The sequence below is a fragment of the Aulostomus chinensis genome, chromosome 5 (assembly GCF_037954235.1).
Source record: "Aulostomus chinensis isolate RoL2024-O1b breed Wild chromosome 5, RoL_Achi_v1.0, whole genome shotgun sequence".
In the NCBI taxonomy this organism is placed as follows: Eukaryota; Metazoa; Chordata; class Actinopteri; order Syngnathiformes; family Aulostomidae; genus Aulostomus; species Aulostomus chinensis.
In genome coordinates, this window is record NC_141324.1 from 8,560,024 (window position 1) to 8,680,951 (window position 120,928).

The 120,928-nt window shown below is 44.8% G+C and overlaps 7 protein-coding genes and 1 long non-coding RNA gene across 23 annotated transcripts; 5 read left to right on the plus strand and 3 right to left on the minus strand.

Moving 5' to 3' along the window:
- Positions 1-1,458: 1,458 nt before the first annotated feature.
- LOC147261058 (vasoactive intestinal polypeptide receptor-like) lies at positions 1,459-28,060 on the plus strand. Of its 3 annotated transcripts, none has more exons than XM_086202901.1 (13): positions 1,459-1,739; positions 3,598-3,691; positions 5,565-5,678; positions 16,421-16,527; positions 16,630-16,727; positions 18,403-18,532; positions 21,016-21,169; positions 22,003-22,063; positions 23,611-23,677; positions 23,766-23,857; positions 23,941-24,136; positions 25,179-25,220; positions 25,348-28,060. In XM_086202901.1, exons 1-13 carry the CDS (start codon positions 1,680-1,682, stop codon positions 25,537-25,539), a joined length of 1,407 nt encoding a protein of 468 aa, XP_086059027.1. In that variant the 5' UTR covers positions 1,459-1,679; the 3' UTR covers positions 25,540-28,060. The 3 variants fall into 3 exon arrangements, with proteins under 3 accessions (XP_086059027.1, XP_086059028.1, XP_086059029.1); XM_086202902.1 differs by having other exon boundaries at positions 24,007-24,136; XM_086202903.1 differs by lacking the exons at positions 1,459-1,739; positions 3,598-3,691; positions 5,565-5,678 and adding an exon at positions 12,682-12,868.
- A 204-nt stretch (positions 28,061-28,264) lies between these two features.
- LOC147261059 (kelch-like protein 40a) lies at positions 28,265-35,194 on the minus strand. Its single transcript, XM_086202900.1, has 6 exons — positions 33,936-35,194; positions 33,692-33,852; positions 32,503-32,610; positions 31,405-31,590; positions 31,064-31,213; positions 28,265-28,607 (listed from the first exon to the last, which is right to left on the minus strand). The coding sequence occupies exons 1-6, from the start codon at positions 35,073-35,075 to the stop codon at positions 28,496-28,498; spliced, it is 1,857 nt and encodes a 618-aa protein (XP_086059026.1). The 5' UTR covers positions 35,076-35,194; the 3' UTR covers positions 28,265-28,495.
- Positions 35,195-39,492: 4,298 nt separating this feature from the next.
- hhatla (hedgehog acyltransferase like, a) lies at positions 39,493-50,122 on the minus strand. Of its 4 annotated transcripts, none has more exons than XM_086202905.1 (13): positions 49,867-50,122; positions 48,007-48,169; positions 46,616-46,683; positions 46,412-46,525; positions 45,573-45,593; positions 45,180-45,374; positions 44,859-45,068; positions 43,171-43,342; positions 42,320-42,464; positions 42,143-42,178; positions 41,858-42,059; positions 41,603-41,744; positions 39,493-40,884 (listed from the first exon to the last, which is right to left on the minus strand). In XM_086202905.1, the coding sequence occupies exons 2-13, from the start codon at positions 48,110-48,112 to the stop codon at positions 40,742-40,744; spliced, it is 1,554 nt and encodes a 517-aa protein (XP_086059031.1). In that variant the 5' UTR covers positions 48,113-48,169; positions 49,867-50,122; the 3' UTR covers positions 39,493-40,741. The 4 variants fall into 4 exon arrangements, with proteins under 4 accessions (XP_086059031.1, XP_086059030.1, XP_086059033.1 ...); XM_086202904.1 differs by having other exon boundaries at positions 48,007-48,134; positions 49,867-50,121; XM_086202907.1 differs by lacking the exon at positions 46,412-46,525 and having other exon boundaries at positions 48,007-48,134; positions 49,867-50,121.
- A 1,017-nt stretch (positions 50,123-51,139) lies between these two features.
- LOC147261061 (CTD small phosphatase-like protein) lies at positions 51,140-70,846 on the plus strand. Of its 2 annotated transcripts, XM_086202908.1 has the most exons (8): positions 51,140-51,852; positions 60,439-60,596; positions 60,864-60,896; positions 62,762-62,863; positions 64,264-64,320; positions 65,234-65,326; positions 67,518-67,703; positions 67,778-70,846. In XM_086202908.1, the coding sequence occupies exons 1-8, from the start codon at positions 51,777-51,779 to the stop codon at positions 67,901-67,903; spliced, it is 831 nt and encodes a 276-aa protein (XP_086059034.1). In that variant the 5' UTR covers positions 51,140-51,776; the 3' UTR covers positions 67,904-70,846. The 2 variants fall into 2 exon arrangements, with proteins under 2 accessions (XP_086059034.1, XP_086059035.1); XM_086202909.1 differs by lacking the exon at positions 60,864-60,896.
- A 1,051-nt stretch (positions 70,847-71,897) lies between these two features.
- On the minus strand, positions 71,898-84,388 carry LOC147261062 (1-phosphatidylinositol 4,5-bisphosphate phosphodiesterase delta-1-like). Its single transcript, XM_086202910.1, has 15 exons — positions 84,141-84,388; positions 82,142-82,300; positions 79,711-79,939; positions 79,022-79,151; positions 78,638-78,866; positions 77,112-77,313; positions 76,258-76,402; positions 76,017-76,169; positions 75,757-75,909; positions 75,505-75,664; positions 74,111-74,227; positions 73,842-74,020; positions 73,396-73,528; positions 72,660-72,809; positions 71,898-72,539 (listed from the first exon to the last, which is right to left on the minus strand). The coding sequence occupies exons 1-15, from the start codon at positions 84,169-84,171 to the stop codon at positions 72,448-72,450; spliced, it is 2,262 nt and encodes a 753-aa protein (XP_086059036.1). The 5' UTR covers positions 84,172-84,388; the 3' UTR covers positions 71,898-72,447.
- LOC147261063 (uncharacterized) lies at positions 83,923-85,384 on the plus strand. Its single transcript, XR_015115685.1, has 3 exons — positions 83,923-84,322; positions 84,545-84,741; positions 84,861-85,384. It is a non-coding gene; the product is annotated as an uncharacterized LOC147261063 (long non-coding RNA).
- A 3,370-nt stretch (positions 85,385-88,754) lies between these two features.
- Positions 88,755-105,715, plus strand: oxsr1a (oxidative stress responsive kinase 1a). The gene is made up of 17 exons (XM_086202911.1): positions 88,755-88,967; positions 89,548-89,660; positions 90,966-91,074; positions 94,919-95,060; positions 95,679-95,734; positions 96,396-96,505; positions 96,597-96,698; positions 97,301-97,434; positions 97,526-97,574; positions 97,672-97,737; positions 97,897-98,019; positions 99,027-99,062; positions 99,211-99,360; positions 100,236-100,341; positions 100,439-100,507; positions 101,003-101,067; positions 101,146-105,715. Exons 1-17 carry the CDS (start codon positions 88,898-88,900, stop codon positions 101,218-101,220), a joined length of 1,575 nt encoding a protein of 524 aa, XP_086059037.1. The 5' UTR covers positions 88,755-88,897; the 3' UTR covers positions 101,221-105,715.
- A 693-nt stretch (positions 105,716-106,408) lies between these two features.
- slc22a13a (solute carrier family 22 member 13a) lies at positions 106,409-117,994 on the plus strand. Of its 10 annotated transcripts, none has more exons than XM_086202920.1 (11): positions 106,409-108,574; positions 108,648-108,751; positions 108,846-109,000; positions 112,503-112,671; positions 113,177-113,297; positions 113,517-113,611; positions 113,731-113,945; positions 115,578-115,686; positions 116,277-116,483; positions 117,120-117,225; positions 117,307-117,994. In XM_086202920.1, the coding sequence occupies exons 1-10, from the start codon at positions 108,200-108,202 to the stop codon at positions 117,175-117,177; spliced, it is 1,608 nt and encodes a 535-aa protein (XP_086059046.1). In that variant the 5' UTR covers positions 106,409-108,199; the 3' UTR covers positions 117,178-117,225; positions 117,307-117,994. The 10 variants fall into 10 exon arrangements, with proteins under 10 accessions (XP_086059046.1, XP_086059045.1, XP_086059044.1 ...); XM_086202919.1 differs by having other exon boundaries at positions 117,120-117,208; XM_086202918.1 differs by having other exon boundaries at positions 117,120-117,199.
- The last annotated feature ends 2,934 nt before the right edge of the window (positions 117,995-120,928 follow it).

Sequence of the window (120,928 nt, forward strand, 5' to 3'; positions counted from 1 at the left end):
GAGGTTTATGTGATTTTTGAAATAATTATTAGCCCTTGAATTATCCTCGGATTATGTTTGGAAACAAGGTTTACCACAGGGACTTCTGACCCTTGACCACCAACATTCACCGCCTCATTTAGTCCAAGGGAATAACTTGAGCACATTTACATAAATTCCTTGGAGATGTCAAGTCAAGACAGCCACAACAGCAGTAATACTAGAAATAATAGGTATCAAAAATATATATAAAATGATATTATATAATAGGCTGCACGGTGGTGCAGTGGTTAGCACCGTGGCCTCACAGCAAGAAAATTCCGGGTTCGAGTCCCGGCTCGGGCGTGGGAGCTTACCGTGTGAGTCTGCATGTTCTCCCTGTGTTCTCCCAGCTTTCTCCCACCCTCCAAAGAGGGGACGAGGCTGATTGGATTCTCTAAATTGACCTTAGGTGTGAATGCTTGTCCGTCTCTGTATGTTGTCCAGGGTGAACCCCACCTCTCGCCCGTTGACGCTGGGATAGGCTCCGCGACCCTCAATGTGTAGGAACAACGATGGATCATATATAATATACCAGCGTCTGAAGGCATCAGGCAAGGAGCACGTCGGCGTTCTTTATAATAAACTCTCTAAGACTTGAGGGATGACCAGCAGATGTGACGAGATTGTTTTGAAGTCTTCCTGTATTTTGTCACTGTTTTATAACCTTTATTAAAAAGACGTGTCTGACAGCAGAGGCGTGGAGGCGGCAGTCAAACGCTGTTCTCTGAAGAGGATGAAACTATTAAACTGTAGAAAATATATGAAGCTGCACGTCATTGAAATATCCAGTACAGCAGGGCTGGGCTGTCAAGTCAGTATAGTCATATAATGTAGTATTTTTCTCTTAATATTGTATTGAAATGACAGCCCCTGGCACTGCTGTCACACATCGTGGTCCAGTGAGACGGTGTCCTATCTGTCATGGCAGCTATGTAGTCAGGAACGATGCATTGCTGTACGAGAAAAAAAAATGTAAATTTGATTTATTACTTTTGACTCAACTTGTCTGTTGAGTGACCAGTATAATGTGATGCAGTGGTGTGTATGGCAGTGTGAGGTCCCCGGCAATGCCCAAGGCACCATATACAGTAAGAGTTGTGAGTACTTTAAGTATCAACATTCTGTTAAAAATAGTACATGTACTGGAGTGATATAGTACAGAACGTTTGCAATTCATTTTTATACTGCAGCAGTGTTAGTTGAACTGGACCTGTTGATCACTCTATCACCTCCTCCCCAGATGTTGGGGATGTCGTTTGTGTTCCTGCTCCTTTCACCACATTCATCTTCGAGCGCCACAGCGTGAAGTTACCGGACCCGAACGCACCACTGCTCCTGAGGCAATAGTGCGAGGTGACAAAACGTTTCAGCGGAACTTGTCGTCCTCTTCCTCCTCCTCCTCCTCTTCCTCCTCCTCCTCCTCTGTGTTTACCGCCTCACACCGACGTTCATGGAGGATGTTTGATTGGTTAGTTGTTAGTAGTTCAGGGTAAACCCGAGAGGGAGGAGGGGGATTTCAGGGCTCCGCTCAGAGCGCAAAAACGCACTGTCAGTCGCGGGATTCATGCAAACCTGCGGCGGATTATCACCCCGTTTACAACTCTTCCTCCTCATTTGATCTCGTCGGTCGTCTCACGGACCCATCGACAGTCAGGGATATGCAGACCCAAGTTTCAAAGCGGGTTTTCATCCTCGTGTCCTGCATGCTGCTGCCACCCGTGAGTATGTTTAAACAGACCTCTCTCTTCTCACGACTTGGGCGCGTTTTCAAGCACGCAACTGTTGCTCTCCTAATTTGGCAATGCGACGTTGACCTCGTGGATCCTCCTAGTAATGAGTTACCCGCGCAGATCGATGCGCGCTCCGGCTCACGCTGGTGGGTCCAGAGCGCACCGGCGCGGCTCAGCCTGGCGCCTTCACCGGCCAAAGTCTATGACACCAAATGAATCATTAGCCTTATGTTTTTGTTGATGGTAGAAACTCCAGAACATACAATTTTCCTGATTAAACGAGTCCCCGCAGATCTTTGTAAAAGCGTAACTCTGCTCAGGACATGTTGGGAGCTCCAAAGCGAGCGGGTGAAACAACAGTAAGACACAACGAAGAACGACACAAAGGAGATCAGGAATCAAACTAGAAATGAGATATGGAGAGCAAAATGAACTTTTTTTCATTGACCTTTCACCATCACTAGCCCGATGACTTCCTCCTCTTATCATGGCCACACCAGCCTCCTCCTCTGCCTCGGGCTCAGCCTCCATCACCTCAGGAGGAACTTTCTGCTCCTTGACTCTCATGTGTCTGTAGGTCTTCACTGATCCCTTTACATGTCTGAGGCTAGGAGGTGAAGGGGTGAATTACCAGGAGGAGGCTCAAGCTGATTTTGGTCTTCAACTGAGCGCCATGGCAACGGCCTCCTTTGTCTCTGTACATTCTGGTCTCCAGCATCCTTATCCACCTCTGTCTCTGGTAGAGAAGCATGTATGATTCAAACGTGAATACAGCTGAAGGTCAAAGCCCTTAAAATAGTACCAGAGTCTTCATAACTCAACGTTTATACACAGACAGAGCAAAGACAGGCAGGTTGTTACTGAGGCTGCAAAGGTAAAAGTGATGATGACGTTGATGATGAGGAAATGTAGGAAGTTTTCCTCTGATACTCCTGTGAAGGCAGCTCTGATCCATCATTGGGTTCTGCAATCACAGTGCAGAGGTGGCGTAGCCTGAGGAGCCAGATAAATCATAACCGAAGTGGGGGGAGTCACCTCGTGGGGGAGGAGCTGGATTCATACGGGCTCACGGTGTGGCTAACAATAGCCAGGCTGATGAATGCCTGCTGAAGGAAGTCTCATCCACCTAAGTAACAGCAATAAATCTCCAGTCCCGGGAGCGTCTGGATAGTCTGACCTCGTAAACCGCCGTGGGTAGCTGGAGAGCCGCTCCACACCCCCCAAGCACGGAAACGTAAAGAATTTAGCATTTAAATCACAAGAGTGATTCTGGGTTTGCTGGGTGATATGTCACTTAAGAGGCAGCCCCTTTGTGGCTCCGCTCATGAGAAGACAGATGTGTTTGCCGAGATGGAGATCACCTGCAACCACCTGCTTTAAGGGATTCTTTCACCTGCAAAGTGTATTTTTCCTTTCAAGCATTTACAAATAGATGTCTTGACCTCACAAAGCCATTCTGTCTCCGTGCATTCTCCCCAAAGATGCAGAAAGAGACAGATACTTGATAGCTAATGGAGACTGATGGCTGTCGACAGTAAAACTGCCCAAAAATGTGTGTTTACAAACTCCTGAGAACATAATGCAGGTCTTCTTTGTCCAGCCGTGCACTCAGTAATCCACCTCACTTTGTTTTGAGCAAAAAATAAACGACAGCACTTCAGGTTTGGCACCACTCTGAGGAAGTGCAGAGCGCGCAGCCAGCCGGCGCATTCATTTGCGCTAATTCACACTTGTTCACGCTCGTTCATGGTGGCGCTGACGCCAAGTGTGTTTTTGGGTTTAAGAGCTTTAAACTTGAAACCTGCCTGTCACGCTGGTCCATGTCTGCGTTCTGCTCTCTTCACAGGTGTCGCCGGTGCAGACTCAGATGTGTGACATGATGAAGGAATTAGAAAAGGAGCAAGACATGTGTGAGGCTCAGATTGAGAACAGAACGGCAGGTATGTCTGCTGCACATGCCTCTATGGTGCTGTCTGCACCACTCGGTCTCATCCTAATTTGTTAAATCAACAACTGAGTTATGATCGAAGTGACACAACGAGCTCAAAAGTCAACAGGCGCTGTTCAAACCTCCCCTCTGGCTTTAGATTAGGCCTTGCGTGGTTGAGCGCCTAATGCCAGCCCCTTGACAAGTCTTTCAGCTCAGTTTTAAATAAATTCTCCAACTGATCATATTTTACCTGTTATTTTCATTTACATCTGTTAACCACTGAGTGTTGCTCAGCTCTGTGGGGCCTGGTTTTCGTGTTTACAAAAGGAAAAATGATGTAGTTGATCATCTTTCAGCCTGAGGCTCTGTGGCCTCAACTTTTTTCCCGTGAGGATGTGATATCAGGCTGGGCCCAAGGTGATGGAGGTGTAGAAGTTGTAGGTGCAAAAGAAGTGATCCTGATCAAAATGAAACCAAGGTTTGCTGTCAGGCTGTCCCCCCTCCTCCAGTAAACCCAGACTCTGTCCCCTATGTGTGGTGGACTGGCATGCTCACATGTTTTAATGGTGCTCATTTAACATTTCCATGAAATATTTGAATTCTTTGTGCTATTTATCTCTTTCCAAATTTTTCTCACTCCAAACACCAAACAGCAGTGTTGTTGAAAACCTGTTTTCCCTTCAATTTAAAAAAAAAGATGAATAGGATTTACTCCACCTGTGTTTTTGATAACAGTTTTTACAGAAATCACATTTTATCACAAATAGAAATTTAATAAAAGCAAGTAATCAAAAAAAAGTGTCATTGGTTCTGCAATACTCATCTGAGCTCCCAAAGATGTTTTACCTTCCAGCGTCACTTTGTTGTGACTCATATAATTAGTATAATTAGCTTGAAGCTTAAGTGGACTGATGATTAACAACAGCAAAACTCTCCACAAGTCTGTTTACCGAGTCTCAAGTGCATCATCTGTAGTCATCCGAGTCTTCTTTATCCAGTTGTGGGCTCCGGAATCCACAAAAACTTTGATTTCAGATTAAAAAAACAAACCATAACACCTCCAGTGAACTGGATTCAGATCGAATCAAAATATTTGTGGGTTATGAAGGTGAAAACGAAGACACAGATCATACCGGATGATGTGCTTGAGAGTTTTTGGGGTGTTTCGCTGTCGTTAGCCGTCAGTCTCCATCAGTCTCCTCTTTCTGCATTCTGGAGTTACAAAGAAGAAATGCAGGAGAAAAAAAAAACCTCTGTGAGCTCAAGACACCTATTTGTGAGTACTTGAAAGGCAAAATACATTTTCTGGGGGAAAATGTGATCTAACGAGGTAAACCTATCAGCTTTATAACCAGTTATCCTGTCTGTAGAGCTTGTAAATAAACACCGGAGCATCATCTCAGGGTGCAGAAGCACATGATCCCAGTCTGCTGTCTCTTTTACCCCTCATGTGTAATTAAAACCTGGATGATCCTCAATGCAGCCTGCTTGCTTGGTGGTAAATTGGCGAGCAGGTGTGGATTCAAGTGTGGTGACCCAGTTCTGCATCCTGAGATCTAACACACGGTGGAAAGTCACCGTGATCTGTTGAGTTCAAATAAGAGTGTGTAACGAAGCACAGGCAGCCGTTTTATTAGTCATAGTGGCAGCGTGTTAGCTAAGGTCATCTGCTGTTTTAGACTCAGGGCTGCAACAACAGCTGACCTGAGCTAACACCTCCTGGCTGCCATGGGAACCCCAGTGCTCCACCTTTACCTGAAGCAGATTTATCCCACGAGCAGATTCACGCCGCATCACGTTTGAAACATTAATGTTTGCCCTCCGTGCTCATCTTTGTTCTCTGTGTGTTTGTCTTTAATGTGCGTCCCTGCTGCGGCCTTCAGGCTGCACCGGGATGTGGGACAAGATCACCTGCTGGCCCAGTGCAGATGTTGGAGAGGTGGTCACCATCCCATGCCCCAAATACCTCTTCTACTTCTCCAGGGACGTGCTTTCACGTAAGAATCGTGTTCATTTGTGTGTAAAAGAAGCAAGAGACAAACTGAAGATGTAGCTGTGTTTAGACCTGCAGTCACACCCAAGTCTTCAACTGGATGTTGCAGTGTTGCACCAGGTGTCTCTGAATGGACTGGAACGCCTTTTGTGCAGGAGTTCGTACAAAAGAACTGAGAAATTGATTGCAAAGAATAAAAAAGAGACAGAATAGAATGTATGGTTGACGAGCTTCTGCTTAGGTGCATCTGTTGATATTCTGAACAACTTTTAAAAAAGAACAGTGGAAGCTGCCTGATTCAACGGACACAGAATCAAACAGTTACGTGTGATGTCAGAGAAATCACGTAACAAAACAAGGCAGCACAGCAGAGCTGAAGGAAGGAGCCACCTTGGTAGCCTGCATCAGTTAGCATCTCCATGGGTTCCTGTGACCTGACCGCTAACAGGATTGTTGCTCTGGATTTTGGATTCATGCAGAAAACAAGCAGGGAGGGCAACAAAACTTTATGACGCTTGCACATATTGTTTTACAGGCAATCCTCACGATTGAATGTCACTTTTAGGATTTGTAGAGCATAAATGCGAACGTTATGCTGTGACTGAACAAACGAGTACTTCAAGGTTACCCCTTCTTTTCTTGTTTGGTTTTTACTCTGAAAACTCTTGTTTTCAGTATAAAAATGCCAACGACACCCTTGATAGTCTCGTTTTAGCCACTTTCATCAAGTGTGGTATTTACTGTCATATGTTAAGCCATTGGCGGCACAGTGGAGCAGTGGTCCTCACTGTCGCCTCACAGCAAGAAGGTTGTGGGTGGAGCCCCGGCTGCAGCACGGGGTCTTTCTGTGTGGAGTCTCCACGTTCTCCCTGTTCCTGCTGGGTTCTCTCTGGTACTCCAGCTTCCTCCACAGTCCAAAGACATCAAGAGGGACCAGGTTAATCCAGACACTAAATTGACTGTAGGCGTGGCTGGGAGAGCCAATGGTTGTCTGTCTCTATGTGTTGGCCCTGGTGTAGAAAATGGATGGATGGATGCCACTTTATTCTCAGAATCTTCTTATTTCTACTGAGAGTTTTTGCATCAGTTAGCATTTAGCTTTTCTGGTCTCAGCACTGGTGAGTGTGGTGGTGGAGATAAAGAGACAGAGCAGATATTTGTATTATTCAGGTATCAGTCCAGGCGAAAACAAGATGAAGTCGCAGGTTGTTGATTTGACTTGTATTTGTATTGGCTGGTTAGGTGGTAAACAACAGGAATGCAGAAGAATAATGCTAAGCTAACCCTGGTGCTGCAAGGATGACGTGTCTCACATGGGCATCTCCATGGGCTCTCTGGATTAAAGGCCAACGGGACTTTTTCAAGAGGAACATTTATAAGAACTAAACATTTCACCAGAAAGAAATGTTCTATAAATATTGTGAAACATTGTAACACAAATGTAATTTTTCTAAACCAACTCAATGACAACAACTCGCTTCGCTTGTCTTCCGCTCTCAGCGTGATAATGTCTGAAGTCTTGTTCAGCACACATGAATGTAATATGATGATATTTATTATTCGTGAATTATTCTGTAAAACAAAACATTCAAATATGTTAAGCCAGCGTGAGCCGCGGGTCTTGTTTCAAGCTTTTAACTGACAACCAAATCCGAGGGCCCCGGATGATCAACGATGCTACTTTGTCCTCACCACTCCAGGATGCTGCGTCTCTGTTGGCTGGATCGTAACCAAATGTTAACAAAAAGGTCTGTAGCACTCCGTTTTAGTGGTAGTTGTTCTCTTTTCAACAAAAATGAGCCAACCAACAGCCGCTGCCTCTCACAGCCTGAAACATTCTCATGACATGGCTCTTTAATGAGACGGATTATTTCTGCGTTCCGACCGGGAGCGTCTGGTGGCGGAGGAGTTCGGCGTGGAGGTATGAGTTGTATATGGGACATTGTAAAGCAGGGATGGGGAACATCTGGCCTCAGGGTCGTATGTGGCCCGTGAGATACTTTGACCGGCCAAAAAAAGCCATTCGGAATTCAAATAAAAATCTCAAGGCAGTAATTACTTTTTTTCCTGACAATTGCAGCTGTGTGCATGTCCAGGTCAAGGCCAGATATATCAGACGTGCCGAGCTTCCCCGTTCTTGTTGATGTTCCAAATGTTCACTGCTGTTGAGTCTTTCCATCGTCGTGCTGCACATTTGCGAACAGAAATAGGAATCAGGACGTCACTGTGGACCGCCATCAGCTGTCGTCTGTATCTCCCCTGACACTCCTGGGTAGTGACACATCATCGTAATACACATCCTCTCATCTGACGGCGCTCTGATCAAAGATATGATCTGTTCCTCTGATGCTTTAATCCCTGAGCCACCTCCCAGGGGAGTCGAGCTCATGATGAGGAGGGGAAACCATTGGATCTTTACTGGCGGAGGAGGAGGAGGAGGAGGAGTGCATTTGTATTGTTGATTCTGAGACGATTCCCCTCTGAGTTCCACTTGTGTTGCATTCTGTCATTAATGACCACCTTGGTGTAATTAAACTGTACGAGGTGAAAATGTTGTTTGTTTGCACTCATCTCGCAGAGAATCTCAATTAAAACCTGGAGCCTAGAGAAGCGATTCTGTGTGCAGAGTGGAGCAGCTTTAATTGAGCTTTTTAAAACACTGAAGTGTTGCTCAAAAGTTGCCAAATTGCCCTGATTATGTAATTTGATACCCTTGCCTCCACATGACGAGCACGGCGAACAAGGTTTATTTCCATGCAGCCTGTTTGGATGAGCAGACAGGAGAATTTCACCCCAATGAGTCTTAGTAACAGAAATACTTTGTAAAAGCTTGTATTGTAATCAGAACCACAACAACTCTCTGACAGCAGAGTCAAAAGGAGCTTTCTGCCAGAATTCCTTCAGGGCAAACTTCTTTTTGTGTTGTGGTGATGTCACGTGTCGTTGCCTCATTGCTATGCAAACTAAATAAACTTGCATAACACGCGTGTGCTCTAGCCAGCCAGACATGAACCTCAACACTGACTCTGCTAATGACGCCACAAAAACCAGCAGAGGAAACATGAGGCTAGGAAGCAGCGGAATGGGCAAATGGACTCCATAAAGGCGGGAAGCAGACAAAGACAGGAAGTAACACAGGAGTACAAACGTGGGAAGTACCTTTCAAATTAAAACGGGAAGTGGCAAGTAGCACAAGAAAACAAGATTAATGTCCCAACTGAGTCTGTTACCGTGAGTCTGACTGGACAGGAATACTTTATTTACAAAAATCCTCCAAATGAATTTCCCTCCAAATGAATTTCTGATGTTCAAGGCTAGATTTGATGCCCAACTGTGTGATGGGAGTTTGACAGCCTACAGTGGTTTCACATAGACAATAGAAATCACTCACACTGACATTAACAACATAGTCTTCTCAGATTCCAGCCATAAATATCATTCCAGCCACGGTAAATGCGTCTGCCAGCTGGATACTAACATCGCTCTCATTAGAATACACAAAACAAAACAAACTCAAGCCAATAGGGTCCAGTTTGTCAGATATATCGAACACTCCATGGACAATTATCTCTGGAAGATTATCCATCCATCCATCCACTGTCTTCCACTTATTCCTACATTAAGGGTCGCGGGGGGCTGGAGCCTATCCCAGCGTCAACGGGCGAGAGGCGGGGTTCACCCTGGACAGGTCTGGAAGATTAGCTTTCAACTATTTGGTACAGACTGGAGGAGAATGATTGAAGTGGCATGACCAGAAATGTGGTGCTAAGAGCTACATTACATCCTACCAGTGGCCTTGAAGTCTTCAGGATCTGAGATTATAATTTGATCCGGATTGCCTGCAAAACTAAATCACCTGTTCCTTTGTAATATTTTCCATCTTCCCACTGGATTTAATGAAAATGTATCCATTACTTTTTGAGATATCCAAGCAGACAGACAATGGTGATCAAGGATAATAACTTCGGAACAGATTTGAATCTGTTTTCAAATGCGTACGTATGGATTATTGAACTGCGTTCAGGTTTGGGCGTCTTTTTTAACTTTTCTGATCTGAGACCACCAGGGGGCTCCTCTAGTCTACAGAACAGATTTCCTTGCTTCTGTTAGCCCGTTGCCTAGTTTCGTTTGTGGTTTTACACAGCAGGACATTAATTCACCACTTCTATATTGTTTTTAAATTGGTAAAACACTGCTTATGACTGAATGGCTGAAATAATAATGACTGAAAAATGTGAGCTAGACATTTATCACTTTCAAGAACACCAGGCTGCCACTCCATCCATCCATTCATCCATAGTCCTTCAGGGGAGAGGCGGGGTTCCCCCTGGACAGGTCACCAGTCCATGGCAGGGCCAACACATAGAGACAGACAACCATTGGCTCTCCCAGCCACACCTACAGTCAATTTAGAGTCTGGATTAACCTGGTCCCCTCTTGATGTCTTTGGACTGTGGAGGAAGCTGGAGTACCAGAGAGAACCCAGCAGGAACAGGGAGAACATGGAGACTCACCCAGAAAGACTCTGTGCTGCAGCCGGGGCTCCACCCACAACCTTCTTGCTGGGGGGCCACAGTGCTGACCACTGCTCCACCGTGGACAATCAGATTTAAAAGCCAAGTTAAACAGAATACATTTATGATCTTTCACAGGCAACTCTCTTAACCAGCATCATCTAAGCTCAGACCAGAGTTTACATGATATGTTGGGAGAAATCAAACATTTCAGTGTCACTGAGAAAATTTGCAACAAATGCTGAGTCATTAACATCATTAAAGCCCCCAAGCATTAGAATTTTCTCGATTTTTAAAATGAAAGCTAAGAAATCGCTGGATTCAGACAGGAAGGAGCCATGAACACGAAGGGGGCAATAAATTAAAATACGATAAAATGGGTTGGAGCACTGAACTTTGGCCATTCAATGATAAATGAAGAGGAAGTCTCTGAGCTCCCTTTATGACACAAAGAACAGTTTCTGTAAACCATGGCTAGCCCCCCCCCAAAAGGACACTCTACCGGGCAAAGCTGGTCCTCTGGCCTCTGTTAGGAACAGGGAGGCCTACAAGTCTCTAAAAGCCTAGAGATAAAGAAGTCATTCAAAATGAAATATTTGTTAGCAATGGAACAGGCAGCTAATAATTGCCTGAGCGAATGGGCGCAGATGCCACCAGGCCAGAGACACTCAGACCCACAATGTCATATTGGAGCCGACAGCAGGGGTCGGAGCGCTGACCAAAGGACAGCAGGGGGTGCTAGGGAAGGGAATGGAGCACTGAACTGCCCCTACAGGTGTAGAGAGTAACCTGGAGGGGGTGTGTTCAGTGTGCACTGAAAACAATCTCGTGGAGTGTATTTGACGGCTAACATGCATCACGCCGTCAAAAACAGAGCCACCCAGATGAACACCATCAAACCAGTACTGAGGAACAGGAAGTAAGACGCCATGAACTACAGTTTTTCAGTCAGCCTAACTTTTTAAATTGATCTTCAACACCTAACACCTTTAAAAACAAATTGAAAATAAGTGTAACCATATCAGCTTTAAGACAATGTTAATGTGTGTGTGTGTGTGTGCGCACGCGCGCACAATCAGGTGGTGTAAAATATATCCTGGTATTCTGAACCTACAGTATTCATTAGCTGCAGAGAGTAGCAGTACAGCGAGTATTTTCCCTTTGGGTCGGAGGGAGGAGCGAGTCTCCTCTGCCTCCTCTCACGTCCCAGGAGCAGTGACGAGTGAAACGAAACAGATGGGGGAAAAAACAAAACAAAACTCATGGACCCAAAAAATATAACTGACCAAACTGGCCTGCTAATGGCGCCTTCTCACACACTGTTATTTGCAGTTATGCTGTAAGTTTTTTTGGTGGTGAGGTGCCACTGCAGCGATGCTGAGGGAAGGGGTTGGGCCCATGTCATCCGTCATGTCCTGCGTGGGTTGGGTAAAAGCTGGAGAGGAACTCAAAGCGAAGGATCAATCATCAGCATGTGAAAGGTTGATTGCAGCAAAGACGTGATTCCTAGGAAGCAGTGATGCGACCCAGATGGGAGATAGTGAGACCAGAGAGCGAAGAGCACTCCAGGGAAAACCGAGAGAGAGTGAGAGCCCCGATGTAGAACTGTGGGTGTTGTAGGCTTGGAGGCACAACAGTTATATTTCACCGATATGTTGAAGGTTCCCCGCGGTGGAACGACCAGGATTGATCGAAGGGGTCTTAAAGGAGAGTGGAGGGTAGAGGTGGCCTGTGCTGATGTGCATGATATCAGTTATGCAGTACAACAACAAATCAGTGCAGCGCTCAGCTGGTGAGCTGCTCTGCTCTCAGGTCAGGAGAGGAAGACTCCTATGAGGCATGATCAACATTCCTGGAGTCTCTGGGTCGTAAATTGCTCTCACATCCTGCATCTTGTTTGTTTGGGCTTGTGCACTTTTCAGTTTATTCTTTTTATTTTACAAACCATGAGAGAAATAAGGAAACACCCGTTCAGGTGCATCTTACTGTCAGGACGTCCAACGTCCTCCCTGTCAGTTGTGAAAGGTTCCAGCTATTGACTCTTCTTGCATTGGCCATTCACATAGTCGCGCGCGCACACACACACACACACACACACACACACACACACACACACACACACACACGCACGCACGCACACACACACAAAAACAAGCATTACGAAACATGGCGCCACAGAGATTCAGGGGCCGAGTAGTAAATTTAGTTGAGACAGAGGTTGCCATTCTCGTGAACTCTTTACCTGCTCACTCAAACACAAACACGCAGTCAATCATCTCTTCCAGTAAAACTCAAGCCTCCTCCGAGCTCTGCTCTTACTGTTGTCGCTTACACGCCAACCTACACAGCTCAGCTAATCATTGCACGCTAATCAGAATCTTCCTCCGGGCTATAATTAGGGAAGATAAAACAACACTGGCAGAAAAACAGCGATTTAGAAAAAAATCCAGCTGATGGGGTGATTAACTCGTTTGAGCTCTCCTCGCTGTTGGGCGTGACACTGAAAATCCTTGCAGTCATGTTTGGGGGGATGATGAAAGCATTCTTCTGGCAGGCCCTCAAACATGGCAAATCCAGCGGTGGCATGGGCTGAAACAGCAGGGGCTTATCACCGCCTTTGTGTCTCCTCGTGTTGTTTGAGGAAGCTAAGCCTCCGCCTTCTCTGCACTACGCCACTCAGGTATTTGTGAGCTGATTTTAATGCCAAATATATTCTAAGACTTTGGATTGTTGGTCATTTCCCAACTCGGGCTTGTTTTGATAGTGGCTGCAGAGCGATACGGTTGAGAAATGTGTGGAATGTTCCACAGTTAGATTTCCACAGCAGGATTCAGTCTGTGGATTAATTTGTGGCCAACACGCGCAGCTTTCTGTCTTTATTGACAGGAACGGAGATGAGGAAATGCTATCAATAAATATTACCCAAGCAGAGACCAAACTACATCACATCTACGTCAGTCTGCTGCCTCAAGGATTAGATATGCCTCATGAATGCTGTAACAAGGGTTTCAGTCTAATTAATGATTAGTGCTTCGTCTGGTGCTTTTTCACCGTTTTATGCCTCACTGTTGCCAGTTCTGCCTTTCATAAGACATCCACACACGTGCATTTTACATTTTGATTCTAATGAAAAATGATGCAGAGACAGAAAACAGAAGGAAATTAAATAAAAACTCCCTCCTCTGAATTAAACTACATCTTCAACAAAGCGCTAACAGGAAGTCCCGCCCCAATGTTGTCAATCAGTGATGCACACTTTTTTTTTTTTTTTTTTTGATTAATGGATTCTGGCAAGAACAAAAAAAAAAGAGTCCAAGAAAATATGGGAGAGTTTTAGCAATGGTGGAAAGTAATTAAGTATTTTTACTACTACTACTAATATAAACTCGATTTGAAGAGCACTTTTTATACAAAACTTGCAGTTTAAAGTACTTTGCAATCGAGAAAATTAAAAACACCTGAAAATAACATGAAAAGAATGTTAAAAGAATAAAACCAGAAAGCATGCTGTCAGAGGGAAATCTCAATAAATTACGACACAAAACATTCAAATTAAATTCAAGTACCTAAAATTACAGAATTCGTGAAAGGAAGTACAGCAGATGCAGAGCTTAAAGTGAATAGATACATTTCAAATGTTTGAGCAAAGTACACCTAAGTCAATAAATAAAGTCAAGATATATATGTACTTTATTTGACTGTTCACTTTTTATAGGTTTTGCTCCACGACATTTATCTAAATTCAACACTTGGCACCATGATGAGAAAGACTTTGAAGTGAAAATGTGGCAAAATGTGATGATGGTTGATTACGTGAAACCTCATGTCTGAGAGGACCAGAGCAACTCAACTGGATCACACACAACTTCAGCATGACCTTTAGAGGCCCTTACACTCTAAGAAGAGCGTTAATTCTGACGTCAAGAATTCTGACCCCAATAATAAACTGAATGGTTTCATTAGCTGGGACCAGGGCCGAACCACCAGATGAAGCCCTATCTGTTAGGGGAACGCTCCTCATCCTCACAGGCCGAGATTGTCCCCCTCTTACTTTTCTTGTCATTTCTTAGCTGCTAGCAGCTGAGCTCATTTGTATTTTGCTACTGAAGGCGTAGAGTCTGACTGATGTCTTCTGGCAGTCCTCACTCCCAGCTCTACTTGCCTGGGCGCTCGTCGACTCTGCACCGCTGCACACTGAGCTTGTCTTCTCAGCAGAGCTCCACCCTAAACAAATGAACGTCATGATGTCCACAATCCCTTTTCTTGACCTCGATATTCATTTGATATGAAATTTGCTTTGGTATTTATGATCACGTTTCACATCTTCCAGCTGCTGTTCCTCATGTTAGCTATGAATGGTGATGGGAGCTGTGATAGAGGAAGAAGGAGTCTTTATTTGTCACATGTACGGCCAAATTTGTCCCTGGTGTTTAAGCCATCCTCTTTGGGGAGGTGAGCAGCCGCGTGTGGCGCTCGGGGACCAACAGCTGTAGTCAACCTAAGCTACATGTTTTGATGGAGCGTCCAGAGTAAACCTGTACATGCAAACTCCACACAGAAAGGAACTGGGCCAGCCAGGACTCAAAACCTGGGACCTTCTTGCTATGAGGCCCCAGTGCTAACCCCTATGCCATTGTGCCACACAATGTTGCACCAATCATTGCACAATGTCTGAGGTGCTAGCAAGATAGCTCAAACATGAATGTATAGCGTTTGATTAAATTTGGTGCAGACAAAGTTCAAGGACCAAGTGGTTAAACATTCCAGGTGGTCTGGATCAAATTGTAGACCCTGGATCCTGAAGACTTTTCTTGGCCAATGACAGGATGAGGCTATTAGTGGTATTTGATGTGACAACGTTGGCTTCTGGAACTTGACCGTCGTCTCCATCAGCGATGCAGAAGTCTGACTTTGGATGTAACGGATTATTTCTCAAAATAATAGTGGATATATTGGTGAAAATTTACTGAGGCCATGTTTTTTTTTCTTTTCTTTTTTTAGAGGGATACAGAGTTGGAGATGGTATTGATTGTGCTGATTTTTGGTGGAGAACATTTTAGGGGAACATTCTGATGATACTTTATTGGTATTCTGTCCGAACAGCTTTCTTGGCCAAAGTGTTTGCTTTGTTCTGTTCCCACAGTTTGAAACCCAACTGGAGATGGCGTGGACGGTGATCTGTGATATAACAACAAATATTTTGTGTTACACTTTGCAGTACAGTACTTTCTAGTCCATTGTAGACGCCCCTCATCTCTTCTCAGTCCAGTGCACTTGGACCTTTCACTTCTGCCCCCCTTGGGTTGGGAGGGTAAAAATATCCCAGTGCTGTACTGTGGCTGCTTGGTGTGTAGCCTGAGAGTAATTAGGAAACAGATGGAAGTAAATACACATGGGAACCTCCATCTCTGAGGCGGAGAGATGTGAGCCCTCCCAGTCATGCCTTCCATTTCCTTTTAATGTCTCAGTGTATCCCAGGGAGACACAAACATCTCAGTGTGATATAACTGAACCAAGTAAATATTAATAAGTGGAGTAAATATTTCATCATCCAACACAAAATGTATCAGGATATATGTCTTTTAAAGTGGTACTTCACTTTATAAGCCTTTCCAGCAATAAAATATCAAAAACAAAAATTGTTTTGGGCAATTTTGCTGTTGATTTGGTCCTCCAGTTGTTGCCATCTGACCTAGTTGTCAGTTGCCATTAGCTTTAAGCTAACTGTACATGGTTGGCCATTTCTGCATTCTGGTGTCACAAAGAAGGAGAAGAAGAAGAGCGAGCTGAAAATACCAATATGGGTGTACTTGAAATTGAAAAAAACTCTTTATGGGTGAAGAATTTCCTCAGCCCCGGCTGCAGCATGGGGTCTTTCTGGGTGAGTCTCCATGTTCTCCCTGTTCCTGCTGGGTTCTCTCTGGTACTCCAGCTTCCTCCACAGTCCAAAGACATCAAGAGGGGACCAGGTTAATACAGACTCTAAATTGACCGTAGGCGTGGCTGGGAGAGCCAATGGTTGTCTGTCTCTATGTGTTGGCCCTGCCATGGACTGGTGACCTGTCCAGGGGGAAGGCTGCTGGGATTGGCTCCACCCCCCATACCCCCCCGACCCTTAACAGGATAAGCAGTAGAAAATGGATGGATGGATTTTCCTCAATGTATGTTCCATTTATGCTGCTAAAAGGAATTGTCAAGCTTCTTGTAAGAGGAATGTCCCTCTGCTCCTTAGGTAACCTGTCAAAGACCTGCACCGAGGATGGCTGGACCCCCATCAGCATAGATTCCTACATCATGGACTGTGGGTACAACCCCAACAGCACCATGGACGATAACATGGTTAGTGTGGCAACCGGAGTGGTAAAATTCTAGCCTTGCTAAGTGTCAGACTTTGTCCTCATCAACTGTTGTATTTGATGTTGTTTGGGGTTTGTTTTGCAGGGAGATTTCTTCGATGCAATCAAAGTAGGTTACACCATCGGTCACAGCGTGTCGCTCATCTCTCTGACCGTCGCCATCATCATTCTCTGTCTCTTTCGGTAAATAGATCCATCAATATTCTACTTAATGTGTTGCAGGATGGCCATCAAACACCTTCCCCCCGTGCTGGGGTGATAAAACCTACTCATTTCACATCAGCCTTCCTGCATTTTATAGAAGTTTTACAGTGTTTTTCACACACTAATGTGTGTGCCTGTGTGTGAGAGTCAGTGGGATGAATTTCACATTATCTGACCGTCGCAGCGTTTGTCAAACAACCCTAAAGTCCAACCACTCAGGAAGGCTGGTGTTCACAGTTTTTTCCCTTTTGACCTTGTGTGTGTGTGTGTGTGTGTGTGTGTGTGTGTGTGTGTGTGTGTGTGTGTGTGTGTGTCTGTGTGTGTGTCTGTGTGTGTGTGTACATGTTGACACTTATCATTAGAATGAATGTAAGTGGCCAGTGGGTGTGGCCTTTAATAAACAAAGCACTCTTATCCCATTTGGACTATTTGTGTGTTATGGAGGGGCTAAACAACAAGGACTGTGTTTACCCGCTCTGTTATGACATGCCAATGGTTTGGACTCTCAGTACACACACACACACACACACACACACACACACACACACACACACACACACACTCACTCACACACACACACACACACACACACACACACACACGCTCGCACACACACAGGATGGGAACAGCATTTGCTGTTTACAGTCGACTTCAGAAGCTGCATTCAGGCAGCTGGTCGATGCTGTGTATGATTTCATGTGGCCGCCGCCGCCGCTGCGGGGTGACTGGTCTGATGGGTTTACACGATTCACCCTGATCATAAGCTCACCAGAAAAGCATTTGTTTGAAAACACCCAGGAGACAGAATTTACTGTGGTAACATTTTCCCTGTAAAAGCCAAACTAACCTTGACCCTGAGAGTGGAGCTTCCTGTCAGATAAATATACATTGCGCTGAAAAACTACATCCACATGCAGTATGAAAGCTTTTACAAGGAGCTTGACCTTTAGACGACAGCAACTAGGACTACATTACAGAATCACAGTTTAAGTTCAAACAAAGCAACACTTGAGCAGAGATGTATCCAGGCGTCAGACAGATCTGCCGGCACAGTCACCAGGGTGAATCTACAGTCTAGTCGGCCATCTTTGAAACATTCTGTTGGAAGGACCTGGTTCGTCCTGCAGTGTTTCCACAGTTTGGTGCCTCCCTGTGATTACAGACATGGCGTTTAGTGCTGATTCGCTGAGGTTCAGCTGAACCAGCAGTACGATCTAAATATGCGGGCTGTATGACAGGCTGTCGCACACTCACACGAGCTCGAGTGTCTGGAGTATATATGTTCATGTCCACTTTTAATGTTCTTCTGTGCTTTGCTCCTGCACTTTCATCTATTTGGACAACAGGCTGAGCACATTTGGCCGAGCTGTGGCGCTCCACATCTGCGTCACAAATATAGCAGGACAGATACAGTCAGTTCTTCTCTCCTAAAATACACATTCTTCCTCTGCATGGCTTTTGTGCCTAAATCAAGTCTCAAATATTTTCTAGATATTTATTCTTAGTGCATGTGTTGCTGTCATAAACACACGATATATCAGAGGATTCCATGTAAACAGCTCATATTTATGACTTGACCCAACAGGAATTTGTTCCACTCTTGATTTAAACTTCATCCTAAATCATCTGACAGCTTATTTGTGTTCTCTTTCAGGAAGCTGCACTGCACCAGAAACTACATCCACATGCATCTCTTTGTGTCTTTCATACTGAAGGCTGTGACCGTTTTCATCAAGGACATAGTTCTTTACAATGTCGTGGAGACAGACAACTGCCAGGCATCTGTAAGTGCAGGATCGACTCTGGACTCTCTCATCTTTCCCCCACGCATCCGCTTTATTCGTGGCACTGAAAGTTTATTGAGTCTCCTCCCTGAATAATCACAAGTCCTGTTTTGTAAATCAAGTTAACCCGTCCATCTGATGTACGAGCAGCTGGCGGTCGGTCCTTGTCCTTGGCTGCAACTGTTTTAATTATTCACTCAGGTTTGACTGGCATTAAAGCTTTGTCTTGGAGTTTACTTAACATGCAAGCTCTCAAGTGTTTCTGGGTGTAGCCATGTTTGCCCTGTCCCTTCCACTCCTGAGATGGCGTTTCCCCATTCATCCGTCCAGCAGGATGTTGTGAGAGTTCCTGTTTGCTGACCAGTAACTAAAGAGCTTTGTCAATAAATCAAATTCTGTTTTGTTTTCCTTTTTTAATCATTTCATTTCAACGTAATCTTCTCAAAACATTCATAAGTGCTGTGTTAAGATAAGAAGTTAGACAAGCGACAGGGTTTGATACACTATCATACAGTGAGGCTTTTCTTTTCTTAGACTGATAGAGTCCCCTCTGTCAGTGGTGTCTCAGCTGGATCCACGGCTTTAGAAGCAGAGAGGATTAGATCAGCAGGCCGCACATCACCTGCTTTACTATCTGGGTGCTGATCAGAAATGCTGAGGTTAGATTTCCTCCTCAGGGTAGGAAGGTGCGCAGCCTGTCCTGGTCCAAACACAGCTGCTAAGTCCCACAGCGACACACAACTCCTCTCATTCAACACAAAATCTCGTAGAAAACAACGTTTGGAAAAGCACCAGCGATGAGTTGACCCGTCAAGTTCAAAGTTCAGAAGCGCTTCTGATTCACTCTGACGTTTGTAATAACGCAAATCCCTTAAAAGAATGACTTCTGTAAAAAAAAAGAAAGATTGATTGTTACAAACATGTCAGAAACTAAATAATGTAAAGTGGTGAATGTGCTGGTACAGTTTTTTACTAACAAAAAAGCAAATTTTCACGTCATCAGGTCTTCAAATGTTTCAGTTTATTAGTAAATTCATCAAATCTAAGAAGTTTCTCATCTTTTCAAAATGGACGTTGAAAGAACTTCAGTGAGAGATTTCACTGAGTGGAACCGACGTCAGCATGCAGCGTGTTGGATGCTTCTCTCCGTCCACGTCCCTGGCTTTGGGTAGAGATGCAAGTAGAATGATGGAAGTAGCCGACACTGACGTGATTCATGGAGCCGATGTTGGTTTGACGGTTCGGATCCACACGCAGAGATCCAGCTTCCATTCCTTAGCTTGCATTGGACCATGAAACGACCATAACCACCTATCATGGCTCCAAATCTGCAGCTCAAATTGGAATACACTTAAATTTGATGCATTTGTGTAAATGTTTGTGCCCTTTAGAAGTTGTGTGGTTCATTGCAGCCTCATGAAGAAACCTAACCTGCCAACAACAGTCACGATGATGTCGAGGGCTCTGATATTGTTATCAGTGCTGGCAGATGTTTAGTCGAATCTGATCCAGTTTGCAATGCGGATGGATTCTCCTCTCCCTCGGAGGGATATTTTTTTCTTGTTAAAGTTGTAAAAATGTGCTAAAATAATCCAGTTGATGTCATAAAAGTTATTCTGGACCTTGTGTGCACAAATGCACGCTGCTAAATAAAGAAGTAACAGCATCGCCTATGTTGCAGTGTGAGGACAGATTAAAAAAAGTCTTTGAAGGAAATCAGGTGTTCAGATGTTATACTTTTATTTGGTACGCCAACCCTTTTGCTTTCCTCGGTCTCCCTCTGAGATATACAGTAAATGTCGCTGTTAGCCTTATCTGCTGCTTCTCAACCTCAAAATGATCTTTTGTCGTTGCGGACTGCTGACCAGGAAACGGATGATAGATAGAAAGATAGGGTGGAAGAAGAGCAAGTGGGTGGAAGGTCACAACAGTAGAGCCAACACAAGTGTTTGTCAAGTGTGTTAATTAGTTAGTTAGATAGTTAGTTAGAGTTAGGAGTGAGTAAAGACATCTGGTTTGGCAACAACTGAAAAAAAATCTGACGTTCACAGTTCGGCGGTGTAGGACATGTAACAGAGTCTCCCAGCGGAATCCTTGTCTCACTCAGTAGAAGGTACTCTTTCATCATCGCCACGGCGACCAAGCAGAGTCTCCCAGCTGACTCCGATCAGCTGATTTGACTGCTTCGCTGGTGTTTAACAAACACTCAACTGACATTAAAGTCACTACAAGCTCTGATTGAACCGAATGTTTCATCATGTCTTAAGTTGAGTAACAAGCATCTTCACGTTTTCCTCAAATCCATGATTCATGTTTTTACTTGTATCAGTTTACACAGAAACTGAAGAGAGGGCCACCGTGTCTCCAGTTTCCTGAAGCTGCCATACATCCCGTGAACCTCTCTCTCCCTCCAAGTGCACTGACTGTGAATTGTCTTTTCACTGACAGCATAATCCAGCTCTAACCTCCAGGCTGTCCCACAGGTGGGCTGTAAAGCAGTGGTGGTCTTCTTCCAGTACGGGGTCATGGCGAGTTACTTCTGGCTGCTGGTGGAGGGCCTGTATCTCCACACCCTGTTAGCTGTCTCCTTCTTCTCTGAGAGGAAATACTTCTGGTGGTACATCCTGATTGGCTGGGGTGCGTGCAGGCGTCCACCATATGTTGATGTATAAGCACATTTCCCAGAAAGCACGGACCGCCCTTCAAGACACAAGGAGACCGAACGTTTAGTCTTGACTATGGTAGTCTTGATTGTGCGGAAATGAATATGTAAGTGTAGATGCTAAAGCTAAGGGTGGTCCCTCCCATCTGGGTATGAATGAGGTTTACCTCCAGTTTATTGATTGATTTACAGAGGGCAGCTGTCACTCTGTGTTTGCTGTCATAATTCATCGTCAGAGCTGGCAAGCTCTCGCTGCTTTTGAGAGGAAAACAGCTGTCTGGTGCGGACACAACTGTTTGATTTGGAGGTCGGGACTGATGCGAGAAAAACAGCTCACTCAGTGAATTCATAGACCCGTGACAGAAATGTTATTTGTGAACATATTCAATTCCTTACCAATCACATGCAAACTACTCAAAATTCTGATGTTCTTTGACCAGCCAAACCAAGACACTGTATAAAAGCTATAAACGGGCTTGAAATGTGTCTGCAGCAGGAAAATGGAGAGACTTTCCTTCAGCCACCCAGAATAAATCAATATTGGCACAGAGCACATATGTTTCCGGCAAAAAAATGATAACCATAGCCAAATGCAATATTATGTAGGTCTTCACTGGCTGTAAAAACATCCAAAAGATTAACAGTGTACACAAGCTCAGACCTCACGGTCCTGTTTGGTCGCGTTGAGTCAGGGCCGTGTTTGTTCAGACTCTGAATATGACTGATAGCTCCGCCCTCCACGTCACATAGAGAGGATTTTAATGTTAAAAGGGTCTATAAGTAATTCTGTTTGTGTTTCTTGTTGCAGTGGCTCCAGCCATCTTTATCTCGGCATGGGTGATTACCAAGGCATGTTTAAATGACCCTGGGTGAGTTCAGCATTCCTGTTTGTTTGAATATTGTTCATCAAAGTTAAAGCACCAGAGGGAACAATCGGTTTTAAACCTCCTTGAAGCAATAATGGCACTCAAAAAATGAATTTTGCTCACGCTGTCCTGTGCTCACATAGATTACTGCTTTGTGTAGAATGCAGAAAAAGCAAGCAACGAGTCTTTAACCTGATGACTGGCACACGCCAAATGCTAACATGTCTGTTTTCAACCTCTCAGGCCAACTGTCCAGTACAGTTAATACCTTTTTTTCCAGCTCAGTAATCCACAAACACTTTGATTTTAGCCAAAAATGAACCAGCTGTAACCCTTACAATTTGGTCCTACCATGAATGAGCCCATTAGCCACGGTTAGCTTTAAGATAAATAGAAGTGGCTGGATCTTTCAGCATTCTTGAGGCACAAAGAAGTGAGTAGAATCGATACTAAGCACACACACGCTGGTGACTTTACACGACACCTGACAGGTCGGGGTCCTGAATTATACGGCATATAATACTTGACACTGAAGTAAAAAAAACAAACTTAGAATTTTCTAGAATATGGAGCTCCGTGCTGCCACGCAAGTTCAAGAGAGCTCAAATGGGTAAATCTGCCCATGAAATATTTGTTCATATTAAAGGACCTTTAGACCAGTGTGATGAAACCTGGTCCCACTGGAAGCCTGTGCTGAACTTTTACATTTGAAGTGAGCTCCGTGTTGAGAGCCGTGTTGTAGCAAACCTCCCCGCTCAGGTCCACGGGGCACCAAAGATGCTCACTGACCGCAACACCAAAGAGCCAGGCTCCTTGGCATGACAGCCACAGTGCATATTGAACCGTGGTTGGGTGGTCTGTGTCACTAAGCCCCCCCTCCCCCTGCCTTTTGGGACGCTTGCCCATTTGCTTCAGCATGCATGCGTCCCTCACCTGTCCTCCACCACACCAAAGCAACAACTGAGGTCCCTCACACAGTGGTCAAGGCTAGCAGGGGGTTCAAGCGCTGGGCAGACCCCTGCTGACCTCACAGCAGGTCATCACACTTTTGGCTCATTAGCTTAGCGACGGTGATGGCGCCAAATTGCGTGCACGCTTGCTTTAAGTGTTGTACTAAAAAGCACTGCATGAAACTTTTGCAGACTGGTCACCCCAAGTTGTTGTCACGACACAAGTGAGAAAAAAACCAAACAAACGTTTTAACTTCTAGGGCTCTGGAACTACTCGATGTATCGGCATTAAAAAAAATTCTGCCAGAAACTGATGGTTCCTTCATGCGGCCTGACTGAGACAATACACCTGTTAGCCCTTTAGCAAGTTTACTTTGCCCCAGTCACTGACTTTTACAATGATACCTTTGTGCCACCGCTGTTTGCAAATCTATTAACATTCCTGTCACCCTGATCGATGTTTTGTTAAGTGCTCATTAGCAAATGTAGCATGCTAACAAACAAACATCAACGGCAAACAAAAACCTGCTTGCTCAGTGTTAGCATGCTAGCGTGCAGGCGCTGATTTATTTAGATAGTGACTTTCTTGTCTCTTGACAGGTGCTGGGAGGGCATCGATGACAAACCCTGGTGGATCATCAAAACACCCATTTTAGTCACCATACTTGTGAATCACATTACCTCATCGTACATTTCATGAATATGCAGATCTGCATCACGGCATCACTCTAAACAGCCTGTCACTGTCTCGGTAGGTCAACTTTATCCTCTTCATCTGCATAATCCGGATTCTGCGTCAGAAGATGAATTGCCCCGATATTGGAAGAAAGGAATCTAATCAGTACTCGTAGGTTTTGTTTTTTTTTTTTTTTTTAGAACAATTTAAATTCCTCATCTCCATTATTGTTTTTTTGTGTGTTATTTTTTCAGACGTGGAAAAAAAATGTTCAACCATCATTCAACTCTCTCTTCACGTGATCACGCTTCTTTCCTCAGGAGACTGGCTAAATCCACGCTGTTGTTAATTCCTCTCTTCGGGATAAACTACATCATTTTTGCCTTCATCCCCGACCACATCCACTCACAGATCAGGATGGTGTTTGATCTTATTCTGGGGTCATTCCAGGTAAAGTCCTGCTTGCTGTCAAACAAACAAGGTCACTGTGACTTTGCAGATAGAAAGAGTGCTGATGAATTGTGGGATTTGATGTTCCGTGTTTCATATCTTGTATTTTTTGGTTAAGTTGTTGCCACAAACATGACACCGAAAAAGAAAGTAAGGCATACTCAAACTTGGCGACCTGTACCTTTCCCCAGAATGTTTGTTCCCTAAAGTCTTGCTGGTTTGATTAGTGTAAGCTCCTCCGGCATGGTTGGAAGGAGTTGGCTTCCGCATGGTGCAACTGCAAATGCATGAGCACATAACGTAGACCGAGGCCAGGTGCGGTCGGCGGTACATGCAGCAAGCAAACGGCAGAAAAAGAAACGTCCAGACATCCAGCGAACGGTGCAGCAGCACATAGAGAGCTTGAACATATTTTATGTGCTGCTTGTTGCTCGCTTGCGGTTAAACTGGGGAGGAAATTATCTTGGTTATATGCTGTTGCCTGATACGGGAGGGGGTTTACCCTCCTACAACACTTTACAGTCCTGATCAGACCAAGTATTGGGCTTGAACACATCAGTGGTGATGTAAGCGTGTTCAGGCCTGAAGTGATGTGGGAGCCAGCCAGCGCGGGAGTGGCTTCATCACAGTACAAGACAGCCGGGCCAAGTGTGCGGCACCCTAAAAGTCCTTTTATGAAGTAAATGTAGAACATTTGTTACAGCCACCTAATGAATGGTTAATTTTTTTGTTTGACGTGTTTGATTTTATAAGCTGGAATAATGAGGTTGCTGATTTACTGAGTATTTAGCTGGCTTGAAATGCAGCAAGCACAGCAAAATGATGGAAATCTAGACGGAAAGTATTCCTCGTTTAGAACCGTTTTAGCCCAGAATGATTTCTCCTGGGAACATTTCCCAGCAAACCAACCCTCCTCCTGTCTGAGTTCAATGTGGACCTAATCACACAATCATCATTCATACACAAGAATCCAGAGTGTTTCGCCAGCTGTGCTGTCGTTCTTTCTTACTGGCTGATATGTTTTATCATCTCTCTCTGCCAGGGTTTTTTTGTTGCGGTCTTGTACTGTTTTCTGAACGGAGAGGCGAGTATTGAAGAGAACACAGCTCTAAGATGTTTACCTTTGTCAGTAAATCCCCACCTCTTGTGAGTCATACCCTCTTAACGCCCCGCTCTCCATCCTGTTTGTCTACCTCCTTGTTTCCCTGCAGGTACAGGCGGAGATTAAGCGTAAGTGGCGCAGATGGATGTTGCAGCGGTTCCTCGGTGCTGACTCTAATTACCAGCAACCCTCCATCGGCAGCAACGGCAACAACTTCAGCACCCAGATCACCATGTTGACCAAATGCAGCCCTGTGACACGCCGGGCATCTGCCTGTCAGGAGCACTTCTCTGCCATCTGAGCCCTGACGTTCACGCCACTCTTCATGTCATGTGTGGCACGCTGCTGCAGAGAAGCTGAAGCTGGCTACTGAAGGTCTATGACGTTAGAGAAGAGAAGCTAATATTTGCCTGTTGTGATTCTGCCCGCCGTAAATGACAAGCGCAAAGCCACCATGGACACTCTTAACAACCACAGTAGAACAACTGGTTAAGCTGGGTGTACACTACAGGATCATCCGGCCCATTTTGGATGGATTCACCCTCCCGACAACCGCGGGGTCATTCATGATTCAAGGCTGACCCGAACAGAATGTCTGCCCAGATGAGAGAGCTTCAGCATCACCAACCACTTGGTACGTTCTGGACTGGTTGCTAGCACAAACTCCCTTTTAGACCAACAAGGAGAGGTCCGGGTGCCCAGGCAGTGCAGTGCAGCGGTGCGTTGTGTTGCCTGCCAACACGGTTCCTTGTGTCTCTTCAGGCTTGATCGGGCCATGCAGACACAAATGCCTGTGTCTACAGGTAGAAAGTTGTGGGATGGAGCAACTACCGGGACGGATTGGTACGGGGAATTAGCAATGTACAGTTGGAGAGGTGTGAAGGGGGAAAAAACAAAAAAGAACAGATGTTATTCCAACGCACCTCCATCTCGTGCTGAAAGATATAAAAACCACTCTCACTTCATCTTCTAGTCTGTGATTTCATCTTCCTTTTTTACTCTTTTCTCTGCTTTTCTATGTATGTAGAACATTGCATGCATACACACACACACACAGACACACACACACACACACACACAACCAGTTTATGTCAGTTTAGGAGTCCGTGGCAATGCCAAATATCTAGTTTGTGGATTCTTACTGTTTAAATGTTAAAATGGGTTGTTAATCTTTTATGTCTGTGGTCTCCCCACAATTTTTCAGTTGTCAACAAAAAAATCCTCTCGTCTGCGCCAGGCATTGCATTTCAATGAGAAACAGCACAACAAGTGGGAAAAAAAAGTCTTGAGTCCTTTTCACGGTCATGTAGTATAATCAGGAAGGAACTTCCACTGCTGGGTATCTGACAGTGACCTAAAGGTCAGATTCATCCTGATAAAAGCCAGCAGGTTAGTGTCCACTACTGTGTGAGCGTGAGTCCGTCTGATTTAGTCTGGATAAGCATCTTCAAAAACTACTTACGATGTCATTTAGGTTCAAAGTCAACAGCACTCTTGCTTACAGTGCAGATCTTCTCTTCTCACCACTTTGTGAATCAAAAGGAAATGAGATATTAGAAGTTCCATCTGATGTTATGCAATCGATTGATGAAGCCTGAGATGAGACTATAAGAAGCAAGATGTTTTTTAAAAGGGAGAGTTGCACAAGAGGGTGCTGAGCACTTAACCTAATGTCCTGTGTTGCCTGGGCAACCAGCAGTAATAATATGAATGACAGTGTCGGTCAGTCACGGAGGAGGAATCTATAGCATAACCGGTGTACCTGAAGTGTTTGGATGGAGCCCACATTCAGCTGAACCACCGCGGGATGACATTCCAGAGGAGAAACTGGAGTTCCTGCTAGTGAGACTGATCTCAAATGACCGAGGCTTTTGCTTCTGGAGTGTACAGCCACTCAGCAGATGTTCAGCTGGACTGTTTCTACAACTGCTGGACCAAACATAACCCACTGTGAGGCCAGAATATACAACCTTGTGAAGTAGTATGTGGTAACGGTGATTAATGCTAGCTAATGGAGTTGAATCTCATTGCGTCAGATGTTCTATTCCACACATCCATATTTGTGGAGTTTTTTTTTTTTTAAGTTATGCAAGAGGCCTGCAGGATCCCGTTCAGTGGCACGGCTGCTTTGTTGGCTTGTCAATCCCCTACTTTGGTTCGGAATGAAAATCATTGACACATTTTTGGACATCTATGAATTTGAGGGAAGTGTCTTTACTGTTGGATGGAGTGTCAAAATGCACACATTCATCTGCAATCAGACTTCTGATCTAGCGCCATCAATAGGTTGCTGAGGGAAGGAAAGGAAGAGTTCTCCTGGCATCAGTTCTCCTCTCTCTCTGTCTGTCTGTCTCTCTCTGTCTCTGTCTCTCTCTCTCTCTCTCTCTCTGGCCGCTCCAGCGTCCTGTATTTTCTAACAGGCGGTTGTTGGTTAATGTTGCAGCGTGTTGACAGTGTTGCTGTCCTGTGGCTTCATTACTATCACAAACCATCTAAGACTATGATGTTCACCTCAGTTCCAATTCTTGTTTCTTGTGTGTGTGTGTGTTTGTAACTGAACTGAAACAAACTAATTGTACCTCAGACTAAATGTCACACGCAGTTATTTTACATAATGTGAACATGTAAATAAGGATGATAAAAAAACCTTTATGGCGCATTTTATGGTGACGACTTCTAGTGCTCAGGTGTCAACTGGAAATCAGTGTTTACATTTAAAACTGCATGTCTCACACTCCTGGTATTTGCATTGAGTCGATAGTGTTGAGTGTTGTAAATATTACGAACTGTACAGTAAAATCAGCTGTAAAGATGTTATTGAACAAAATATCGTATGGAGATGAATAAAAATCCTGCACTTTAAGTCGGATGTCTGCTCTGTGAGTGTAGATTCAACACTGAAAGCAACTCAATCACTCGTTGTCTTTATTTATAGGTTATCATGAAAACTTATGAAACAACAACGGCAAACACATGTACAAATCAACAAAATCTTTTCATACAATAGTTTTGGCGTATTCCTGCATTCTGTGCCTGGTTGGACTAAGCCTGTGTCTGTCTCCCTCTGCTGTCAAACATGAGCTAAGACATCTTGATGCTGATTAGATGAACGTCCTCCACCTTCAGGGACTCAGTTCAATTCTGATTGTGAAACTGGAAGTTCTCTGAGCTGATTGGGGGCCCGTGTCTGTATCATGTACACTGTACATCGTCGAAATGTACATCATTCATCCCATGGAATAAGCAGTTGAATTTTGTTACAACTTGGTGAGACGGAGAGTGTTTAGGCGCACTGGAAGAACAGTGGCTCCCTCTGCGTAGCTGATCTCTCGGAGAATACCGTTCCAGCACTTCTCTGACTCATCGTATCTGTGGAAAAGACAAATGTGTTAGCATTACAATTCTCAGGTTACAGATACGATGCCACCGCCGACAGTCTAAAAAAACAATTCAAAAAAGGATTTGGCAAGGTTTCTCTTTTTCTAGTGCTCCATAAATGATCTATGTGAAGTAGAAGTTGGTACCTGGGACTTGCTAGCCTACCCTGCCGCTCCCCCGGGGGGTCGCACCCACATTTGGGAGGGGGTTGCTTACTTCGGCCCTGTCCTCGGGTAGGCTGAGCCCATGGTGCGGTGTCCTGGGCTGCCGCCACTCCCGGACAATGGGAGGATGCGGGGGGACGTTAGAGGGATGGGGGCTGGCCTCCTTGATGCTGATCAAACTGGGGGCCCTGACCATGGGCTGCTGGACCCCTGGACCAGGTAGGCCAGACTCCCTGTTGGCTGGTTGCAGTGGTGACGGGGTGGTCAACGGGGCCAGTCTGGTAGTTGGCCCCCTGCAGGTCTGGCCCATTCCTCAGCCCCTCTCATTGCCTCTCTGTCCCATCACATCACATCTTATGTATCACTAGGCCTTGAGGGGCTGGACCCCCCAATTTTAATCACATCGTAGACATTTAGGGCTTGGGGGAGTGCATGAGGATGTACTGGGAGACTCTGCCGTCTGCAACCGGCGGGGCTCCCATGCCCTGGGTGCCTCCGCCATTTTTAACTACATTCTAGTCATCCACATCATCACATCTACACTACCACACACAACCCTGCACCATGTTGGGATGGGGGGGGCAGCTGGGGCGGGAGTGGGTCCATTGCTGCCTCTTTTGCTAACTGCACCAACGCGGGCCTGGGGGCCTGGCCAGTGCTCTTGGGAGGGGTGGTCTTCCTCCCGGCATGGTAGTTGGGCTGGGGTTGGTCGTGGGCCTTGCCGTTGTGCAGTGGATCGCTTGCTGCTTTCACTCAGTCTGAGGCTCCCTGGACCGTATCCGCATCTATGGAGTACTCAGCCTCTGTATGGAGGAAGATGAGGGTATGATTGTTTTGTCCAGGAGTGGCGGTCCCGGACTCGGGTGCCTTCGGCTCACACAAGCAGGCGGGCTTGGCCTCTCGGGTGAGTGGGGGGTCCTGGTTGGCTGGCTGGTGGTGCCTTATGGCCTGAAGACCTCCTGCTCTAGGGGGAGGGGGAGAACAGGGGATGGGTGGAGGGGATGGGGGTGGAGGGTTGGGGGGTAGCTCTGTAGTGGGCCTGGTTGTTGTGGTGGGCTGTGGTTGCCCGGCCTGGGCGTGGGGTGTGGGCGTGTGTCCACCTCGCCGCTAGCGGGCCCCTTAGGGGGCTCTAGCCGGATCTTGGGCCGGAGGTGGTCTGCTCGTGCTGGGGGGGGGGGGGGGGGGGTGCTTTCCTGCGGGTCCTGGCATGGACTGGGCCTGTGGCTGTTTCCTTGGGGGGGGGGGGGGGGTGGCCTAGGGTTCCCCCTGTTCTGGGGGTTTCTGGGTGCCCTGGTGGCTTGGTCCTGACCTACCTGCTATCCTGGACTGGGGGTGCGATGTCCTGGTCCCCCACATCGGCTACAGCCAGCTACCCACAGCATCCAAGACAAACCGTAGCACACACATACACACACACATACACACACATACACACACATACACACGCATACACACATGCAGTGCACAACTTATCCATAATCACACACTCAGACATTTATTTTAAAATTAGATTAAACCCAATGGTAAACCTGCACTGGAAATTCTGCAACCAATGTTTTTCTTTTTTTTCTCTCTGTTGTTGTTGTTGTTACTTTTTTGTTTGTTCTGCTATAGTTGTTGTTGTTTTCGTCTCTCTCTCCCCCCCCCCCCCCCCCCCCCGGCTTCGCTATCCTGTCCCTGTTCTCTCTTCCTGTCCACTCCTGAGCCTCAGTCCGGTAGCTTTACCAATGAACCAACACCATTCCTAATACAATTAAGCACAAATGGTGAGGAGGTTATCAGGTTCCTCCTTTGCAGAGTCAAACTGCTTCAGTACAACAAGGCACCAGGGACATGGATGCTGCTGCTGAACAGGACAGGTTAAAAAAAGAAGAAGAAGGAGGAGGGAGGTGCTGCTCTACTCTGAAAGTGTCAGGAGAGAACTTTTGTTGGGATTTGGCGCCGTACAAATAAAACTGACCTGACTTGACTTTAAAAAACAGGGGAAAAAAAGAAGAATTTCTTCTGCGTTCCAGAGATGTTCGTTGAACTAATCCAATCGTGTAAGTTGACAAAGATCCTGCCCTTTGACCTTTGATCTTTTCAGTTTATCTTTGTAACTTAGAGGTCATTAGAACTACAATTTGAAGCCATTTCCTCAAGACGCAGGAGAAATATTGTGTTGATGAAAGGAGGCACACGGCAGGATAACATTATGCCTCACATTTTCAGCAGGCAAAGTGAACCCCAGCTGTCACTGGTCTCCTCCATTAGGAGTATGGCGCTAGTATCGTGGGCTCTTACCGCCAGATGTCCGTCATCTCTGTTGGGACGGGCTCCTCACTGGTTTCACTGGGCATCATGGTAAAGCCTCCCACTGCATACAGGAAGTCTCCCATCGACAGCAGATTGAGGGAACTGCGTTCCTGTGGGAACTCTGTGAACTCAGACCACCTAGAGCATAACAGGTAGCAAAACACACACACACACACACACACACACACACACACACACACACATTATTGTGTGTTTATTTTACGATCTACAGTCATGATCCCTGTTCCTGCCTTCATGACTCATTTCGTGTGTACAGCCAGGTGCTTAACCTCGTAATGATAAGACACATAAAACTACTGTTCTCTTACGTGTTGCTGGCGATGTCATAAACCTCCACAGAGCTGGTGAGGCCTGAGTCGGTGACCCCCGTCACAACAAAGATCTGGTCTCTGTGGACAGTGACACCAAACAGGGAGCGGGCTGTCTTCAGTGGGGCCAAGTCCTTCCACTCAAACTTAGTGGGGTTGTAGACACACACTCTCCTCATGCACTTCCTGAATGAAACATTTTCCAGTGCGTTAGAGCTCAACAGTGATTTCATGAAGGTTTGGGTGGTTGTCGCCAGGGTCGCTCCTCAAGCCGTAACCTACATCTTTAATTAGTTTGCCTCTGGTGGCATCATTGGGATTGTGTTGGGGTTGAGATTGAGCAGAAGTCCTGCACGCCATCTTGAAGTGGAGGGGATTGTGGCTCTGCACACTTTTGTTTTTTTTTTCAAAATCAAGCTATAAAAAATACTGTATGAATGTTATTTTCAGCTTGCACTGACTTAATTTTCTCAACCAACATCAGTCCTGATCATGACTATCAACTGTTCATTCGTTTTCAGATTTTTGACCCTTTTACATGCCGGGGTTTTTTGTCATCCTGCCACCGGAGACAGACAGAATAACTGTGAATCTTCCAGTGTGGCAATATCATTTTTATCTAACTGCACGTCTACAAATACACACACTGATTTCCCAGTACACACATATACGCTTCACTTTTGGCAACCGTACTGAGGAAAAAGTGAAACTTGCATGTGTTTGTTTGTTTTTAAAGGCAAAACCCGGTAAAACGGTGCAACATGGTGGACAAAAGTGAAAAATAACAAATTTCAAGGGGAAAAAACCCACGAAGGACTCCCAGATAAATGCGGTGTATGCTTTTATGCTTTGAGGACTGTTGGTTCAAAAACTGCAGTTTCAGTTGCTGAGCGTCTGAAAGTCGAACAATTTATGTGCACATTGTGTTGTGTTTTTATGAGGGCTGAGGTTGAAATTGCAATGTGTCGCCAAATCCTATCCCCCCGATCACTGTCACAGGTTTAAAAACAGATATTTGATAAGGATGATGAGGAGGTGTGACGAGACGATTCAGTCTCTGTTCATAGCTGAAGTTGCTCCATCTGGAAGGCCACATACTTGCTCTCAGATTTCCCTCCGATAACATAGACGAGGCCTTTGTGGGATACGCTTCCATGGCCGTACACCTCGTAGGGAAGAGGGTCCGACTCGCCCCATTTGAATGACCTGTGTGCCAAAGAAGAGGACTTGACATCATGGTCAAAGGCTCTGGAGACAGTGCAGAGGATGACACACACACACACACACACACACACACACACACACACACACACACACACACACACTCAGGAGGTGTGAGTGTGCACGCATGCGCGACAATAACAAAAAATGTTAGCAGCTAATAATCCTTTCATATGCCATTTAATGGTTATTGCCAACATTGTTTTCAATGTGATTTGTTGGCTGTTGATATAATTTTGACTTAGTGTGTTCAAGTTTTTGTGGTTCTCAGTATTTTTGACAAACCTTAACAGAGTTAACCATCACGACTATTTCTGTCCTTATAATCTGACCCCAGAACCTTGAGAATGGATTTGTTTCTTCAGGTTGTTTCAGGCAGTGACTATTTTATTAAACCAGTGCATCTATGCTTGTATATAGAAAAATACAACTAAGCAACATTAATAAAGTTATTTTAATAAAAAAAAAACCTCATTAACTTTCTTTTCTGCGTGCCTCCCACTGTGAGAGCAAACAAAAAATTCAATCTGAGTTCAGGAAGTGTTCTTAAGTGGTGGCCTGATTCATGAGAGACGTACACTTCCTCTCAATAACACACACATATATGTTCATATGCATATATATGTGTGTGTGTGTGTGTGTATGTATATATATATATGTATATGTATATATATCACAGTCGTATATATAGGAAAATATATATGTATTAATAGCTATTGAGTTACACCAGTGATACAGTAGCTATTGATCCTATTATTGCCCCTTATGTCCTTATTTCAAGCATCACACTGGAGATGTGATCTTAATATGTTACACAAACAAGTCAGTGCATATCCACGTATATATGAGTACCAGGATAGATTCCCTCGCTACATTTCCCCAATGCTTTGATTCTTCTGCCTGCTCTGAAGCATGCAGGCCTCCGTCGCCTCCAAATTTCTCCAGTCAGTCAATTATTCGAAGCTCTGCTAGTTTTATTCATTTGTCCGTGCCTGCGTTTCCCTTTCACCCCTGACCCTTTGACATGGAGGACCATGATTCCGTATTGAATGTGTTATCTACTCACTGTCTGTCATAGATCATGACTGAGTCCAGGGCGTGCTCTCCCTCCTTCAGTTCTTTGCCTCCAACAACAAAGATGGAGTTCTCTGCTTCAGTCAACCCAAAAAGGCAGCGAGGGTTTGGTTGTGCGGGCATCCCTAACCATTCTGAACTCACTGGGTCAAACTGGGAATGGGGAGAAGGACATAGGTCAGCGAAGAACTAGATTCACAAGGTGTCTGCAAGGTCTGTCTTGATTGGTACACTACCTGTAGGAAGAAGGAGCTGAAGGGTTCATCTTTGTTCTCCTCATTGTAAAGAAGCCCACCGACAACAAACACCTGGTTCTGCTTGGTCACCAGGCTGCTGTGGTTCTTGGGAATTTCTGTGGATTCTGAGACCACAAAGCATTCATTTCCTACTGGATCATAGGCCACAGTACCCGTGTCACTGATCATAAGTATCAAGTCCATCTCAAACATCCCAAAGCGTGGGTTGTTGTTGAGTATACCCGGTAGGTAGCCCTCCTCCTCCTCCTCCTCCTCCTCCTCATCATCATCATCATCATTCCCTTCTCCTCCCTTTGCTCCATCACTGTTGAGCTTTTTGGGTTTTGGGAGACGACCTCTGTGAGCATCCTTGACCAGATCCAGCTCCTTCTTAATCTCCTGGCTGAAGCGGATGTACTTGTGACGCTCCACTTTTTCTTTAAAGTAATCCAAAGGTATCAGCCTGAAACGGATGCAGTGCAACAGTTCTGGAAGGGCCTCTGCTCGGTTTGTCTCATCATATCCCACCCAGTCCATCAGTGATTCGAACACCAGCTCTTCACATTCAACATTGAGGGCATCTGAAGTGATGATGCTGGCCAGCTCACTCGGAGCAAGCTGCAGGAAGTCCTGGTCCCTGACGACAACCTGGTAGCGTTCACATATGAACTCTTGAGCTGTCAGAGCCAGCCTGGGACAGTCCAGCAGCAGCCCCAGCCTGAAGATAGCCAAGCAGTTGCCGAGTACCAGCTTCTCTTGAAGGTAGGACACACAAACAGAGAAGATAGAGGGGATCTGGTACATGTTAGCCACCATGAAGATATCCTGTACATTCTGTTCTGTGAGATTAATGTCAGAAGTGTATAAGTAGCGCAGAATCATCCCCATGATAGCCGGCTGCACATCTTTGAGGACTATCTCACGCCTCTTGCTCTCCTCCAGCTCCGACAGGAACATTGCCTTGAAGAAGGGACTGCTGGCAGCCAAAACCAAGCGGTGGCAGGGGAACTCCTTGTCCTGGATTTTGAGCACACAGTCCACAAACCTGTCATTCTCCAAGAGGTCACAGAGTCCGTCTTGAAGAAGGGTCTGCTGGTACATCCGAGGCTGCTGCAGCGGGTCTATCGTCAGGGCAGCCATTTTGTTCTGTTGCCTGGTTGGGTTTTGAGGGAGGGAGAGGCGTAGAAAAGGGGCACCCTACTTACGCCCCACGACTGTCAGCATTCACGAGTCAGATCAATGTGGATAGTTTTCACGGGTTGGTTGGTGCCTGCAGCTGTCTGTGGCTGTCAGCTGTGAGTCAGGGGTATTTATAGACACTCACAAAACCGAGGAATCCATTTTCAGGAAAGGGGGCTTATTCACTCTTGAAGACCCCCACCAACAGCTGAGTGACTGAGCACGGGGGCGGCGGCGCATCAATAAATCCAACGGAACAACCAACTAGGCAGCTCAGATGTTAAATTGAGCCCTGTAGTCCCTTGCACAAGGAACGTGAAAACGCAGGTTACCATGTTAAAAGTACATCAGTGAGTTTGAGTGTGTGTGTGTGTGTGTGTGTGTGTGTGTGTGTGTGTGTGTGTAGACAACGGCAGAATCAACAATATGATAAATATCTCCTGATCCTATCACATTTTTATCCTTCCGATCAGCACTAAACTCCTCTTGCATTCATAGGAAAGATTTGGATTTTGCCTTTATTGTTTAATTATAATTTAATAATTGGATCACAACACAGCACAAAACTCTACAGGAAAATATAGGAAAATCTGTTGATTCATACATTTTTCCAATTAGGGTGTATTAATATCGGTTAGTTAATGCTTGGTTAATCATTAGTAACACTTAGTTAACGTTCAACCATCTGTTATTCAACTGTTAACTTTAGTAATCATTTACTGAAGGCAGTTGGGTTGGTTCAGGGGAGGCATGTTTAGGGAGAACAGTTATTTAAAGGTGCAATGACCAACATTTCCACACTCTGACCAGCAGGTGTCTCCCTCACTCCTGCTGCACGGTCCTGGTCTACTGGTGACCAGGTTGACTCAACTAAGCCCATGAGGTCAGAGCGAGAATACCAGTAATAAGACAAACAAGTCCCTGTGGTCGACGTCATCGCCATACATTTGGTGGTGAAGTCGCACACTGACAATAACAGCATGAACCTCTCAGAGGCTAAAGTTGCTAACGAGCTATTGCTATTATTAATGAGTAAATTTTGGTTAAGATCCTTAACTGTAAAGGACCACACTAGTCCTTGTATGTGTTTGTTTTGTCTCAGTAAAATTTTCTAAATGTGTATTGTTTACATTCCGTTTTATTAACAAATATAAACTCTCAAAGTTATTAATTAATGCTTCTATTTTTGTGTGTGTGTTTTAAAATAGTTGGTATGTGAAGTTGTGAGTGACTACTGTATGTGTAGGAATGCTGTATGGATTTGGGGGATTGAATTTTGTCCTCTGAGTGACACCGTAGCTCCACAAGAGGGAGAGACAGGTAAAGGTAACCCAACAGGTGTTGGTAATGAGGAGGCTGCTTTGTTTGAGCCTGGGCCACAAAGGTTTGATCTCCAGGCTCCAGCTTAACTTCTGCTTCATTTGCACAGAAAAGAACATTGACACCGGTTTGAACAGAAGAAAAAATTAAAAGTATTGAAGCATCCTTGGTGAGCGCAGTGAGGTATGTTTGTTTATTTTGAAACATTGCATTATTGTAACATTGTGAGTTTGGATCAGTGTGCATGGAACGCTTTGTTTGAAGGAATGCTTGGTTGATGTTTTAATATTATGGACAAAATTATGAAGATTGTGCTGTGAAGACTGTACGGTGACTTGTTTGTTTTATGTTTTGTATACTCTGACACAGTTTTCACGGTGCTCTGGTGAACGTGACGACGCTGCTCTAACTAAAATAAGACGAGACTCTTTGGGGATCCAAGGGTTGCTACATTAACTGTTTTTCTGTCAACTTGTTGGAATGTAAATATCATTTCAGACTCATTTTGTATTTTCCCAAAGGTTCTGATATATGTGTGTGTATATATATATATACTTTCAAGGATACATGTTCCTCACCCTATAATAAGGGTCACAAAGGGCACTGAAGCCTAACTAATGCTTAGCACTCAGTTATAACTAATCATTCTTAATAAACCTTTATTGTTAAGTGTTAGCAATTAAAGTGTCCACTGTGCTTCATGGAAGAACTCTTCTTGTTGGTTTTTGCTGTTGCATTTATTTTCACATAGAGTTGATGAAATATAGCATGTGACTCTGCTCTAATCCAGGGATACACACTTGGGGATAAACACCTGCTGAAAATAGCAGACTGAGGAGTGTGTTACAAGACACACTCCAGATGTGGCTCGATGTAAAAGGGACAGGGATGTGGGTCAACTTTTTCATATCTGAAATAATATATCCCACTTTGGTTTGCAGGGCAGATGGACACTGTATCAACATTGCGAAGATTAAATCCTGCAGCTTTATCAAGCATTAAAGGGCTACATTACAGAAGTACTCATTTCTTCTCTGCTTGTCCATATACATGTTTGGGTCTTTATGTGCCAACGAAACCAAAAGCTGTTAAAATAACAAATCCGTCGTTCTGATGTCAGCTGCGTTGCCCTGAAGTCTTTTGATTCAACGAGCCACTATTGATGCGCCTTAATGCACCACGTGGGGCATCATTGAAATCCCAATTGCCCCGGTGTCTTTATTTATGCATCATCCACTGATGTGCGTGTTTTCATTTCAGGCTACATGGCCTGGTTAGGAGGTGGAGTCAACAAAAATTAGGGGTTACCTGTAACCAGCCACTGGCTTCCCCAGAGTCCAAAGCCTTTTTCCAGTCAACAAAGTACAGGTGTAGTGTTGCTTGCCACTCATTAAGCGGTTCGATGATGATCCATATCATGAAGAATCGCTCTGTTGTTCCCTTTCCTGTCTTGTATCCTGCTTGTCCTTCCTGAACCTGCAGTCGATTCTGCTTCTTGGCTCTTCTTCATGATCCCGCCAAGCCTCTTTCCTACTACTTACGAGTAGGGAAATGCCTCTTGAGTGCTTGCATTCCTTGAGATTTCCTTTCTTTGCTAGCTTGATGATAAACCCCCTCTTCCATCTTTTTGGCATCTTCTTATGCGTCCATATTTTGTCTAGCAGTTGACGAACCTTCGTTGCTGAAACCTCTGTGTCTGCTTTTTAGAACTCAGCTGTGATGGACTAAACTCTGCGTGCTCTCCCGTTCTTCGCTATTTTTTATCACGTCCGTGACTTCACTTAGTGTTGGTTCAACTCCACTGCAATCTCTTCAGTTCTGTCACTGAATGCACATTCCTCATCATCAGTAATAGGCTGCCTGGCTTGCTCCTCTCTTTTAAACATGTCTTTAAAGTGCTCTGTCCATCTTGACTTAACTGCCTCTTTTCAAAGAATGAGGTCACCACCCTAAACCAGCACTGCTGCGCTCTGCTTAGGTCTTTGGTTACAACTGTCCTTGTGAATGTGGAGAGTGTCTTCATGCGTTGTTTACGTGCATCTTCCTCAGCAGCCTCACTTGAGATGTTCTCTATCCATTTTTTGTCTTCTTTTCTACTTCTCTTTGTCTCTTCCTGAGTCATTCAGACCATTTGCCCATAATATTCTGATTTATTTCTTTGCTTTGGTCTTAAGTAGGGGCGGCACGGTGGTGCAGTGGTCAGCACTGTCGCTTTACAACAAGAAGGTTCCGGCTTTGAGCCCCGGCTGGAGCACGGGGTCTTTCTGGGTGAGTCTCCATGTTCTCCCTGTTCCTGCTGGGTTCTCTCTGGTACTCCAGCTTCCTCCACAGTCCAAAGACATCAAGAGGGACCAGGTTAATCCAGACTCTAAATTGACTGTAGGTGTGGCTGGGAGAGCCAATGGTTGTCTGTCTCTATGTGTTGGCCCTGCCATGGACTGGTGACCCGTCCAGGGTGAGGGCTGCAGGGATAGGATCCCCCCCCCCCCCCCGACCCTTAACAGGATAAGCTGAACTGGTGCTTGAGCAAATTTAGGGCAAGAAGGTAGATTATGCCTGTTTTTGTCGACAGGAATTTTAACGTGGTGCTGGGGGGACACGACCCCAACACCTGCACAAGTGTCCTAAAGTTTCATTTCTGGTTAGGCAAGGCAAGGCAGTTTTCTTTGTAGCCTGTTTTCCCCACCAGTTTGTCTCCAGGCTTCATGGCATCATAACAACATCCTCTGTCCTCAGAGCCTCACATTGACTGAGGAGAAACTCCATAAAAAACCTTTAACAGGGAAAAATCTGAGAAACCTCAGGGTGAGCAACAGAGGAGGATCCCTCACCAGGACGGACAGACGTGCAGGAGATGTTGCTACAGACAAGAAAACAGTTTACCATGCAGAATGGAGGAAACATGGAAATGTTAATAACAATCGTTAGGGTTGAAAATGTGGGATCTGTGGACACAGACACAACCCTGAAAAAAAAAGGTTTATTAAGCAGGCAAGATGTGTGGAAAAAAAATCTATGGGAGATAATCTTGTGTTTGTTGGGCCTTTTGCTTTTATTATCATTGTGGTTGTAAACAGAAGTGAACCATCAGGTTTGGTCAAACTGGGCCATCTTGTGGTGACAGATGACAACGCCTCACTATTTATGACAAAACAGTGGTAATTCACCGACTCAAGCATTTCAGTCTGTATGAACAAAATCCTCTTTTGGTTTTAATGCAGACTTTTCTCATTCATCCAAGTAAACAGCAATGCATCCATGTTAATCTCTTCTCCCCACAGACAAACTCACTTGTAGATGAAACAAAACTTTATTTCAAGTCAAACCTTTGAAATAATCACTTCCACTTAAAAAAGACATGGAGAAAAGGCATTTCACTCTGTGTAAACATGTCCCAACCACCCACAGCAGGTTTTGGTGACAGGCAGGATAAGAGTGAGCTGTATTCCCTACTGGGCCTGCCATAATCTACTGAGGGCCTGGATCATGTGAGAAAGGGTGGAGGAAAGACATGCCTAAATATCACCCCTGCAGTAATCTCCTGTGGACCATACGGTAGCGGAGGGCGTGTTTTTCCAGCGCGGACAGTTCTCTGTTTTAACTGCATTCAACTTATCTACATTCTAAGATTCCGACAAATTCATAGTAAAAACTAAAATAGATAATCCACGATGACTTGTATTTTGCTCAGCGACAGTAAAGCAAACATACAGAGCACCACAGTCAGCTGCAAGCAGTGCGGAGGACCACGACCTCCACACCACCTTCTGTTTGAAATGTCGCCTTTGCACTCTGTCAGAGGTGAACTGATTTAAAAGTTTTTTCAAGTTTTAATCCCTTCAGATACGGTTATTGTCCTAGCCGTGTATGGTAACATTGAAACATAACCTAAAATAATTAACCTACAACTAATGATGTTAAATATGAACATAGGAGACGACCACAAAGTAGTTGCTTCTTTACGATCCTATATGCTCTTACATATACAATCAGATGTAACATCAGTAAACATTTGGCAGGCCTATGATTTGCTTGACAATCTTTTGTCTCGATAAAATACAAACACCAAATGCACCATCGGTGAACCTTGATGCCAAAGGGTGATTATCTACAGCAAGTGCACTTGAGGAGACGTCACAGTTCAAAACAATGCCTCGCTTCTGACCAACAAAAGCAAAGCTGCCGGTAGACTTGTGAACAATACGGGCGCTGACTGGCTGTTCAAGTCTGGTTCAGTTGTAGTTCTCAAGGCTGAGGATGGAGCAAATGTGAGTGGATGTTGTTGACCATGAAGTCTGTGAAACGATTTATTCGGCCTTTTCTTTGGCACCATCAATTGGCTTCGCCGGCTCTGGATCCTCCAGCAAGGCCTGTTTTCGTTCCCTTTCCTTCACCAGCTGCACACCACAGTAGGTTACTAGTAAAACCGAGAGGCTGGACAGAGGGAACCCTGGAAGGTGAAAGAGGGGAGAAGAAGCTTGGTTGTTGAAGTGACTCCTCCCCCAAAAACTACGTTTTGCCCTTTGAGTACTCACAAATAGGCGTCTTGAGAAGTTTAACTCAGCTACAACAATTAAATAAGAGCAGAACTGCCAAAACCTGTTTGTTCACGAATGGTGTGAGGTTGTCACAGTCGAGTGGCTCCTGACCAGCTGGTGGACTCAGCTGAACCAGCTTGGTCCCAGCTCAATCTCAGCAGCACTGAACTAGAAGTGTTATCGTTCTTTCTTAGCTCCACTCAAAGGGTGTGTAGATTACTGAGCAAACAGCTGGATAAAGAAGACATGGATTATACCAGACGATGCGCTCGAGAGTTTGTAAATGTCATGACCGCTTTTAGGAGGACTTGTTTCTGTTTCTTTGCCGTAGCTGCTCTCAACCGTCCGTCACCATTAGCTTCAAGTTAAATATCCGTAGCTGGCTCTTTCTGCATTCTGAAGTCACAAAGAAGTAATACAGGTGGGGGAAAACACTTTCGTGAGCTCAAGACATTTGTTTGTGAGTACTGGAAGGTGAAGTATCACTGTAAGATTATATATCGGGGAAAGAAAGCAACAAAGAAGACACTAAACTCACTTGAAACCCTGAGGACACTTTCATGCCTGCCTGTGTTGCTGTCCTTTAACTGGAAATGACAAAGATGCTGTTGTACTCTTGTTGCTCCCTACCTTTGAAAATAAGTCTTCTTCCCACCAGTTTGGCAAAGTCCAAACTGTTGAGGGAGAGGACGTTGTAGAGGACGATAGCCCAGAAGTTTGCTGCATTGAACACACCCCGGATCCTGCGTGACATGGCTTCGCCCATAGCACGCTGAACACAGAAGACACAAGTACAGTAAGAGGTTCGGCATATACCTGCATAACTAGTTAATATTTATTGCGAGTGAGAGGCGTTACCACGTCTTTTAAATGAATGTTTCTCACCTCTATGGTTGAAAATGGTGGAAGAGAGAAGAACTTGGCCACCCACAGCTCAAAGTTGAGGCCGAAGCAGTTGAAGAAGGACCAGATGTAAACCACTTCACATGGGCCCAGCCACAGCGTGGTGATGGCGAAGGTACAGGCAGTGGCCAAGAGCTCCTTGAAGATTTTATCATGATCGCCCCCGATGTAGTCATAAACATACCTGTAAAATATCAGCTTGATGAAGACGTGACATCACCCTTGATACACTGCAGGATCTGTCAGAGGAGTCACTCAAATACTCACTTGCACAGCCAGTCATTGATGCCTCTGTCAAAGTGTCTAAAAAGACAAAAAAATTCCAGGTAAACCTTTTTACAAAGATTCAGTGTGTGCATGATTATCAAAAATTAAGTGCGACCATCACTGATGGTGCTGTGACAGACTGGGCCACAGACAGTGTGAGGGCTAGCTAACGCTTACGTCTCGGCGAAGACATAGAGCATGGTGATACACTTGGGAGGCTGAGGAGGGTCCAGGTGGTCTAAAGTGGCCACAGTGTTGATGACACCGAACATCACGGCAGCTTTCACCCAGTCGTACACCAGGTTGGAATAAGCCAGGCCAGCTGCAAAGAGGCAGCAAAGTGTAAATGCTGGTAAGAGTCGGGCGACACCAACATATGAGCTTCTAACTGGTGGGGCCGACACAGACAGAAGAGTTAAGGCTGAGAAAAAATATAGAGAAGGCCGGTTTTTATTTGATTGTCTTGAAAAGAATTTCAAACTGTTGAGATAAGTTGAAATATAGTGATATTTTGGGAATAAAGTCAAAATGTGAAGATATCCCTCAAAATTTCCAGAATTAAACTTTGAATTCCATTTTGACAATTAAGTGAAAATGTCAAGAGTAAACATGACACCACTACTAACACTTCGACTGGCATTAGTAGATATGTGCCTTGTGTAAAGCAACAGGTGAAAGTGTACTTCAGAATAGAGTTTAGTAACAAGGGAATTCTCCTTTAGCTCATGAAAGTAGTAGAAGGGTGAAGGCTCTCAGTATCACACTGGTAGACTTGAAAATATATTTCAATTTTAATTTCAACATTTCTCACAAGGTAATGGCTTCCATCTTTCATTTTTCCCCTGTTGCCTAATGTTAAATCTCTCCATAGATCGTTTCCCCGGACACAGAAGATGGATGTCCACAGTTGTCTTATTCAAATTTGACATTTGTATTGCTTTCCATTTGACGAAATGTGAATCAGCAACTACAACAGTTACCAGCTCTGGATCCACAAGACAAGTTATGGTCGTATAAATGTGAGTCACCTAGACACCAGTCAGAGAGCTTGGTGACCAGCTTCATGTCGCTGGGGATTGTCAAGATGTAGAGGTAGTGGAAGAAGATGTCCACCACCAGAATAAGTCCCAGGTGCAACAAGGCCTTGGTGGTGATGTTCCACATCTCCCTCTCCTTACGGGTCAGCTTGGTGCTGTTCGCCTGTGGAATCAAACGTTTGACTGATGAACACGGTGAACGCTCTCCAGTGATCCACATCTTCAGTGACTGTCCTCATGGCTCAGTGGCCATCTAAATGCACTCATTCTTATGTGGCGCCTTTCTACCTTCGTGGAACTCACAGTGCTTCAGTGTCGTCTCATTCGCACACCCACGCACTGATGGTGGAGGCTGTCATGCAAGGTGCCACTCCCTCATCAGGAGCAATTTCAGGCTCAGTATCTTGCTCAAGGACATTTCAACACTATCACTGTGAGAAGTGAGGATCAAACCATGCCAGCCCAACGCCCCCTCTAGTGGGTCCAAACCAATTTTTGTGACCAATACCGATATTTTGGTGAAGAAAATTCTGATGCTGATATTTCAACCAAAATATATTTTTTGATTTTGTTTTGCTTTTTTGCTCATTGTGATTCCTAAAATGTGGCTGTCAAACACTTGTGGCAAAAGTTATGTAATGGAGGAAGGATCATTTTCAGTTGATTCAACTTTATAATCCAAAATGGTGGTCTCTCACAGCTCCTGGCCAGCCACACCCCCCTCCACCTGTTGAGCACACCTGCAGCTGATCTCACTGGAGGTGTACTTATACCCCAGCCCTTCATGCTCTTCTTCCCCAGATAGTTGAGTGTTAACTCACACTTCTCACACTCCAAAAAAGTAATCCAACATAGCAGGACAACTGACTCGCCTCCTTCAGGGAACAGCTGTTATCTCATTGTCCCATTGTCGAGGTAACATGTCAGGGCTTTGCATTCCCATAAAATGACATAATATCCAAGTGTCAGGGGCGGCACGGTGGAGCAGTGGTCCTCACTGTGACCCCCCAGCAAGAAGGTTGTGGGTGGAGCCCCGGCTGGAGCACGGGGTCTTTCTGGGTGAGTCTCCATGTTCTCCCTGTTCCTGCTGGGTTCTCTCTGGTACTCCAGCTTCCTCCACAGTCCAAAGACATCAAGAGGGACCAGGTTAATCCAGACTCTAAATTGACCATAGGCGTGGCTGGGAGAGCCAATGGTTGTCTGTCTCTATGTGTTGGCCCTGCCATGGACTGATGACCTGTCCAGGGGGAAGGCTGCTGGGATAGGCTCCACCCCCCCCCCCCCCCCCCATGACCCTTAACAGGATAAGTGGTAAAAAATGGATGGATGGATCCAGGTGTCATGTAATAAAGACATGAAAAAGTAGTGCACATAGGGCCTTTAAGCTTCCATACAATTATGTGTTGTGATTTCTGTGGGTTGGTTCGACACAATGTGAATGTCATGCCCTGTGAATTTAAATATTTTCCTCCCGTGAGATTTGTGTGGTCTGCCTATGTTCTTGTCTTTGAACATGTCCATGTTAATTACTTTGTGTATTATGAAACAGACCTTTGTCGGCTGCCATGCAATTGAGATGAAATGTCACTATTGGTAGGTTTTATTTGACTCCTCAATGTGGAATTACGCCTGAAGGCTACATGACTATGAAGACGTTAACTTTGCTCTTCAAACCTTACCTGGGCGTGATACCTGTCAAAAGTCATGATCGGTCCGAAGAAGAAGAAGGGGAGGTAGAAGTTGTATTTCATCAGGTCAAAGAATGTGTAGTTGCCATCCTTCTTCTCACAGTTCTCTAAAGCAAAGCTGATACAGCGCATGATGCTGAAGCCACAGCCTCCGTAAAAAAGGATGTCTTGAAGGTCAAAAGAGCCGGTCACCAAAGTTTCCTAGTATAACAATGAAGCATTCATATATCAGATGTTACAGGAAGTTAATATAACACAACAATTTGCCAACTAAACTCCGGTCCAGAAGTGACCTGGTGCTGTTGTACTCACCTGCCAGGAGTTGTAGGGCTCCAGCTTGATTGAGGCCAGAGTGGCCAGACCTGCGGCGAAGCACAACCACTTCTTCTTGACGAGGGCGACGCTGTAGAGGATGATGCAGTGAGACAGAACCAACGCTATGAAGGTCCAGCCCATCGTGACCAGGACAGCCAGAGCACCGTACACCCCAAAGATCAAGGATCTGTGCTGTGGGTAAAGAGGGGCCACTTTCAGCTTGATACAACAAGAGTCGGATATTCATAATTTGATGGAAGGCACACAGAAAGTGGTGTTAGTGGTGTAGCTATGAAAACTATCTAGGTTAGCACAAAGAAATGATACACAAATCTGAAGTTGCTACCAATTATGTGAGTGTTATCAGATTCACAAAGTTCTCAGTGTTACCTTACATCCATCTATACCAATCTTCATTGCAAGCATGGAACAAGACAAAAAACATGTTTAAAACATATTAAAGTGTTTTAAATATGTCATACAATGTTGACAGAATCACAAGTATAACTCAGACAGTCCAGCTCTAAAGCCTTCAACTTGGGTCATGCATCAAGACACAGATGTGTGTGGCCTCGGGCTACAGAAATGTAGAACTTCACAAGCGGCGGTGTTGTGGTTGCCACTCTCGTTCATGGACAACTCAAGCCTTGAGGGAGTTTGGCACAAACGCCCACTTGCACTGAAGAGTGAACTGAAAAGATTTTTGTTGATCAAATGTCAAAGGCCTGGTCACCTCACGTCAAAGGCGACATCTCAGGGACAAATGGAGGATATTTCTTCAAATTTGGCACAAACAACCGCCTGGACTCCATTGTCTTGAAGGCCAAGTTAAAATAATTTGGTGCTCAAAGCTCAAGGTCACTGACCAAACTCTGAATGGCATTGCTGAGGTTTTGGCGTTATAAAATACAACAAACACATTTTTAGCCACATTCAGTGCCAGCTCAGTCACGCCTTGAGTGTTCTTTATTTATTTATTTTATGGACAAAGATGAAAGGAAACTGATATTGGAAGGATGAAACTACAAGGTGGTTATTTTAGTTTAGCAGCAGATATGAATAGACTACTGTCAGTAATCAGAACCATTTAGGTTTGTATAACAATCCACATGTGCAGTTACAGTGGATACATGGCCTTGACTGGAGTACAAACACACATACATTTTCTGTGCACACAGTACATAATCATACATGCAGAGACAAACACACACACACAAACACGGGCGCACCTTTGGTGCTAACAGGGTGAATATCTTGGCAAAAATCACGTGACCGGTGAGAGCAAAGAGGATGTGATTACGGAATGTAGAGAACCACATCATCCACTCAAAGTCCGCAACATCCTGTGACACAGAAGCATGGTCACACATGACGACTGTCAATACAAGAGAGGACACGGAGAGATGCGTGTAGATGATGTACGAACAACTCACCATTTTCCTGCCAAAGTAATACCATCCAGGTTTCACACTTTCCTTGAAGGCCTTTCGGCTGACATTCTCTGTAATAATAAATAAGAAGAAGAACAATAATAATAAAAAAGCAGAATAATCATGAAACAATATGCAACAAAATCAGAATTTAAGTTCACACGTGGCAGTGAACTTTCAAGCTTTTAAATTTAGGGCAGCCTCTTGTCAGGTTTTAGTTTTTTTCTGAGGTCAGACGTGGACGCTGATCATTATTTAAACCAGGGCTTCCCAAAGTAGGGACGACCTGGGGGTTCACAAGTCATAGATCCAGAATGTCAGAAATCATACAGCATTTTAGATTTATTAAAAAATATCCTACTTTAGTCATAGCTGTCAGAGAACATTAAAAAAAATAGTACTTACATTTAGAATACATTTAAATTAGGATGTGTTTGGAGGAGTTGGGGCTGACAGGTGTGGAAAGCCCAGATTTAAACTCTCCTGTCGGACAGCAGTTGTTGGATTATTTACGATGTGAATTTCAGGTGTGAGAGCACATCCGGGCCATTTTATAACATCAACCATGACATAATAGAGTCATTGTGAAGCTTTTCTATTTTTGAGGCTAACATCTACTCTCAGACAGTCATAATCTGCAGGAGATTAGTTTATACTGCAAACCTGGCTGAAATCCCTATGCAAAAATTAAATATTGAAAAAACAGCTATCAAACTAAACTGTGACGAGAATCACGTCAAGGAGACGTTCAGCATACAGGAACAAATGTGATTGTCACGCAGCCTCATAGGAGCTCCCACAGCTCTTCCTGATTACACTGATGGCTGTGAAAAGGGATATCAAATTGTGAGGGTCAGTCAGGGAAAGCCTCTTACTTCTGGGCGCGCAGCCAGATTTCTACTACCAGGATACAGGGTTACTGCTGCAGGAAGGCCCGAGCATTATAAATGACCCCTGACTGAGAAGCCATTTCAAGAGAGACTGCATTAAAGCAGATGGGAAGTAAAGTATGACTCTGTCCCAGCCGGCATGACAGTAACAGACGGTACCATTCACCAGATAACACTCAGGCCATTCAGATCAGCGGGGAAAGATGTTCGTTTTAGCCTTTCACAATCTGAATATACGCAAACAGTTTGTATTAATGTCTGGCTGAGATGACAAGTGTAACTGACACAACTCCATCAGGGTAATAATTAGCATTAATTGGGTCATCCATAATTTTCTCCGTATTATTAGCAACATTCAGGAAGGAGGACGGGGCGAGCTTTTAAACCGCCAGCCGAACGTAGTTCCACACAGTTTTACTAGAAATGCAACAGCAATCAAGGTAGTTGTCTTGTGGTTTTTTTGTTTTTTTTTGCTGTGAACTGAAAACTCATTCACTCACTCACCACTGGAAGCTTCAAATATCCAACTGCCTGCCCATATCAAGGCCACGGAGAGCACGGCTGTGTAGAGATACAGCTCATATCTGGGGAGGGCAGCCTTGACCCCCATGGTGAGTCTGCACAGAGGAGCCCTGGAAGAAACCAGCAGCGCCACACTCACTGAGGGCTGACAAGTACGAAATAAAATCAGGAGCAAACAATTAGGTAAAACTTTACAATGAAGTTTAGTCAACGCGTAGTTTTATATACAGTGTACAGTGCTGAATAAGCATTACTGCAGTATCATGAATCATTTGCTGATTCTCTTTGTCACCTTTATTATGAAGTGAGCCCTGACACCCCCATCTCACCACAACCTCCCTAAGCTGCTCCATCCATCTCTGCTGGAACCCATGAAGTTAACACGAACGCCGTTAGAAAACGATGACTAGACTCAGGAGTTAACTGTTGACTCATGCTCAGCTCAGCATTAGTAAGGGTTAACTAAGCCTTCACCAACCATTACCACTGTACCCTGACTTTTCAGTGTTACTGACGGTTGTGAAAAATATGTGGGCAAGACGATGAAAGGGTTTCCTGAGGTACGTGAAAGGGCGCAGGTTTATTCTGGAAACACGACTTATAAGACAGAACATGAATAACGCTGTGCAATAAACTTATACAGAAAAGTATTGCAGTGTCTTTATACTGTATTGATGTTCCAGCCCCTAGTAAGTGTCTTATGGTAACTTTGTTTCAGTAACAGTGCACAACTTTGCAGTTATGATTTTAATAAATGACATTTGCCTTTTGAGTTATTTGAGTTGGAGTTAGTTGTACTTATGGTTATCAGTAATAATGATACAATGACACACCAGACTACCCAGGTGGTACTCAGCAACCTGTAGTTTTCATGTAAGTATCACAGTAAACAGTATAATGTATCATAATACATGATGAATGATGAATACAATCATGTTTGTATCAATGTATCAACACAAGAACTTCTAGGCGCTTTATTTTCTCATGATGCGCTGGTGTGTTCAGTGGCAGTGTTCAACAGTACTGCCACAGTGGATTGTGAGGGATATTGCAGTATTGTAATGCAGCACATTGTGATGAAATGGTATCTGGAAGCGTGCGTGATGACAGCCTCCTCCTCATCCCCAGACCTACACCAGAGGGTGACAGCAGCTTTTGAAAACTGCACTGTATTGATCTGGACTGTCAGTGCCATCCAAAGCTATCATTTCACTAAACAAGCAAGTGCAGGGGACATCTCTCGACTGCTTCATAAACTATATTCCGAGTCAAATTGCCTACACCGTACTACCACTAATCAGCACAGGCCTTTGGTGTCTTAACAAGCTGACATTTTACTAATAAGCCTTGAGGATTGACGCTGCAGTGACTTAAATAGGACTGCAGAGCCCTGACTCCTCGGAATCAGCACCGTCAGCTGCGCAACCTTACCTCTTCTTCCTATTATAGCCCTTGCAGTTGGTCTCCGGACGGCAGGGCAGCTGCGGTGCTATGTGATCTGATCTGAGGGGCGCTGGGGACTCAATTCGCATAGGAACCACTGCTGATATAACCAAGAATGGCGCATCGGTGTGACAGAAACATATTGCTTTGCTGGATTGGAGAAAATTGTGCACTTGTATTTGCCAACCAGGTTCATGTGGCGCACTTTAAAAACAAGTTAAAGGAGTTGGACAAACAAGTGCCGGGCCTGCTGTGTAACCGTGGCTGAGCCGGACCCCAGCGAGGCGTCCTGCATACAGATTGGGATTTACAGTTCATGCAGAGCGAGAACACACTCATTCTGACTGCAGTGGTTTTATTCTTAAATCAAACACAAATAAAACAATTGCTTTTACTGACCTTGTATTGGCTTCACACTGTTAAGATGAAGGCAGCAGTTTTTGCCGCCGTCCTTCCCCTTAGGGCAGAAAAGAAAACAAAAGCAAACAGGGGTGTCACGGCAGGTTTTCCTTCATCCGTCTAGCGGGGGCTCGCCGCTGCCGCTGCCTGTGCTCACCAGCCTGGGCCAGTGAGGATGTTGCGGACTCAGCCAGAGGAGGAGGAGGGGTGGATTGCGATGGTGTGTGTGCGTGCGTGAGCGCGTGCGTGCGTGCGTGAGCGTGTGTGTGTGGTATTTATTCCTCGCTACTGCACCGCAGTGAGGGGTGGTCCCCAGCGTGTTCATCAGACCTTGTGCCGAGCACTCCGCGGTCAGGGAGGAGGAGAGCAGGTGCACGGATCACCACTGATGCTAGAAACAACTGGGAGGAACCCAACTTTACCGGTCGAGTAAAGTCACAAAGCGTTCATCTTTAGGCAGAAGTCATCATCATCATCATCATCATTATTATTATTATTATTATTATTATTATTATTATTATTACATTGAATATTATTGAAACAGAAAAGCAACATTTTATCATTTTCGGTGATATTTTCTCATAATAACGGGATATTTAAACAATAAATAGGCCAAAATTAAAAAATAGATCATAAGAAAGCCTGTTTTGTCATGATAACAAGATAACACTCTGTTATATAGAGATAAATATATAAAGAATTAATGGCAGCCTTTCTTGGCTTCAGTATTATAAACACGTGGAGAAACGACATTTTTAAAAAGCATTAGAATGATTTCAGTTGAATAAAATTAGACGTCTGTTGTGTTTTGTAATCTTTCCAGCACTGGTGTGTTCATGTATCATGTAAGACTAATTCATAAAGTCGCAAGGACAGATATCAGTAGGGAGGTGCTGTTTTAGTTGTTTTGTCACTGAAAACAGGACGCAAACATTCATTGTACTTTGACGGTCCAGGTATCCTGGAAGCAGTACTCTCATTTACACGCTACGTGGCGCTCTCGACTTAAAAAAATATCCGCTACTGAAGAAAACATGCAAACGCGCAGTGGGTTTTGGACAAACTTCAAGTATTTGCTTGGATTGTTGTGTCCATGTGAAAGCGATGGCTTCACTACACAACAACTTTAAGTGCATTACGGTGACACACATGTTTTTTTTAATGTAAACCGTACAGAGCTATAATTTGTTGTTACAGTAATTACAGGGGAGAGGAGGCTTGACAAAGCCGCCTTCCTTCACTGGGCTGCATGGGTTGAGCAATGTAGTGCGGCGGGTTTGAGCTGCCTGCCTGCCTGCCGGAGAGAATCCATCACAGCAACAAACCGCCCCCTCCCAGCCCGAGTGCCCCCGCTTCAGATGCAACTCAAAATACATAAAGCGTCCATGTTGCACAGGGAATGTAGGACCAGCAGATATGAACTGTTTGCCTAAAAGTGCTCGTTAACTTGAACATTTTGCGTCTGCTGTGTATTTTTGAACGAGTTACCCTCCGACGGGCTTCTAAGTGTTTTCAACGTTGTACTAGACACGGCCTCATATTTTGGATGATACGAGCTTTACGGCTAATTCGGTTGCACTAGGCTAGTTGCTAACTTCAGCTAGGGAGTAGTAATTCGGTTGTTCTTTTTAGACACGCATATTGTTGTTATTCACTTTTTTTTGTTTACAGCGATGGAATTTTGTGCATAGCCATAAATGACTGCCCTTAACTGGCTTCAATTCACCTCCGTGCTAGCTGGCTGGCTACCACCGCTGCCAAAACGCTTCACCTCGGACGGTTGCCTGGCTTTGTGGGCTAACTGGTCATCCTCATCTTAAACAGCTAGCTAGGGTTAGCTAGCATACCGAGCAAGCGCGCTAGAAGGACTAACATTGAGGGAAACAAAAGCGGAATAATCACTCGTCTAGATGGACCACATGTCCATAATAACCCAGGTCTCCAACCCCAAGGAGGAGGAAATAATATCATTTAACCAGGAAAAAGGTAAGAACAAGTCGAGTGATACTGTGGCATTAATGGTTGCTAGCTGGGCTAACTTTTCTCAAGTGACATTAGCACAGAGCTCGCGCTTGCTAGCTGCTCCCGTGGTTGAGGACACTGGTTGACTGTGTTTGATCGTCATTTAACTTGCAAACACAAGTTTAGGCTCAAGGAACAACTTTTTAATACACAAGAAGTTTATAAGAGGGGTATATGCTGGATAAGATCTATTGCTGCGTTCATGGTTGCGTTCAATGTGAATAGAGCCCTACTGCCGACCTGTGGTTTGTCCCTTCGGCCGAGTTAAATTTAGCTTATATATGTGTTTTGTTTGTTTGTTTTTAGTGATAAAGTTTATCAATTTATTTTCACATGTAGAAGACGATGCACATCAAATTACAATCCCCATTAATAATGGGTTGCTGTCACTTAAACTATCGTCATCCACATACGAACGTAGTTCTACATTTTCACAAAACACCTGAAATACAAATATTAAAATTAATAGAGTAAATACTACAGAGCAAGCCGAGGAGGACCCACAAAAAACGCATTGATGTGTCATGACGTCTCACTCCTCTTTCCCCTCCCCAATAGCCTGATATTATTTGTTTTATTCCATAAAATTCTAATTAAATCTATTTTAAGCTCATAAATGTTTACATAAATATCAACGTTGATGCTTTCGGTCCATGCTTCCTATGCCTGGTACCACCGTGCTTTAACTGGCTTTAAGTATTTCTGCCATAGGCTCTCCTGCACAATGGATTATTTTAGGAATGCACATACTAGATTGTTTGTCAACATGCAAACATGTTTACTGCTGATTTGGCTTTTAGCTGATAATTTACTGATGTCAATAGTTTCTCCAAACAACGTTTGTACTCTAATTTTGTACATACTGATAAAGATGTAAACAATGGATTTTTCTTTATTTCGCTAGACTTTTGGAAAACCCTATTAGTCATAAATTTACATCATTGCTTCCTCTTCAAGAAAGACAGATGACAAGTTAAGAGGAAGAAACTTGCACAAAAATGAGCCGCTATGAATGTAGGTTATTGGACCTGTACCATTTAAAAAAATTAGCAATATTTACTGTCAACAATGACATGAAGATATTCCCATGCGTACGCTAGATTATTTGATTAGCAGGTGATTCTTTTGTATTTTGGCCACAAGAACATTTTGTTTGCGGCAGATTGGTCTGAGGGTTAACAGCAGAATGTTCTGCTGGACGAGTGAAGTATGTGGAGAGAACCATATCCCTTGATGTTGGTACGTAAGAAATGTCAAGAGGACGATCTCAGCAACTTCTTCCAGGCGTATTACTTTCTTGTTGCAAAGCTGTCAGGACTGTGATTGATCAGATTTAAATCCATAAAGAGATCTATATTTTGAGCACACCTGGGTGTGATCCAGGGTGGAGGTGAAAGCTCTCCTTCAATACCCATTGAATACCCTAATACCCATCTGTGCCTCTTCCCCAACCCTGTCTGACAGTTTCCGGGTCACCTATCCCCATGGGAGGTGTATCACTATCACAGCTCTACCCTCACTTGTGAGTCCATTAGTAATGTGAGAACTGAGGTCTTTCAAGCACAATAATGTGTTCTCCTCTGAGGCTAAAAGTCACTTCTCTAGTTTTTGTGGGACTTGAACATGTGGGCGTCATGGAAGATTAGCATTGCACAATGTGGTAGAAAACTGTTCTGAGTAGGGATAGAACCACACTATATTAATGTTTGTCTATAAGATAGTCAGAATTCAATTCCTGTACTAATGAATGGGTTATGAGTAATTTCTGCATTGAAATGGCGTAATGCTTCATAAAGCACATCTTTTCTGTACAATTTTGGTTGTAGTCGGTCAAAGTAAGAAAATGTGTGATCATCATTTAGGGCTCTGGTTTTCATTTTTGATCATTCTATTGACCAAGAATAAACAAATTGGTTGAAATGTGGTTGGTAAGTGAAGCTTTGTTTTCTGGGGTGATTTTTACTTTTCACCTCTCTTGAGGATGGTATCTGTAATGGTGCTGTTTACCCACGTTCTATTGCAGTCAGCAATTCTAAGTCTGTAAAAAAAGGTCCAAAGTGTCTGTTCTGTGTTTGGACAATTTTTCACAACTAAATATAGCTTAGCTAAAGATAATAGGTGGACTTGGGAAGTCACGGTTAATACCGTCATGAGAAACCTGGCAAAGTCATGGGATTTGAATATGGCAACTTCCAGGTGTGGAAAAGTTTTTGGAAGACAAATAAAGCAAGAAAAGTGTAGGAAAGTTAAGAAAAATTTGCTTTTCAAATACCTGAATGTAGACCATGTGGTATAGCAAAGACTGCTCCAGAAAAATCTCATTGGGATGAATTGATGTACTTGTGAATATTGAGTTGTTTTCATGGACCTACATGTTGTATTAAACCACATGATTTGTCATAAGTTTTAGTTGAAGGTGCTCTGGCTTATTTTGACATGGATTTAAGTGAAATTTTCATGGGTAAACAGACATTTGTAAACAATGTATGGTCATGAAAACTTTCTTCCTCAAAGGGGTGTAGTATTTATGCTGATGCCATGAAAATATATATATTTTTAAATTGAGTGTTTACTGTCAGTTAGAAATCTGGCTATAGCTATAGCAGCCTTGTACTAGCTGGAATTGTATACACAAAGGGATTTTTAACAAGCATGGAAACATATGAACTGAGATTTTGTGGTGTGTTTGGTTGTTTCATGGAAGTATTACCTAATGTTGGCCTTGAGGAAGAGTTCTGTGTTACGCTCACAGTACACATTTGGCTTCGTGGACAAAGTAGAACAGTGAGGCTTCTTTTTGTTTTATCTCTTCCATTTTCTCCTCTGGATGGATCTGAGTTTCGCCCTTGGGGCCAAGTCAGATACTCACATCATTACAGTAATTGTATGGCCAATAAAACTTCTTTAAATAGTTCTGGACATTTTCAAATGTGGAATGTTTAATTATATAGCCCATGGTCATGGGCTGTGATATGATAAACTGGGAACTGACATATTTTTTGGTATTCAACTGTGTATTTCCTCCATTTTGTGATAATCAGATTATACAGCAGGAACCTTATCTTTATTCCAGTTGTTCACAGCACAGTCAGCTCGGGATTCAACTGTTCTTATCTGTTGCAAATCACTTGACATGGAGCCCATCCCAGCAGTTGTCTGAGAGGAATTTAACAGGTAGTCCTCCATGGCTTGAACAGGCTCCAAACTGTCTGGACAAAAATTGACCACCTTTGCTCTCACTGTTCCTCCACGAGCTGTCTTACGACATGTGCCTGCCTTTCACACTGTCGGCTGCCCAACAGCAGCCTAAATATAGATTCACTGCCCTGTTGGCCAGGGCACCGCTGACCTCGAGGCCAAGTATAACTACTCACACAGATGACGGTGATCATTTTCTCTACGTGAGCAGATGTACTAGGCTTGTCTAGGAAAGAAACATTTTTTTGGAAAAAAAAAGACCCCAGCCCAACTATCTTAAAAATACTTGGGCTGGGGTCCCCCCCCCCAAGCTGGTAATTTTAAATCAAGTATTTAAAATTGTGGCTGAACACACAAGGTGGTGTCTGGTAGATGAACAGGTGCTGCTTGTGTGATGCTTCCACCTTCCAGATGAATACTCCTTATAATAAAATTGTAGATGTTTAAAAAAATAAAGTTTAAGCGAGCTTGGCATTCACTCTGAACTTCACTTCAGTCACAGTGTTGCCACAGTTACAACCCAGTTGTTTTTGTCATACCTTAACCATGTTAGTCTGTTGTCAAGGAAGATTTGGTACAAATATTTTTCTGCCATCATGTTTTTTTTTACCCATCAGTATTTAGAACCAGTAAGGTTCTTGTTATGACTCCCTGGGTTTCCTGTTTTCCTTCAAGTGTTCAGATCCTGTACTTTCACCATTAACCTACTGGGTCCACGAAAGTTATGGAGTTAAGTGTTTGCGTGTGTTTTAGCATCTTGCTCATGAAACGCACCAGAATTGTGGAAATGTTTAATTTTGAGGTGATTAACTTGCATTGCTGCTTTTTCAAGCATCTGTGGTTTGCAGATTGTTGCCGCTCAGGCTCAAACTTTTTCACAAGTAAAATGTTAAGAGTGTCCGAAGCTTTCAGTTTGTCTCATGCTGTTTTCTACATTTCCCCCAACCCCACACCTTTCCTGAGTTTGCAACACTTTGACACCTTTTGGGTGCTTTACTGCTGTGATTTGCAGGTTAATTTTAGATTTTTTTTTTATAATAGATGAAAGGTAGAGACTAGACTGCACTGGATGGGTTTATTTACTGTGTATATCAGCCTGTGGACTCCACTTACAGATTTCTAGTATTTTATTATTTGGGATAGTATAATGGATTCCCTTGGCCAAAGCCACAGTTGAAGCGATCCGTGCGTCTGGAGCACATCACCTCCTGTTGGGTGGAAGAGAGATCTCAGTTTTCCTGGCTGGATTCCTGCTGAAAGCTTATTGCTCCTATGTCTGATAATGTGTTTATTTGTTGTCATCATACTCCATAGGTTCCTTTAAGGCTGTCAACATTGGCAAAAAAAAAAAGAATATTCTTTCTGTATATGTATAAATATGAATAATTTTGAGTATTGTACAATTTAAATTTTTGTGGACCTGTATTTCTGTCCACAAGAGTACGCTGCAAACCAATACAACAAAGAGACAAACTATTACAAGAGAAGTAGCTACTTGTGTAATTAACACAGACAATAAGCTTGTCATGGGTGGTGTCGTATATGGGTTTGGATTAAGTTGTTTTTGTTGGAATTCAGGACCTCAGTCATGCTCAGTAGGATTCAGATTTTCCAGATGTAGCTTCAAATTGCTCTTCATGGAATGGTAGGTTAACTGTGGCTTGCATAACTTACATACAATTGTATCTCGAGATTCCACAATTTTGCTGTCTACTGACCAAAACCTGAAGTATTTCCTAACAGGGCTTTTTGATTGCATGGATTGCAAATTGCTTTCTCCTTTGTAGAGTCTGATTCTGAACTGTCCAAATCTGCCACCATTACTAGCATGTCAAACAAATTTTCAGCTTGTTTTTTCCTGTACACTTGACAGCCGGTTCTTTCGTCCATGCATCTTTGTCGTCCTTGAGGTTTAATGGCAGTTGGCTGGTAAACCAACTTAAGGGTGCATTACCATCACCAACTGGAAGCCTTGCGGCAGAAGAACAGAACTGTTGTCTCATGATAGCAGCTGCTGTGCCACAGCATGTTAGGGGCTCAAAGTCTTGCAAAACTTCTGAAGTTGACTTGAATATATCTTTTTTTTTAAAGTATACATTTTCACATTCAAATGTTACTTCACTATATATATATTTGAATATGGATCTTAATTTGGAATATTCCTTAACAACTCTCGCTGGTGTACATCAAGACTGAGAGGTGATGTGTTTTTGTCAAATCAATGATTAATGTTAATGAACCCTTGAGATAAACTGTGGGGGAAAAAATCACACTGAACTTTCACTTTACTACTTCATGAGAGTTGATTCTCTCTTAGTGAATTAGCCCAAGAGTGTAATTTGTGTGCAGCCCAGTTCTGCTCTACCCGTGACTCAGCCGTCTTTGGAGTTTTCTGAGGGGCCTGTGGTGCAGGAATCGCAGCGGGCTTTTGTAGTGATGAGTCACAGGAAGCTGACAATTTCCTCACTGTTCCAGTTTTACTGTAATACAGAGCCGAAATGATGGAATGAAGTCCATCTTAATAAAGGAGTTGTACTGCTGATTAGATTATTTTTAGCATCATCCATGAACACATTGACTGAGGACTCAGCTGTGATTGCTGTGGCCTTTACCAGTGAAGTCCTTACTCATAATGCAGGGTTTCCTGCAGAAAGGCAGTTAGGCCCAGTGGCATGCATCTTATTTTTGGATACGCCTGACCTTTTAGGGGCATCTGGGGGCATGCTCCCCCTGAAGAAAATTTTGAACACTTTAAAGTTGGGGGGGGGGGGGCAACGCTTTGGCCTGGTGTGCCACTGGGCCAGCAATACACTGCATATCCAAGTTACCTTATAGGCTTGTCACCATGCCAAAATTACGACTTTAACATGTTGTATAAAAGCAAGCAATACAAAAGCAAACAACTCTAACACATTTTGCCCAGGTGTGCAAATACAGTAGTCCACCTGACCTACTCAGTTTTTGCTCCTCTGTTCCAAGTCTACTGCCACTATGAGAAGGAACAAAAGTTTGTCCACCAAATTGGGGAGAAGTGAGGTCCGTGGCTTGCTCTTGATGAAACCCGTCTTTCAAAGATGCACTTCAATAGCAACAATGTAGCAGGGATTGAGTGCACACGCCTAGCTGCTCTGGCAAATTATAGATATTGTTCCTCTTTTTTTTTAATGCTACCATGCAATTGCACCACCTTCAATCTTTTTTCAGTCCTCTAAGTGTCTCTTCTTCTCACCACCATTCTCTCCTGCCTGCTGTTCTTCATCAGTAGCCATCAGCATTGATGTCTCCTAGCTTCTTTTCCCTTTTCTTTGAAGATGGGCCAGGTGCACTGTCCTCCCCACTGCTGTCCTGGACAGCAGCAGTTTCAGCTGGAGATAAACTCTCAGCCAGTTCCAATACCACTACTCATGCCTTGTCCTGTGACTTGGCATTCCGACAATTGTAGATTCAATTCTCAACGTGATAAAGATGTGGATCCGGGGTTCACTGGCAGAGAAGGAGTGATGGGCGGAGACAGGCTTGAGATGGACTAAGACTGTCCTGGTGATGTAGTTGCCATGATGTTCAAAAGTGAGGTGGCTTTTGAAAAGGACTAAAAGGTAATAGATGTGCGAGGAAGGAGACAGATTGGGATTGTCAGTGATGAGGTTGTGGATGGCTTTGCACAGGATTTTGAATCAATGATAAGCATGTTACATTTGTCATAGCTCAGATGGAGGTAGTCTGCATGCATCCATGATTTAATTTCTGTCAGACAGTTGGTGAGAGTGGAGTGAGTTGCGGTTGTGATGGTTTTAGTTGAAGTGTAAAGCCGGAGGTCGTTGGCGTAACAGTGAAAATGGAAGCTGCGACATCAGATGATGTTGCCATGTGGGACCATGTGGAGAATGAAGAGGAGATGGCCAAAGACAGCCCAGGAGAATGCCATTATCCACTAATAGGAATAATAATTGACAAAAAGGTACAAACCATGATTCCCTCTGATGGAGTATAATTGATCATTTGTAACTGCCAAACTACACAATTGTGAACGCTTGATATTCAGAAACTTTGAACTAACGGGCATGTCAACATTACCAGTGTCGATGTTGTGTTTGCATGTAGAGGGGTAAATTACCTAATAGCAAGCAAATTAAATAGTTAAAATTCACCCTTAATTGTTAAATTCAGCTTTAGTGGCAGGAAAGAGTATGTCCAGAGTTGAATCATGTTAATATGAAGGCATAGATGATGATGTAAGTTAAAATTGCTGATGTGTCACTCTGAATTTTTGGAGTTGGTCAGTGTGTATGTTGGCAAAGTGCTCTGCCAAATAGGATGTAGTCTTTGTGGGGTTTATGGGCTTGCATTGAAAATGTAAAGGAAATATGGCTACATTTACCTTGCTGCATCTGCTTTGACCTCTCATTTGCAACTATTTCTGTTTTGTTGTTTCAGGGTGCTGCAGGCGCTCTGCCCTGCTGTCACCCTTTGACACAACAAAGAAAATCAGGCTCATGTCATAGACTGATATTAAAATGGTAACATTTGGTACAGCCCTGATCTAAATGGCAGAGGATACTTCTCCACGCAGTGCAGTCTTATGGCATTATATACAGTGTCAGTCTCCCTGCTCTCAAGGTCTCTGCCATGAAAATCCTATATCAGTCAACCACTACTATTTGCACTTTGCTTGTCTTCAGTTGCAAAAGCATTTTAGTAGGTGTGTGGGCCAAGGGGTTGGGCAGCCTGATGGGTGGAGAGGAATGCTGCCTTGTATAGGCTCTGCAGGGTCGCCCAGCCCCCCTATCTTCCTCCCCACCCCTCATCCGTGACCAGGCTGCTTCAGTCACTCACCTGCCATCTGAAACATGGGAAGGATAACATAAGCATGCTTTCAAAATGGAAACTCTCAAGGCCAATCAGGGACAGAAGCCAGGACAGGGCAGAAAGGAAGAGGGAGGGGCTTGCAGCGTCCAACTTGTCACTATTAATAAAAGCTCAGTGTCTGATTTAGGGCTTGCTCCCTAGTCCTGGAATCAGAGCAGAGCACGCTCTGAACTGCTATGTTGCTCTGTGTGACTGATGAGGTCATTGTAGCCAGCAAAGTTATTTTCTGATTGGTGAGTCTGCCAGTCCTGGTCAACAAAACCAAGACCATTTGATCACATTGAAGTCTTCAGGTGATCCTGTGTAGCTCGCCGCTTCAACGTGGTCACTGAAGAGAACTGTTACGAAAACAGTTCTGTCCCAGCCGCGAAAGCAGTGTCCACAACTCAGCATGCAGATAACTAGGCTTAAGCCTGCTCCATTTTTATGAGAAAAAAGGGTTAATTTGCATATCCACTCCTTAACATACCCCTGTTGTTTTGACAGCCTCCCAGTCAAACAGCAGTTTAAAGAAGCAGAGGAGCAGGAGCATCTTCAGCACATTCTTCTGCTGCTTCCGCAATTACAATGTGGAACCACCTGCCACCAATACAAACACCAGCTCGCTGCCTCCACCTGTTGAGGAGAACGGATCACCTCCCAAGGTCAGCCATTGCTCCTCTAAACACACCTTCATTGTAAAACTCCAGGAACAAATCTCTGCAGAAGTTTTTTTATCTGTTCCAAAGTGTCGGTTGTTTGAATATTGTTTTTTCTTTTCCTTTTCCTCTTCTCCATGGACCTTTTTTGTTGTTCTCCTTCCTACCCCACACCCTGCTTTTGTATGTGTGTTCCTGTGTGTGTGTGTGTGTGCGTGCGTGTGTGCGCGCGCGTGTGTTTCTGCGTGTTTGTGTCTATCTCTTGTGTTGTAGTGTGACCAGGTCGAGGTCCTCCCTGTCCCTAGTGTATGTATCGCCTTTTTTTCTTTTTCTTTGCATGCGGGCTGAGTGGGTTGGTGTTGGCACATTCTGTCTGTGTGGGCTCCAGCCAGAGAGCCTCAGAGAGCTTTAGCTCTGCTCCAATACTGCTGTTAAATTTTAGTTCATTGCATTGCTGGATGTGTGTACGGTGTGTGTATACACGTACTTAGGGGTTTAGATGGGGCCTCAATGCTTCATCTGCATGTGTGACACTTGGTGGTTTGTGTGCTTTCAGAACCGTGACATCTGACTGTCTTACCAAGTTAAAAGCAAAACCATCTCTATTATTGCCTCACAAGGCCACTGTGTCAAAAGAAGATTGATTTATTGTGCCATCTATCAGTAGAGTTAAGCTTGTTGTTTCTAGGTTTGATCCATCAGTTGCTCAATATGCTTGTGTCCAACCAAGATACTCATTGGTGGAGAAAGTCCTTCCTTCCAGAACATTCCAGGATGAAGCAAGTACTTTGAAGGAAGAACATATGCAGCCAATCACACACACCTTATTTATTGTTTTAATTCCCTGTTTTGCAGATTATTGGCCCCTTCTGGAATGGCACACATTTATCATGTTTGGAACCCTGTTCATACGGCACTAGAACTGCTTCGAGACCTCTAGTGATTTGTAATAATTGCAGAAATTATCTGTGTTTGAATTCTCCAGAGTGCATCTGCTGTGTCCATCATTTATAAATCAATATTTTGACCACAAATAAGCTGCCATATTTCACAAAACAGGGAGCTCATGGAAGGGATGCATGCTAATACATGCACATCCACGCTCAGGGCGCGTTTCCACTGACACTTCGGCTCAGGTCGGTTTAGCCCCATTTCCCCATCACGGTACTAACCGTTACCATTTTGGTCCCTGCTCTGCTGGGGTTCCAAGTGAGCCGAGCGGGGAACTAAAATGTGACGTAAACACACAGTGGGGCGCTGATTGGGTAACTTACCCCCTTAGGTCACCTACTTCTTGTCATCTTGGCCTCGATGGTATACTGGTTTATCGCTTGGTGAAGTCTTTTATTCTTTTCTTGGCTGTTCTGTTTCGCCGCTTGAAGCCTTTCCTGTCTGTCCTCCCTCCCCTTTAGTTTAAGCAAAAACCACTGACCGAGCAACAGGCATCCCGCTGCCTGCGTGTCCTCCATTGTTGTTGTTGCGTCACACATAAAATGGGGAACTCTCGACCCACGTTGATGTGGTACCCAGTGCTAATGGAAACACTGAGCCGGGCCGAAGTGAGGCAGTGGAAATGCGCTTTTGGTATCAGCACTTTTTTTTTTTTAATATATAAGCATCTGTATTGGTCCAGTTTTTCTCATCATCAACAATGAGGGGTTACCAACAGTAACGACATTGTGGGTGTAGCAGGGAATGTCTGCTATATGTAATGTGTGTTTGTGTAATGTGTACATACATATCAGCGTAAAATATTGGCCCATAAGGGAGATTTGCAAAAAATCAAATTGTTTTTTGCATTTAAATGATCTCAACAGCAGCAGCTAATATTTGCATGGCCTTTTTCTACAAAAAAATGTATGACAAATTCTATTCAGTCACCCAAGTTTTGACACAAATCAAAGGGGATCTAAGGCAGAATAACTTGGTGCAAGTAGGTGGCCGTAGCAGGGAATGTCTGCTAACAAAGCATCCCAGAAGGTGTCATTGTAAAGCTTATCTGTATCATTTCAGACATGGCTCAAAAGCAAAGGCATTGAACCCATGATGCTTGCTTTTCTGCTCAGGGTTGCACACTAATGCAGTTTGTGTGTTGTGTATCCATCTCTCTGCATCCGAATGATGTCACCCTCTCCATGTATCTGACATGATGTGCCTTGTCTTCCACACAGCCACCAGCTAAATACCTCCTGCCAGAGATGAAAATAGCTGACTATGGTAAAAAGTGTGTAGTGATTGACTTGGATGAAACACTCGTCCACAGCTCATTCAAGGTAAGCAGTTGGATGTTTGGCACAGTTCTGATTTGTTTGGTAAAGTTACAGTTTTTTTAAGTGAAAAATCCAACTTTATGTGATTTAAAGAACCTCTTTAATTTTCCTCATATTTATCAATCCCACACCAAAGTGTACTGCCGACCAAAGTATATGCCGTGACTTGAATGCAACAATTTTGTATGCGTGTCTTCATATGTAAAGCTCAGCCAATTGTCAGCTGGACCAGAATGCAGCATCGGGTCCATTAGGTGACTAAGCGAAGGCAGGAGAGCAGGAGCAGGTGCTGGAGGATGTTCAGTAGTCAGAGCGAAAGAAACATTACTGCACTGGACGCGTCTTTAGAGGGAGGGCAGGGCGACCACATGAACGAGTGAAGGCCGACCGATGATGCAGCCAGCAGGAGGTCGTGCGGCGTCCTCGTCAGCTTTAACCAGCATTGTTGTTGATGATTTTCTCAACGAGAACTTGTTCCATAATCATTTCAATAAACTATATTTGAACTATATTTTTTATATATTAATAATGATAATAACAATCATAAAAGCATCTTAATACCCTCCAATCATAATAATCATTATTATTAATGTAATGGCACAATAATGCGCCCTGTCAAAGCACAATGCACTTTAAAGTATTTAGATATTGGAAGTCATGTTTATGTTTACGTGTGTGTTCACATTTTCAGTGAAAAAAATCCATTCAAATAATAATGTGATTGTATAGTACGATACACAGGCAGGACATCTCTCTGGCACCACAATATTTGATTTAAGTGCTATTTGGACACAGCTTTGCTTCCAAATATTGCACCTGACTGTGATTTTCATATTGTGATTAATTGAGATGAATAGTTCAGCCCTAAAAAACACGTTTATGCTTGAAGACACGGGCAGACAGAAGCAGAACATTCCACCTTATTTAAACAGAGGGAAATACTGAAGTTAATGTCCATAATGTGTGATAATGTAATGATGGCAAAAGACTTGTTACAGGCAGAAAGACTCAAAAATGATACGAGCGGTCGTAATAATCTGTGGCGGTTTTGTTTTTACTGTCTAAAATATCATGTGAAGAGCTTTCTTCCCCTTTTCCTGGTTACCCTCCTTCCTTTTTTACCTTAACCGGTCCTCCCACTGTTCATTTCCTGTTGGTGGATGACCACTTCATTGTCTGACCAGATAGATTAGATTACTAGAGAGCTTGCAGAAGGAATGAGGACAGTGAGGAGGGATTTGATTTGGCATAAAGGGGACTGATTATTTTCTTCACCCTGTCAGACCTTTTACAGTCTGTTAATCGAAGTTTACTGTCCCAGCAGGACCCCTGCTGGTCATCTGTGGTACTACATAAACAGCCTGAGTAACACTCCTGTGCTCCTGTGTTTTATCTTCTCACAGCCAATCAGCAATGCTGATTTTATTGTTCCAGTAGAGATCGATGGTACCGTTCATCAGGTATTGCATAAAAACACACACACACACACACACACACACTAATAAAAAAACCTTGTGAAAGTAAACATTTTTATTAGGCGCAGGCGATTAGAAGATTCCAAAGAGACTGGCTGTGGTCCTGTTCAAGTAATCCAGGATAGGCTGTGTGTATCCTGGTTGGCCTATTCATGATTACTTGCACTGGGTGGCAGCCACTGGACGGGTGAAGGGACTAAGTGGACCACTCCATAACAGGGGGGCGGTTAAGAGATAACGGTCTGTATACTGAAGAAGTGTTTGGGTTTTTGTTTTTGTTTTTTTTTAATCAATCGATTATTTTTCCTGGCAGTCTTCCAGACACGACGATTGTGCTGTCTTATTCTTTACATGTTGGATCTGAAGGTTTTAGTGCTTGTTGCTCTTCTCCTAATAGGCCCTCCTGGTACATCACATTGCAGTTTAAACACGGTTGTAGTTCTTCACATTTATGGCCATGTTCCATTCGGGGTGCCGGAGCTCTGGTGACGTGCATGCTGACTTCCTGGGAGGGCTGTGACAAACTGTCAGGAATACATGACATTGGATTCTTTTACTGATATTTTACAAATGGTTTGGCACCAGCAGACATTTTTGATCTTGATATTATGTGTCCTGACAAGCTCGTGTGATATTTACATTTTGTACACTTGTAAACATTTTGAATTTGAACATCAGTATTTTTCTTTTTATTGAGAACATTTGGAAAAGCCCATAAATCATATTTTTACCTGATTTTGTTCCTCGGGTCTGATAGTCGATGGACTCCAAGTGTTTACCCTGCTACGACAAGTCAAATACCCTCCAGACAGTGTTTGATGAGGACTGCTCAGCCGCTGGTGCGGCGCCAACGCTCCACCATGTCCTGTATTCCTCTAATCTCCGGTGTGTCCCACAGGTTTACGTGCTGAAACGACCCCACGTGGATGAGTTTCTTCAGAAGATGGGGGAGCTGTTTGAATGTGTGCTCTTCACAGCCAGCCTTGCCAAGGTAGCCTCTGATGCCGTCCTGCTGTCAGGTGTCACGTGGGCCCTGGTTACAAGACCAGCCACTGCCATTTTATCTTGCGGTCTAAACTTTTCACACTTCTTCTGCATCTCTGTTTGTCTGTCTGTCACATCTTTGATAAAGTAGATGGGTAAGTTTTATGAACGAGACAAAAATGACTGTTTAAGGGAAGATGTTTCTTCCTCACTGTAGCAGCTTTGACATGAAGTAGAGACCTTGCACTTTGAAAACCATGCCGGGAGTGGTGTCACTCTTTTGGCTTTCAATTGCATGAAGGTGCCTCCTTGTTAATTTTGCCAGCCAGCAAACAACAGAAAAATGCCTTAAATGATGTATGAACAACCAACAGGCTAAAGAACCCGGAACTACATTTTTACAAGCTGCTGAGCCTCTAAGGGGAGAAGCAAAGTCTGGGATGCCGAATGTTCCAGGCCAGCATCGGAGGGAAATCTTTATGTTTTCAGCCCGATCAAGGCAGCCTGACTGTTTAGTTTTGTAACAGCTGAACAGTGGCGTTGTGGTTCACTCACGGTTCAGGCAAAGTTAGCTGCAGCTTAGCATGAATGTAGTAGCTCGCTAACATTGCTGCTTTGGTAGCTTGACTAATGAGAGACATGTGACTTATTTTAGTGAAACAGTGTGTAAGATGTCAGGATACCGAGTGTCAGACAGAGACTGAGGCATCTGGATCCACCGTTACTCTCTTCCACAGCTTAAACCTCAGTGTGGGTTCTTGCATGGTCTAATAAAGTCTTACGTTTGATAACCAAAATTTCATACCTTAAAAATCCCTAAATTTTGTCTGAAAGTGTCTTATGGTGTTAAATTTGATGTTGATAGGTCTCGAATGTACAAGTATTGTAAAGTTACTTCCATGTTGCAGTAACTTGCCTGTATCAAGTGGTTGAGAGAAACGCCTGGGCTGCACGGTGACCTCCATGCTAATCATTTCTATCAGTTCCCCCAACAGTTTGTATGGAAATAAATCCCCTCTACCTTCGCAGCCCTGGAGAACTTCTTAGACGCTCAGCTAGCAGCCAGGAACCAAGAACTAACGTTGCCAACGTGTTTGCCATCATGGCTTTAAAATAGGTTTGAACATCTGTGTATCCCCCACACAACAGAGCTTTGACCTTCTTGAGTTCTTGCTAGCAGATGGAATAGCTCACGAGATACCCGCCACAATATCCAGTCACTGGAGCGATAGAGTGATGGCCCAATATGGGATTTTTGAGTCTGATACCGATTTTAGAGCAGGAAAAAAAGAAATCATTGATTCCAGATTTGTGGAAATGACAGTGAATTTTTGTGCTGGACTGAAGCAAACCCTTCCTCTGTTCACTGTGCACCAATTGTGTATGGATGCGACTTTGTAAAGGCACTCAAAAGGCTAATTTCTTACGTAAATAGCTTACTTAATTAAAAACAAATTAACATTGTCATAACCATTAGATAAAGTTCAAAATAAAACAAAATAAACATCAGTTCTTTTCACTTATAGTCAACTGCTGACCAAGAACATAAACGATCCACTGTGCGTGATTTTGCGTGTGTAGCTGCAGGACTTCCTGCGTTGGACGCGGGAGGTTCTGAGACTCTGGCCGAGGTGCTGGAGCGCTCTCTGCTGGACACAGGACGCTGCACCTGTGTGAAATCACCACAGGCATTGTTTTCTGCATTTTATGTGTTGAAAAAACCCATTTGATATCCGTAAACATGTACGCTGATATATCGGGCCCTGGTTCAGGTTTGGTCCCCAAATAGAAGGAAACCCTAACAAGCAGGTTCCCATTCACAGCCAGCGCGAAATTCAGGGGCTGCAGGTAGCAGGAACTGTTGTTGCCCTTTAGTTTGAAGTAAACACTGGTCAGTGACATTTGTGACACCAATTTTCACCTTGTGCTTCATGTCAAAGTTGCTGCTGTGTGCTGGTCTAGTGGGCTAACAAGCTAGCTGTCAGCAGTGCTGGCTAGAGTCGTACTGAGTGAGGGTAGTTGGTACTTCCTGAGGCTTCTTCCCTGTCAGGTAAACAACCTAGAAGGAGAACCTGCTGTAATCCTCATGTAGTTTCTGCAAGTTGTGTTAGCCTTTGTCCCGTGACCCATGAGCTTGTACTTGTATGGCAGGGAACTTCAGAACACTCTCAGTAACGTGTTGTTGTTGGGATGGGTAGTATGCAGACCCTGTGGCCGACCTGCTGGACCAGTGGGGTGTGTTCCGAGCGCGACTCTTCCGAGAATCCTGCGTATTCCACCGAGGGAACTACGTTAAGGACCTCAGCCGGCTGGGACGAGAGCTCAACAACGTCATCATTGTCGACAATTCACCCGCCTCTTACATTTTCCACCCTGAAAATGCTGTGAGTCCCTGCGTCCAAGCTGAGTATAAATTCATTCGGTCTGAACCACTGAGTAAGAGTTCTCGTGTCCTCAGGTGCCAGTCCAGTCCTGGTTCGACGATATGAATGACACAGAGCTCCTGGACCTCCTGCCTTTCTTTGAGGGACTCAGCAAAGAAGAGGAGGTTTACAGCATCCTTCAGAATCTGAGAAGCAGGTAGCAGGACACCCCCTCCCTCTTCTCCATCCACCTCTGCCCCCCCCTGTCCACATCACGTCTCTCGGACTCAGGCAGATCCTCCCACACGCGGCCCTCTTGTCTCTGCCCCAAGGGGACGCCCTGGAGCCTCACTGTGGAAACCGCCCCGTCCCCGGCCCGCCCACCTGCCCACATCACTATTGCTCTCATCTCCTGGTGACTGGCTGCCTTCTGAGTGCTATCTGGAAAAAACCCCACTTCCATAATCCCAGGAGCACTGTGTTTGACAAGAACCACACGAGAACGTGTACAGAGCGTCTGGAAGGTGATCACACCGGGGACGAAATGTAAGAGGGATGAACTCTGGTCTTTATTTTCAAAAAGTTGTACTCTTTGGTAAAGTGCTTAAAACCAAAAAAAAAAAAAAGGAAAAAAAAGAAAAAAAAAAGAAAGGAAAAAAACCCCACAACTTTTTGTCTGAACTTTCTTTTGTGGTACTGCACAAAAGTCTGAAAAGATTTCGTCCTCGTATTGTTGCTATGCAGGCAGTTTCTGGTAGGAGGAAGGACTGTGACTCTTTTCTTACTGAATGAAGTGCCTTGTGTGAATGTCCTTTATACGAGGAGGTCTTTTGTACATGAGTTTTCACACATAATATGCTTTAAATTGGAACAGGAGTATCTTGACATCCAAGTTTTACTTTGTTTTTTTAATCATCAATGCTGTGTAAACGTCTCCGTAGTATTCTTGTCTTTCCCGCCTCGGTATGCTTGTGCCATTATTTTAGATGTGGCTTTTTTTCGGCTTTCATTATGCTACATAGAAATAGTTGATTTTGTTTTATTTTTTTAGGCAAAGGAGTACATTTGCAATTGTGAACTTTACACCCCAACTTTGATCTGAACAGTCAGTCAAAGATGTGCCATTCATTTTTCTGCTTCCCCCCTTTTCTCCTTTTATTATTTGCCAAATAAGGACTTATTTTTTAGTGTGGCTTCATATCTTTTGACAGTTAGTCGTTAAGTATTGCTTTATGGATTTTATAGATTTGACAAGTAGATGTCAGTTTTTTAACATAAGGGTCCTCATCACGCTTAGCCAATCGCTAGTATTTTAGCTTTTTTCTTTTCTTTTCTTTTTTTTTTTGTCACCCACAGGGGGAAGTTGTGTTTTTCCAGAAATGTGCACAGTTGCAAAAGTATCCCCTCCGTTGCTCCACACGAGTCTCCCAGTAAACGGGTCGAGTGCCATGCTTTTATGTGTTCATGAGGTCCGTGCTGGAGGATGCAGAGCAGTGTTGAGTCTGTTGAGTGAAGACGGCACCGCTCTCCTCTCCATTTACATGCAGCCGAGCCTCGGCCTCCTGGTAGAGTTGGTGGTGCGGTGTTTACCTTCCCAGACTCTTTTTTCTTTTTTGGACTACTCCTCACCTCAGTGCCTATGTTTGAGAGGAGCCACACAAACCGAATGCCGCAACATTTGCTACCACGGCAATAACCTTTTCTGGGGGGGAATTTCCATCCCAAGTGTTTGGTTTGGGTGTGGAGAGCTCTTGAGTCCGAATAACGGGCCGTGGGTCTGGCCCGGCTATCACGGTGGCTTCATTTGTTTCTGTTTGGTTTCATCCAAGAACTGAACGCACCAATATAATTAGTCATTGTTTCATTGGGAGTTTAGATTCTAAGGTTTTCTTTCCCCCTCAAACGTACTGAAAACAACTTGAATGTTGCTCGGCCTGTCGTAGCCAAACCTGGTTTAATTTCTTCATTGCCATAGGTATCAGCTGTTGTGGAAGGATGTAAAAAAAAGAAGAGAGAGAGAGAGAGACGCTTTCCAAACAGACGGGTGCTCATTCGTGACCCAACAGCCTGGCGACGACGGGGGCCGGCTCAAACACAACCGGGACACTGCAGAAGCACTGAAGAACCTCATCCTGGCACTGATGCCTTAACGCCTGCACAGGCACCGAGCGATGTGTCGTGAGTCTGAGCTCCGTGTCGGTACAGGTCGTACACGTAGAGCATCTGTGGTGAGGTCCTGACGCGGTGGCGCATCCGTCCGGGTCACCCGGCAGACCTCACGTGCTTCTAGCTTGTTTCACGCGCGGTGATGTTGAAAAGGCCGATGCTGGTTCATCATTTCCATCGACTTCTCTTCCTTTCGAAAGGTTGCTGCTCCTTCAGGCACAACTTGATTTTCCATAAGCATTTAAATCGTTTGTTGGTCGGGTTCATGATGATGGTTTCAGTGCAATGTCCTTTTCTAAGGAGTGTTTGATCGACTCTTCTCGACGATAACCTTTCTCTGAAAATGTTCTTTGTATCATTGTGATATTTTTCTACCTGCCTTTTGTCAGTATTTGGTTTGAATAGTTTCCCCTCTGTCACCCCCCCATTCTTTTTGATCGGTCTTGCCTTTGGTGAGAATTCTCAGTCAGGTCTTTCCTATCAGGTTGTGTGTGTGTGTGTGTGTGTGTGTGTGTGTACAGGCATCTTTGTCTGTGCTCCCTTACAGGTTTTCTTTGTGTATCACCTCACATTTAATCATCCATTCATGATTTTCATTTGATTTAACACCAAAGTTCCAAAAGACTTGAGTTAAAGTCACTTCGGGGGGGTGGTCAGGGTCTCCACTGGTTATTTCTTTTTGCCATTGAAAGTTGCCAGTTCTTCACAGCGTGGTGTCACCCTGAGCATTGTTTTTTTTTTTCTTTCTTTCCATAATAAAAAGCTTCATTGAAACAATTTTCTCACGTCTAGATTGTTTTCAATAAATGTCACCAATTCAGGCCAAAGACCGTCACTTTGACTGCGTGTCATTCACTCTGTGCAGAATGAGCTTTTAACTCCAAGTCATTATAATGTTACTGTGTTATGTTGCTATTTCTTACATCGCAGTCATTTATTTTCAACAATTCTGTGAAACCTGTCACAATAAAGCACATTTTTATGGAGAAGTGCTGCTTGTCTTCTGTCAGTGGAGGAGGCCATCGTCTCAGATGACATTTTTAAACGGACGTTCTAATTTTTCCAATCCGTTTTTAATAAAAGTTGGTTCCGCTTGTTGAAATTACATTTGAATTTTACTGAGAAATCCTGAACACCTACGCAAATTCTAACTTGAAGAGAAAAAAAACCTCGTCACACTAGAGTCCATTCAGTGTGTGTGAGCAGCAATCGCGTGACCAGCAGGCTGGACACTGATTGGCTAAGTGGTTGTGATGACACAAATCCTGAACAAACTGATTGCAGCTGACAGGTTAATGTGTTCCCGATAACAAACGCATCACCTGGACTTTGTATTCAACTCAAGAAACTTGACTGCTCCAGCTGCTGCCACATGGGGGCAGCAAAGTTCACCTCCAAACGTCTAGAGTCTGGGTTCAGGCGAGAGCTTCAGTAGCAGTTGTTTGTGTGAACGTTGTGTTGTAGTGACTCACTGGCCACTCTCCTCTCTGGTGTCCAGGGCATCATGAGTGGCTCCTTCTACTAAATCTACTGCTGCTAACCTGTCATCGGCGTTCAGGATCTACAGAGTAACTCGCAAATGAATGAAATGATCCCAGAACCCGAAGTAACCCTCAGGTGTGTATCGGCTGCCTGATCTCTGACCGCTGAGCCTACAGTGTACCGAGGGTGTGTCCGTCCAAAGTTCAGAACGTAGGACAATGATTTTGTTCTCTTGACACATTAAATCATCGTCACGCTTGATTGAGGAGGTCTAAGGCGCTGATGAGAACCCTTTGGATCAAGTTCATCCGGAGACTTTAATGACAGACTTTATCCATGTGGTCCTGGAGTGGTTTTCCACTCAGTTTATCTCCAAAAAAAAAAAAAAAAAATCTTGCTCCTTAAATTTAAATAAACTGTGGACACAAGATAACGTGCCCCAAAAAATGAAGTAAATCACTCACAACTTAAAAATCCCAGTCATTCCTTGCTGTAGCCACCCGCTTCCCCACAAGAAGTAAAACACTCTTTCAATACGACGGTAGAATAAAGAGACTGAGACATGCGTCCGTGTGGAAAACTTATATTTCATCTCGATTCATAAAAAGACAAAGTGGTTGTCATGGTGATACATGAAAAACACACCAGACTTGACTAAAGGTACTCAGGCAAACAAAGCACAGTTCTTGTAGTGGCTTCTGTTGATCAGGAGTTCATAAGACAGTCCTTTCAGTTAAAAGATTTAAACACCATCTGAGCGGAAATGAGGGGCACAAGCGGTTTGAAGTAAAAAATACAACTCGGCTGCTATGTGACCCTGGTTTGACGGAGGCTATTCACCCAAACCGGTCCGTATGGAAACACAGCAGGAGAGTGGAGAGCGTCAGCGCAGAGCTGCTCGTCCACGCGCCTCTGCTGCAGCTGCAGATGGAGAGCTTTAGTTGGACACCGCTGTTCCATGTCAAGGATGTCTCCTCAAATTAAGCCAGTAAAAGAATCTAAATCTACAGCGCGATATTAAAAAGAATTAAAAAAAAAAAACCTCTAAAAACAGCAAAAACATGGCTGTGTATTGGAGCTCAGGAGTCCCACAGAGGGACACGGCAGGCAGGGAATTCTATTCAGCATCCAGGACCATGATGTGCACAAAGAGCCTGGCTGAGGGGAGGAGGTCTCCGTTTTTGTTGAGCAGAGGCACCTGCCGGTATCCTGCGGGGACAGAAAGGAGCATGAACTCTGGTTCCACGAGTTCTACCCACTCAGGGACGGTTCCACACAGCCCCATCACTAAGGCACTGTTGCACATAAAACTGATGGAAGTAAACTCACCCATTTTTAAACTGTTGAGCGGAAGCGTGTACTGCGCTACGAACTCATTGTCAGATGTGGAGTCATGGTCCTCGACCAGGAAGCGCACCAGCGCCAGCTCGGGCACGTACACCTCAAACTGGAAGCTTTCGTTCCATTCAGGGTTGAAACCTACGGCAGCGAGACGTCGACAGTCATCTGATGCATCACCGCTGTCCACCGATTTCTCAACTTCAGTCTCTTCTCGCTAGTTTTTGATCCTTTAATGCGTGCGACCTACTTCACATGGCTATACAACAACTAGCACATGGTCAGAGAGCACGCCCACATCCACAGCTACCACACACTTCATCTGAATGCTTTTCAAGACCTTCATGAGATACTTTCAACCTATTTTTTGACAAATTCTCTTTTTCTTAAAGTCGTAGTACAGGTTTTATGAAGGAATATTCTGAGCTGCATTTTACAGTCACAAAGAGGTGACGCAGGAGAGAAAAAAAATGGTGCATTGGCGAGCACTAGAAGGGTAAAGCATGGCTGCGAGCACGGGCAGACTGCAGCGCTGGCCGTTTTCAGCTGATTGTTGATAAGATAGCAGACCTACAACATCATAAACCTGAATCCGCCCGCTGCTGATCGGATTCTACTCAACGTTATCCCGCTCGGCTTGGGGGAGGAAATACTATACCACAAGTACAGTAGAGTACAGATGCAGGAAATGTGTATGAGTGATGGAACCACAGCGGCGGTCGAGTACCGTTGTTTTCAACAGTACTGGTCTCCTTCACTGTCAAGTCAGCTGGAACTCCCAACACCTGCACCTTCACCAGTGGATCCACAATGGAGGATTTCTTCTTGGTCACTTTGGGGAGCTGCTGAGCTGAGATCACCTGATGGCAGGTGGAGAAAGCGTGTGAGATGCACCGTCCTCCTCCGGTGCTGAGCACTAGCGTCTACACGGAAATGAACTGGAATGTTTCCCCCCTGACAGCCTAACATTCCAGACGTTTTGACAGCAGCTTCAGGTCCAAACCCTGAAGGAATCTGGGCTCTCAACAGAATGAGGTATAGATGTCACGAGTCTTCCCGGGAGCTACGAGGCAAGTTCTTCTGTCAGCTCTAGTAACTCTAGTAACAACATGGAAGAGTAATAAATCAGGATGAAATGGTATTGTGTGACTGGTGCCCAGTGACAAGTCTGACCATGACATGGAGCGACTTGGGCTTCAGCCAGTCTCCTCGGGTCAGGGTGATGGGGTCGAACTCGGTGGCTCGGGCCCTCAGGTAGGAAGGTTTCAGGATGTAGCCGCTCTTCCCATTAACCTGGAATCTGCCTTGGTTCGCATCCATGTCTGCACAGTTGGTCTGAAAGTTTAAGGCCACTGGGAAAGAATGACATCACACAGGGCGCCGCTGATGAATGATTCTTCCATCTGCATTGTCAGATTTGTACTTGTGTAAGGATCACTTACCGATCTGGCAGCCGGCGTTCCACAGTGGCACCGGGTCATAGTTGGAGGAGTCGGTTCTGGAGCCTGCTGGGTAGATCCGGCTCAGCTTATCCACGTTGTGACGGATGAAGGCGTTAGCTGGAGGAAACCAGAACAATTACATCACACACACACACACACACACACCACACACACCTCCATCAACCAGATGTTTTTGCCAATATTGATCGTTGATCCAGACAGATACATGACTGATATGACGGGAACAACTTTGAGTTAGTTTTTTGGAACAAGTACAGTCTGGTGGACTCAGAGGAAGTGAACATCTGCCTATTCTGAGTCTTCCAGTGCCCCCTCCTGAGTCATGGCCTGTTTAGTGCAGATGCAGTGACCTTGACCTTTGACCACAGAAACTGATCAAACTAGCTCATCCTTTATAGAGAGGGACCTACCTGCAGACGAGATGGCGGGCCTCTGCCTCTGCAATTGACAGGAGGTCACATGACCTCTGTAGCGTAAGTTTGTCTTCTTCTTGCTCTTACCCCGTGAACAGTTGTATTTGAAAACAAAGCGAAACCCTCAGTGGTGCACATCCACCAGTGGCGGAAGAAGAAGAAGAAGAAGAAGAAGGGAGGAAGTGATCAGAAGACGGAGCTCGAGATTCCAGAGAGTCGGGACATTTCCATCTGACAGACTGGATCAGATTCTTTTGGTCAGGACGGATTTCTGATTTCTGATGTGGGAGCTGGGATGCTGACGACTACTCAGCAGTGAGATATCAATTCTGCTAATCATCACACAAGAGTGTCTTGTGCTCCTGAGGGCGCCGCATCGTCTCTGGACTGGTTTTCAGATGAACTTTGACCGATGTGAAGAGTTTTCCTGTCATTTTTTGATAACAAACGATGACTCTTCATCTGAACGTGAGAGCTGAATTCATTTACGTTCTGACAGGAGGATGCAACAGAAGCGTCTCGCTCACAGTTGACTCACGCTGTCTAGTAACTCTTAATCATTTTTTAAACAAACGGATATAAAACACGACATTCTGTGTTATTTGATTGGGACCAGCGACAAAAGGGAGTTCCACTGCAACACTGAGCTCAACTGTGAGCAGAAACACCACAAACTCCCGCTACAGAGGTCACATGACCTGCCTGGCACGGAGGCAGAGGTTCCTGTGTCTGCCCCATGGTCTGCAGACCGGAGCTCGGTAGGCATTTGCTACCAGGCTGCTACTGAGCTATCAGGGAGCCAGCATGGACATGTACCAAATACAAGACGTTTCAGGAGAGACCTCTCCATGAACAACAGAGGGATCCTACATTCTTTGTGTCCAGAATTCTAAGATGACTTTTGACAGTGGACAGGAGCAGCAACATTAATCATGAGAGCGAGAGTTCAGCTCCGCCCACCCATCTCCTCTGCCAGCGTCATGGCCTTTCCCTCCTTGAAAGACGACATCTCGTAGAAGCTCAGGTTTTGTCTGGCGTCCTCGAAGCCGTGGAAGTGGACGCTCTTGCAGTAGATCACCATGTCCGAAAGCTCTTTCGCAAGTTTCAGCTTCTTTTTTTTCTACAAGTTTAAAAAAAAGGAAAATAAAATGGGTTTGCAAATGCTGTGTCAACTGAGGAGTCGCATTTACTTTGGCTTGACGTCGTCTGTACCTTGCTCTCTCCTTCCTCCTCCTCCTCCTCCTCACTGTTGGAGTCTTCTTCCTCAGTCACGTCACTGCCATCATCAGCAGCCGCCTCAGGGGCAAAACTGGCCTCAAGTTTGTTTAACCTCTTGGCTTTGATCAGGAACTTCCCCTTCAGCTCCTGGCGCGCGCGCACACACACACACACACACACACACACACAGTGGCTCACTGAGCACCATCACACATTCATTATGGACCCCAACCAAAGCACTAAATAACCCGAACCTTGGGGGAGGGGAAGTCTGTGGGCATGCCGTCCCCGAGGGGAGAGGTGACCAGGGCACTGCCCAGGATGGCGCGCATGTGGTGGGCCATGACCTCCTGCTGCTGCACACTGCAGTGGTTCTCCAGGGAGAGGATGACGGGGTAGTCAGACGTCTGGGGCAGACACACACACACACACACACACTGATTATGTTAACTACATGATAACATGCTGGATACAACTGAAGGGTAAGGGACACACCTTGAATGCGTACTCCTTGATGGCTTTGATGGCGTCTCTGAAGAGGATCTTGGAGGTGAGTGTGTAGCCGTGGTAGATCACGGGCTCGTCATCGGAGCCGTCCCAGCAGTCCAGCTCCACGCAGCGGCAGCCCTTCAGCAGAGCCCTGGCACAGTCACAGCCAGCGTTGGTGTCGGAACATGCAAACTCTACACAGGTCTAACAGCGCCGGACAGAATCACATGCAAACTTGACAGCTTTCCCGACAGGAGGAGAGAAGAAACTGCGCTTGGAGTGCAGTTGAAAGAGCAGTGGCAGCTGATGTCATGCAATCCCTGCATGCAACAGTCCAAATCAAACCACCGCCGCACTGGCAGGACAACATGCTGTTGAAACGCCGCTGGCAGCAAACGGGTCTCATCAAGTTTAGAAAAACTGACCGTGATGGATGGTTGTAGTTGACATGAGGAGGGGAGAACATTTTATTTGTCTGACAGAGCCTGAATGAAACGAGCTGGAAGCCACCGGAACTCATTTACTAACGATGAGTATTGTACGGCACACTGCTGGTTCTGCTGACGTAGCTCAGCTGAAGAGACACTCTGTAGGTCTAGGATATCATCGGCTGCATCAATACTCATGGAAGCACCCCAGGAACATTGGAAGGGTCAGTAATATTCAATTTACCAAGTTTTGTTATGCTTTGCTCAGTATCTGTGGATTTGAAGCCTGCAGTAAACTCTGATGGCTTCCATTCAGTTTTGCTGAGGCGTTTCCTGCCAACAGGGCAGTGTAAACAAAACAGGTCACGTGACACTCAGACTTCTATATTGGAGCTAGAGAAGCTGAAGCAGGAGGGGGCTTCAGGTGGCTACCTGACATAAGCCTCTGTGCTGCTGGGCCCTTTGAGCTGGTCCTCCATGAGGTAGGTGTTGTGTGAGGAGGAGATGAAATAGTGGTTCAGGGGCTGGCTCATGTCCTGGTAGACCTCCTTGTGCTCTGGGTTGAGGATCATGGCGTCTGGGTGGTGCAGGTACATGAGGAAGCCATCTTTGGAGAGCACCTTCTTCTCTTTGGCTGAGTGAGAACAAAGTCGAGGCAGAGCAGCATTACCAAGGGAACGGACAGCAGGGGAACAAGAATCGAGTCAATTTCCTCTTCAACTCCTTTCGGAATCGTGACCACAACGTATTTGATTTGGTGCAAAACATAACAGGAACACAGGGAAAGGCAAAGGTTTTGTCTAACCTGCACAGTTAAGGAACTACTCACCCCAGAAGGCATTGCAAATAAAGTCCCCAACCAATGTTGTTTATTGTGACAAAGTGACCATCTTATTGTTGCTAAATTGCCACTAACGTGAATGAATATTAACACAATAGGCAGCATTTCTCACCAGAGAGGGAAATGGTGTGAGATCAGGAGTGAAAGGAGGTTGGTGTTGTGAACTGAATGCTTCTACAGGAGCAGAAACGCTCGTTTACGACCCGCTCGCTGGGGCTGAGTCCACCTCGGATGGTTTCAACAGGTTTAGTGGAGCAGCATTTCCAGCAGGAGACGCAGCATGAAGGTACAAACAGCTGAATTAAAATCAAGATTCAACACGGCGGCCAGCGAGGCTCTGGGCTCACTGCCGTTTAATCAAAGACGAGAGGTCCTGGCACCGTAACAACACAAGTTGTGTTCAAACTACTTTTGGGTTTAGGGTTCCAGGGCTCTCTCCTAGAGGAGTGATCACGCTTTCAACACCCACGCGAGACTGGAAACGCCCAGTATAAAAGCAGTCAATTTGCCATTTGTGGATATCTGTCAGATTTGACAAACACTCCCTCATAATCGATTGGAAAAAAAACAAACATAACTTCTCTGGGTACGGCTGGCCGGGAATAAAAGAATAAATGTTAAAGGGGACCTATTGTGCTTTTCAAACTTTTTAATATGCTAAAATGTCGGCTCCTTGTTCTAGAGGACGTGGAAGTGTCGCATCATGAGGTGGGCGTGTGTCAATGTGCGTCCTGGGGCACTTTCAGGCTCTGCACAGCTGAAAACGCTCGGATTTGCGCTCTCGGCATTTCACCAACAGCAGTTTCCTGAACAAACCTCAGTTCGACGCTGGATTTGTGAAAAAGCTAAACCTGAAGCCACTGCTGTCCCGTCTTTCGTCGTGAGGAGGACAGGAACCACAGGCTGGAAGTAACGTTCTGTCAGTGTCTCGTCTGAGCTGCTGTAGAAGGACTGCTCTCAGTATAAATACAAGAGTCAGAGGGAAGCAGGAAAGAAGCAGAGTAGAGGAGCGCACAGACTGAGATATGCGATAATCATGGAGTAAAGGAGCCCCACCGGTCCACCGCCGTGTTGAAGCCCCTGAGACGAGCGCCATCGGCCTCTTTAAGCTTCTGACCTGTTTCATCCGGCTCAAACTTGCCGATGATCTTGTGTGCGTCGGCCAGCGTAACTTTCTCTCTTTGTTCTTTCATGAGGAACTCCACCAGGTTTTCAGGACTCATGAAGCCAGCAGATTTGGCGTACTCCCCATAGATGACGTCGATCTCCTCCCGGTGGGTCAGCTGCTCGTAGAAATGTTCAATCTCTTCCCCGGACAGGTACCCAGATTTGGATTTGTCACATTTCTGTATGAATGATGAGTCACATGAGAGTCTGTTACTAGGACTACCTGCAGACAGCTACACTCAAACAGGGCTAAGGTGAGAGGGTTTAAAGGTTCTAGAGCCTAGTAGGATGTGTGTACACATGATTTTGATCATTCATGTGCTCCTGGTATCACCTCAAAGAGCATCTCTGCGTAACTGTCATCCACTTCAATGTTGATGAGACGCAGGAAGTCCTTGACCTCTGACTCACTCAGCTTATTGTCTTTGTTCTTATCCGCTTTGCTCAGGCAGCTGAAGATCCAGCTGAAAAGGGTTTCATGTAAGGAAGAACGTACATAAATATATGCAAGACCTAAGCTCTTCCTGTTTTTAAAAGGAACACAACAACTTCTATCCTCCACAGAGGGAAGACAAAAAGATCGAGCCCCTTCTCTCTTTTGTGCTGCCTTAGGGAGCTGGTTAGCTTAGCAAAATGGATGGCAGTGGATGGGCAGGTTAGCATAACTCATCAAAGGGTGTCCCCGTATTAACAGAGCTACAACTGCGAAGAAGATTGGTTGTCCAATGTAAACTCATTAGAGACTGTAACTTCAGAATCAGACACAGTCAAAACTACTTTCCTGACCGGCGTAACGATTTGATGCAGAACCTAAAAGGTCCATTGAAACTTCAGCTAACAAAACAGAACAACTAGAAGGGTTCATCATGGCCGACGGACCAGGGTAGCTGGGACATCAGCTACACCACTGACATTTTGCTTGGGTTCAGTGCCTCACTGACTATAATGGAGGCAGGAAAGTCACCCTCTGGATGGATGACATGAACCCGCCAGGTCAGACCGTCAGAGTGGTGACAAGGATACTGCTCCGTCTTCTGCTTGCTGCTCATGTTGTTTATGCTGGAGACCATTTTCAGCAGGCTGCCGACCCACTGCTTGGCCTCGCCCTCGGAGCTGGCGATGAGGTCCAGGTTCTTGCGGCGGCCCTTGAACATGATGGAGAAGCAGCGTCTCTCCATGTGCTCGTCCGTGTTCTTCTTCAAGCCCTCTGAGTGCCGGCCTAATCGCACCGCCGAGATGTCTTCGAGTGAAACTGAGCACAGAAGAAAACATAGATGTTATTTGAGGATTGGCTGAGAGGTAAACAGCAGCCAGCTGGTTAAACATCGGCCTGCTGTTTACAGTTGGTCACACTACAGGTTTGTCGGGAACTCAATCCCTCCATTTTTAAACACAGCCTCTCATTCCTGTGGTCAGTGGTAAGTCAGCGATGCTGCTGGATGTTGTGTGTTATCACACATGGTGGCAACAATAAAAGAATGGTTCGTTATCAGGATGTGACTTCATGACTTAATGGATGTAATCCAAACAGAATACACAGCGGGTGAAAGAAGTATTGAACGCGTCACCATTTTCCTCAGTAAAAACATTTCTGAAGCTGCTACTGACATGAAATTTTCACCACGTCTGTAACAACCCAGGCAACCCACACATGCAAAGAAATCAAACCTCGGATGTCCATAAATTAATTTATGTGAAATAAAATGGAATGACAGGGGAAAAAGTATTGAACACGTGAAGAAATGGAGGTGCAAAAAAAAAAAAAAAAAAAGCACAGAAACCCAAGACATCAGCAGAAACCCATCAGTCATTAGAGAGCAGTCCTGCCCCTCAACAGTGTGCATCAATACCAGCTGGTTCAGCTCCAACTGATGGCCTATAAAAAGGTGTCTCGTTGCCAAGGGGCCACACAAGAAACATGATGGGTAAAGGCAAAGAGCCCTAAAGCCCATTGCAACCTTGTTGTTGCGAAACACACTGATGGCAGTGGTTACAGAAGGATTTCTAAACTTCTGAATGTTCCAGTGAGCACTGCTGGGGCCGTAATCCGGAAGTGGAAACATCATTTCACCATAAAGCAGCCACAGCCAGGTGCTCCTCGCTAGAGTTCTGACAGAGGAGTTCAAAGAAGTATCAGAAGAGCTGTCCAGGTTTCAGAAAGACCTGGAATTAGTGGGTGCAATTGTTTCAAAGAAAAGTCACGCACTCAACAGCCATGGCCTGTACGAGCGCTCACCACCAAGACTCCACTGCTGAAGAAGAAACATGTTGAAGCTGGTTTAAAGTTTGCTGCTCAACATTTTTTCAAGAAATACTGGGAGGATACAGTCTGGTCACCTGAGACCAAACCTGAACTCTGTAGAGGTCAGATGGCACTGCACATCACCCCAAAAACACCTTACCAACAGTTAGAGTTGCTAACGTCCCGTATTTGACGCGCATGCGCCTCTTTTAGCTCAAACATGGGGCGTCCCAGCTAATACGGGACGGTTGGCAACCCTACCTACAGGGAGGTTTGGAGATGGGAACTCACGGTTGGGGGGCTGCCCTTCAGCGTACGGCACTGGCAAACCTCATAATTGAAGGGAGGATGAATGGACGATGAAGAGGGTGGACATTGCAAGACAATGATCCTTAACAGTAAAGGAAACTCTCACTTTTTTTCAGGGAAAGAAAATGAAGCTGCTTGAGCGGCCCACCAGTCACCTGACTTAATCCAATAGAAAGTCTATGGAGAGAACAAAAGATCGGAGTTGATCGAAGAGGCCCGGAACCTTCACAACTGGAGGACTGTTTGTGTGGCAGAATGGGCCAAAATCCCACCTGAGCAACGCAGGCAGCCAGTTCCTCCATACAGGAGGCGTCTTGGAGCTCCTATTACCAACAAAGGCTCTTGCACAAAGTATTAAATAAATTACGTAAGTGTGTTCAATACTCTGTCCCTGTGTTGTTCCACTTTATTACACGTAATTCAGTTCATGGACACCTGAGGTTTGATTTCTTTGTGTGGGTTGTGACCGACATCTGGTGAAAAATGTCAGTAACACCTTCAGAAACATTTTTACTGCGGAAAATGGTGACGTGTTCAATACTTTCTGTACCTGCAGTACCACGGGCTTCTTCAAACACACTTACATTAAAAGAATCATCATCCCCTTGAACCCACCTTCAGAGCAAACCGCTGCTATCATGTGCAACTCAGTCAGATGCGACATCAAGGCCTTTCTTTCAGGATCAGGTTTTACAACGCAATGATCCATCCTCCACTTTTACAATCCAAGACGGAAAAATCCAGAGCCGGGAAAAGTTGTTTGTATCAGCACTGAACACATGTATGAGTTTTATATTGTAAGGAAATAATTATACGCACAAGTATCCCCCGCAACACATAACAGATGCGTGCCAAAGGTTGGCTGGGGGCGTCCCACACACATGCGGCTGGGACAGCACTCACAGGTCTGGTGTGTCTTGAAGGTTTTCTTCGATTCCCGCCACATGGTCTTGCAGTCGTCTTGGAGTTTGAAGAAGCGGGTTTTCTTCCAGGACGGAGACAGGACCTTGAGAAGGTCTCCCCCCTGCAACAGGAACTGGAGGTCCATGTCGCCTTCCATACCTAAAAAAAAAAAGAAACTGCTTACACATGCAATTTGGGTTTCAGCCAAAGCGCATCCATCTGACACGACTCCCCAGCTGCTGTTGTCAGAAGAACTCAGTTTGTCCCGTCAACATTTCAGTCAGCCGACTGCAGCAGATTAAATAAAAGCCCCAGTGGCTTTAAACATAAAAATCTGCATTGTAACAACAAAGCATGTAGACTCTGACCCTACATGTCCTTGTTGTCACGTCTGCTGCGGTGTAGTGTTAAAGCAACGGGTGTGCAGCCTACCTAGAAGCTTTACGTTCATTTGTATCACCTTCTGGCTTCTGGCATGGCGACGTAATTCCTCAGATCTGCTGAGTTTGTGTTGCCTTTGCAGACAAGTCATGGTGCCCTCAGGTGCTGGAACACTACCTGACTGTGTTCACAAGGCGTTGGGAGCGATTGTGTGACAGGAAGAGGCGTGAACCAGCCCCACTCAAAGTTCACTTGCCATCTCTGCCTTCCGTACAGGGGAGACATTTACTGGAAGGCTGTCTGCCAGAAAGTATTCTAACAGAAAGCCATTGTAAATGGTTCAAATTTTTACCTGAACCTCGACATTTTACTAAAACCTCAACTCTTTCTGAGAGAAAGAGTCAAAAGGGGCATTCTGCCAGAGAGGCTTCAGGGTGAACTTCTCCTTTGTGCCCTGTATCTGCTGCTGATAGGCATATCACAGGCTTGACAGCCAGAAACTTGTGTTACACCAAGTAAGTGTCGGTGCGTTAGTGTGGTCTGAGATAAGGGGAAGACAAGGTTACCATAGCTACAAGTCTGAGTCACCATCTCCCCATACACCGTTATTTACAGTAGTTAAGACACAACCCAAGTGATTAGCAACTAGCACCATTAGCTTATTTGCTGCAAGTTGCAGTCAATAAAGCTAACATGAGCTAGAGAATCACAATTCTACACAATTAGCCTGCACAGAAGGAGCTACAGCACAAACTGAAGATGTGACGGTCACTTGATTTATTGATCTTACTTTTTTCAAAAATACCAGTCGCCTGCCTGTTTTTATCTGACTGTTCAGCAGGTGGGCAGTTCCACATTTTCCTGTTCAGTTCCGCTTAGAAATTTCAAACACACTGTCGTAAAAAATCCAAAACAGAGCAAACCCAAACTACTGTTTCTTTTAGCAAGTAGCACCGTTAGCTTATTCACCGCAAGTAACAAAAATGAAAGCTAACGTTAGCTGAAGAAGCACAATTTTGCTCATTTGGCAAAAATGAAAGACAACAAAAGTTTATACAAGTCAGTATAGAAAAATGCAACACTGTTCAAGAGCATTTCAAATAATGACATAAATATATTTATCTAACGTGACTGATTAAAGATTGTTGAGCCCTGCATCAGTTTGTATGAGGGCGCCGCCCCGTGGTAACCTTGCAGTATGTCAAGTGCTAAGATTTAGTCACTCAAACCGAGCATTAAAAGGCTTGAAAGTTTGCAGGTCAACGCACGCCCGGAATAAAAGCTGGGATGCGGCAATCAGTCGCAACTCTCGGGGGAAACTCAGGCAGTGACAGCGCCACACGGGTTTTATTTTCTATTCCGACTAACAAAATGGCTGTGCTGTGTTTTGGTTTGGCGCTCGTTTGCAGCCAGGTGAAACTGAGCAGCGGCCACACCTTTCCTCGAGCGCAGCATGAACACTTTGATGCAACAAAGGAAAAAAAAGGAGAAAAAAAGAAAACCATCAACAACTGAATTGCAAGCCTGAGTGAAATCTCGTTTCATTTTAGCCTAAAGAAAATTATCATGGTTAAAATATGTAGAATGCACGTTTATTTGTAGCGTGAAGTCACCTTACCAGGTTTCCTTTCGATTCCATTGGTTTCCATTCTCCTTGTTTTTTAATCCTTTCTGTTGTAAAGGGTCTATTCTCCTTTCACTCGATGCACCGGCTCTCCATGTGCCAGGTTTCACTCTGAGAGCTCGACTTCGGGGTCTGTGCACAGTGGGAGGACTACACGCCCAGAGGCAGCGACACAGGTGGGTCTGAGCAGCCGGTCTGAATGGTGTCAGCTCTCCTGCAGCCGGTTTGACGAGCCTGCCATGAGAGCTCTCTGCTGATGTCACAGCTGGGTAGATTACACATTCACACCATGCAGGCATGATTCAGACTCAGGCTTCACAGCTCGTGACGTTAGTCACAATTAACTCCCAGTGAAAGTTGATAAATGCCCATATGTGTTATTCATGTGTTGTCATAAGCCTTTAGTTTCTCGACACAACAGCCCCGGGGCCTGCCGCCACCTCTGTGAGATGTGAGCTGTTCACCTGCTCAAGATTACAAGTCATATTCATCTGGTGTGGAAATTTCCAGTCACCTCATGCCTGTAGTGGACTTCTGCTAAAGCTTGTGGCCGCTGCACTTGTGTCTGAACACCTGTTCCTCGCAGGAACAAAAGGTAAAGATGACCAAGAAGGCTGAATGGCAGCGCTGGCTCGCCGCCCGTCTGCATAGTTGGAGCATATTGGATACACTGAATGGCACAGATGAAGTCTTTGCTTTCCTTTTCATATGCAGCTTAGCCTTGGCAGGATAATAGCACCGCAATCACTGGTGCGTTGGGTCTCTTGTGGCTCTCAGCACTTCCCTTTCAGACCCGGCTTACCCTCAGCGCACTGTCAGCATCAGGATGAGTGAGCTTTCATGCAGCAGCGGGCCGGAGCTTCCGGGCCAGGGCCCACCATGTCCAAAATCCACAAGATTGAGGATGGACAAAAAAACTGGGCTTTATGTTTCTATGCATGGATGTATGGCTATGGATGCGTGTTGCTGCTCTGATAAAGTGTCGTTGCAGACTTTGATTTGGTGTTTTGTTTTTGTTTGAATTCGCCTCTGAAACTGAGCTATGTTCTTCGGATCCTCGTGCTCCGTCACCTTCCCTTGTGCCTGTGGAACCGGCTCAAGAGCACCATGAAGTATTTGTCAAAGCAGGCAAGAATGTGACGTGCTCACTTCCTCTGATTGCTTTCCTCCGCCCCATCGTTCACACCACTTTACTGCCTCTACATTTGCTCATCCAACAAAAAACTGTGTTCACCAGTGACAAATGCTGTTTCTGTAGCAGTGTAAAAAGAGGAATTGTCAGTGGCTCCCAAAGTCTTTTTCTTTGCAGCGAGATGCGTGTGTGTGTGTGTGTGTGTGTGTGTGTGTGTGTGTGTGTGTGTGTGTGTGTGTGTGTGTGTGTGTGTGCACGATCGCTTCGGCGGTTTCACTTGAGGGTCCGTGGGATATAGGTGGGACTGTGACGGGGCAGGCGGTGCCTCTCGTCTGTGTCTTTGCTTGTCGTCGGTATTTACGGAACAAGCGAGAACAGGCCCTGCTGTTCCCTCACATACCGCCGACAGCCTCTGCAGCCGTGGTTCTTCTCCGCGGTTACATCCACGCGTCTCAGTGCCAAGGATGAGGCAACTTCCTGGGACACCAACGGACATAACGTGGTATTTTTGCCACACTGCTTTGTGCTTTTTAGAAAATCTTTTGTTTGAGTGAACCAGCGTTCATATGAACCACTGCAGACCCTCCTGGAAAATACTGCATATGAGATACATTCAGTGGTGGAAAGTATTTCTGCACTTTATTTGCAGCACATGATTTACATATTTCAATTTAATGCTGTGTATTACTGCATTCTAGAAGTAAACATGCCTTTTTTTAAACTCCCCTGCATTTATTTAGGAGCTGCTCTCGCTGGCTGCTTTTCAGACTAATATTTAACACGAAAATGTGAAGAACACGTTAAGAACGCAGCAGACAAGTCTGTTCAAACGTGTCACCTGCAGTGGCCGTTGAAGAGTTTTTTTTTTGAGCCATGATGAGAAAGAAAATGGTATCGCTCAAAAATATAAAATAACAAGATTGAGGGAACAAGTTATAGCTCATGGCCTGTTTTCTCTTTATGGCCCCTCCAGGGCTCCATACCCCTGAAACCAGCAGCAAACGTTCATGACTGTTTCCATGTCGACTAATCAGTGTGAATGATTCTGCCATGTAACTTTATGAGACATGTCACTTACTGAGACAGTTCTTTCTGACTTCAGTGCCATTTTAGATGCGGGGTCATAATATTTTTAGATCAGCATCCTGAGTTACGGAGCCCCAGAGTGGCCAAAGAGAGAGGAAACGCTGCAACATGTAATGTAACTTGTTTCCAGAAGGAATTGTTCCCATGTTTCATTATTTTCTCCTCAAAATATCCCTCAAACCCACAAATTGATTAATTCATAGCAACAATATGTAACTTGTTCCCACAAATTAGTCAGAAGCCATTAACTGTTTCTGGCTGAGAGGCATTTTTAGGGCTGCAACATGCAACTCGCGTTAGTTTGTGGTCATGAGACGAACAGTACCTAATCACCACCATTACAGTCATTTGTTCCCACAAGTTATTAAAGCATGAGAACCATCTTTCTCTGTAGCTTTGGCTACAAATTTATGTAATAGCGGTAAGAATTTATATCTTGTGGCAAAAAAACAACAACAAATCAGCACTTTTGGTTCCTCTGTAGCCATTCTGGATCTCCTGTCACTGCTGCTGCGATGTTCCCCAGGAAGGTGTCTCAAATTGGACTGAGGAACTGAACCCAGAACGATGAGTTCTTTCCTGGGGACGATTGTTTGTAGGCGATTGAGTGAGCAGGACAAATGAGCGCCATACGAAATAAACTTGAGGCAGAGTCCTCAAGTCTGACTTCTCAAATGTGTTCACTTCCACAAAAGCAGAATTTACCTGTAACTTGAACGCTGAAGAAGCCAGATCACCGCTGACAGTCAAACAACAGTAAATGAGCGCTTGGCGCGGCTCGCATCATCCACGTGTCAGACACATCTTCATAGTTTTACATCATGCGGTTTTAAACAAGTTTTAAATAAACGACGAGGTACAGACACAGATGTTCCAAGAAAAGTGGTTCTGTACAGTCTCAGTCCACCACCGTGACTTTTTTTAAAAGAAATGTGGGGTTTATGTGTGTGGGATTTCGCCAGTAGGATTTTCATACTTGAAAGATTAAGTATGAGATGACGCCTGAGTTTTGATACTGAAGAGGTTTCTGTGAGTGGATTTGGAGCTCAGTCGATTGTTGAAGGATCTCCACGTTTCCTACGTCCTTCAGGAGCAGGAATCAGGGTTCTGTTGTCTCTACACTGCTGGGAAAAGGAACCTACAAAACAGATGTCATATCTTCAGTTCATCACTCCGTGAATATGGAGTCACAGACGGGCCACGAAGAAAATACAGCAACCTGAATGTCCATGGGTACGTGACATTCAACTTGTTCCCATGATCAATCCACCAGATATTATTAGGTCCCATGAGTGTGGGAACATGTCCACTCCACCAATCATGCAATTGCCAGAGTCATCAAATTATCTACACAATTTTCTTTTTGTTTTGATTAATTCATCAGGAACATAACATGTTCTTTACTGTTTAAAAATTTAATCTGTGTTAAGGAGGAGTTTGAAATCATAGAAGTATTAGTAGAATTCCTTTTTATAGAGAGTAAGAAAAAAATAGGTCACAAGATTTAACTTGTTAGTTGTTTTTTTTCCATCCATCCATCTTGTTGAGGGTGGTGGGGGTGGAGCCTATCCCAGCAGCCTTCCCCCTGGACAGGTCACCAGTCCATCGCAGGGCCAACACATAGAGACAGACAACCATTGGCTCTCACAGCCACACCTACGGTCAATTTAGAGTCTGGATTAACCTGGTCCCCTCTTGATGTCTTTGGACTGTGGAGGAAGCTGGAGTACCAGAGAGAACCCAGCAGGAACAGGGAGAACATGGAGACTCACCCAGAAAGACCCCGTGCTGCAGCCGGGGCTCCACCCACAACCTTCTTGCTGGGGGGCCACAGTGAGGACTACTGCTCCACCGTGCCGCCTATTTTTTAATGTATAATAATTAAATTGGTGGAACAAGTCATATATTGTGGCCACAAGTTAACCAAATGTAGAGAACAAATTGTGTTTTGAGGCCACAAAATAAACAAACAGAGGGAAGAAATTGTATCTTGCGGCTCCAAAATATTACTTTTTCTCTATGCAGGCTCATTTTGTCTCTCTTTTGCCGCCATAGGGCTCTGTCGATTTCACAACAAGATCTTGGAAGGACACAATAAATCAGCATAACTTTGACTGGCTACAAATGAGTAAACTCATTGCAGCAGATCCAACAAAAGAGCTGAGAACAACATCAGTGTTACTCCTGGACCGGCGGTGACAGAATCAGCCGCCCCCTACCACATATAGAAGCCATTTGATTCAATTCTAAATTCATAGTTTCACAGTTTCTGGGTCATCTGTATATTTCATGTTTTCCATTTTTTTCTGAGCCGAGTATGCCACACTCAAGATGGCGGCCCGTCTGTTCCGCCTCGTGATGCCTACGTCATACAATGCGTCAGTCGCGCGGTGTGTTGACAGGAACGGCAGGGGTTGACCGCGGAACACCAGGAGCCAGCATCATCGGAGCCGAATGGAGTAATCACAAAGTTCTTAATATTCCAGACAACGTCTTTGTTATTAATTAGACGCGCTGTTCTAACAACGACATTATGGCAGACGAGCAGTCCTCACAACCCTGGTCGATCGATAAGGATGACTACGTTCTCAATGAGGTGATCGGTGAGTAGCTTAGCCTGCTAACGTTAGCTTGCTAGCCTTCCCTGTCTGTTCCAGCGCGGTGTCGGCTGCCGACCAACTGCCACCAGCCAAGAAGCGTTGCAGGACATTGAAGGCCAGTTACAGCCTGTAGCTACACGACTGGAAGCTTGGGAGTTCAGCGGAGTTTCCATGTGACAATGTCAAATTAGTTAACCGACCCTGGAAGTGGCTAAATCGAGACAACCTCTAGCAAGTTAGCGCGAGGCTAAACGGCTAGTTCACGCAAGTTAGCCTACAGTGCGTGAAGATTCGCGAGTGGGTGGTGCTCTATAGCAGATGGTTTACGTCTTCTGGTGAGGCATGCACACCAATCCAGATAACGCCACTGATGATTATGTGCTGGACAGCGGCTCTGACGTGGCACCAAACTGCAGTTTTCTGTGACTGGTGAAATTTGGATGGATGCGATTGCAAATGGCTTCAGTCCACAACTTATTTGTGTTCAGTTGGGACACATTTTACAATTGTTAGTTTGTCTTCCAGCAGTGGCTTCTTGGAAAGACCGATGGAGTTTCATAAACCCTTGATGTGTTCTTCTCAGGCAGTGGAGCCACTGCAGTGGTCCAGGCTGCCTACTGCAAGCCCAGGAAGGAGAAGGTGGCTATCAAACGCATCAACCTGGAAAAATGTCAAACTAGCATGGATGAGCTCCTGGTAAGCAATGTTCCCAAGTGACACACAACATCTGTAGTGTGTGTGTGTGTGTGTGTGTGTGTGTGTGTGTGTTTAATGGGAGGAGTGAGTCAGATCATCCAGAGGAAGATACAAACTTTACAACCACAACCATGAGTAATAGGGCTGGGTGTTCGCTTCACAAAATTTCACGACATCTGACACTCAACAGTCAACTGCTGTTGAATTCCATGACTCATTGCAAAGTTGTCTGCTGCTAATTAACCATGGATAAATCAAATATTTATATGGCAGCTGAAATTTTCTAATAAACGCTGTTAGCTTCAGATTTAACACAAGTACTTACACAAAAAGTATGTGAAGTTTGCCTAAAATTTCTGTACTGTAGAAATGCCGATTTTACCATATTGATAAAACCTTTCTGGGTTTCTGTTTCTGTCTTGCAATACCAAACTGTTTGAGACAATCACTTGTGTGAGATGTAGCAGCGGCACCACAGCAGACAACAGCGCCTCAGTATGTAGCAAGGGAAGGGTAGTTACATGTCACGCGTTATCTACAGTGAAACTGAGATGTGATGCACCAGGATTCAGTTCAGCGAGTGTCACATGGATCAATCTGCTCTTCATTCTCCATGTTGTCATGATGTCACTTCTATGTCCATTTGACAGGCTCAGTTTAACAGAGACGAGCAGTCCATTTGGTCCCATTTACATGATATTTGTGGGAGGAAGAATAAAACTTGATGGGCTAAGGTTTGGCGCCTGCCTGGCAAAGTGAAAAATCAGTAAAAATGGGTATTTGGACACAGATTTGACCCAGTGGAGTCAGAGTTTTATTGGCCGGTTTTCTGACGGAAACCCTGTCACTTCCTTCAAATCCAGGTTGGAACGATTCTGTAGGCTTAATAATTGGAGGGGAAAGTCTTTTGTGTACCATCTAACAATAAAAGCAAGAAATCTCTCTGTCTGTCTTTATCTCAGTCCCCATTCATCTGATCAAAGTGAAACTTGGCCTGTTCTCCATCACGATCCACCTCTTTATCTACCACAGTTTTATGGTGCATTCGTAGTCATGGTGTCACATTAGAGAGATGGCTCTCCTGTAGAATGAATAGTTCTTATCTGCCTCTGTATACTCTTTCACTTATTATTGTACACAACCTCTCCACGTGGTACAAGCATGATATGGTCATCAACGCTAATATCAGAGAGATGACTTGGCTCTGGATCAGTTAATTTCTCTACAACGAGGACAGTTATCGGGTCAGATCATGTAGTCATCATGCCAAGTGCAATATAATGTCGCACATGTGCTTTCCTGCAGAAAGAGATCCAGGCTATGAGCCAGTGCCACCATCCCAACATCGTCTCCTACTACACCTCCTTTGTGGTGAAGGATGAACTGTGGCTGGTGATGAAGCTGCTCAGTGGTGGTAGGTGCTGCTCCGGTTACCTTTGTGTTTGGCTTATCTTCACCTTGACTTTGCTGAGACTTTCATTGTTTTAGTTCCCATTTACTATCTCAAACAAGCTTGCCTTTGCACCTTGATTTATGTTTGGATTACGTCTAGTAGAAGCTCGTGAACACGTTGCCTCAATATTAAGTTGTGGTTTTGTCCTCAGACCGTTACTCAATGATGTGTCTTGAAAATCTGGGTCCAGAGTTTTGATTAGTATAAAGCAGAGGTGAAGGGGTATTAGTTGTCAATAGGGTTGTCCAATCCTGTTAAATGGAGGTCACTGATTTATGATCCAGTTGTGCAAAGAACTGGAGGAGTAACATCACCGATGGGCGGCAGACGGAGAAGTTGAGTTAGTGGCGAATAAAAGCACCAAGATGCAAATAAGAAAAGATACAATGCAAATAAAAGCCACGTTGGAAGCGGCCCAAGTCTCGCTAGTCAAGTACTTGGCCTGGGTTGGGCTGCTTTTATAAAACTGTTAATGTCGCGACGTGACTGTGCTTTTCAGTGTGTTGGAAAGGTTTGATATTAAGCTAAGTATGTATGCTAGTGCCGCTAATGCACCTCGCCAGTCCTCGTTAACGGCAGCTTTTGCAAACGCTGTGAAATAAAAGCATGGCTTCCATTTTACATAGTAGAGGAGGGTGCAACCCTATTACATTACAAAACTGATATTAAATGTTGATAGGCAATTCAGTCGCGTTTGGAAAATACAACTGCGATTCGTCTGGTCAGTGGCTGATGAAGAATCTGACTGCCTATGGAACGGAACCCCCACGATGTCTGTGATTGGGTTCAGCATATGTTCGAGACACATAGTCAGAATCAGAATGCTTTATTCCTCCCAAGGGAAATTCTGTTCGTCACAGTGCTCCACTCAACAACAAACAGGGAATGAAGAGAAAAACGCATAGTGACAAGTGTCAGAACCTGAGTTTCTTTGGCCTTATTTTGATGCGCATTGTGAAGTGTTGTTTTACCAAACGTTGATGAAAACAGCAAAATTCCTTAAAAAAAACCCTCCTCTTTCACAAAAAAGTTTTTACCTCTGCTTGAGTTTTGTTTTTGTTTTCTTTTGAAAAAGGGTAAAGGTACAAAATTTGTGACAGAAATACCTAGTGATGCGTAGAGTACATGGCTTGTTTCTTAGTGGCTTGTTAACACAAAAATTCTGTAAATTTGGCCCGTCCTCCAGGACTCAACGGCACCAAAAGCTAACACTCAGCGCCCCTGACGACATCGACATCCCACCCGGCCCTACAGTCACTTACTGCTGGCTAGCACGTGCTTAACGCCGGCTAGGACAAATATTTGGTGTTGCCACCTACCTGTCCAAGTGGTTGCAGGCCAATTCAGCATCACTCCTCATCCCCAGCCTCTCCTTTGGGCTTCCTTTTCTTCACTGCTCCGTCCTCTCTCTAAGCTTTGATGTCATTTTAAACTCAAGTTATTGAACAGTTTTTTTCTTGGCTCCGCCTACTTGGATACTCCTACGAATGGGCTAATGACTCAGGACAGAGAGTTTTTCTGTATTTGGTGTACTCTGAAGTAATATGAACCATTGACATTTGGCTGGCTTGGCGAAACAGTTGACTGTTGGGGATCAGATAAGACCATATTGATCCTAGAAAGGCATCTAGAACGAGATGGGGTCCTACTTTGTTGTACGTTTTGTCGAAAGCTGGGCACTTCAGGGGTTTTAAGATTCAGACTGATTTTTATATCTGGTTGCATCATGCATGAGAAGGGAATCAATATTCAGACAGGGTTACCCAATGGAAACTGATGTGGAACACTTTGGAGTGAGAAAAACAAAACAAAAGCAGAAGGCCAAGTTATTCCAGATGTGAAACTGTTTGGTTGATGGAGGCTTGGTCACCGGGGTGGTTGAGCGAGAACTGAAGGAAGTTTAAGCCTACAGTTTCAGTTTAGGCTAGCTAACATTAGCCTTAACAGTTACAATGTTTCCTGTTGCTTGGCCCTGTCAGTTGGACTGGTTTCTCATTGGCTGTTGTGGTTCGGTTCTGAAAGTACTAATTTAATATCCTGATTTAAAAACCTAAATATTTGCATGACAGGGAAAGAAAATGCACCTTCTGTGTGCAGTAGATCACTTTCTTTGCTTGTTATTCAAAAGTTCCTGCCACCCTTACAACACCTGAACCTGTGTGTGTGTGTGTGTGTGTGTGTGTGTGTGTGTGTGTGTGTGTGTGTGTGTGTGTGTATCTAAATATTTTCATGTTTGAAGGGGGATGAGGACAATTATTTGATGATTGGTAATTGTTGAGTTGTCGTGAGGACTCTTGATCACTTGAAGGTCCATCGATGAAAGGAGGCTGTGTTGTGTCATCCTGTTACGATGCTGGAGCAGTGAGACGTCCTACCATCAGGGGACATAGTTAACTAGTTTAGGAGACAGAGGAAGACACAGAAATACTCTGCTCCCCACTAGCTGCTGCTGCTAACGTAAGCATAGAGAAGTTTGGTGTGGACAGTTTTAATGGAAAATGAGGAAGTTCATTGTAAACACTGCAAAACCGTCTGTAAGTACAACACAACGACGACCCCAATGATGCACAACTTGAACCCATCCCTGGTTCAAGTTGATGCTCGCTCAAGGGAATTTCTTTACTGACCATCCCTAGTTGGAGTTTATGGTTGGATCTGTGAGCAGCCCTGTTTCTTGCCAGCTTGAGTAATGAAAGGCCCTGCTCATAAAAGACCCTCTATTTTGATGACAGGTTTGGGTCACATGACGCATTATCAACCAACCATGATTTTGTTATACTGCTCAGCTTTGTACTGTAAAAGTATTAAAGGTTATGATATATATGTATTATGTGTATATTTAACCGTGTGTGTGTGTGTGTGTGTGTGTGTGTGTGTGTGTGTGTGGAGAGAGAGATATATAGATAGATTTAAAATAGAATATGTATTCTCTCATGATATCATGTCCTTTCCACAGCAGTTCTCCCACTGCTCTGTCTCCTTGGTACATCGCCAACTGTTGGCTGGTGATCCTGGAAATGATGTTCTCCCATCATCTGACAAAAGCTTTATCATTTGTGAAAGGGGGAAATTTGTAATGAAAATGAGTATCACCATTAGTAATAAAGAAATAAAAAAGTGTTGTGAATATATGAGTAATTTCCAGAGGGCTTGTGGTGTTTTGACCTCTGGTACTGCATAAGTTAGTATTAATATGCGGGAGTCCTGTTTTGTTTGTAGTTGTGGGACGAAGGCACAGACATGCATGTGGGTGACGTGACGCACGTTCTCGGCGATGCTTTCATAATAATGCGCATATCTGCAGGTGTTGGTAACTCTCCAAGATCTGGAACAACGTGCTAACAATGGCAGGAACTCAAGATTTTTCCACTTGGGTGTGCTGCAGACCCAGTCCCCAAAAATAAGCAGGTCACATTAACAGCATCAAAATGTGTTTGTTTGTCCTGGAGTTTTAACGTTAGGAATTGTGAGAAGGGTGAATTGTCTCTGGAAATTCATATCCATTTATTGCTGTCGGATGTTATCCTTGATGAAAGTTTGAGTTTACTCAGCCCTCAAGCTGGTTGCTAAGAGCCAGCTTAGGTGAGTAATCCACCATCATCAGGCTTGTTTGTCTTGCTGAGGTTTAGCTTTAGCAATGGTGCCTTGCGCCATGTTGACTTCGGGCGTTTATAGGCATTGTCTAGTTTATCAAGGGCTCAGGAAACCAGAGCAAACTTCACCAGATAAATGCTCCATATTTGTCTTCAGCTTCTCCCCGTGCACAGTCAGCATGTTGCGTGACAATCCTCCACCCTTCCCTCAGGCTCAGTGCTGGACATCATCAAGCACATCATCTCTCGAGGGGAGCACAAGACGGGAGTGTTGGACGAGGCCAGCATCGCCACCATCCTGAAGGAAGTGCTAGAGGGACTGGAGTACCTTCACAAAAACGGGCAGATTCACCGGTGAGGTGCCAGTCAGTGCTGAAGCGAGGCTGCGTGGCGGCGCCTTGTCATTGCTGTACATTTAGCGCCATGGCTCCTCCCGTGATCTAGTGCTCCCTCTGACACAGAGCCTTTCATGTCAGCACAAGCGTGTGTGGCTTGAACTAGACCTCGTTCCCTCAATAATTAACATGATGAAAATGCATAATTGAGGAGGTTTAGTTTACATAGAAATTCCTCCTTGGAACACACGTAACCGTCACAGTAGAAGTGAGTGGAGTAGAACTGCCTCTCTTCATTCTCTGGGCTGTGTTCTATGACAAGGTTCCAATCAACAGACGAATACTGATCATTCTAACAAACAGATCGTCAGAATATTTTATGAGAGGAAGGAAAGATGCGATTTTGTGAATGAAACCTATGAGAGGTTCCACTTTAAGGAGACGGGGAAGGTGTGAACTGGGCGCCGTTGCGTAAATCCACTCCCTTTTTTATACGTCAACTGAATGTTGATTGAAGGGAAGCCCTTCAAGGGTGTCGCTCTCGTGGCTTCATTCTTTTGCAGAGCAGCCTAGCGAGTCATCAGCTGGGCTCTCACTGACTTGTTTGTCCTCTTATCTGTCCTCTCCTCGTGCACAGCGACCTGAAAGCTGGAAACATTCTTCTTGGGGACGATGGCTCAGTGCAAATCGCTGGTACGTTGTTTCACTTTCCTCTCGTCTCATGATTTTCAACAGAGCTCAGCCGTGACCACTCGCCTTCACAGCAGCTCCAGAAGCACATTTCCTATTCAGTTCCTCCACTTAAATGTCAGCAAATTCCTTATGTAAAGATTTTTATACCAGGAACCAAGATGACCAGTGAGCAGGTGAAATGTGACCATAAAATATTTGATTCGGCGCAAGAAATTAACAGGACAACAGGGAAACAAGGCACAAGACTGAACTGTGTATGATTTAAGAGTTAGAGAAGTCCTCACCCCAAACATAGAGCATGGCAAATGATATTTCTGCTCCAGTGTTGTTTTAGTAACCAGATTCCATGACCTAGTGACCACGTTAGTTGCTTCTAGTGAACTTGTAACTAATATCAGGAAAAACATATCCCGATATTCTGTGTCAGTGACATTTCTGCTGCCAGGTTCCTCTCAAACGATTGTGGGATCGCTGGAAACCGAGATTCATAAGCACATGATGTGACTTGATGGCTGGTAGCTCCACTATGGAGGATAGGAATGTGAACCAATGCTGGTGGTCACTGTTGGCTTTTATTGCTGATGGATACAAAGGCTAAACTGCATTATGTGAATTTTAGGCGACATCTCACTTTTTTCTTCCTCGCACCTGTGTTCACCAGACTTTGGTGTGAGTGCCTTTCTAGCAGCAGGCGGAGACATGACCAGGACCAAGGTTCGGAAGACCTTTGTGGGGACGCCGTGCTGGATGGCCCCTGAGGTCATGGAGCAGGTGGGAGGCTTGACTGACAGACAATAGATGGAAGTCTCTTTTCATGTGTTACCACTTCTTAAAAAAAATCTGTTGTGCCTTTCCTCCACAGGTCCGTGGCTATGACTTCAAAGCTGACATCTGGAGCTTTGGGATAACTGCCATTGAGCTGGCCACCGGGGCTGCACCCTATCACAAATACCCACCCATGAAGGTAGCTGTGCTTGAGTTAATGAGCCTCTTGTTTGTTAGTAGTCTCCAGCCCCTGGGAACTGCTGTAATAAGACAAGTTTAGAGAGTTATGGCTACAAGATGAAAGTAGGTCATCTGTTTTGAAACCCTTCAGTCGGTGCGCACGGCAATAACAGGATGGTGCGGGACAGTATGGCTGCATCCCACATTGATTCCCGATGCTACCTGCAAGGGCTTGAGGATGACAGTGAAGCCACTAAAGCTTTGCCTCTCTGGTGACTGGTGATTTAAAAAGTCTGCATTGTTTGAGGATTTTCAACCCAACTTCAGTGAAATGATAGCAAATTGAGTGCGTTTTAATATTTAAAACCAGAACTACGACTGTAAGAGCTTGATTGTTGTTGTTGATTGTTGTCCTTTGCAAATGCTAAAAACTTGTGTTCCCATGCCTGCTACTTGCTGCCCTGCTCTCACTGTGCTGAAGCATCTGGATCGTAGCAAAAGAAGCCGACGTCTGGAATTCTGAATCATTTGTTCCTGTCAAGCCCGTTTGCTTTGAGGGTGATGTGTGTGTGTGTGTGTGTGTGTGTGTGTGTGTGTGTGTGTGTGTGTGTGTGTGTGTAGGTGCTGATGCTGACTTTGCAGAACGACCCTCCTTGTCTGGAGACAGGAATAACAGACAAGGAAATGGTTAAGAAGTATGGCAAGTCCTTCAGGAAGATGATCACCCTGTGTTTACAGAAAGATCCTGAAAAAAGGTCTGCTGCCAAACCATCTTTGAAATGTCCTCTTTGCTTTGACCGTTGTTTTAAGAACACGCTGATGGGCCTCGTGTCTTTAATCTTTTAGGCCTACTGCAGCTGAGCTGCTCAAGCACAAATTCTTCACAAAAGCCAAGGTAAGCTGCCATGTCATAAAAATAACCGGAAAATATTTGGCATCTTTCTGAGAAGATTTGTTATCAACCCTGTGTGAAATGTCTGTCCCTCTTACAGAACAATGAGTACCTGCAGGAGAAGCTCCTCCAGAAAGGTCCCACAATATCAGAGCGATCAAAAAAGGTTGGACTCTTGCAGAAGTTCATTGTTTACTGTTTTGCCGTTCACTGCAGCGCTGCCTTGTCAAGGCTCAGTTTGCTGCCGTTGTGCCGGGATTCGCTGGATCCCACTGAATGGTCTGACATACTGTAACAGGATGTGTGTTGCAACTGACCTGTGTAGGTGAGACGTGTGCCAGGATCCAGTGGCCGTCTCCACAGGACGGAGGACGGCGGCTGGGAGTGGAGCGACAACGAGCTGGATGAGGAGAGCGAGGAAGGCAAAGCTGCTGTGGCAGCTCTGAGAGTAAGACTTAATGTTTGCCTCCAACAGGTTTACTCTGTACTAATCTTTCCGACCAGCAGGTGGTGCTGTAACTGTTCTGATCATGTAGTATTTGAGGGAGTTTGCGATTGTTGAGTCCTGTCAAAGGAGTGTCTACTTTTTGCTGCTTCAAGGCCCACCTATTTAAAAAAAATCATTTTGGCTGATCTCTTTTATTCTTTTCTAACAACCAGGCGCCATACAGCATTAAACAGCTGGGAATCCAACAGTTTCTATAAAAACTACCAGGAACTACAATATTTTATGGGTGTGTGCTTCAAGAGCTTTTCTGTTTTTCACCACAGCACAGCGTTAGCTAGCCCAACTGAGCGTCACAGATTGATGATGTTTCAAGATGGTAGTTTCTCACTTAAATATTTGTGTTAAATTCTTACAGTTTGAGTAGATATTTTTTCAATCATATTTTATTCTTGTTATTCTCTTTTTTTTAAACTGTAATTCTCCTCGCTAAGTCAGCTTCAACTTGAAAGCGTTTCCTGGTGCAGCAGGGGCTGGTGGCCCAGCGCTGGGGGATCAACTCTGCCATAACCTGATCAGACGGGTTTAGTGTCTGATGACGCTTCCTGTTGGAACATCAGTGTTTGTTTACGGGATTCTCACGTGCAGCTCTCGCTTCGGGATATTGATTATGTCATTACTGTAAGAAAATTCCACTTTGGCTCACCTAACGGGTAAATAGCGATGGGATTTAATGTTTCTCAACCCAGCAGGACTCATTCTTCCAAAGAGTGTGTGTTAGCTCAGCTCAACCCTCACAGATTATTCGTTCCAATGATTTTCTTAATTCCTGTCCGGTTGTGGGCTTTTACTTTCCTGTCTTCCTGACTGTGATGTCATTGAAACGTCACCTGTGTTTAATGCCACCTTGTTCTCAAATCCTGTCATACTCCTGCTAGTCTGTGCGTTCGGTGAATAAAAACAAATTGCATGTGTTTAATCCTGACAATCTTGTCATGTCCATTCTGCAGTCACCCAGAGTGAGGGACGGGTCCCAGAACTTGGAGGTGAGTCCACTTGTGATGGACATGACCTGCCAATCTTGATTCATGACACAGCGATCTGCATGTCTGTCTGACTTGTGGGGTTTGGGTTTTTTTACACCTTTCAAGTGAGACCGAGAACTCCCCTCACTTTACTTGCTGTGCCTCTTAGATTTTTCCCCCAGCAGATGGCTCCACAGGACACCTCCAGCCTCCCGGTCCAGCAATTGAGACCCCCCCGAATGTGGTACCAGCTGGAGACGAAGCTCCACCGCAGGCTCCCGCTCAAACAACGAGCCCCTCACATGCACCCCCTGCTCAGGTGAAAACAAGTTCTGCCTGTGGCGGCGGGCTGACACCATTCAGGATGGTACTGGACTGTAAAGCTAACATCCAGAACAGCTTTGAAAATGTTAAACATAATGAACAGCTGAATAACACACATCTGTCAATCATTATTACCGTAAATTCTGGACGATAGAGCGCACCGTTATGTAAGCCGCAGATGCTTATTTTAGGGAAAAAATCAACTTTGTACACGTATAAGCCGCACCGGTAAATAAGCCGCGGTGCACGGTGGAAACACCTCGACCGCCCGTTCTCTGCGCGTTGACCCAGTCTTCCAGAGTGTTTTCAAGTCCGGGCCATCTGCTATGATGACCTCTGAAACCTTTTGTCGTCTTTTTGCATTGGGTCAGTTCGTCATGTTGCCGCCTCCAGCGTCTCACCATCGATTTGTTTATGCCAAACTTACGTGCTGCAGCTCTATTTCCATCTTTAACCGCCAGATTGATTGCCTTTAACTTGAAAGCTGCATCATAAGCATTCCTTCTTCTGCTCTCCATCTTGAGGGTGAGTACAAATGACTGAAAATATCGTGTGATGCTCTTTTTACACTGCACCGCAGCATGGACTGGACGCTCCAAGTACAGTACTTAGAGAAATTACCATAACATTTGGCCAGGAATTTCCCTAAGTACGGTACTTGGAGCTACCATCAGGAACAATGGGAATTACTGCCCGCTGCCGCTGCCCGCCACACCCCAGGGTGAAGGTAAAATCCTCGTATAAGACGCACCGGAGTATAAGCCGCGGGGCATGGAGCGTCGAAAAAAAGTCGCAGCTTATAGTCCAGAATTTACGGTATGCTGTTTGTTCTTCATTTCATTCAGTAGCGCCTTTACTGTGCTGTTGCAGGATCCGACTGCAGCGAGTGCCAACGTCCCCATCAGCCTGGTCCTGAGACTAAGGAACCCCAAAAAAGAACTCAATGATATCCGCTTTGAGTTCATGCCTGGCCGAGGTAGGAGGAGTCAGCCAGCTTGTTCTTTACTTTTGGATGCTGACAAGCCTTGGCCTCGTGTACTCGTCTCTAAATTCTTCTCCACGTGTCTTGTCAGACTCTGCAGATGGAGTTTCCCAGGAGTTGGTCTCAGCAGGGCTGGTCGATGGGAGAGACTTGGTCATCGGTAAGTACGACCAGAAGCATGTGGAATTTTTAGTTTAGAGAAATTCCTGAAGCCCTAAAGGTGGCTGATCCTCTCAGCTGACTGCTGCACTTCCTTGTGGAAAAGCCTCAGTACACTGGTAACACAAGGCGGGATTCATCCACTTCTTTAATTTGTATTTTCAGTTTGTAAAAAAACCCAGGAGAACCACTGAGAACCCCGACCAACGCTCCATTCATTCACAGCAGCACATGGAAACATGCAGACGTTTGCACGTTCTTTTGCCAAGTTTTTGACAATTTGGTTGAACTTAATGATGCATTTGGATGGAACCTGGTAATTTTTGACTAACCAATGTACGAAAGCATGCAAAAAGTGCTGATGCAGCATATATGGTGGTCCTGATTTGCCTCATGTGGTTCCAGAAAACATGAATTCCTGTTTTTTTGTTTTCCACTGGCCAGGAGGAGAAAGTCTTGTGCTTTTTAATGATCATTTCTCTTATCTCCTCCATAGTTGCTGCCAATTTGCAAAAGATTGTCGATGATCCTAATACTAACAAAAATGTAACCTTCAAACTGGTAAGTGCGCTAACGGAACCCTTTCGATAATACTTTTCCACGCATGATCAGCTATTTAGTTGTTCCCATTCTTTCCAGGCATCCGGTGTGGAAGAGTCTGAAATTCCTGACGACATTAAACTCATTGGATTTGCGCAGCTGAGCATCAGTTAAGTCGAGCGGCAGGCAGCGAAAGACAGCAACTAATGGTATTGCACAGCTGCGTTGTCATAAGTTCCGAGACACCACTTCTGCCAAAGAGGAGGAGGAGGAGCAAGAGGAGCATGAGGACGAGGAGACTTGAAGCAGGCAGGAGTGTGACACTACTGCAGGACGCACGAGGACCACATTGAGAAGGCGCTCAGTTCATCACAGAAAACACACTTGAAACGTTTACAGTGCGCTTACAAATGGGAGAAGAGATGCAATCAACTATATCAACTCCTCATTTCTTTTGTTTCCCCCCATCTTCTTGGGTTTTTTTCTTTGTTTGTTTGTTTTGTTTTTCCTTTATCCATAAGCACAACCCAACCCATTTCCTGCCAGTACTGGAAGTGATGCCTTTCTTTGTTTTGTTTTAATAAACTGTGCCACAAAACTCACAAGAGTGTCGTGCCACCTTGAAATGGCACTTTATACTACACTGAATTTGACAAGTGTAAATTCAGCCTTAGTTCTATAGGTAACGTTAGATTTTACCAATGCAATTGATGAAAAATTGAGTCTGTGATTATTGCGTCTATTAAATGTTTCCACGATCCCTCTGAAGAAGAAGTGAAACAGGTTCGAGCATAGATGTAGTCCATTCAGTAAATTCTTACACAGGGCAGTTGAAAGCAGCCCCCCCCCCCCCCAGTCTCAGTGTCTTGTGGTTTCGTCAAACACAACCAAAGATATTAGGCTCAGATTGCACTGCTGAAATCACTCAAATACCCACAATGCTTCAGTGCCCCATAACTGCAGTGGCAACACTTTGTCAGAGAACGTTTCCCTGAATTATTGGAAGTGAAGTCGAGACCTGCCTGATCTTCTTATACTATGCAATAGTTGTTTTGTGTTCACCGCATGTGACTGCTGGTTGCCAATAGTATTTCTCCATTGGTTGACTTTTTGTGCTTGTTCCTCGTTGGTATTCATGAGGTGTCACCCAGCAAAACAGCCACCTACAAAAATAACTTTGATTGTTAAACCAAATTTTTGAAAAGAAAATTCCTCGACAGGCCTCTATTGGTAATAACGCCTCTTTTCTTTGCTCTTTTGACCAAGTTCAAGGGTTGATGTAGCCTGTTAGCATGTCAAAGCTCCAACAACGTCCTGAATGCTGGTGTAGCTGCTTGTTTTCCATGCTGACACTTGATGAACATCTATAGAGGTTTGCATGCTAAGAGAAACAGGGAATGCTAAAAGGAGCAGTTCACCTAAATTATAAAATATGTGCTCTCAGTTTACATCAGTGGCATTCTGCCATGGAGTCGGTCTCCACGGACCCCAGACTCTTGGCCGTGAATGTAATTTAGGCTTCTTGACCTTTCCAGTGGGTTGAACAATTCAAAGTAACGTGCACTGTTAGAATGTGAGACTTGAGACCACACTATGTATGTATGGATGGTGATCTTCTGTTTCCCTCTAGCGCCATGATGTGGGTTGTATTTCAGTAAATCTCTGAAAAGTGATTGGATGAATTGAATCCACAGATTCATGTTGTCCCCCAAAGTTTAGTCTATAAACGCTTTCCGCTCGTCAAGACCCACCAGGATGCTCGCCGAGTTTTTGATGCTGTGGGCAGAGCTGGAAAAAAACTCTCTCATTTTAAAATCAGAAGTGTGGATGTGTCCCTGTAACACTGTCCTACCAGCAACACTGGCATGGTAGGACGGTCCGGCTCAGTCGCTGAAGAGATGGCCTTGAAAATTTGTCACGTTTGAAGCAAAACCCGTGATTTGGTTGAGAACCAACAATGCCCAGGACATCCAGCTTGAATGTTCTAGAAAGCTCCCTTAGGTTTGCCACGTCTTCCATTTGTTCGGCTATGGAAGATCATTTGGAGTGTAGGTGAAGTCTGCTGAGGCCTGGACATCATGTAAGGGAGTTGGGGTTTTTTGGTGGCTGCCTTCCGCGCAGCTGCCTGGTGTTCAGAAGTTCTGTAGACGGATCTCTACATGTGCTCTTTGAGATTATCCTCAGATTCATGGCTTCGATGAATAAACGTCCCACCCAGCACCATTGCCGCATTGCCATGATTTATCATGACTAAATACCTGCAAATGTCGCCATTCCCATCAGTCTTTGCTGTCATTGGAGCATTTTCATCAGGTCTTAGTGATACTGACCCAAAAGTGGTGACTGCCTTTCATGTAGTCACATATAGGAGTCTCTAAGACATGAAGCCACCCACCCACGAATGCAGTAAGAGCCAGCCATGTGTATTTACCTCCGAGCTCATGGCGCCCATAGACTCCTACTGCATATAACACCAAAGATGTCCTCTTACAAACTTTCAAACGCATCACCTGGTGTAACCCGCATCACCTGGTGTAACCCGCATCACCTGGTGTAACCCACATCACCTGGTGTAACCCGCATCACCCGGTGTAACCCGCATCACCTGGTGTAACCCACATCACCTGGTGTAACCCACATCACCTGGTGTAACCCACATCATCTGCAGCCAGCTGTGTGCCCAGTAATCCACAAACACACAGAGTAGAAGGCTTCCAGTGTGGCACTTGTTCACGGGGGTGCGTTCCGTTGACCCGCCTCACTGGTGCTTGCTCACGGTAGCTGTGGATTACCGAGTGCACGGCTGGATGATTCACTTGAGAGTTTGCAAACTGACATTTTTAGATAACTTTGCTGTTTGTAGCTGGTGGCCATGGGGGGCAATCAGCGTCAAGCTAAATCCATCTAGCTGGCTCTTTCTGCACTCTGAAGTTACAAAGAAGTGATGCAGGAGGGGGAGAACGTCATTGAGAGCTAAAGCAGCATAATTGTAAACAACATAGCATTTTTGGGTGAAGTATTGGTTTAACTTTAGCATGCTAACCGCATGGGCAGAGCCTCACAAAGCTACTAGCATCCATGTAGACTTAAGGTGCATTTTCCAGTGCTTTTAGCGCTCCAAACCACAATTACCTTCATGACCATTTTGAAAAAAATTTGGGTGGACTGACCCTTTAAAATCTCCCCGGAGCCACGTCTTTATTAATCAGGCAAGTGCTTTTGACCTTACCGTGACCTCTGCTTCTAATCATTTCCCCATCAGTCACTGTCGTCACTCCCAGCGTTGCTTTATGGTTGTCCCGTACCACTTGCAAGGGCTGTGACGTAGCTCCGAGTTCAGGTACTGATGTGAGCAATGGTGTGTGTAAAGATGTTGTAACTGTACGTTTGATCATGGCAACTCCATGCACTGTCACAAACATCATGACGTTTGTATGTAATGATGTGGATGCGATGACTGTTAAAGTGCACGTGTCGGACAAAAGGAACATTTCACTTGTAAATAAGGAAAACAGATGAACGCCACTCCTCTTCATCGGTTCACAGTTTGGTTTCCCACGGTTGGCCTTCCTCACTAATCGTGCACAAATGATTCGTTCAATTGGCACCTTATTGATATGTTAATATTTTGGAATTACATGTCGTGATATGCAGTTTTTTTTCCCCCTCACTGAAACCTGCCTACATCTAATGGATAAACATAGTCTTAGGTTGAAGTTGCAGGTTGTGTGTGTGTGTGTGTGTGTGTGTGTGTGAGAGTGAGAGTGAAAGAGAGAGAGATGACATGATAAAAATGATCATCAAGGCTTTAAGGTGCAAGTCACTGTAGATTTTCTTCATTTCTTTCCCTGTCATTGTTTACTCATCAAAACCCACCATTCTGCCTCTTCACAGGCCCCCTGAATGAATATCAGTTTAATCAAATGATCGGCAGGTTTTCTTTTTAACTTTTTTTTTTTTTTTACGGATCACCACATATTTAAAAAAAAAAAAAAGGAAATTACTTAATCAAAATAGATTCATCAAGAAATGCTAATTTGAAATGGAACTTTGTGATAACATACAAGAGGTCTCCTGACAAATTCTGGTTGTTAAATGTCGACGAAATGATTTTTGGTAGTCGAATAAAGTCACACGGTGGAGTACAAAGACCGAGGGCCGTGTTTGATTGCTGTGGGTTGCCGATACCTCACGTCAGCCGTCAGAGCAGGAGGTTAGATTTGGTTCTGACGATCGCTTGCTCACCAAACATTCACCCAATGCCTAAAATCAGACGGGTTCGCTCATCATCTGCTGCGTCAAAATGGGTTTCGAGGGATTCTGAGGAGAGTTTGGATCCTTGGGTCGCAAGTTTGTGCCGCAGTGACATCCAGCTACTGGCCGGCAGCTCCAAACTTAGCACAGTTCAGGGAGGCATTGCCATAATTTGGGCCTAATTTCATGTTAAATCCCATTAACTGAGCCAAGATAAACAGCACGTTCTCTTTTTATTGCTACATTGTTGTGTTTAGAACTTTTGCATTCATCAAAATTCTTTGGATATCTTTTCATTTTGTACATTATGCCTGAAACTTTTGAACAACACAGCCTAAGAGGAGTTTGGAAAGTTTTTGATTTTGCAAAATTTTGCGCCACTGCGCCACCTATGGCAGACTTGGTACAGTAGGTCCTTGGTAATGTTTGGACCAGTTTTCATGTTCAAAGAGCACTTCCTGTTTCTACTGTAACTTACAGGAAGTAGTTTGGATATAACTTTTGCAGTTTTTATGATAAAATCATTTTATTATTTTGAAATGAGTGTCGTAGATCATTTTTATTCATTTTTGCACATAGGGGACATAAACTCTGGGAAAAGTCAGTTTCACATTTTTGCAACTATGAGCAGATGCATGTGTGGCCTTGGGCGATGTAGAGGTTGGGGGTGGGAGGATGTCGTCTCTGCTTTTCGCGGATGATGTGGTCCTCTTAGCTCCATCAGACCACGACCTCCAGCTCTTGCTGGGACAGTTAGCTGCCAAATGTGAAGCAGCTGGGATGAGAATCAGCACCTCCAAGTCTGAGGCCCTGGTCCTCAGCTGGAAAAGGGTGGCCTGCCCACTCCAGGCCAGGGGGGAGGTCCTGCTTCAGGTGGAGGAGTTTAAGTTTCTCGGGGTCTTGTTCACAAGTTAGGGTAGGATGGAGCAGGAGATTGACAGGCAGATTTGGGCGGCGTCCACAGTGATGCGGGTGCTAAACCAGTCTGTTGTGGTGAAGAGGGAGCTTAGCCAAAATGCGAGGCTCTTGATTTACCTGTCGATCTACGTTCCAACCCTCACCTGTGGTCATGAGCTCTGGGTAATGACTGAAAGAAAGAGATCCTGAATCCAAGCGACTGAAATGAGTTTCCTCCTCAGGGAGGCTGGGCTCTCCCTTAGAGACAGGGTGAGAAGCTCAGTCCTTCAGGAGGGACTCAGAGTAGAGCTGCTGCTCCTCCAGGTAGAGGAGTCAGTGGAGGTGGTTCAGGCATCTGGTGAGGACGCCTCCTAGACACCTCCTTCGGGAGGTTTTCCAGGTATGCCCAACCGAGAGGAGGCCCAAGGCCGACCCAGGACACACTGGAGGGATCATATCTCTCGGCAGGCCTGGGAATGCCTCAGGATTCCCCCGGAAGAGCTGGTTGAAGCGGCTGGGGAGAGGACAGTCTGGGCTTCCTTGCTGAGGCTGCTGCCCCCACCACCCGGATCAACCAGATAAGTGGAGGACGACAACGATGACAATGCCAACGACAAATCAGACAGTTTTCACTCCATCAAAGATAAATTATGATGATGTTGTGGTGGGTGTGCACAAACACACCACAATGTCTGAAAACAAAGACTCAGCCTGTTCAAAATGCAATTAGTTTCATATGAGGGACGCACGATTTTCACATTTTTGTGCATTTGGAAATACGTAGAGAATCCAAGTTTTTGTTCACTTCCTCACCGCTGACAATGAGCAAAGAAGAAGAAACTGGGCTGATACGAAAATGTCAGGCATGTCTCGACACTGACGACACGCAGGTATCGTCCTGGTTCTCCTTCTCAGTGTGATTCAGAATGACGACCAGCTCTTCTTTATGAACGTAGAGACGTGCAGCATGCAGTCAGTCATGACGTGGACATTCTTGTCTGTCCAACTAAATAAAACCGATGTGAGAACACATCAATGTAAGAAGTCAAACTCTTGAAAACAGGCAGCAGGCTGGACTGAACGTTTACTCTGCAAGTACTAAAACTACTAAAATACAAGAAGTTCTCCCAGGTGGGGGTTTCTCTTGCACGTTGTCGCTGACATAACAACTTATGTCATCATCATCTCCAGAGGAACTGCAGGATGTTATTGTTGTCAGCTGGTCGACTCTGTTTACAACTTTCCCCCTTGCTAGTACTTACACAATACTTCACTTTTCCTCTAAAGTACTCAGTTACTACAGACTTTCTCCACTCGACACTGAAGTACCTGGTGAATTTCACTGGAGCAGATTCATACAAGAGCGTGTTAGTTCCAGAGTTCCAGGAGTGAGTGAATGTGTGTGTGCGTGTGTGTGAAAGTTTTAAGATGATAACAAAAAAATAACTTCCTCAAAAAACAAATGTGAGTGTTTCCGTGGTGATAAGCACAATGTGACAACTTTTACAACCCTTTACTGCGTATTATGTCTTTAACGGAGTTCCTGGCATTTATCTCTGTTACGTAACAGTTTTACCTTTCACGTGCATCCAGAGAACGGGAGACGCAGGTTTCACAGGTCAGCGTCATGTAAAAGATTAAGAAGAAGAAAAAAAAAAGTTTTCATCAGTGGAGCAGAACAGACTCACGTTTGCTGGAGAGAAGACTCCTGACGTGAGGATGTGACGGATTAACTCGCTTGTACTGTGACAATCTGGAATAAAGGTCGGTCAAAGCTGACAACTTAAACATAAAATGTCCAAAAATATATATTTCTGCATGCAGAGAAAAGCGCAGGAGGGAGACATCTGCTTTAAAAATCATTCTTTCAGCAGAATCCTGGCTGCCTGAAATGCTGTCTCATCCTTTCTGACGCGCACACTGGAGGGTTTAAACATTAACGGACATTGTTTAAAGGCCATCCTCGGGCAGCATCTCCAAACACAACCTCAGCTCCTTCAACATGGCGGATTTTGGAGAAATCCTGCAGAGCATCGGGGAGTTTGGACCCTTCCAGAAGATTACTCTCTTTGCTCTCTGCTTCCCAAATATTGTTCTGCCTTTTCACTTTGCCAGTGTACTTTTCATCCAGTCAGATCCAGAGCGTCACTGCAACACTGACTGGATCCTCCGGGCTGATCCTAACCTGACCTCAGAGGAGCAGCTGAACCTGACGGTGCCTCGGCAGGAGGATGGGACCTTCAGCAGGTGTCGGATGTTTGCTCCTGTGGACTGGAACATCAGCACCATCAGGGAGCGTGGGCTCAGTGAGACCACAGGGTGCCAGAGAGGATGGATGTACCACAACACCATGTACACTGCCACCATCGTCACCGATGTAAGTCATGACTCAGCAGTCTTACTTTGATGAAACTGTCCTTTTTAAACAAATCAGTCTCTCTTTTCTACAGTTTGATTTGGTTTGTGAGCAGGCGTATTTATTGGAGGTGGCACAAGCAGTGCTGATGGCTGGAATTCTGGTTGGATGTCTCTTTTTTGGACCTTTTGCTGAATCGTAAGTGTATTTGACCAGGTCGTTGTTCAATGAGGATACATCAAAACACACACACACACACACACACACACACTGATCAGGTCCTCTTCTCCAGGTTTGGTCGTAAACGTGCAGCTCAGATCCCAGTTGTTGTGATGCTTGTATTTACTGTGACCAGTGGACTGTGCCCCAGTTACCAGCTATACCTGGTGTCCCAGTTCATAGTGGGGATTGGCTATGGAGGCTATCGGCTAAACGGCGTCATACTGGGTAAGTTGACTTTTCCATTCAAGTACATTCTCATTACTCCCAAACTGCTGCTCTCATCCTCACTGCATGTAAACTTAACTTACCAAGTCCAAAAATGAATGTAATGTAAAATATTATCAGATAAGTTGACACCAATATAAAATTACTTACCACCCAAGTTATTTTTATCCCAAAAGTGTATGTTGCCTCTCATGTACTCACAAAAATGGGGCTTGAGCTCACAAAGATGCTACAGCCAACAAACTGAACCACTCAAAAACATCGACAAGTGCATCGTCTTCTCCATCCTGCAATCCACCCCCTTATTTATCAGTGGAGTTACCCAGACGCAACGATGACCAGGTAAAAGCAAGAGGCTCCATTCAGAATTCTCAAGTTTTTGATACTGGGATTGTTCACTGTAAAGTATCCAAAGTATCATCATCTTTGTGTATTTCAGTACTTCGAAATGTTCCGTAATAGAATTAGAGATGTTAAAGCTCTAGCATGTGAAAGGACAACTGTGTTTTGTTTGGACCAACCCGGACCCTGTCCTCCAACTTTTTAATCTGGGTGAAAGACGCTAACAAGTTAATGCGTGTGCTAGCACGTGATCCCGTGGGCGACTCGCTCCCGCCAAACTACTCCCACTTGACGTGGATTCATAATTGTCCAGCAACAAAATCCACAGGAGACATTCAGCCGGATCCCAACATGTTTGTCGTGGTTTCCAGGGTTGGCTGCGCTATTTTGAAAAAGTAATTGGTTATAGATACAAGTTACTTCTCCCAAAAAGTAACTGAGTTAGTAACTGAGTTACTCCACTATGAAAGTAACTAGTTACCAGGAACAGTAACTATTGGGTTACTCTTTTTAATTTTAAATTTAAAAATGTCATAGAATTAGGATTTTTTTCCCCCAACTGTTCAAATCCTTTTTTGAGCTTGACGTTCACTTTAGCCTACTCTTCATCAACGTATTTAGAAAATGTCTTCCTGCAGGCGGAGCTGCTCCTCTTCTCCTCTAAAGGAGTCTGAATCACCTGCTGACAATGCCGGCCTGTTTTCAACAACATCACGGCCTATCAGTCCGTTAAGTTCTGTCTGTGTCACAAGTTTTTGTGGAGCGGGGCAGAAAAATCCAGCGGTGGCTGCTTGGACGCGTGGCTCCTGTCCTCCTTTGTTAGCGGCGCTCCCGTTAGCAGCACCTGTTGCTATCACCGTTAGCGGTGTCAGCGGTGTTTCTGGCCTCTAGTTTAGTAGAAGCCAGGGCCGTTGAGAGGAGCTTCATTAAACTGGAGTTGCTGACACTGGACGTTGACAGCCTCTTTGCTCTGGGACGACATGACCTACACTCAACACGTATATTTTTAACCTTTAACCTCCACCAAGTTAAAGTAGTGCCTACATTTCCATCTTGAAAACGCCGTCTTCCCCCGTGACTCCAGACTCGCCATCTCTGATAGTTTGAGTGTGTGTGCTGCTGCGTGCTTGTTGGTGTGTGAACACCCGCCTGCCTGATGTCTCTGGTTGGCTGAACATGAAATCGTACTCTCTTAGCCAATCATTACTTAGGCGCTTATCTTGCCCCTCCCTTCCCCTCCCCCTTACCAAAGGAGAAAAAAACACAGGTATTTGCAGCTCCTGTGTCTGTGAGCTGAGCAGGATGGCGGCTTCAATTATAGCTTCAGTAACGCGTAGTAACGGCGTGTTGTAACGGTAGCGGTGACAGCGTTGTAACAACAGAAATTAGTAATTAGTTAGATTACCCATTACTGAAAAAAGTAATGCCGTTAGTAACGGCGTTTATTTTAATGCCCTTATTCCCGTCACTGGTGGTTTCACAGATCTTTTTACCTCCAGGTGGTGTGTTTTGAACACGCTACTTACATGGAGAGTGGTTACCTCTGCCTTACACTCCTCACGTTCCAACACAGTCACGTCTCTCTCCCTTTGGAACAGCACCTTTAGGGTTTACTGTCCTGTGCTGGCTGTAATCATCCCAGTCACAAAGGTGGCTGCTGACACATCATCAGCTGGACGTGAGCATCAGTTTATAGCCATAATTTCAGCAGGTCTGCATTAATGCAAGCCAGTCTACGAAAGCTTTGTGCTCTGTCATATTTTTTCGCTACAATTTCAGAAATGCACACATGCTGTATGAACAATTTTTAAAAAGCTTTTGTATGACGCTTAAGTAACTTTCTCTGTAATTCAAGTCAAACTCCTCACACTGATTCTCTCAGTCGCCCTCCCACAGCTCGGTCACGTCTGACTCAAACGCCAGTCTTGCGAGGGCTCACAGTGCGACTTCTCCCTGAGTGAGAGTTGGACACAAACCATCACAAACATCGTGGATCCAGCAAAGGGGAATGAAGCCTTTTCCACGATGTCGTCGGACAATTACAGATTCGGTTTGAGCTGCCGGTGCGAACACCGCTCTTAGTGGGAGGGCGTTGATGAAGCCAGTTGCCCCATTGAATCCGTTTTGGTGCTTTAGAAACTGATCTTGCTCTGCAATGGAGCAATTTCAAAACTGATCATTTCCATTATCAGACAAAAAAAGTTTGGATCATGTAGTCCAAGTTCAGAAGAAGAGAGAAATCCTGTTGGAAGTGGTGGGTTTTCCACTTGCGCTGCTCTGATTATGTCCTCTTGAAGTTGTAAGGCTTCAACTTTGACAGTATCTCACCCTCATCAGGACTCTTTCTTCCTCAAAGTAACCTGTAACTGACGGCTTCAGGTAAACGTAGTAGAAAAATATTTTCCAACCAATTTCAAGACACTCGCGTCAGTGAATGGCACTGAAATACGTTGTTGAACCAGGAGTTTCACTTTCACCTGCAATGTTTGGGCACAGGCTTCCCCACCGCCTCCATGGAATGCGAGGAGTTAAGTTTCTGAGATACTTCTGACCCATTTACCAGGTGATGGGACTGTAACCCAGACCTTATCAATACCTGTGAGAAAAAGCAGCAGTGTGTATAGATGTATCTAATGCCTGCGGCGTCACTCGTGGTGATGAACCTGGACCCTGCAGTTCCCCTTCAGAACTTCTACGAGCCACCCATTGTTCAGTTGTCTGACTCGGTTTACTCTCATTTCTCACAAGTCTTCCACCACAGCAGGTGTCTCTTTTACGAGAAAAGGCTCAAAAGCCCCCCGTACGCTCCCTGCTGCGCACCAAAGGGCAGCTAGCTGGCGAACATGTTGGATTTAAAGAACCAGCTACACGTCCCTGGGCAGTGGATACGGAGCATGAAGCCGGATTTGTAAAAGCGTTTGCTAACCCTAACCAGAGACATACGTTGTCTTCAGGTTGTTTCATAGTAAAAGGGAAATAACAAAAATCATTGTTAATCATTTCAGTGACAATGTTGTTATTTTTATAAGATCTTGTAGCCTTTTACTGGACCTTATCTGTTCCAGGGCTCCTTATTTTCAGGTCGGAGGGATGTCAGGATAATTAACTTTCTCTTTGTGTGTGTGTGTGTGTGTGTGTGTGTGTGTGTGTGTGTGTGTAGCCACTGAGTGGATTGGTGTGTCCAGAAGGTCATGGGGAGCGTGTGTGACTCAGCTCTTTGGTGCCGTTGGCCAGTGTGTCCTTGCTGTGGTGATCTACTTGGTCCGGGACTGGAGGCTGGCTCAGCTCGTCACAGCTGCTCCACTTGTAGTTGTTGCTGTTTACATTTGGTGAGAACTGTTTTCAACTTACGACACAAGATTTTTTTAATTTCAATTCATATTTCAAAGTTTAAGAGAAAACCATCAACATTTGCACCAACTAATTATCTGTTATTTTATAAATGAAAAAATAAGTAGTTGTCAAGAAATTGTATTGTTTGGAATTTTTAGGATTTAAGTTAATATTATGTTAAGGTATAACATATGTGCACAGTGTGTTCAACAAATTAAAATAATATCAAATGTAATAAGTAATGAAATAAAATATATATAATTTCAAATTAATGGCGGTATTTTCATTTGCAAGTTTTTGTTTTTTTTGTTTGCAAATCTACACACATTTAATTCTGTTAACATGAACCACAGAAAACTGAGCGAAGAAGAAGTGATTTGGCTTTAAAAAAAACAAACAAACCAGTGCAGCAATTTGCCTTGACACCGTTCTCAACATGTCATTTGAACGGCGTTGCTGGTTTGTATGTGACTCACGTGTCGCTGTCCTTGCTACTGCCAGGTTTATTCCTGAGTCAGCCCGGTGGTTGCTGGGCAGAGGGAGGGCCGAAGATGCCAAACAACTGCTTTTAAAGGTGGCGGCAATTAACAATCGCCAAGTCTCTGACTCACTGCTGGAAAAGGTACTGACTTCTCTAATAATTAATCAACAGCTGCTAACAACCGAAGGAGTAAATAATTCTTAAATAATGCAGATAATTCATCAACTGCAGCTAACGTTAACAGACAGTTCATTGCCTCTCTGACAGTGTGAACAGCAACCGTGCTCGCTTGGATTACTGCACTTGCTAATGTCAGCAAACGTTAGCATGATGTTGTGTGTCTACACTTGTGCATTCCAGATTGTTGTGAGAGAAACAGTGAAAAAGAGAGGCGTTATAATGCTTATCCAATCATCTGTGCTTAGGAAGTATTTCTTAACCCTAATATTTGCATGGTAAGTTACATTTTATATGTAAACAAAACTAGTCTAAACCCCAAAATCTTTGGCTAGATTAGATGCTAAAGTCATGATTCAGTTGTCTTGGCGTGATGAATCCTTGTCGCTTCCTCCAGGTTCTCCTTAAATGTGACCTACTACTGCCTTTCATTCAACCTGGCAAACTTTGGCTTGGACATCTTCCTGACGCAGCTGATATTTGGTCTGTCAGAACTACCAGCTCACATCCTTTGCATCTGGCTGCTGGAGGTCCTGGGGAGGAAAATATCCCTCATGGCAACGCTCCTCACTGGGGGCCTCTTATGCCTCATGTTGCTGGTCTTTCCTCAAGGTGAAGCTGATACAGCGGCATGGCTTTGTCCCCTGTTGCTCTTCATGTTACATCTCCATCCCACCGTTTACCGACCTAAATGCAGATCAGCTTCATGAAAAAAAGACGAAAGAAAAGGAGCCACCCAACAGACATTTGCAGGATTAAAGATTGCTAACAAGTGAATTGTGGCTTCAAGTGCTCACTAATAGCTGTCCTGCAGTTGCATGACAGCTTTGTGACTCCAGCATCCAGAAAGGAGTCAGCCGTGGTTATTTAGCTTGAAGCTAACGAAGACCGATGGCTAACAAAAATGAAGCTGTCCAAAAATATCTGTTGACATTTTCTCTCATAAATTTCTCTTCTAAGTTTGCTCTGACACTTTCTTATTCTCTTCTAAGCTTCGCTTTAGTTGTACAGACTCAGAAAGCCAATCTCACTTACCTCGTTCACCACGTTCATCAAGGTTGTAAAGAAGGAACTTTTTACTTTTGAGTTTTTTTTTGTTTTTTTTTTTGACTGACAACTAAAACAAGTTGTTTTCTGTTTTTGGATTAATTCCAATTTCAACTTCCTTCAAAGCCTAAAGGAACAGAACGTGGTAGATGAGGTGATGTGTGGTCCTCGCTGCTGGTCACGTTCACCTCTTGTTTCATGCAGCGGAGAGTTACTTTCAAAGGTGTTTCTGAAAAGAGTTGTGGGACATATTTGACCCTTTCCTTTCAGAGAACACGTGGTCTAGCACTGTGCCATAGGAGCTAATACAGGCAGCATGGAGGAGGGAGATACATGAGGCTCAGTTCATCTACAATTCTACAATTCTACAATTTCATTTAGCAGACGCTTTTGTCCAAGATTTTAGACCTAATTAAGGAAAAGTCCATAGGAAGCGCAAAAGTGCTTCAGTTGTGATTTGGTCACAGGTACTGCCATCTAGTGGCAGAAGAAGTGTCGCCCCCCCCTCCCTTTTTTTTTTTTTTTTAATATAACAGACATACAACATCACACAACACAGTTAGTGCTACATAATCACTACTACTAGTTAGTGCTACATAATCACTACTATTAGTTAGTACTACATAATCACTACTATTAGTTAGTGCTACATAATCACTACTATTAGTTAGTGCTACATAATCACTACTACTAGTTAGTGCTACATAATCACTACTACTAGTTAGTGCTACATAATCACTACTATTAGTTAGTGCTACATAATCACTACTATTAGTTAGTGCTACATAATCACTAAGTGCTCGGTCTTGGACCCTCTGACTGATTCTACCCCAAAGAGGAGAAGAGTCATCTGCTGCACTTGTCCAAGTTGAAGAGGAAGACTGTTAGCCTGTGCACACTTCTGTCTCCTTTTCATTGAGTCAGTTCAAACTGTTGATTGGTCATTTACTAACTGAAAGAGCCTTGAAATGCAAAAAAAGAGAAGCGTTTAAAACAGATGTTGTAATCCCCTGACTGCTTCGGCTCTTGGAGCATCAGTTTCACCAGTTTTAGCTTATTTGTCAATAATCATTGGATGATCTGGCTCAGATACTAGCAAATGTTAGCATGCTGGACGGTAGAATCGAGGCGTTGACTGGTGTCAGCGTGATCTTTGTTTACTTTTCCTTCGTGTGATTTTGTGTTGTTGTGTTGAAGGTAACGCTGTTGCTGTCACCACACTGGCAACTTTAGGACGGTTTTTCACCAACTGGGCAGGATCTATATGTAACGTGTACGTTCAGGAGCTGTTCCCCACATCTTTCCGGTAAGCTGAGTCAGCGATGCACGTCTCCTCTCCACACACCAGCCAGGTTCTAGACCTCAGTATGAAGACATTGTACTTTACAATTAACAGAGCAACTGCAAGTGCAAACAGCCTGTTTGTGAAGGGCACTTGCACACACACACACACACACACACACACACACACACACACACACACACACACGTTTGCTGTTGGTTTGCTTTTTGTTTTGGTTAGTGATCTTTAAGGACAAACTATCCAGTTCCAGGTTAAATATTCAACTTGCAACAAAAGCAAATCAAAGAGCTTGCACAGGCATGCGTGCGCACACACACACACACACACACACACACACACACACACACACACACACAGGGCACTAATCTTCCAGTCTATTTATGTATTACACCAGTGCTCTTCATCAGCCTCATATTCACATACTCACAGGATGAGTCAACAGTTCTATAAAGTCTATAATGCAGAGACATGAACACTGATATATCTATAAATATCCAATAATGACAGCTCACTATTGTCTGAGTGTGCATGCTGTACACCCCCCCCCCCCAAAAAAAATATATTGCTGACCTGTGAGCTCTGTCCCGTTGCAGACAAACGGCCTCTGGTTTGGGCTCCATTGTGAGCAGAGCTGGAGGGTTGCTGGCTCCGCTTCTCAACATGCTGGCCATCTACCACTGGTCCATACCCATCGTAGGCTTTGGCAGCCTCACACTCATCAGTGGAGCCCTGAGCTTCCTGCTTCCAGAGACCAGGCGGCAAGAGCTGCCTGACTCAGCCGACGAGGCTGAAGGCAACAGGTTAGCGGCTCGCTGCTTGTCAAAGTTGATCGATATTAATTTTAAACTGCAACGAATCGACAACTTAATCTTCCCTTTGCAATTGAAAATCCACCTGTCCGTCCATCCATTTTCTACCACTTCTCCTGTTGAGGGTGGTGGGGGTGGAGCCTCTCCCAGCAGCCTTCCCCCTGGACACGTCACCAGTCCATGGCAGGGCCAACACATAGAGACAGACAACCATTGGCTCTCCCAGCCACGCCTACGGTCAATTTAGAGTCTGGATTAACCTGGTCCCTCTTGATGTCTTTGGACTGTGGAGGAAGCTGGAGTACCAGAGAGAACCCAGCAGGAACAGGGAGAACATGGAGACTCCACACAGAAACACCCCGTGCTCCAGCCGGGGCTCGAACCTGGAACCTTCTTAATGTGAAAGGATAGTGTTGACCACTGCTCCACCGTGCCGCCCACAATTGAAAATGACTTCTGTTTCAGTTAAAGTAAAATGTGGCAGATTCACTCATGCTGTTGTAAATTTAAGACCCAAGTGAGGCATAGCTGTCCATTTATTTTGTTTATGTATTTTGTTCAGCGGGACGGCGTGATGACTGCCCCTGTCCAACTTAACCAACGTGTTTGTGCTCCTTTTTCTCGCAGGGATAAGATGAAGAGGCAACGGGAATCAAACCTGCACATCAAATCAAGCAAACTGTAGGCTGATGATGTTTCAGCTGCAGGTTGGTCAGGTGCTGAATCTGCTCAGGTGTTTTCACATCTCTGGCTCACTTGTGGAAATTATTGTTGGAAATTTGTAGTTATACTGGCTTTTCCACTTTGGACGCAGGATGTGATTTTGCTGAGGTGCCACCTATCCTGAAAACACAGCTCAGCAGTTGATTGGCCGCTGGCTGCTCGCAGCAGGGCGACCTCCCCCACACAGGATCATCTGGGCGGCGTAATTGTCAGCATTGTTCTCCATTTTGCTTTTACACAGAAAAGTATAACAAAAAATTGCAATCACTACTGTTCGTCACTGACTCATAAAACAGAAAAAGAATATTTTTTTCACATTTAAGGAGCTGTAACTATAAAATGTTTGGTGTTGTTCATTGTTCAATATTTAAAATGATTAGTACATAATGAAAAGAGGTATTTATTTTTCTAATAATTGAATAATAGACTAATAATGCAAGTGTTGATTGTATTTGTTAATCGTGGTTGCTGCCATCCTTCTTAGTATGTGAAGAATAGCATGCATATGTTTTTGCAGGATGTTTCTCTGGTGTTCCTGAAGTATTTTATTTAAAGTAGCTTTTTTTTATATAACCTAAACCATAATTTAAATATTCATTGTTCTGTTCGCTGTTTTCTGAGATCTACTTAAAATGTGTTCACCAAGTTCTTCATCAAACAGCTAACGTCCGTGTCTCTGATGATTGTGAAGGGACTCAGCAGTGCTCGGCTCACCATCCATTTGTTGGAATGTAGGTTGTGATGTCATGTGACCAGAATTAAAAGCCGGGACAAATAATGCCTCAGCCAGTTTTGGTGTAGAATGCTTTTGTTGTTTCATATCTGCAGTGTGAAACATCCCGTCAGAGGCTCAGCTGTAGTTCACACCCCCGCTACCGTTTCACCTGTAATAACAGTTAAAATGTTGAGTTGAGCATCACACAACCCAACAAAATGTCTCTTGTCAGCATCACATTTGATCCACCTTGTCATTTGATCTGTATGAGGGTCTGCTGGGAATGCGGGGCAGTAGGGGACATTGAGTCCAAATGGACCCTGTTCCTTTCTGCCATTGTCGAGGCAGCTGCTGTGAGCTATGACTGCAAGGCTGCTGGTACGAGTCGCGACGGTAATCCCCAAACCCGCTGGTGGACAGCAGAGGTGAGGAGGGCCGTCCAGCTGAAGAAGGCCTACAGGGCGTGGTTGGCCTGTGGTTCTCCAGAGGCTGCCGACTGGTACTGGCGGGCCAAGCGGTGTGCAGCTGTGGCAGTTGCTGAGGCAAAAACTCTGGCGTGAGAGGAGTTCGGTGAGGCCATGGAGGATCACTATCGATTGGCTCTGAAAAAAGGTTTCTGGCAAACTGTCTGTTGCCTCAGGGGGTGAAGGCAGCAACTTGCTCACACTGTCTCCAGTGGGGTGGGAGGCAGCTGATGTCATCTGGGGAGATAATTGGGCAGTGGAAGAAACACTTTGAGGAACTCCTCAGTCCCACCAACACGTATTCTAAGGAGGAAACAGAGGTGGGGTTGGACTTGGGGAGGGGTCATCCAATCTCTGGGGCAGAAGTCGCCAAGGCAGTGAAATAACTCTCCGGACTCCGGGGATGGATGAGATCCTCCCTGGGTATCTCAAGGCTCTGGATGTGATAGGGCTGTCTTAGTTGACACGTCTCTGCAACATTGTGTGGACATCGGGGGCGGTGCCTTTGGAGTGGCAGACTGGGGTGGTGGTCCCCATCTTTAAGAAAGGGGATCAGAGGGTGTTTTACAAGGCAAGACAATTTTATTTGTGAGCCCGTTGCTCTACAGTTTGTCTCAAAGGGTTCATGGCATCATAACAACATCCTCTGCCCTCAGACCCTCACATCGACTGAGAAGAAACTCCATAGAAAACCTTTAACAGGGAAAAATCTGAGAAACCTCAGGGTGAGGAGGGGAGGAGGATCCCTCACCAGGACGGACAGACGTGCAGGAGATGTTGTTACAGACAAGAAAACAGTTTATAACACAGAATGAAGGAAACATGGAAATGTTAATAACAGTTGAAGAAGGAAGCTTCTGGAAGGGGAGGCAGGGAGAGCAAGCCAGCTTGATGGGGGACTGGATGGTAGACTGGTTCATGGGAGGGGAGGCAGGGACAGCGAGCCAGCTTGATGGGGGACTGGATGGTAGACTGGTTCATGGAAGGGGAGGCAGGGAGAGCAAGCCAGCTTGATGGGGGACTGGATGGCAGACTGGTTCATGGAAGGGGAGGCAGGGAGAGCAAGCCAGCTTGATGGGGGACTGGATGGTAGACTGGTTCATGGAAGGGGAGGCAGGGAGAGCAAGCCAGCTTGATGGGGGACTGGATGGCAGACTGGTTCATGGAAGGGGAGGCAGGGAGAGCAAGCCAGCTTGATGGGGGACTGGATGGCAGACTGGTTCATGGAAGGGGAGCGCAGGCCGGTGTAACAGTAGGGAATAAGGGGGGGAGGGCGATGCAGGCGGCGGTTGGAGCAGAGAGATGGAGCTCCGGTGGATCTGTGGAAACACAGAGAGACTGCAAGACACCAAGGCCAAACTACAAAGGGCAACAAGTAATGGTAATGACAGTTCCAAAATGTGTGGGGAGGAGAGAGGGGGAGAGGAGAGAGGAGAGGAGAGGAGAGGAGGAGAGAGGGGAGGAGAGGAGTGAAGGGCTCCATGTAACCTGATGTGTCCCCCAGCAGTCTAAGCCTGTAGCAGCATAGCTATCAATGGTTCAGAGCTACCTGAACCAGTCCTGACTGAGGGCTCTGTCATAGAGGAAAGTCTTAAGCCTGGACTTAAACGTAGTTAAAGTGTCTGCCTCTCTGACCCATGGAGAGATGCTGGTTCCACAGTAGAGGAGCCCGGTAACTAAAGGCTCTACCTCCCAGTCTGTTTTTATTGATACTGGGAGTCACTAACAGACCTGCATTCTGGGAGCGGAGTGCTCTGGTGGGACAGTAGGGACTAATGAGCTCTTCAGAGAGGATGGAGCTTCATAATTGAGAGCCTGATGAGTCAGCAGAAGGATTTTGCAGTCCTAGATTCTACAGGAAGGAGAGAAGCTAAAGTGGAGAGATGTGTTCTCTCTTCTAACTCCTGTCAGAACCCTGGCTGCAGCATTCTGGACCAGCTGGAGACTCTTTAGACAGTATTTAGGACATCCTGACAGGAGAGAGTTGCAGTAGTCCAGCCTACAACTCTTGGGGCACCACACTCCTCAGCCTCAGCCAGGAGAGGAGGGTTAGGTCGATAGTCAAACCTCAGACTGAGGAAGAGCAATGTGGTTTTCGTCCTGACCATGGAACTGTGGATCAGCTCTTTACTCTCACAGGGGTGCTGGGGGGGAATGGGAGTTTGCCCAACCAGTCCACATGTGCTTTGTGGATTTGGAGAACCATGTTCCCAGGAGCATCCTGGGAACACAGTATGGGTTGGATGGCCCCTTACAAAGGGCCATTCAGTCTCTGTGCCAAAGAAGTGAGAGAGAGAGTCTGGTCCACATTGCTGACAGTAAGTTAGACTTGTTCCCAGTGAGGGTTGGACTCCGCCAAGGTTGCCCTTAGTCACCGGTTCTGTTCATAACCTGCATGGACAGGATTTCCAGGCACAGCTGGGCGGTGGAGGGAGTCGAGTTTGGTGGTGGGAGGATGTCGTCTCTGCTTTTTTGGGAATGATGTGATCCTCTTTGCTCCATCAAACCATGACCTCCAGCTCTTGCTGGGACAG

Excerpts from the sequence above, each read along its gene's own strand:
- LOC147261058 (XM_086202901.1), top strand. The coding sequence starts at position 1,680 with ATGCAGACCCAAGTTTCAAAGCGGGTTTTCATCCTCGTGTCCTGCATG. Across the intron at positions 21,170-22,002 it reads GTACATCCTGATTGGCTGGG|TGGCTCCAGCCATCTTTATC; the intron begins GTGCGTGCAGGC and ends TTCTTGTTGCAG. Across the intron at positions 23,678-23,765 it reads CCATTTTAGTCACCATACTT|GTCAACTTTATCCTCTTCAT; the intron begins GTGAATCACATT and ends CTGTCTCGGTAG.
- LOC147261059 (XM_086202900.1), bottom strand. The coding sequence starts at position 35,075 with ATGGCTGCCCTGACGATAGACCCGCTGCAGCAGCCTCGGATGTACCAG. Across the intron at positions 32,611-33,691 it reads GTCATGATCTATGACAGACA|GTCATTCAAATGGGGCGAGT; the intron begins GTGAGTAGATAA and ends TTTGGCACACAG. Across the intron at positions 28,608-31,063 it reads GAGATGACGGACATCTGGCG|ATACGATGAGTCAGAGAAGT; the intron begins GTAAGAGCCCAC and ends TCTTTTCCACAG.
- hhatla (XM_086202905.1), bottom strand. The coding sequence starts at position 48,112 with ATGGGGGTCAAGGCTGCCCTCCCCAGATATGAGCTGTATCTCTACACA. Across the intron at positions 46,684-48,006 it reads GATATTTGAAGCTTCCAGTG|AGAATGTCAGCCGAAAGGCC; the intron begins GTGAGTGAGTGA and ends TTATTATTACAG. Across the intron at positions 43,343-44,858 it reads TTGACAGGTATCACGCCCAG|GCGAACAGCACCAAGCTGAC; the intron begins GTAAGGTTTGAA and ends TTGATTCCACAG.
- LOC147261061 (XM_086202908.1), top strand. The coding sequence starts at position 51,777 with ATGGACCACATGTCCATAATAACCCAGGTCTCCAACCCCAAGGAGGAG. Across the intron at positions 51,853-60,438 it reads ATCATTTAACCAGGAAAAAG|CCTCCCAGTCAAACAGCAGT; the intron begins GTAAGAACAAGT and ends TTGTTTTGACAG. Across the intron at positions 60,897-62,761 it reads AGGTCCTCCCTGTCCCTAGT|CCACCAGCTAAATACCTCCT; the intron begins GTATGTATCGCC and ends TCTTCCACACAG.
- LOC147261062 (XM_086202910.1), bottom strand. The coding sequence starts at position 84,171 with ATGGAAACCAATGGAATCGAAAGGAAACCTG. Across the intron at positions 82,301-84,140 it reads TGGAATCGAAAGGAAACCTG|GTATGGAAGGCGACATGGAC; the intron begins GTAAGGTGACTT and ends TTTTTTTTTTAG. Across the intron at positions 74,021-74,110 it reads GAACGCCGGCTGCCAGATCG|TGGCCTTAAACTTTCAGACC; the intron begins GTAAGTGATCCT and ends ATTCTTTCCCAG.
- oxsr1a (XM_086202911.1), top strand. The coding sequence starts at position 88,898 with ATGGCAGACGAGCAGTCCTCACAACCCTGGTCGATCGATAAGGATGAC. Across the intron at positions 97,435-97,525 it reads CAGAAAGATCCTGAAAAAAG|GCCTACTGCAGCTGAGCTGC; the intron begins GTCTGCTGCCAA and ends TTAATCTTTTAG. Across the intron at positions 99,361-100,235 it reads CACATGCACCCCCTGCTCAG|GATCCGACTGCAGCGAGTGC; the intron begins GTGAAAACAAGT and ends GTGCTGTTGCAG.
- slc22a13a (XM_086202912.1), top strand. The coding sequence starts at position 108,200 with ATGGCGGATTTTGGAGAAATCCTGCAGAGCATCGGGGAGTTTGGACCC. Across the intron at positions 108,575-108,647 it reads CTGCCACCATCGTCACCGAT|TTTGATTTGGTTTGTGAGCA; the intron begins GTAAGTCATGAC and ends TCTTTTCTACAG. Across the intron at positions 112,672-113,176 it reads GTTGTTGCTGTTTACATTTG|GTTTATTCCTGAGTCAGCCC; the intron begins GTGAGAACTGTT and ends TGCTACTGCCAG.